We start from the raw sequence: 126,970 nt of genomic DNA on the forward strand, positions 1-126,970 counted from the left end.
AGAAAAGGAAAAAGGAGTGTGTGTAGATGACAGAAGAAAAAAAGAGAAGAGTAGAGAGACGAAAAGAAGCTAGAGATCAATATGAAGCAGCAAAAAAAGAAAAAGAAATGCCAGTCCCGGCATCAGTCCCACGAAACTTTTTGTCTTTTCAGACCCAGAAAGAAACTTTGATATTGCATCAGATTCATCAAAAAATGGAAGTAGAAACTGAGTCCAGAAAATCAAAAAAGCAAACTGGTAACTATATTTAAAACTGAATGAGGATTTGCGAAAATTTAAAACAGTTGAACTTTTGCTTTTCAGAGCATATTTTTTGTATTCTTGGTTTTCATTTTCATTGCTATTTCACATCACTGTTCTTGAAAATTTGAAAAAAAAAACAGTTTTAAGAAAAATATTTTTTCTCGTTTTTGAATGCTTGTTGCTTTTACTTCAAAACTATTCCCTAGTTGTACAGTAATCCCTTCGACCACATTTTCCGTCCGAATCTTTCCACAACCATTGAACCTAAATTGATTAAGGAAGAAGTGAGAGAATATACAAAGTGACAAGTGAAGCAAGTCCATCGTCTTATCCTTCTTTCTATCCTTCTTCGCCGATTCCTCGAAATTCAATTTTAGTGACGGGAGCGCAAGTTTCTTAGTAAGAAGTGAGAGATAGAATTGTGCACAATGCTCTTTTTGGCCCGAAATGCTCTTCGAAGCCTCTTGATGATGATCACTTTCTTGGATTGTGTCGAGAAGAGAGCTCTTTTCACAAATGTATAGTATTTGTCGTGTCTTGTCTGTGTGTAAGAAGAGAAAAAGTGTCCGATTTCCCCCTCGTTCAATTGATATATGATCCGTCTGATGAACGATGACAATGTAATTCAGAATCGAAAGTAGGCGGATGGAATGATTTATCAGAATACACTACACAATTCAGTATTGAAGATAGGAAGTAATTGATAACAAGATTTTGAGATTTTGCAAGAAAGATCTAGCTTCGATTTCAGGAAAACCTGATCTTCTTAAACTCAAATCACCACCGTTTCTGTCCAAATAGTATCAATAGAAACCAAACAAGGAACAGGGTTCTCTTGAGATTTTGCATCAGCTGAGCAACTTCTCCAATTACCACAAAAAGTAGGTCATCACAAGCTCCATTATTAGAATTGTCTTTATTATTATTATTATTACAATTATTAAAATTATTAATGTAACAATCAAGTGTCAGAATAAATATGAAGGGCAGCTGGAGAATCAAACAGTCAAAAAGCAAAAGAAAAAAAAACAAAATACTATTGTTGGAGAAAAAAATGGAATGTATTTGGGAAAGAAACAAGAAAGAATGTACACGCATTTTTGATTGAGAAGTCACAGAGGTCTTATGTTGTTAAATGAGAGAAGGCGATATGGATGTGAATTACTTTCTACCGTAACCCTGATATCCGGCACGATCTCCTCCTCCACGACTTCCACCGTAACCCTCATCGTTGTTGTAGTCATCGGCTCGAATACGTGGCTGTGGTCCTGGGTTGATAAGAAGGATGCTGTCAACATTCTGGCAGACACATACTCCTGGTTCTCCTGTAATTAATTGGCTAATTACAGATTCGGATAAGGAAAAAACATACCTGGTGGTCCTTGTCCTCCCATTGGTCCTTCTGGTCCTGGGTATCCTGGTTCTCCAGATTCTCCCGAGACTCCTGGCCATCCACGTTCTCCTTGTGATCCTGTCAATCCATTTCTTCCTGGCAATCCTGGCATTCCTGGTGCTCCAATTGGTCCTGGTGGTCCCTCATCTCCTGGTGGTCCCTCTTTCAAGTCTCCTTCTGGAGTTGGTCCTTTGTCTCCTGGAGCTCCTGGTCCTCCTCTGTATCCTGGTGGTCCAACTGGTCCAGTCTCTCCTGGTGCACCATCTTCTCCGTCAATTCCTTTGAGTCCTGGTGGTCCTGGTGGTCCAACATCTCCTGGGAATCCTGGCCATCCCTTGATTCCGGGTGGTCCTTTTGGACATGGACGGCATGGTGGTGGTTCACGAACTTGGTTGAGTGGGCATGTCTGGTTTGGAGTGGTTCCTGGCATGCCTGGCTTTCCGGCAAGTCCTGGAAGACCTGGTTTTCCTGGAGTTCCAGATGGTCCACGTGGTCCTGGTGGTCCTGGAATACAACATCCGGGACATTCAGTCTCAAGTGGGGATCCAGTGATTTCATCTCCATAAGCAGTTGGTCTGAATCCATGAGACGCTCCACTTCCGTAAGCACCACGAGCAGTACGATTACCGGATAGTCTCATTTTACCGTATTGAAGTTCAAGAGCTGCTTCATCGTTTGATCTCTGAAATAATGAAAATAGTATATAGCCAAAAAACATTTGAACTCACTTCACAATAGGCCATTTCCCTGTCGACATAAGTAATTGTATTCTGGACATGATTGTACATAATTGGAAGTGCAACACAAATAATAATGAATGAGAACAAACTAAATCCGATTTGAAGACCTGTGACACACCGGTAGATCATCTGACGCGAATAGTTCGTTGTCAGCGAGAACGTTCGACAGCTGAAATTCGATTATTCAGATAATCAAGAAATCAAAAAATATCGAAAACTCACTCTTCTCTGCCGTTGTTTTTCATTTTTGCTGATTGTGTTGCTTTCGAATAAAAATGTGAAAATGCCTGTCTTTTTTCCTTCTGTTTCTTGAATTTCTTTTCTCAAGTCTTCACTTGAAAAAGTATAAGAAGCCTTTCGGCCCTTTCTCAATAAACTTGGACGACCCAAAGGAATACAGAGGAATTTGGGTCGGTTGTCAGGGATGTCGCTGAAATAATTTCAGTTTATTCAATGCATAGAGAAAAGGAAAAACTTACTTTTGGTTTTCGTCCTTCTTGGTCTTGCTCCTCTTCACTTCTTTCACTGATTTCTTCTTTTTCTTTTCTTCTGGAGCTGGTGTAGAGGTAACAGTCTCTTCGACAACCTCAATTACCTGTAAAAAGTTGAGGTATCGAGCAGAAGAAGATAAGAAAAGTATCAAATGAAAAAAGTTGCTTGTATACAACATAACTTCATTTCTGAATTTTCTCTTTCTCTATCCTTATCCAGAGAGAAAACGTAGAAAACGGGGCCGAAAGAGGGGCAAAACAGATCGTGCGGGAATGATTGGATCACATCCTCAACCCTTCTCTTTTCCGATACCGATAAGAAACCAAAGAGACGCAGACTATTTACAGAAATATAGAGAAAAGGTTCGATTTGAGAGAGAGACCGAGAATTACGGTATCTTGTGTGGATCGAAAAGTGAAATTCGCGGGATGAGGTGATGGTGGCGCCCGCCGCGCAACATAATGAGAGAAAGATAAAAAATTGGGTTACGTTATCATTTTATCATGTCTTCCTCCTCCGTCCGTCCTCCTCTCGATGTCTTCTCTATCATCATCGGGGTCATTTATCCGCTAAAGGACTTATCACTGAGGAGACGTAGTGCAAAACGAAAAAGATTTATAGGTCAAAAAACTTTCTTTGTTTTCTCTTTTTTCGTCTTTTTTCGGCTACCTACGTCTCAAAGGATTTGGGTCAACTATACGTTCCAGGAATATTCCACATTTTTCTAGTGATCTTCAAAAGAACAAGATCAACCAAAAGCATTCAACTAGTTATCAAGAAATTGTAGTGAACTTACCGGATTCATCCGGCTGATTAAGTCAATTCGATTGTCTGAAAATCATCAAAATTAGTTTTAAATAAGAAACTCTTAAAAGTTAAGAAAGATTGAAATTAAACAAGGGAGATTGAAAAAGGTAGATTGAATGAGTGCGAATGATATGCAAATGCGGATGCGTGAATGAAACTAAAAGATACATTGCGAGAATGAACGGACATATGACCTTGATAACATCAATCGTCGGGAGTTTCATTATCTCGGAAACCTTCTTTCCAAGTGGTTGTCAATAACAATAACAACTCGGGATTAGAGGGGAAAGGCAACAATTAGTCTCGTACGGGTACTACTGTAATTATCTTGGGTGCGCAATAGGTGCTTTGTGTTTTCGATAGAAGCTATCCTCTGTGAAAAAGACCACAAAGGTTCTTCTGTAAGCTCTGAATCAGTTACAGATAGATAGCTAACAAAATATTACAGCTGCGTTTAAACAATTTTCAGAACACTGAACAGGAATCGAGTGGAACGGTCCAGTGGAACGGTAAACGATACATGAGTTGAGGACTGGTTAGATCCTGAAACATGGACATGTGTACATATTTCTCAACTTTCTTCATCTTTATCTCTTTCAATTCTGTTTCCGATTCCTGGATGTTTGAGATGTTGCAATTTTACTTTCAATCCTATAAAATCCCCCATTTGAAAGTGAAACAAGATCAAAAGCAAAGCGACAATCACTCCACCCATTTTCATTTTCCTTTTTTGGTTCTTCTCCTTGTCTCGCTCGGATTTCCTTTTTTCTCTTTTTTCTCCGGAGTGATAATAGATTGTGAGTGTAATCACTACGTGACCCCATTTCTTCCTTTTCAGGAGAATCTTCTCTTCGTTATCTCCGCCGTCCTGGGCGTCCAAATGTAGTAGTCGTCACATATTTCTTCTGGATCGGATACATCTGACAGAAAGAGAAATTGTCGATTATAGGGAGAGTAGAAGAGAGCGAAAAGAGGTTTGACCCCCTCTCTCTCTTGTCTTTTCTTTCGAAGAACTGATGATGATACTCATCTATCGTTTCCAAAGCAGAGACCTCCTAACATGTTGTTTTCCTTTCTTTTCAAGTTTCACTCCTTTTTTATATCCATTTCTTGTTTCCATTTCTATCATTATCTATCACTGTCCAAACTTGCAGATTTTCAGCGATGAAATCGCAAACGAGTGGGTATGTGGACCCACAAACTGAGGATCTTGATGAGGTAGGTACTCACCTTTCTAACTGAATCTTCCAACTATTCATCCCATTTTTCTTTCAATTCAATCATTTTTTTCCAGAGCCGAGAGAAAAGTTACCAAATTCTGATCGCAGTTTCTGGTGTTCTTTCAATAACTTCTCTCCTTATTCTTGTCCTTTTCGTCCCTTCAATGTACAATTATGTCGATAATATTTCACGATTCTCAAGGCGAGACTTCGAATTCTGTCAGGTAATTTTGAAATTCGAATACTTCTTTTTCCATGTTTCCATAATTTTCAGACATCTGCAGATGATTTGGAGACTGAAATGATGTCAGTAAGAGAAGGTCTTCTGAAAGGAAGAAATGTAACAAGAAGGGCTGCTGGTTACGGTCATTACAATCCTTCTATGTTGGCTGCTGACTCTCCACAATTCCAAGAGTGTCCAGGTAACATTTCAGAGAAGAATGAATCAAAAGCATGCCTTCTTTTCAGCTTGTTGCATTCCTGGAGAACGTGGTCCATCCGGAGATCCAGGACTTCCAGCTCTTCCAGGAGCCCCAGGACCAGATGGAGCACCAGGAAGACCAGGAACAACTCCAAATGCTTCATGTATCCCAGAAAGAGTTTTCGAGCCACCACCATGTCTTCCATGTCCACAAGGACCACGTGGAGTCCCAGGTCATCCCGGATTCCCAGGAGATTCTGGAGAGCCAGGAATCGGAGGACGACCAGGATCCGATGGAATGCCAGGAAAACCTGGAGAGCCAGGACTTGCAGGACCAGTTGGACCACCTGGAGAGTCTGGACCACTTGGAGACAAAGGAAGAACACCAGAAGCTCACGTTATCCCAGGACCTCCAGGAGACTCCGGACCACCAGGACCATGGGGACCACCAGGATCATCTGGAATGCCTGGAGAAGATGGATATGCAGGAACACCTGGAGAAAAAGGATGGCCAGGACCACCGGGAGCACCAGGACCAGGAGGAATGCCAGGACCATTGGGACCAACTGGAGAACAAGGACCATCTGGTACTCCTGGTACTTGTGTTTGTCAAGATACGGAAGTTGTGATGAATGATGAGAAGGGAAGAATCCCAGCACCAAGAGATAATGTAAGTTTTCATTTTGACATTGCTAATTCTATATTTTCCTTTTTACAGGTTGCTCCTGGAGCCACTGGTGGATCATATGAACCACAAGGAGGTCAAGACGCCGCAGCACCATCCGCTATTTCCCAGAGTCAAAACGATGGATACGGGACGGGAAACTCGTTCAGTGAACACAAGAATAACGGAGGATATTATCATTTGCGTAAATTCACACAGTAGTTATTTCACTTTTTGACCGTACCGTACCTCATTATGATCTACCCCGATTTCGGCATTTGCTAAGGGTTTTCCTCTTTTTTTCTCTTCTTCGTTGTTTTTATTTTCAGCCAAAACATTCCAGAATGTCGTATTTTTTGTTGAAATTGACCACCTAATAAGTGTAATTATTAATAAATTGCTTTGCATTCATAGGAAGTGACAAAAGTACAAACAAATTAATTGGGATCATCAATCAATGAATCACGAGAAGACGACGACGGTAACTGTCTCGGAGATATCGGTCATGACCTTCTTATCAGAAAATGAAAACGAAATGAGGATAAAGAAGTTGATGAAAACACAAAAATATGGGAAACATCTAGGGGGATTCAGGATTTTTTCTATTCAACATTGTGTCGGATGGAAAGAAAAAAGAGTGCAGAATTGAGAGTATACGAGGACCAGACTAGGCAAGCACATTTCAAGAATCAATGCTATCCAGTTCGATGATAATTTTTCAAGTCACTATCTCTTCTATTATGGAGCTAGAAATGTTCGTGTTTCTCTTTTAATGTTTCAGACAACTTCTCCGTTCCAGTTCCATTTCTTTTTTGAATGTTTCATAAAAGACATAAATTCTGAACTTCTCCCATTTTTCACTTCTAATTCTCCAACACTTCTTTCCTTTTCGTCAATTTCTAATTCTCTCCCACATCGACCGTCTTTTTCATGTCAAGGCCGCCCGTTCTAAACCGGCGTCTCTCTTCTTTCCCTTATCTCTCACCTCACGCGATCCCATAGTTTCTCTTTTGTATGTTGTCCGAACTTGGATCGAAATCTGAATTCTCACAGAAATTCGTGTTTTCGAAATGGCGTTGCCACGTATCCTGGAACCAGAGGAAGAAGGAATTGTGAGTCCGTTTGAACTCAAAGTCAGACACCTCCTATCACTCACTTTCCGATTCATTTTGGCAGTTTTCATGGCGTCTCATTTATTTGATTTCATGTTTTCAAGGTGAGTTTTTGTTTATTCCTCTTAAAATCATTTAAATTTTAGTATATGGATGCATGGATATGTCTGGACACTCAACCTTCCAATTGATCTGGATATGACTGATAAACCAGCTGGTGCTCTTGTCAGACATCAATTGGATAATATGGGAAATTACGAGAGAACAATTCAAGCTGTTCTCATTGTAATGGCAGTTGTTATGCTTTTACTGTGAGTTAGATTTTCAAAATTATCACTCTCCTTTTTCCATATTTTCAGAGCGCAAGGATTCACGGCAATTCCTGGAAAAACAACGTGGCAATTGTTTCGAACATCAAGCATTGTTGGATTGATTTGTGGATTTGTTAGGCCTGTTCAGGTATGTTTGTATAATAAATGTTTCTATTTCTAAACTTTTCTTTCAGCTGCAACAAAGGTTTTTCTCAAGTCTACACGAAGGATTCTACTGTTACTTTTTATTTTTCATAATTGCTTTCATTCTGACCATCCGATTCGATGAGAAACTACCAAAGGCAACGCCAGAAGTAAAAGATTCTTCGAATGAATCAGAGAAGAAAACTAATTAGAAATATACAGTACAAGTTTGTGATAATAATTTCGGGTATATTGAATGAAGTTTTTTGAAGTTTTGTAGCCAACTTCTGATCAGAACCATCCAAGTATTAATAGAGAAAAAGAGAGAAATATTCATGACTCGAAACAAAAATGATAGAGTTCAAATTCCCTTGACAACCGGCATATGATGGAAACGACTTGGATGAGAATGCATTTTGTGCCAACAGGGTTCACAATAATACTGAAAGCATTCAAGAGATGGACAGAAGAATGGAGCATATTGGCGATTGTAGCGGCTGGAGCACTCTTCACACGATTGGTTATGGAAGAAGTATGGTTTGATTTCAACCTGAGAATAAATAATTTTTAATGATACTAGTGAATGAAATTTCTCACTCTTTTATGAATATCCTCATGATCAAGAACAATGTAACGATCCGTGATAGCTTGAACATAAGCATCGTAATTTGAGAAAGCCACACGTCCAGATCCACGCGGATATTTGAACTTGTTGTCGATATCGATTCCAACACATACAACATTTCCATAGGTTTGCTCAAAGAAATGAGCCAACTCAACAGCTTTCAATGGTCTGGGAACTCCTCCGATGAATGCAACCAACTTTGTGTTGATTGGAACGTTGAAATCCATCAGAAATTCAGCATCAGCAAGCAACCATGGACGAATTTGTACACGAATTGGCTCAATTGAACTCTCCAAAGTAATGAAAAGTCCTTCTTCTTCCTCGAAACAATCAGAAACCAATTCACGAACACTTCTCTCTTTTTCGAAGAGAAGAAACACGTATCCGAGATGATGTTGCTTCTTTTCTTCACTACTTTCACCTCCAACACTTCTGGGTTCTCCACCTCCGAAACCAGCATTTCTTGCAGCATTCATCATTCTCACCATTCCATGAGTGATAACTCCTCCGCCATTTCCATTGCGATTCATACCAAAGTTTTGGGTTTCGGAAGAAGTAGTTGAGTGATCACTCATAAACGGATTGATCTGTCCGAATGGAGGAGAACTCATTGCGAGATGAGATGTCTGTTGGAATGAAGAAGTCGCATCACCACAAACTGATGGATCGGAATCTGATTTACAACCAAAATGTTTCGAAGGCCAATCGACTTGCAGACGACCGTACCGAGAGAAAAAATTGAGGATATCGCCTGAAATGTAGACTTGAAATAGTGATCAAAATCTGGATATAACTCACTTTCTTTCACACAACCGGGAAGTCCTCCAACAAAAACTTTTCTACTGTACACCTCTGGACCCACATTATGATGATAGTAGTACTTGGAATAACGACCAAGACGACGATCAGGCTCACGGAAGTTTGAAACCACGACAGCGTGATTGTTGGGGAGACGGTTATCCGAATTAGCAGTGCTGGTGTTAGAAGAACACTCACAACGAAGTATTTGATTCAATTCAGGATTCGGATACACTTCCAAGCTATAAAAAGAGGGAATGACACAGCACACTGTATCTTAAAATTCCTACCTTTTTCGAGTTTTTTCATACAAATCAATGAATTCTTTGTCATAATTTTCAACCGCATTTTCATCCATACTACGAATCAGAAATATGACTTCCGGTCTTCTTTGAAAATAGTTTCGATAGTTGTTGTAGAATTCTTCATTTGTATCCACAGACGGACTGGTTTCCAAAAGTTGCTCCTCTTCTGAAAAGTTTACTTAATTTTGAGATTTAAGAAGGATTCTCAACAAAATTCTAGTTAATTTGAATGACCTTCATTTCTCAATTTCAAATCAGAGCAGTGATCTGAACTCACCGGAAGCAATTATCGTCTCAGACTCTTCCATCTCCGGAACCGGCTCCTCTTTCTTAATCAAAATGCTCTCTTCCAATGGAACTCTCAAATTCCATTTCTCTTCCTGAGACACCTTATTCTCCTCATTTTCATGACGACTCTCCGATTGCTGACGACCCAATTTGTTCTGTTTAAAATAATATCTGTCCTCCAAATCCTCGTCGTCCATAACTTTGCTCTTTTCTTGTTTAATTGAAGGCAACTTTTTCTCTTCAAGTCGATCGCCATTTCCCCAAAAGTCGTCGTCACCTTGCATGGATAGAAACAATCGTCTCGATTTCGACATCTGAAAATATGAATTGAAATTTATTCTGAAAGTAGTTCTCACCTTCTAAAGTCGCTTCAGCGATTGATACAAAAAGTTATTGAGAAAATAACTAATCTTCTGTTGATTATTCTTATCGAACCATCTTCACGTGGATGACATTCAGTTGAACTCAGATGCCCTCGATTCATTTTTTTCTCACGTTTTGAAAGATTTTTGAGAGGAAAGTAAGGAAATCCTGGAATACAACAATTTTTTATTCAAAAAAGATTCATGAGTTCACCCGAATTGGTATAAAAACTACCGAAGCAGTTTGGATCACTCTAATTAACCTGTATAAAATTGTCCTCCTAAATACTTTTCCACCTGTTTACATTCCTCCCAAAATCAACAAGTTTCTCGAAAACCAATTTGAAGAAAATGTTTGAAATTCCGGTTTGCCGAAAGCAACGTGACTTCCAATCGTTGACCGGAGTGCAGCATCGTGTTGACTGCTCTCCGGCAGTTACTATCAGACCGTTTGGCCATTAAAATATGTTTAATGTCGAGATTTAATTACCTCAATTCGACGTGTTTTACGTATCACTTATCATTTTTTCTTCTGCAGCTTCTTGTCATTTCATTCATTCTCGGTCTAATTAACTTTTTTGTATTTTCCAATACTGAAAAGTCGGACAGAATGCAACTTAATAACCAGGATAAAGTATTTCTAGGAGCCTCTCTTGCAACTGCCGTAAGTTTCGAATAATATTGAGAATACCGTATCATTTGCATGTTGTTTCAGGTAATAGGAATAGCCCTGATCGTAATCGGATTCGTTTTCCGATTTGGAGGAGGATTCGGAACATTTGTCACGTATGCCCAACAAGTACAGTAACCCTGAAAAAGCATGTTTTAATGAGAACTTGATTTCAGGACAATGACTTCCTTGAGTTGAAAAGGTTAGATATGATTTTCGGATTGTTCGTCGCAGCAGCCGGAGTTCTCATTCTTTCCTTCATTGTAGCTGCCATCTCTGTCCTCAAACACAACACATTCCTCTTGAAAGTGGTAAGTTCTTGACTTCTCCAGAGCTTCCCGTGATCAGTGATCTCTTCCAGTATTGCGCCATGATTGCATTGATGATTGTTGTCCAACTTGTCGATGGTCTTCTGGCTTTCACGTATTCTGATCAAATTAATCAATTGGCTTCCGATGATATTATGTATGAATCCTTGAACAAGACTGCCAAAATGTGAGACTAATATCAATAACTTCAAAAACAGAAATCACTTTTTCAGAAGCCGTCCACCAATCGGAACTCTTTCCAATGATGCCGAAACTCAATTCTGGGCTAACACTCAAAATACGGTACATTTTTCGAAAACTTTTAGAGTATCAAATTAAGTTTTTATTTCAGTTCGGTTGCTGTGGAGTCTACAGTTCTGCCGATTGGCCAGCTGCCTGGGGAGTTGCAGGATCGACTGCAGATTTGGAAGCTTTGCATTGTTATCAAAGGCATTATAATGATGTAACTTTTTCGAAATAGAATGTGAGAGACACTTGATTCAATTTCAGGGATGCGAGAAAGTGATCAGAAACCGTATTTCATCAGATGCTCAATATCTCGGAGCTGCTTCGATGGGAGTGCTAGTTGTCGAGGTACAGTAGAGTGAGGTTGAAACAGCGTTATTCTAGTCTAGATCATCAGAATCTTGAAATTTTGTCGATTCAACATACATTTGCAAACATCAGAAACATGATCTTGAGCACCTTTCACTTCGAAGAGCACGAGATCAAAACCACCTTTTTGATAGTTTATGATGTACAATGGACATCTCATAAAATTTCACTTCGTCCGATAAGAAAAAAGAAAAGAATCATAAAATCTCTTTCACAAATATTTGTTATTTTGTTCCAGATCATTGCAAGTTTCTTGGCTGGTTATCGTGCGTACACATTGGCCCATCCGGAATTCGAAGACAAATAATTTATTCATTTTCATTTAGTTTTTTTGTACATTTTCTCATTTTTATCAAATTTTCTTAGATTTTGGCACAAAGAATTTAGTTCTCACAAACCATATTTTTTACACAAAAGTTTCTTGATGATAATTTCGATTATCAGTGAGATAAGGCGATCTTAAAATTAAAGGTTGTAGGGAGTCAGACGATGGTGAAAACGAGAGACAATTAAAATGGTTCCGAAAGTTTCGATTTTTAAAATTACAGAGAAAAGAGTATTGAAGTGACTTATCGAAAGAATGGAAAACAAGATGAAGTTGTTCGATTTACAATAGCTCGACTCAATGTACAAATAAGAAGAAGTTTCAGTGGAAGTGCAATTTCAGAAGAGAACGAGAGACGTCCATCTGGTGTCAGAATAGCCAACTGTCGTTGAGAGTTCTTCTCACAAACAACTCTCCACGTGGATCCTCCAGATGGATCTGGCTCACAGAACGCTTTTGCAATTGGCTCATGACGAGTGTCTTGCACTTCAATTCCATCACTTCCTGAAAAACAAAAATTTGGATAGTTTTGTCGTCATTCTGGAGTACTCACCAAGAGCATAATAACCCAAAACCTCTCCATTCCAGTCAATAATTGAGAATGTTGGGACCGTCCGTCTTGGTCGTAAAAATGGAATAAAAAATGAAAGTAGTGAACGTGGCGCAGTGTCAGTTACAACTGCTACTCGACGACCTGAATATAAACAAAATATATTCTGAATAAATTCAATTTCTTACCGTAAGACTCTATAATCCAGAACGGTGCTTCATCACAAACATTTTCAGACCAAATATCCAAAAGTGGGAAGTCAGATGGATCAGTTACCTAAAATTTCTTGTTATCGCATATACAATTCATTAAATTTCTGTGTTACCTGCAATTCGGATCCCTGATGATTCAAACGTAAATGAGTTGACGTTGACACGTAGAATAAAACCTGTGATTTGGATGGAACGATAACTTGTTTACAAGAATGAGACAGTTCTTCTTCGATATCTGTATCCCCATCATTGATATCCACTGCAGTTTCTAGCCGATCTGGCTGCGAGGATCCAGGCTGTAAGTTTCAAATTAAAATGAGGAAAATGTTGAGAGGGCAATGAAGGTAGCGGTCGGAGACTGATCGCCTCTGGCTTTGGTAGCCAAGTAAGGGGGTACCCAAGGGGGGATCCTTGGCTACAGAAAACATGAGTTTCAATTGTACCTGAGTGACGGTAACATGTCCGTTTGCTTGTGTCATTTCGTATGGATAACGAGAGCAAGATGGAAATCCGTTGGTTGCTCTGAAATAGAAAACATATGAGTACAGTTGCATGATGGACTCAGACTCAAATAGGTTTAGAAGTCTTAGAGAATTACAGAAAACTATTCTCTCCGGCTAATAATAAAAAAACAGGAGATCAGGTTTGAAGTATCATCAGAAACCTTTCAATTGGCGGTCAACAAACGTTGTACAACAAAGTGAAACTTCTTTCAGAGAACGACGACGAAGAAGAAGAAGATCATTGTTGTTGTTTTGGCATCAACGTCTTCTTCTTCTTCTCCATCTTCTTCCTCGTTTTCACCGTGTTTCTCCGGAATCCAATTAAAATGAAAGCGGTTTCTGGACAACGTCTTCTATTTTCAAAAGTCTTCGAAAAATAGTAATTTGCTTCCCTAATGAGGAAAAGAGCAAAAATTGTCTATTTTTCTGTCTGCAGAAGGATCTACAGGGGATCCATTAATTATTGGATGGGATTAGTCATTCGGATAGACAAAAAAGATGATTAGCAAGTCGAGAACCGTCTGGAGCTGGAAGGAGAAGAAGGGATGGATGAGAAGGAATGATCATAAGAATAGAAATAATAATAATAGAAATATCGGGTTACTGTCGTAAAATATTAATGAATCAATGAAAGAACTATGGGAAAACTTCCACATGTTTTCTGCAAAGAGCAAATTGTTTTGATATCCATTGACCTAGAAATAATTCATGATTTCTACCTAAACCACTTGCAAAATCCAGAATTTTCCACTGACACAACTGACTTCTTTCCTATAAGAACTCATAGTTCAAACCACTTCTTGAAAGTTTCAAACCAAAGTTTTGTGAGAGGAAATGTGAAGTGTTCACGTGTCTGTTGCACAAAGTTTTGAAAACTGAAACCAGTAAAAAATGTAGTAAAAATTGAAGAAAACGGGGGAAGAAACGGGAGGAAAGTGTAAAGTGTTTAGTGCTTCTTCTTCCTCTTTCTTCTTTTCTTATTCTAAGGAACCTCTTCATTCGACAAAACGAGAAACAACTTATGAATGCATAGGGAGGTCTCTTCCAAATAACAATATAGGTTTTAGACAAGGGCAATTTATTGGAAATACACTGGAGACATCGTATATTTCAATCTGATTTGCAACAAGAAACCTCTTGAAAAGAATGAAATTCTCAAGTTTTGAGAGTGCCGAAAATGAAATATATGGGTGTGAAATGAGCCCTCTTCCCTCTATGCTCCGCCCTTTCGTTTTCGAGAAGAGCCAAAAAAGAAATAAATTAAAAAATATATTGATAGGACTTTCGGTCTGGTTGTGTGCACCCTACAAATAAGAAGAAGAATGAAGAAAAATGAAAACGAAGCACACCCACAAAAAACGAAAAACGAAGATGGAGAAGAAGAAGCCAACTGGAAATGATTCGATGCTTCCGATGGAATGAAGAAATGGGGCGGAGTTTCGATGGAGAGTATATTGAAAGAAAAATGGAATAAGGAGAAGGATTGGAGAAGTTTTTCCAGTGGAGTCAGCTGTTGGAATGAACATTTTTTGAGTATTTCCGGGAAATTTAAAATTCGAGAAAGATTCTGAAGAGTGTGGAACGGGCGGAATGAAAATCAAAACAACCTCGCATTCAGGGTTGAAGGATGTTAATTTCAAAGGGTTCTTCTTAAAGACAAAAGAGTTTGGAGACTCGGAAAATGATTGCATGTTGTAAGATTCGAAACTGTCATTCACAGAACTGGAATTCGGAAATTTCAAATTTCGAATTTGGATAGTTGGGATAGAAAGTTTAGCGGAAAATACTTCATCAATAGATTAAAGCTATCCCAGCCGTATTTTGAAGGTGAATTCTGGAAAAACTTAAAAATATTTTTTAGATTTCTACACTTGACTGGATGTTGTGTTCATTTTAAACCACCTTATCAGAATCTGAATATTCTACAGAGAAATGTGAAGATATGTACTTATAGTGTCGATGAACTCAATGTTTTTCTCCTCATTTTTAGCATTGAATCATGAAAACTAACTCATTAAATTCAGTTGTCATATGATGATTCCTTCCATTATTTGTCCTTTCTCCAACATCCGACGCTGAACTTGTAGATGCTAAATTCGAATTGTACTCGTCCAAAAGTGCAGTTTCACCATCCATTTTCCTGAAAAATCAAATATTTGAAAATGTGATCAAAACTCGTGATCAAAGATTCTGAAAAAATTTCGCAGCAAAAAACCGAAAACCGGCAGATTTCACAAGTTTCGTGTCGTTAAAAACTCAAAAAATTCATAAATTTTTAATGAGATTTTTCTTCTTGACGAGTGCAAATGAAACGAAAACGAGAGAAAGTGTGGGTAATCTTGAGACGAAATCTCAACAAAACGAGATATCGAATTTCAAGAGCAACCACGTTTTCGTTTCCTCAATGAAATAGTGGAAACATGAGAAAGTTCACGAATTGAGAGAAGACTTCATGAAAATTTGTTTGTTTCAAAAGGAATTAGTTGAGAAATTTGGAGGAAAGACAAAGAAGAGAGAGAGAGGGGAATGAAATTATGGAAAATGGCAAAATGGGGTCACAGTCAACTAAAAATGTTTAATTGTCTCAAATCGAAGTTAACCAAATCAGAACTCGGACAAATCATAATCAACAGCCAAGAGGACGCTTATAAAAGAATGGGATATCATCCTTACTCGTTTCTGAAACTTGCCAGTTCCAAATCTTTTACGACTCTTTAAGAGAGTCATACCTTCGTTACTTACTAAAAAGTTTCGCTCTATTTTCGAAAAATGAAAAAAAAACACTTCCGTTTTCCTTGAAACTCTTAAAAATCGAATAGAAACTCATTGAAGTGCACTAATACTATTTCGTAAACATTCATAATTTTGAAAACTTGACAGAATTCAGAGTGACCAATTGAGAAATCTTCAAATAGATGAGTGTCATGCTCAATTTGTTCCCGTTGTCCTGAATGCGTGACCATTTGAATGAACTCTCTCTCTCTTCGGACCTCCCATTTCAATGAAAGAATCGGAACCTCCCGGGAATCACTAATGAGTTGTGGATGAACATTGCAACAAATGAAAGAAGAAGAAGAAGAAGTTGCAAATAAAAAGGAATAGAAAAATAATTCAATTTCTGGGAATGTTCATGATCTTCGGAGTGTTTCTGATACCACCCAACACTAAAAACTTTTTATCTCACTACTTCATCTGAAGACCTTTTCTCTTTTCTTTATAGAGTACGACTCACTTTTAAGTAAATTGGAAATATATAGGAAGATTGAAAGATTTATAGTGTTAGAGAGCACTAGTAAAGGGGAAAAAATGGGTTGAAATAAAACTAGAGGAAAGAAGAAAAAGAACCTTTTTGGGGTAGCTCCTCACCAGGGGCGAATCAATTATTGGCGCACCGAAACCAAGAAAAATTCCATTGGGAATACCATTGGAACACGAGACAAAAAGACAAGATTTTCGAAACAACACATATTATTTTTTCAAGTGAAATATCTTGTTTTCTTGTGGATTCGAATAGAAATGTTTACTTTTTATATGGGTTGGAGAGGAAAAACGTAAAGTAAACGTAGGCGAAACGTCAAATCTGAGGAAAGAGCCTTTAAGAATTGAGACAAATGGAGCGAGAAAAAGGGCCAAATGTGAGTGGGAGTTGGCTGGTTGGGTGGTGGTGTGCTCATGCTCAATTTGCTCACAAGTGCATAAGACCATTTCTGGATGGAATAATTGGTTAGAGTTCCGACAGATCAAGATTCACTGATTGTTCGGAGGACAAGATAGGCTGTCGGTGGGTACTTGGTTAATCGAAAATGTGTAACTTTTCTGTTACTTCTCTGGTTAAAAATTTTTTATTGGATTACGGTTCCCTGTATAAAACTTTAACCTAGGTTTTTCAATGTTCTTTGGCCTGGTTCCTGGCTCAAAATTAGAAAACTTTCGAATACAGATTCAACTCGGAAGGACAAAATATTGACGGTGATAAAGTTGCTGGTTTGCTAGTTATTAACGAAGTAAATTAACTTTTCAAAATAATGTGTTCATCTCATACTCAACTATGTAAAACAGAAAGTTGTATTCGAAATATTATTTCAGGTATTAGGTCTGAAATTGTATTAAAAACGATTATTAAGTAAATTGTAGTTTCAGAAATCTATGTTTCTATAGAAAAACTGAAAACTTCTTTCGAAATAACTGAAAATTCAAAAGCAAAATCTGAAAACTCTCCGAAATTCTGAACAGCAGCAACCAATTCTCTCAGAAGAAAAATAAGAGAATCGGGGGCGGACCTGGACGAGTTTCCGGCCATTATATTTAGAGTATTCCAGTATATTTTGTGAGGATATGAAAGAAGAATTGGTTTGTGTATGGGAAAAAAGAAGGCTCTATAGTGGTAGAAGATACCCAAAGAAAAGAGAAAATGGCGGTGTTCGTACAAAAAGTGAGTGATTTATGAGACTTTTACTTGAGGGAAAAAAGAGTCCAGAACGGGAAAAAGAGGCGGCTGGAAATAGAAGAAAAAGAAGAGACAAGAAATGGTAAGTGATGGGTGAAATAGAAATTACTGGATACAGGAATCAGGTTGACTGAAATTGTGGAGTAGATTATTATTCAGAAAAATATGATTTTTTGTATTCGTTTGTAACAATCAAAATTCATTTTTTCAAAACGTACAAAAAATAAATGTGAAATTCCCACATACAATCAAAATTTTCGATACTGAGAATCATTTTTTAGAAAAAATATTGAAATTGGAACAACAAAATGAATAATCTCAGAACATTACAGAAATGAAATTGTATACAATCAAAAATCTAAGCCCAAAACCTACAGTATCCACTTCTATAACTAGTTACTCAAAACGAAACGAGTATCAACTGAAACAAGAAAAAAGAAGTGTAAACCACATGTTGTCCGTACACATGTATCTGGATATGAAATAACGAGAAAACAGGGAGTCCCGTCCAACTGATTGACAACTCACCCGTCCCTTCCCCACTGCCAGTTTTTATTCTTTTTACTGGTGGTCCGTTTTGTTTTAAAGCTGTTCGATAGAAAGAGAGTATTAGAGATAACGAGACAATCAGAAATCAAAGAAGAAGATGAATGATGGATACTCATAAATAGACTGGAAAGCGAACGGAGAAACCGCTGGAAACAATATAAACACTTGCATTTTTGATGAAAAGGGAGACATGAACTCGTGTGACTCAAAATATAAGACTTGCAACGTTTTGTGAAGTTCATCAGTTTTTACTGTAAGCATAAATTGAAACTGTCCAAATTGGAGAGTGAGTCCTAGTCAAACTAACTGTCCCATAAAAGAACTATTTATGGGATCGAACAGACCAAGAGTAGAACTCCATTTCTGTAGTTTACAACTTTTTTGTACGGACACTTTCTAGAGAGTTATGGTCATTTTAAGGAGACAGCTCAAAAATCGCACTGTTTTGCTTTGTCTATATGTAACTGGCTAGGAAGTGCCCGTACAAAACAAATTGTAAACTACAAAAATGGAGTTCTACTCTTGGTCTGTTCGATCCTATAAATAGTTACCGGTATTTTGTGGGGCAGTTAGTATGACTAGAACTCACTCTCCAAGTTGGGCATTTTCAACTGAAACAGGCAAAACTTACTAATACACTTTTTCAGAAAATTTCTGTCTACAAAATTATTTTTCGAGTGAGATTTCTATTCTTTGAGGTTTGTATTCCTTCGAGTTACTGTTGTTTTAACTAGATCTGAACGGATATACCTAACTACAAGAATTTCAAGCACAGTGATCTCCAAATCAATGAAATATCAATCAGGTAACTTTTCTAGCTTCTGTTCTCTAGAATCTTGCGACAAATAACTAATTGAAGTTAAAATCAATCCAGGTATTACGAGTTACGAATGTACCGTAATAAGAATTACCTTGAAATTTCCCATTTTTGCCTACATTTCCAGTCGCTCCAATCTCTTTTCCCCAACTTTTTCCCGAAGTTTTTGTTTCTCTCGTAAACCCCCCCCCCCCCCCCCCCCCAAACTTTGTCTAATAGATGTTAAAGTTCACAAAGTTTCTTTTGAATCCCCCACAGCTGGATACTTCTTTTTCTGGTACGTCATCACTCATTTTTGACGAAAATTGTCGACATCTTCACACTTTCTTTCATCAAAAACGGATTTCGAAACGAGAAACACCAACAAGTTTTGGATTCCCACGAGATTTCGAAAAAGAATAGTATCCGGATAATGGAGAATTCTGAGAAAAGAAAAAGAACGATAGGAAGATGAACTTTTTCATGGAAGGCAATGGAAACTGAGAGGAAAAAAAAGAAGAAGACTATAGGAAGCATAGCTGTAAGAATGCATATTTTCTAGATTCAGAGAAGAAAAGAGAAATAAAAAAGTAATTGTCAAATAAAAGATATTTTTGTTTCAAATTTAGATGAATCTTGACTCGAAAGAAATGAGATGACAGGCGCGAAAAGCAAATAGAGATTCGGATATATTTGTTTGTTTTCTCTTTTTTCTAACAAAAAAAATTGAGAAAATAAAGAAGAATTTGGCAGGATTGTCCAGTCTAATTCAAAATAATTGTCACGTTGTAATAAAAAAAGACTCGCCTTGAAATTTTGAAAGAAAAAGGCATCTTTCAGTGGTCACTTTCGTACAATTCCAGACTTAAAAATCTTATTGAAGATAGGGAAAATGTATCATATTTCAAGAGAGAATGTGTCAAAATATAAGTGTTCTTCTTGTTGACTGCAATTTGAGTACTTCTTCAAACGAATTGGAAAGACTTTTCAAGATCAACGCTCATATTCATTTTCTATTCTACATATATCATATTTCATAGCTTTAAATGCAAGAACCAAGTCAAGTTCAGAGAATATTGAATATTGAATTGGCAGAAAAATACTAAAATAAATTGGGAAAACTATGTCGATTGCGATTCGTTTTTCAGATTTAGGGTTAAACTCGTACTAGAACATTTTTAGGATACATTGAAAACAAGTTTCCACTAAAATAAAAAGGAATACCCTAATTAATGAATATGAAGTCCGAAGTTGTACAGTTTTTTTGTATTCTGCAGTCATATTTGTTTTGAAGACTGTTGGAAGATCAAATGCAAAAGGTGGAACGAGATTTTTAGGTTTTGACAGTTTTTGAGCATTATCATGCCTACCGTAACTCACAATCAATTGAAACTTCAGAATCTTGAATCAACTCACCTCAATAAATGGATCTCCCGTTCGAAACTTCTGAGTCGATTATTAGCTGCTTGACGCATCGTGTTGCTCCGTTAGTTGCTCAAAAAGTGAAAAATGACGAGATGGGAGAATAAAAATGTCGGGGCGACGACGTCGACGAAGAAAAAGAAGCACACAGAAAAGAAGAACCCGGAGACCTTGGTGGACCTCCAGAAATCAGAAAGAGAATAGAGAGACGGGTGAGAAATGAAGGAATCGAGGAAGTGTTGAATGGAAGAGAGACGGAGAGAATGGAGCATTGTGGAAGGACGAAAAGGAGAATGGAAGGGTATGAGTAGTAGTAGTTGTTGTAGTAAAAATAAGAGAAAGAGATGGAGAAGAAGGGGAAAGAGAAGTAGGTCTCAATTCCGTGTATTCATTCCAATGAATCAGTTAATCAGTCAGTTGTCACAACTATTTGCACGGATCCTTTTGATGGATGGGCGGGAGAAAGGAGGGGAAAGAGTAAGTAGTCGAAATGGGAAACATCGAAATACGGAATTTGAAATTCAAATGTTTCCTCTAAAATGGATACATCGAGATAAGTTTGACAAGCGTTTGGAGCAAAGAACATTCTGACTGATTGATTCGTTTTCTGTGAAAAAGTTTCAGATTTAAGACACATTCTCTGTGAAACTCGAGCACCGAGCTGTTGCCCACTGTACAGAAAAAAGTCAAACCGGTTTTCATGGGTAGGTATTGTGCATAGTGAGTACCCAGACAACTAATAAGACATTGGTCCATATTTCATTTGGCTCCGCCCCCTACCGTCTAAAATAGCCCATAAGGGAAGTGAAAATTCTAAAAAAAAATCTGAAAGTTTTTTCGATTAAATTTTAACGGGAACAAATAAAAAACGTTATTTTAAGCACTTTTTGTGTTTATACCATATTTTTAGCACCTCATTTTCACCGAGAAAAAATGTCATTTTTGTAAAATTTTCTGGTTTTTTCAAACTTTTGTTTATATCTCAAAAATCTTACGTTACGGGAGATGAGATCTTTTCAGATTCGAAATTTACATAAAATTTGAAGTATTATAAGCAGTGTCCGGTCAAAAATCTCGGGACACCTATTTTTGCTACAGAGCAAAATATGCGATTTTTTGAAGAATTTCAACGTACCCCTACTCATGGAGCAAAAATTCAATGTCGCCAAATCGGCTGAGACTTTGTCAGAATATTACACTATATGTTATCCATTTATTCCCAAAGTTTCAGCTCATCTGGTTAAATCCGCAGCTTTTTTGAAAATCACTATGTCAGTTTTCAGTGTTCCAACCGAAAAAAAATTCCAACAACTTCGAGAGGCGGGGATCAAGCCAAATGAGCTGAAATTTTGGGAATGAATAGATCACGTATGGTGTAATATTCTGACAAAATCTCAAACGATTTGGCGACATTGAATTTTTGCTCCATGAGTAGGGGTACGTTGAAATTCTTCAAAAAATCGCATATTTTGCTCTGTAGCAAAAATAGGTGTCCCGAGATTTTTGACCGGACACTGCTTATAATACTCCAAATTTTATGTAGATTTCGAATCTGAAAAGATCTCATCTCCCGTAACGTAAGATTTTTGAGATATGAACAAAAGTTTGAAAAAAACCAGAAAATTTTACAAAAATGACATTTTTTCTCGGTGAAAATGAGGTGCTAAAAATATGGTATAAACACAAAAAGTGCTTAAAATAACGTTTTTTATTTGTTCCCGTTAAAATTTAATCGAAAAAACTTTCAGATTTTTTTTTAGAATTTTCACTTCCCTTATGGGCTATTTTAGACGGTAGGGGGCGGAGCCAAATGAAATATGGACCAATGTCTTATTAGTTGTCTGGGTACTCACTATGCACAATACCGACCCATGAAAACCGGTTTGACTTTTTTCAGTACACTGCCATGCTCGAGTTTCACAGAGAGTGTGTCTTAAGCTCATATATATTCTTAATACACAAAGGTTCTTTCAGTTTACCAATTGTGTGTAACAAATTTCAGATTCTAATATTATATTCAGTATTCTTCTATCCAAGTCCAGTCCCTGAATTTGAGATCGAACCAATAGAAAAATTCAGCCTCTAAATTGATATTTCAATACTCTCCCATTCTTTACTTCGTATTTCAGATAAAGTTGCAACTGATGACAAAAATGATGGCATGGTTAAAAATCGGAGTTAGAGCCACCTAGTCAGAAAAAGGACAAACGAAACCTGTCGTATTTCGGTTTGTTCCTTATTGCGCAGGAAACTTTGTGGTCAAGGAGAAGGTTGAACACCAGAATTGGGCTACCGTAATCATGTTAACCTGAACGCCTAAGTTTTTTTTAATGAATCTGAATGACTTGAATGAAGTTTGCAATTCGCTTTCCTAACATTTCAGCCAAAAATTATTGAATCGTTCTATAAATTAAATAATTCTCACAAATAATGTTTACAGTACCCGGTTCCCTCAACTTCATTTTCAAGCCATTTCCATCCCCATAAAACGATAAAACAATAAAAATGCCTAATTCAATTTGGACACCTCTTAAAAGGCAGAGGCATTGGAAGAAACCGTATCATTCGTTCATTTTGGTGAACCACTTCTGACGAATTGTGATGTTTTCTGTTATTTTTCTTTTCTTTTGCATCGGAGCTTCGGCTCGAGATCATCTGAAGTTTGACACTACTATCATCTGTAACGTCGAGGAGAACGATACTTATAATCTCACCATTGGATGGTACGAAGTCGATTTCTTGTAAGTGATACGTGTACCTCAGTCGGGAATATAAATTTCCACCTTTTTTTAAGCGGTGCCGATAATATGATTGATCCAGTTCATTATACTCCAAACACCGGAAACTTCAGTTTCACATTGAGTGGAATCCAGCAAGGAGATGAAGCGTTCTCAGAAGGATACAAACCAAGAGCTGTTATTCATCACAATTGTTTTGATAACGAGGAGAAACATAGGTTAACTCTGACGGTGGATAGAATCTGTGAAATGGAACAGTCAGTTCCTACTGATTGTTACCCTAAAGAAAAAAGTTTTTTCAGTGACTGTCACTATCGAATCATCAACAACATAACGAACAAAAAAGGAGATTTCAACATCAAACCAGCCAACTTCACCTACGACGACTATTCTCCATTCCCGGATTTCACTTCAGACATTCACTGATTTCATGGAATTTTCAAGTTGAAATGAATGCTATTCCATTAAAAATAGAATTTATTTTAAAATTAAACAAGCTACACAACAAAATTCACAACGGATATTTTCTAAACCTCCAAAGCTCGTAACTCGGAGTGCAGTTCAACCCGTAGTCAGTTTCCAGATGATGTTTGTGATAATAAACCTGCAAACTACCATCTTGAATTTGTTCTAGTGTATAAAGTTCTCACATTAATCATGCTCGCATAGTAATCTTCTTCCAATGGATGATCTTCTTGACCCAAAAATGTGCGATTATAAATCAACTCGGCAGTGCATTCAACAATAGAGTAGTCAAATAATGGCATCATCTGAAAATCTAGCTGAACCATTTTTCATAAGGAATCAATACCTTATTGAACATGATATTTGGCATCCGAGCGATAACTGGAAGTTCCTCAATTCCCATTATACATACTCCATGTCTCACGTATTTACTTCCACATTTCTCTCCCATCTCATCTGACCACGACCATTTACTCCATCTGAAAAAGAAATCAAATAAGGAAAAAACAGAGAAATTGGAATGTACCTGGTTATAAAATCAGTTTTGTTACCCGTTTCTTTGAGACATTTATCAGTGAAATGGCCAGGCATTTCGAGAAATTCATTAGCTTGAAATGTTGAGATCCATTGCTCATCTACACCGTATTTCTGAAATTATTGGGTATTCAAGTATGACTGTTACACCTTACTCCTTTATTCCATTGATCCAGATAAACTCGCGGATTCACTGTCTTCACCATCCATTCAACCGCTTCTCGTGATAATGATCCTTGTACAGATCCTTTTGATATTCTTAACGAGCTATTCAAGAAACTAGATGTATAAATCGATTCTGAATATCATTCTCGTGACTAATTTCACATAATGAAGCAATACCGTCTCGAAACAACCGTAATGTTTTCAAATCCCATTCGAATCTTTCTTCAATCCTTCCAAATTCCTTATCAATATCAATATCATTGGCTCCATCAAGAATCTCAAAAATCCTTGAAATTTCGTAAACTGTCTTTCCGATAACGTCATGATTCTGGAAACTGAGTCCTTCGTGGTCTCCCACAGCAATAATATGAAATTTACCTGCATCAAAACGAAATATCCCCAGTTCGGAATTTTCACCATCTTCTCCATACATTTATAATGTGCCATATTCATATTGTGACCAGCTGAATCTATTGGAAGTTCTTCTGAAATTTATCTCACTGAAATTCTTCTTCTTCGGTTTTCTAACATACCATCCATCACATGAATGTTCGGAAGACATCTTCCAAGCCTTCTCATCCTCCATTTAAAGTCACTATCACTTTTTGAATCAATAAAGAAACAAAAGATATTTTGTGGATGATATGACATTTGAACTTGTTTTTCCAGAAACTCGTAATCTTTATATACAACTCGTGCGAAAACCACGCCCACTTTCAGAGGTCTCAGATGGAAATTGAATGGAATAATTCTATTTTGAATGGCATCACATGACATATCCAAATATTTCAGATTGGTAACTATAGATATCCGATTATCACCAGTAAAGTTTTCGATATATTTCTGAAATTTCGAAGGATATATTTATATAATCAGTTCTAGAAAACTAACTTTATCATTCCTCAAAACTCTGCCACAATCCAAATGCTCCGTCTCTTTTCTCCTCCATAATATATTATTTTTCGTGGAAGACCAAAAACTCATTGTCATTCGAGGTGCCATTGAGAAGATAACCATTGTACATACAAGCATTGTTAGTAATAGAAAGAAGGTTCTGGAGAATTTGGAGCACATTTTGGAGGAAATGATGGGAAGAAAGGGAGAAGAATGAATGGAAAGAATGGAGAAGAATGAGGAAAAAAGAGAAGATGAAGAACGAGGAGAGAAAAGAATCCAAACATTTCATTCATTTCAAAACATAGACATCCGCTTTCGTTCTGTGGACGGCACTTTTCAATTTTTTGGACTAAAATGAGGTGAAATTGAGTTTGGAGAAGAAGCGTTGGTCTATTTTTAGTTTTTGATAAAGTTACTTCAGACAGAAGAATGACAATTTCCTCATGTTTTGCCTCTTTTTTCTTCCTCCATAACTCTAGTTTATTCGGAAATTTACTTCTTACCAGACCCATTCATAACTTCCTTCTGATTACTTTTGGTGACCTTGAACTTCCCAACAACCGAATGAAAATCACGAATTCCGGGAAAAAGCACGGAAATATGTGACTGATCACATAAGTAACAACATAAATAATTACCTTTTTAGAGTCTTCATTTATATGCTTATTGTCTCTTCAATAAGAAAACAGATGATACAAGCAATATAGATAGAATAGAGTGGAACGAATTGTGATCATACAATCATGTTGGATAGACGACATGCGATTTGTCAAGGCAAAAAGTGAAATTTTGGTTTGTCTCTGCGGAAATTAAGTGAATTCTTCATTCCTTTTTTCACTCCCGCGTTTCTTCTATTATTCAACCTCCAAATTATTTCCCCACAACTCAACTAAATTATACTTTCTGTTCTTAGACTTCTGAGCAGTTTTATCTTTAGTTTTATAGCTATTATCGCTTTCCAGAAACTCCTAGAAATTCCTAAATTTAAATATACTTTCACTACAGAAAGTTTTTTTGAATTCGCGCGCACTTGAGAATGCCCACGGCCTAGTATTACCCAAAGAATAAACTCTTCCATCTCGCCGAAAAAATAAAATAAAACGGTCAATTTGTTCTGCTTATTTTCCAGCGAAAATGCGAACATTCATACTATTATTGTGTTTTCTTAAAGGTGACTAATTATTTCTACATCTAATTTATTTGTCTAACTACGAGCAATGCAGCTTCCTTCACCGGACGTCTACAAATTATTCTGCCAAACAACCTTCCTCCCGATTCAGAAAGTTCTTCACTTGATTCTGTTTCTCTGCTTGAACTCAACAAACATATTCTTGGAGTAGAGAGCAGTGCTCGTGGTAATTTTGAACTTTTAACATGCTTTGCTTATTTTGAATGTTCAGGTAATCGGCCGCTCGCCAACGAGGATTTGTTCGAGAAACCTAAAGCATTGATCATCATTAGTATCACTGGTTTGGATAATTTCAATTATGATGGTCGCGTCTATAATTTCACTGATGAGTTTGATTCCCAACAAATTCATGAGAGTTTAAAACGAAACTTCGGAGAAGAAATGATTCATGCCAATGTCAATTCTTCCGGAATCTTCGGCTCTTCACATTTCAAGCGAAACACAGTGATGGATGAACAAAGTCTAGAAAACCAAGATATCGATAATATGAACAAGCTGGCTGAAGTTATTCGAGGAAAGGATCGGAAAAATGCCAACGTCGTTGACTATTATCGCATTCATCTAGATGCCTCCAATGCCCGTAATGAAAAAGAAAAAGAACGGCTGGAACAAAAAATGAAGTACGGAATTGACTCACTACAAAAAGCCATTGACCAGAGTTACGGCTTAAATGTTATAACTGAAATTTATACACACGACAAAACCACCAAAACAGAGTCGGACAAACTTAAAGAAATTTGGAAAAAATTCCAGATTACTGGTTTCAGAAATACAGAATACCCAGCAATATTCGCCATCTCTGCGCTGGTTTGTTTCTGCATTCTTTTCGTGAGTGCTGTGGCACTTTGAAAAAAGACCTAAATGAAGTGAATTTCAGGGAGTTGTAGCAATGCTCTGGTTCATGTTCGATGAAAGTGATATGGGAAGAAACTCCTTGATGTACCCATCGGCTGCGAGACAGAAGAAAGATTGATATTAAAACCTTACTAGTGATTATGTAATTTATAGCATTTCTTTTGTGATTTATTTTCCTATTTGCGTGTTTGTGTCAAGCTTTCAGAACACTGTTCCGGTATTTTATTTTCGTATCATATAGACCTCATCCTTTTCGTGTGTTTTTTCAACTTTCAGTATGGGTATGCCACCCTGTGAAATATCATTACATGATCTAAAAATTATTATAACTTTTAAACAAAAAACTATTCAGAATGCTGAAATCGGCTTCATCGTTGGCAAAACGCCTTTTGCTAAATTCACAGTCCTTTAGGTTGTGTAGCTCCACTTCGAGCTCCCCAGTCCCAGCTGTAGTCCATTCAGAAGACGAGCCAGTTGTGCTGGAAAGTAATCCATATACAAAAGAGCCTCGAAAATGTCTTCTGTGTTCTACTGGAGTTGAACTCGACTATAAGAATTCAAGATTGCTTCAGGTATATTTAAAAAGATTTTGTCAAAGTTCAATAAAATCATTTCAGCAATTCGTTTCGACTTTCTCCGGCCGCGTGTACGATCGGCATATAACTGGACTCTGCGACGAACAACAAAAAAAGCTCATCGAAGCTATTGCAGTATGTCGTTCTAGAAATTTGACTAAACCTCTTTTCACATTTTTCAGAAATCTAGACGCGCCGGATTTATGCCCATTTTCGTGAAAGATCCGAAATACGCCAGAGATCCAAAGCTGTTTGATCCACTGAAACCAATCCGACCACATTCATTTGCCTAATTTTTTCTTTTAGTTTTCAAGATCTTTGTTATTGTTTTTTTTAATAGAAAATAAATTTGTTTTTAGTCTCCAACTTGTTTAAGTAATTTTCACTAACTGGAACCAATGAGCCCGTCTGATATCGTAAATTGTGAATAGACAACATATCTCGAAGAAGAATAATTTTTTTCAAAGATGTCCGAACCGAAAGGAGAAGAAGAGTTGACTGAATCCCAAATCCGGGCAGACTGGAACCATCGAGCAGAAAATGTCGATGGGGATGAACAAGTTGCGGACTTTTTAGCGTAATAAGCTTTCTTTCATACTGATCTGCTCTCATTATTTAATATTTTCAGTCATATTCGGATTGTTGACCAAAGTACATTCCAAATCGTTCTACCAACTCTCTGCATTGTGGCATCAAAACCAATTACTGAACCGAGGGAAAAAGATTTAGAAGCGATATGTGCTGATGTATTGCTAGGTGCGGAACTGAACGATCAAACGCTATAACTTCAAAATACATCATTTTTAGATGCTGAGTCCACTCGACCTTCACGTAGAGCAGTTCTCGCTTGCCTCAAGGAGTTTCGTTTTGGTTCAGCATGGAGTGACTTTTTCACGTTAATCGAAGCTCTAGAAGAACCGCAGGTTACAAAAGTATGATTATTGGAGACTGAACCCAATTTTCAGTTTCATATAATTCGTCCTGTTCTGCCTCGCTTCGATGCACTTCTCAGTGCAGTTCGTGAAAACAAAATCGAGTTTCTCTGGCTGAAAACTGCCCTATTTCGTGCTATTTCACACACAAACGGGTGGATTCGAGTATGGACAATTGAAAAAAGTGTTGCTATTGACTGTGATATTCTGAAACAGAACCATCAGGTAACTTGAATAATAACTAGGCGAAAACAATTCTTCGTTACTTATAGTTCATAACTGATGTTGTTATCCCGAGCCTGAATAACAATGACGTCTTCTGGAGGCAATTAGAAAAATCAAAAATACAAGAGTTTCTCCTTCAACTTGGTTCAACGGTAGACACCATAAAAAGTACTCCAGGATTCCTGCATAATCTTCTCAAATCCGTCGAGTCACTATCATGTCCAACAGCAATTTTCCTTGTCGTTTCGACGTTCACAAGAATCAAAAGAGAAGAAATTCTGAATGACGATGACGTGGCACTGATGAGAAGAGTTGTGTTGAGAGTGAGATATATTCCTCATAGATCTATCAGAATCACAACAATACGAAATCTTGTTATATTTTATGCAAATGTTGCTCATTTGGTAAGCTACACCATCAGATAAATAATTTCAATTACATACATTTATGTTTCAGACTCCAATTATTCTCGAAGAACTATCCAATCTCATTGGATTCATTTCTCAAGATGCAACAACTTCGATGATCGATTCGATATTCCAACAAATCCACCAAATTATCATATCTACTGGGTATCAGAGTTCCGAAGACCATTGTGTATCACTGTTTGAGAACAAATTTGGTGAAGATGTGAAAAATTTAGAATTACACGCTAAGATGTGGTGGATATCAATGGGAACAGATCAATCTCTTCAGGAAAAACTATTCTCAAAAATACAATTGGAAGTTTCTGAATTGCTAGGAGAGAAAACTTCACGTGATCTTGCCACTCAGTTGTTTTTACTGAAAGAACGACCTAGCAATCTGAAATGCAACAATGGTAATTCCAAAAATAAGTTTGAATATTGTAAATTATTTCACTTCAGATGTATTGGAATGTATGAAGAACGATCTTGGAGAGTATATTTTAAGCAAAGTCGTATCGAACGAAGGATCGAAACGCGAATTCCAATTACTTCAGTCACTCTATATTCCACTATTTCTCAAGTACTGTTGCCATTTGGTCACTCCATTTGCAATCGCAGTTATTAAAGTGCTGACTGAAATCAAAGAATGTGAAACCACTGCTTTTCTTCTGACGTTTTTTGAGGCGATTGTCGAGAATGTTTCAGAAGATCACCTGAAAATATTGGGGGCTAACTTCTTTGAATACTTGGGAGGTAGTGACGTCATTGGAATGAAAAGGCAGAAGAAGTGAGCAGCATGTGGGAATCTTACTGTTTTAAAATAATATTTTCCAGATCTGTTGATGAGTATGATAGCAAAGAATTCAATAGCATTGTTGCTACTTTGCACTCTCTTCGCATCAAGCTTCTGAATAAGTAAGAACTCATTTAAAAGTTGAAACCAAATTCCTTCTTCCTAGATTTATCACGGAAGTCGATGTCAATTCATTCCTTTCTGAATGCATCGAGCAGCTCGACATTGCTTCAGCTTTCCCGGTGAAACAACAAATTTGTCATCTCATTTCAAGATTCATTCGAAAATGCTCTGATCATAAACTGGCAATGCAGTGTATCCGTGCTTGTTCGAATATTGTTAACGAAGAGAAGAAATCATTGAATAGTTTACCAGCACTCGAATGTTTTGTAAATGTAACATTGAGTGGTCCACAAAATAACCCAGAAGTGTGCAGAGAATCGATTGAATACATTGAATCACAATTGTCAATCGCCTGCCAAAGTACGCCAGTTGCACTGATTCTAGTGAACGCCATCACAAAATACCGGACAAATCTTAACATTAGTTGGGCTCCAATTATTGTCAAGTTAGCCCTATTTGGTCCAGTACCAAAAAAGGAATCTCGTGTTCTTTCATATGCTTACTCTAAAATTTTTGATGAAGAAGACACACTTCTTGAGAATGATCAAATTGAAAGACTGGATGAAGTGGTTCAAAAAGCTCGGTTTAAAGCAGTTATTCTGTCGCTCAAACTGTCCTCAGAAGGCTACAAAACCTGGCCAGCAGCTCTCATCGAAGAAATTTTTAATGCATCAGCTATATTGGATCAAAGTTCTAGTAGATCATTCGGACTATCTATGGCTCATAGGCAGAAAACTAGAGGAGTTGAGTTGTTACATTTGCTGGCTGCAAAAATTGAAGATGAGGTATGATTAAAACAAATTTCAGGATCATTTCTTCAGTTTTCAGGCACTTGCGTCAAAGATCTTCGACTTTTGCATCAGTTGCGTTGTGGATCCATGTCAGCAGTTCTCGATAAAATTGATTGTCGAATGGACTCTCGCAAGACTTTGCATAAAGTTTGAGAAACTGTTCGAAAAACTGATTGATAGCGATTTTGAGGTATTTATTCATCTAGCGCCTCATTCAATTGATTCTATTGTAGAAAAATATGGCATCCCAAAGAATCGGTTCAATGTGTTCTTGGTTAAACGTTCTAATGCTAATATCTCGTGCGGCTCCTCGATTGGTCGACTCTTGTCTCGATAAAGTAATCGTTTGGTGTACAGCTCAAAATTTCCCTGTTAGATGTACTGCTCTCGCTGCTGCTCGTCTCATGTTTTCCACTTTCGACAAGGATCATCGTAAAAAGTGGAGACTTGTGAAATCAATTGTTAATTTCGATGGAGAACCGTCCGGAAATTCGAAACGTGTTATTGAGAATCTGTGTACAGATTTTTACTTCGCCAAGCTGCATATCAATGACCATTTCGACTTCCAAACAATTCTATCTATAGTTGCTAGTCGTACTGGAATGCCACCAGAAGAAACAATTTCTGAGAAAATCATCTCACAATTGAATACAGATCCAAATTTTGTCAAATCAACAAATGAAGACGTTGAATTTCTCTCTGCTCCATCAGAAGTCTATTCTGCTCTTTCCAAAAATGCTAGCTGTGCTCCGACTATGGAAAACGATAATGCAGTCGACGACGATGAACTATTTGTTTCATCTGAAGACCCAATCGAAGAAGTCGTTACATCATCATTTCAAAGAAAGATTGTGAAGGACAGTGAAGTGAAAGACGATGGAGTATCATTAATTGTTGTTGCTTCTCTTGTGGATAAACCAAACAATCTCGGTGGAATTTGTAGAACATCGGAAATTTTCGGAGTCGATACTCTAGTCGTCGCTGACGTTCTTGTTGCACAAGATTCGAATTTCAAAGCATTGAGCATGAGCTCTGAGAACTGGCAAAAAATCGAAGGAGTTAAACCTGCGAATTTGCTCGAATACCTCCAAGGTCTTCGATCACAAGGTTACACTGTAATAGCTGCAGAACAGACAACTGACAGTGTGATGATGCACAATTTTGTATTTCCGAAAAAAGTAAGTTTTAACGACCTAAAATTACGTAAAATTATCAACATGTACTCAGGCTGTAATTGTGATGGGTGACGAAAAAGAAGGAGTACCTGTCAACCTTCTGAGAGCTGTTGATCAAACAGTCGAAATCAAGCAAGTTGGACATACGCGAAGCTTGAATGTGCACGTTACAGCTGCATTAATGATTGCTAAATTTGCTGAACAAGTCAGATTTGCAAAAAATTAAGATTATTTTGTGTTTTTCATTGTTGCTTTTACTTGTTTCTTTGCTTACATTGTTTCTTGTTTTTGTTCCCTCTCTTTCTAATAAAATGTATTGTTCTCGTTCAATTTCAGACACATTTTGAAATTAGTTAGTTAAAAAATATATAGTTCGATCTATTCGCACAATATTTTTAAAGTTTTTCAATCTTGGCCGCGAAAAATAATTAAAACTGTGATGTTGAGACCCCACAAATTCCGAGGAAAAAAAACTCCTGGGAAACGAACTCCTGGGAAAAAGGCGGGGCCAAGCGCGCTGATTGGCTGCAAAATGCTAATTAGCAAGATTGCGCAACTGATTAGCCAATCAGCGCTCTTGGCCCCGCCTTTTTCCCAGGAGTTCGTTTCCCAGGAGTTTTTTTTCCTCGGAATTTGCGGGGTCTCGTGATGTTTTAGTCGAATTGCAAACACGCTCTATTGACAACTTCAGTGAAAGGCTTCAAAAACAACTTTTCGGCGCCGACTTTTTTGTCGAAAATGTCATCAGAAGTGCTTCGTGGTATTGATCCTCGTGGATATGTGTCCACATTTATCAGAGAAGGGGTTTATCCGGATGGGCGGGGCCTCCTTGATGAGCAAAAACTCGTTTTCAAGGTTTGTTTCGGCTTTAGAATAGTGTTTTGTCATTGTCGAACTGTATTTGTAAACTCTGTTATTTCAGCAAAGCGAATGCGGAGGTGTTGGCTCATCCGTCGTGAGCACACAAGGAGTAACAGTTTCATGCACAATAGAAGCATCAGTTTCACTCGTTAGTGATGCCCCACTAGTTGATATTCAAATAGAATCTTCACAGCAACTAGCAGAGGTATTTTGCACACGCTCCGAAAAAAGGTTATTCAACACTTTGTTTTCAGAAAGATGCTGAAGATTACAACAACCTGTTGCTATCACTATTCACGAACGAGTATTTTATTCGACGAGAAAATCTGCGTTGTCTTGATACTTCCGGGAAGACGCTGCCTCTGGAATGGCAACTTCATGTCACCCTCAAAGTATTGAGCCTCGAAGGGAGTTTATTGGATGCAGCTGTGGTACGAACTGGATTTTCATGATTCTTGATCATTTTAATCTCGTTTTCAGTGTGCTATCGGCGCGGCGCTTGCTGATACCAAACTCCCTTCAATCGCTTTGGATCATGCAGATACTGATGAGTCCGCTATCGAAAAAACACAGATTCAAGCCGACTATCGGACAGTTCATAAATTGAGTTTGGAGGAACCTCTCATGTGCTGCTCCTTTGGAATATTTGTGGACAGCGGAGCTAAAAAGAACGATGAAATTCTTCTCTTAACTCCAACCCTCGAAGTCATAGCTGTGTGCCGTTCTACTTGTTCTGTTGTTGTCGGCAAGAACGATCTGATGGTGCTGATTCGAGAAAGAGGACGACTCAGTCAATTCTCATTGATCAAGGTTGGTTAGTCTAGAAAATTATAGTATTTTTCTTGTTTCAGAAGATGTGCATGATCACAGCAGAACGACGTCGGAAATTTGTGGAATCTCTGCGCAGCGTTGTTTAATTTATTCAATAATCCCTGTTGTTTGATTTTAAAGTTTTGTTATGAATCGTTGTTTATATTATTAACTATGATTTCTCTCCTCATTTTTTGTTGTTCGCTATCAATTGAACGATATCTTGTGCAACTATGTTGTTTCCAGAATTTCTAACCTTTCATTCAGATCGAAATGCGTTACTTCGGATCATACAACAGAAACAGTAAGTTTCTTTGTTTTTGTGTAAGTATCAAATCTGGTTTTTCAGAAGGCTTGTTCAATGAAGGAAAGGACATTATGATGTATCAGCAAGCGAGAGACGAAGAGATTGAGAGAAGAAAAGCAGCTAAACTCGAAGTGGATTCAGATACACATGTTGGCCTATGGCTACTTTGTCACCCAGACAACTCTGTGGCAGTTGGTAAGTATATGAAATTAATGTTTGCATGTGCTCTTCAGCACAAATTATCAGATAGCTGATGCATGCATAACAAAAACCTAAGGAACTGCAAAAAAGTAGTTTTCTGAAGAAAAAAAAAGTTGGCTCTGGGGTTCCGCGAGAGCTTGATCCATTGAAAAATAATGTACCACTCACTTCAGCCATGTTCAATACGATGCATCGTTTGGCTGAGGATCTCGTACTGGAAGTTACTCATGATGATATCATTTCATGGTTGGGGACGGCTATTCGATGCCATCCTTCCAACCTTGTGCCACGTGGTGAAGCCATGACTATTCGTGAGAAGTGAGATTAAACGTCAGAGTGTTTATGAGACATTGATTTGCATTCAGGCAAACACTATCGGCTGATCCACGTGGAAGTGATTGGAACGTTGGAGTTGGAATCACTCAAACCTGCCTTCTGATGCAATACCTCGCAAGTTGTTCGCTCAACAAGATCAGTGTCGATGAGCGAGCGAATGTGCTTTTCGGTGACATCTCTCAGATCAAACGTTTTCTAATCAATGTTTGCAGCTCTCCTCCGCATCTTCAGTGATTCTAATGAAATCGCAACCTCACCACATACTCGCAAATTTGTACGTTGTATTTATTCGCCGAATGTTCGTGTTGAACTCATTGATGCTTTTGCTTCGATTTTCTTCCAACTCTCGAGTAAGTTACCAGTTCTCAAATGATTTCAAATTCTTCTGATTTTCGCTCCAGCCGACGTTGCTACAATGGCGAATGCTATTCGTACAATGTGGAAAATCACCGAAGACGAACCACTTGTGATGAGATTGACTGTCGAGATCCTCATGTGCCTGTGTCAGAGATCAGAAGTCGTTTCCAACCTCCCAGATTTCAAAGTAAGAATTGCCCCATATTTTCGAAGTTAATCAATTTTGTGCAGCTGGGTGACCAAATGTACTGCAAGCAAGTGAAAATGATCATTCTCGACTTGACATCTGATGCCCACGATCAAGTTCCCGATGTTCACCAGAAGGATGAGCTTAGCAATTTGGTCAACGAAGTGTTCAACTTGAAGAAGTGAATACACGCAAACAATACAACTATGTACTTATTTTTCCCAACCCGGCTTTCTTTCGTTCGTGTGCTATATTTTTTGAACGGTATCTTTCCCATCTTTCCGCCATCATCATCCCATGACTATTTTGCTATTGCTGTTTATCAACATTCGTTTTCTTATTACCAGTTTTAATGAATTCTTGTGAATCGTCTGAGTTCAAACGGAAAACAACAATTGGCAAACTTCAGGAATTTTTTCACAATTCGACACAATTAGAAAAATATTTGTTTTTCGTACTGCTCTCTCGTCAAACTGATGTTTTTCAGACCGACATATCAAAGGAGCCGTATGTTTTTCCCGAAAAGTGAGTAATCCAATTTTTTGTTAACTTATAATTATATCATATTTCTATGCTAATTGGGCTCAAATTGTGTTTATCCCCGTTCCTTTCGAGTTGTTTTCGACAGTTTTCATCGTATAAAGGTACAGTGATCCACTGCAAACCATTCCATTCTCTTCCGGGAAAATGAAATTTCTCGTTCTTTTTCTTCTTGTCACTTTCAATTTCTTCTCTCAATGTTCCAGCTATCCAAACTCATTCAGCGATAAGGTTTGTCCTTCAAAAAGAACTCCAATTCATGATCTTAATTTTCAGAGCTGTGGAAAAACAATAATGGCTCGTTTCTGGTCATTATGCCCATCTGGAACTGCCACAACTGATCCCAGATCTCTTTACTTTGCCACTTTGATGTGTGGAGTTGGATTCAGTGATGAAGAGATTCAAAGTATGCTTTGTCCAGACAATTCAAATAATTGATACTGAATTTGATAATGCTTTTGACAGCGTCTGAAACTCTCGATTCTTGAATATTTGAATAAATACAATTTCAATAACAAAGAAGCACTTTATTGTTTTAACAATTCAAATGGATCCTCTTGAGATTAAATGAATTCGGGAAATTTGATGAAGACAATTAGAGTTCTGAAGTATGAATTATTTTTTGTCATTTCCTAATAAATATACTTACGATAGTCACACCACGAGAACAGTTGCTTATCCGTACATCCATGAGAACAGCAGTCGAGAGCCTTCAAAACTTCTGTTTGGATCTTTCCTCCGTTACACAAAAAGGCAACTCGACGGTTAAGAGATTCACCACATGTCTAAAATTGTTATAATTTCATATTAAAGGTATATTTAAATATGAATGACTTACACGATAGACATGATGTTTGTTGTCATGTGGTTGGAAGAAATTATCAGTGAACGCCGTTGTCGAACTCATAAGAACAATCAGAGAAATGAGTAGAAGGAATCTCATTCTTTCAGAATCAGGAAACCGTTTCTTGAGAAATCCAAAAAAGACTGGTAATATCCCGTTTTCTTTCTTGTTTATATAGCGCCATACTACTTAGAATACTATAATTTTGAGTTAGTCAGTGGGCGGCATTTTGACGGAAAACAATACGAACCGACGAATAACAAGAAATTGAATTAGACGTTCATTCGTAGCTTTGATTACGGAGGAAAAATACAAAAATGTCAGAAAAACGTCAGCAATTTCGAAAAATAACAGAGAGACTGTTTTGAATAACAACCTCTTTTTTGATATTGGAACAGTGATCAATTTTGTGTAGAAACCAAGGAATGGTACTGTAACAAGGTCGACTCTCAAAAATTCATTTCAAAAAAGAATGGTTGGAAAATGAAAAGAAACGGTTGACAAGAACATTCTTTCATTCCGTGTAATTCCCATGACGCTCGAATTTGTGTGGTTTCATTGTGCAGAACATTTTGAGATGAGCTTTCGAACAATGAGCGGAGCAACACTTTGAGAGAAGATGAATCACTTCTAAAAACAATAAATTATCCTTTATCCTTTCTCTTCAAAATGACTCACTCTCTTCCGATATTCCATGTCTGCAGAGTTTTGTTATCTTCGAAATGAATTTCGCTTCACAATTGATGGACTCCGAATCGACAGAATTGATTACAATAAGAAAAGATAGAACCACAAGTTTCAAGTTGAGAAGCATGACTTATGATGAAGAAAACTGAAAAAGGGTTTGTTTGGTTTTTATGCTCGAAAACGCTAATCAGATGAGTTATACGGAAATCGTAGTTTTCTGATTAGAACACACTCCGAAAAATCAGCAGAATTTTCTGAGTTTTCCGTTTGAATAAGCAATAAAGGCGTCACCGGAAACATGTGAAGAGATTATTTCAGCCAAAGAGCTTAGAGATTAATGCACAATTTCAGTTAGTTTCTAATCCTACAAGATGATGAATTCGCTTAGAACATGACTCATTTTGAATTAGTCAGATTGAAACTGCTGAAATTTCAGATTTAGAGTCTCAAAAGATCAATGCTTATGAAGGTTACAGTAGCGCCAGTTTTACTCAGTTCTGAATATTTTCGAAAACAAATCTCTTCGATTTACATTTTGTCTTGTGACTGGCTAATGAGAATAATCAGTGAGAGACTTCAAAATCAAAATGAGAAAAGCGTAAATATCTTTTTGATGGGAGGAAAAGATTTTTTGTAAGAATGTCAGAAGTGTATGAATCAGCTGAATCTGAAAATAAATGAATAAGAATAGTGTTGAACAATGAATGTTTCCAGATAATATATATCAGCTGTTGCGGACACAAATCTTTATTAGTCATCACCCATGTCACTGAAAACTGAAAACCAAGCGGAGTAGAGAATCCGAATTTGATCATTTTCATTGGAACGGTTTTCGAGTAGAACCAAACATTCAGATGGTATTGAAATGTTTAAGAGCTCTTCGTGGAAAATCTAAACGCAGTTCCTAAACCAGAATGTGTCTAGCAATTTATGTCCAAAGTATTCACTAGAAATTGTTTCATTGTAAACCAAACCTTTTTTCCTAATAAAAACATTCACGCACTATCTTTAACTATAAAGTGCCCCTGATTCACGCGTAAGCATTCTAATAAACGATTAAACTCAATATCAAATGATTTTCACTTTTCTCTTTTTTTCACCATCACTTTTATTCATTTCGTTTATTTTTCACCGTTGAGACATGGGAACGGTATGTAAAGGTGAGTCCGATTTTTCATCGAAATCATATGATTCTTTTCTCAGATAATAGTGAGAATCAAGTCACTGAAGCCGTTGAACTGAGAACTGGATACCGCATCCTGGACTATAAAGTTGTCCGATTCATTGCGAGAGGAGCATTCGGAGCAGTTTATCAGGTGATCTTTTCAGAGGAATTCATCTCTTTTTAGAAGAAGTGAGTAATTTCTATTAGTGCAAAAGCACTTTCTTCCATGCTCCATATCTTTTACGCGCGTCACCATGGAGAAAAATGTAGCGTTTGCGTCGACACACTTTGCACACTAGCATAAATATTTCAGTCGAATCCAACAATGTATTCCTGAATCTTCCCTATTTGCTGTCCCTATTTCAATTCTCAAGTTACAGAAGAAATCAGGGAAAATCAACAAAAGTTCATTTTTCCAGATTCTTCTGTGCCTGGAGATATTGAAAACATTTTTTTAAAAACGGATTGAAAATATTTTTGTTCCAAAAAACTCTGAAACTAACTAGAATTCCAGGTCGATCATATAAACACTCTTCCGTTCGCTCTGAAACTAGAGAGTAACAATGCGGAGACAAGAAATCTGAAAATGGAAGCTGTTGTTTTGAGGTTGTTTCCTCTCTCAAAATCACCGATAATCCCATTTCAGAACCCTTTTACCACTTCGTTCTCCCTACTTCTGTCGTCTTTTCTTTTGTGGAAAAACGGAAAAGTTCAACTTTATCATCATGACTCTTGTTGGGAAGAATCTGAATGAATTACGGTCGAATTGTCCGAAGCAGAGATTCTCTCGCTCTTCAGGTCTTCAGATTGGTATTCAGATGGTCGATGTTGTTCAACAACTCCATTCTGTCGGGTATTTTCAAACTATATTCTTCTTTTTGGATTCAGAAATATTCAATTCAGATTCATTCACCGTGACATCAAACCAGCCAACTTCTGTATGAGTCTAGAGAATCCACGTCAACTCGTTATGGTTGATTTCGGAATGTGTCGGAAATACGTGAATGACGGAGGAGAATTGAGACATCCTAGATGGTATGTGACTGGATTGAAAGGAACTGTTCGGTATGCTCCGCTTGCTGCTCACCATGGAAGAGACTCGGCACGGAAGGACGATTTGGAATCTCTCTTTTATGTTTTGGTAATGAAAACAATGAGACGGTGTTGGCGATTCAAATTGTTTCAGGTTGAACTGTTAGTTGGAACTCTTCCTTGGATGACAATGGATGATCCAGTACACGTGGAACATTCAAAACAAGTGGCAAGAACAGTTGGTAAGACAACAGACTGGAAAAAGAATCACTCTCAAAAAGCACTTTTCAGGTCTTCGTGATTTTCTGTCTGGATGCTCCAAACAACTCGTTCATATTCTTTTGTACATTGACAATCTTCGTTTCTACGATGCACCGGATTATGCTATGATTCGAGGACTTCTCCAGTAAATCTCTACAATTTCTCGATTCGTATTCTGATTTTTGATTTCAGTTCTGCACTTGAGAGCTATCCACATGACACAGCTTTCGAATGGGAAGAAGAAATGAGAAGTGAGAGAAGAAAATCAGAGTATTTGAGATCAAAAGAGGAAGTTGAATTGGAAGATGGATGACGATGAACCTATTGAATTTTTAGAATAAAAGAGTTCTTTGAATTCAAAAAATACAGAAATTAAATATTTTTATTGCCACTACTGGTGTTGATCTCTCACAGAAAAAAAGAGAGTCGTACTACGCGATTGTAGAGAATTATTCTTATCCGACAGTGCAATAACCGCATGTTCTTGGGCACTGTTGTCTCATCAAAGTGAGGTAAACTGAGTTATTGCAGAGACCAGCTCTAGCTGGGCAATCACTGGTTCCCGTGCTTGGATTAGTCAAGTCAGCGCATGTGGTCGTGGTACGAGTAGTAGTGACCACAGTTCCAGTACCTGGAATCAGAAAAAGTCAGTGAATGTTTAGTCGCAGAATGGGTTTACAGTATCCACAGGTTCTTGGGCATTGTTGTCTCATCAAAGTGAGGTAGGCGGAGTTGAAACAGTATCCTGACATTCTTGCGCAGTCACTTGTTCCCGTTGAAGGATTCGTCAAATCAACGCAAGTTGTGGATGTAGCAGTGGTTGTGGCAGTTGCGGTACCTGAAAGCATGCGCCAATTTTGAGAAGTTCTCTTTGATTGGCTCCCCCAACTTACAGTATCCACAAGTTCTTGGGCACTGTTGTCTCATCAAAGTGAGGTAGACGGAGTTGAAACAGTATCCTGCCATTCTTGTGCAATCACTTGTTCCAGTAGAAGGATTTGTCAAATCAACACAAGTTGTAGTGGTGACACCAGTTCTAGTTGTGGTGACAGCGGCGGCGGTTGTGGTTGTGGTTGTTGTGATGGCTGAAAATGTATAATGTGAAAAACAAACCAGACAAAAAGAAATTCTCACTGAAAAGGTCTCCATTTGGACAGCATCCCTGTCCTGGAATAATTGTAGTTCCTGGTGGACAACTTCCATTGAGATCTGGAAGTGGAGCTGAATTACAGCCAAGATTTTGTTGAATTGAGACGCCAATAGCAGTGGCAATAACTAAAAGTTGGAACATCATAGTGTTTCTGAAAGAATGAAAAATCAGGAATGATTTGAAATGAAAACGTTGTCAACTATACAGTAATCTGCAGATGTACACAACTGTGAACGAGTGGCCTTTTAAACCAAACTCAAGCAAACATAACACTTTGCTAGTTTTTCATGTTTGAGCAGCGAATGATAGTTTTGAAACGATGAAAAATGAGCATCTGTATCAACACATATTCAGTGGGAGTTTATTCGAAATTCGAGCAAAGTTTGGAGCACAAATTCCTGATGTACTTGTTGGGAAAAAAGGAAACGATTGAAAATAATAAGAATGTTTCTTTGGTTCGCTATGAGGACTACATGTTGAAAAATCACGAGAATCGAATCCAGATTCAGGTGCAATATCCACAAGTCTTTGGACACTGTTGTTTCATCAAAGTCAAATAAGCAGAGTTGGTACAGTAGCCAGTTTATGAATTGACGAGATCGGCACAAGTGGAAGATGACGACGAAGAGGATGAAGAGGAGGAGGATGTGCCTGGAAATAAAGAAATGTCTGCTTTCTGTAATTATCTCTACTTGAGTTGGCCAAGTCAACGCATGTGGTTGTGGAACGAGTAGTTGTGACAACTGTTCCTGTCCTTGGAATCCGCAAGTTCTTGCGCATTGTTTTCTCATCAGATATGTTTGGTTGGTACAGAGACAAGCTCTAGATGGGCAGTCACTTGTTGAAGTATGTTCCAGCTGAAGATCTTATTAATACTTTCTGACACTGATTCTCGGCTGGAAACTCGTTCTCATTAGGTCCTACTCGGAATCTTCTTCATTAGGGAATATCTATTAGCTCTGAAACTAATTGACACAAATTTAATCTGCTGTATTCATTCCCTATTTGCGAGAGTCACCATCTGTCACCCTGGGATCTCTCAAGCTCTCCAGAGTCCGAGCCGTAAAAAATCGAATCGATCTCTCAGTTTTTCGTCAGCATCATGCGCTATCATTTCAAAAATCAATAGAGTTGCCCATAAAACTTTATTAAAAGAAACAACGACTGAAAAAACTGAGCAAAAAATAAATTCATATAAATATTCCAAGTGATAATAAAAAATTATATAAACATTTAATAATGTATCATCAAGATCCACATCTCAATCTGACAAATCCAGTCAAGCAGGCACAACTTTCATAATGAGAAGCCATTTCTTGTGCTCTTGATGTCTTGGATCAGTTTTGTAAAAGATTCTGAGCTTGGAGCCGTTTCCCATTGCGATAGAAGCACTGCTGAAAAAACGTTTCGATTAAACTTTGACAGAAACATGAATCCAAAGCGTACCTCTTTTTTGTTCTTCCATTAAACTTTTCCCTAACTTGATTCAGTAGGTTCTTGATTCGTTCTTCTTGAAAAATTTTGAACGATCGATAGGTGCCAATAGGGAATACTTCTGTGACAATATTTTCAGCAAAAGCTAGAAGCTCCTCATTAGAGAAATCTCGAGACCAACTGTATTTGAAGCACACAGCTGTGTTTTTCAAATTCAATAGATCAGTGATATCATCTGGTAACTCTCCTTCCAGAATAAGCTGTCGGGCACTTGTTAAAGTGGAGTGTGCAAAATGATCGGCTTCGTAACAAGAACCGTGAATGATGAGTGAAGCAAGAGGATAACTTGATTCATCGATCAAATTTTTCAGAGCTTCGAGTCGTTTAATTCGTTTTTCTCCAAGTCTCAGATTTCGTATTCGGATATTCAATCCTTCTGGAATTCGGAGCACGAAGTTTATATTATTGAGGGAAAACTTGTTAACTTGAACTATCGAGTTCCGGCCTCCAAACAATTTCCCACACAATTTTCTCATTGCTTCGTGCAACTTGAATGTGTACGGATACCGCTCGATTCGTTTTTCCTGGCCGTCTTCACTTTGAATTGTGAGCTGAATGAGAGGTATGAAAGGGAGGGCTTTATTGTTTTGTCTGCAGTCGAAAGGTTGAAGACAGTAGCGCAACTTAGTAATGAATGTTTTTAGTGTGCAAGTTGACATTTCCTTGAGATCGGCAAGTTTCAGTTCTAGTGCCTCCGGAGTCAGTTCTTGGATAATTGGACCACGCATTGCTATCAATTCGTCGTCAGTGAACACGATGGTCATCATTGGAAATGGAAATCCTTGCCCTCCTTCCGGACGTCTTGCCAATGCGATTTGATAAATCTCCAAATGCCTCTCATAGAAACGTCTCAATCTCTCATTTCTTTGCTCGGATGCCCAAGGAAACGTAGGAGGAGAAGGCATAAAATGGTTGTTTACATCATTCATGTCATCAAAAACAACTTCTCCTGGGGCTACGTCAGTCCTATTAAATGGAACTCGAAAGCCGTACTGATCGAGATCATCTAACAAGGAACCATCATTGTTCTCTCTTTGGAAGGGATCGAGAATTTTTTCACCTTGATGGAAGTCTCTATAGATGCTCAGAAAATAAGAAGTTTTGTTGACTCTAAATCCGAGATCAGCAAAATCAATATACCTAATTCGGAGAGGTACAGCTTTTTCCGCGAAAAAAATGTCTGGTATGCTTTTGGATAGGCAAAATCTGAAAAAAGCACGTAACACACATTTGTGGAGGAGTGAATTTACCTTTTGTTAGCGTCCATATATTGTAGAACAGTTCTTAGACTATCATACTGCAACCGTGTGAAAGACATAATGCTTGCAGAATAGGGTAGACAAGGAAAACACTGAAGACAATAATCGATATCGCCGGATGAGGGGAAAAAGAGAGAAGAACAGCGTCAAGTGAGCAGAGTCGGTAGGATGTGTGTATATGGTTAGACAAATAGTAATGGAGGTAATCTATTTAATTGGAGAGTACTGGTTGTCACGTTCATTAGGGTGGCAATGCAAATCATATACATATGTAGATTCTTGTTGCAGAGTATTAGCACGTCATTATTCATGATTTGGTTCGAATGACTGTAACTGGCTATAGAATCGCTTTTGAAACATTTTGAAATTCTTTACCGGATTTTCTTCCAGCCGGAAATAAGAGAAAACTATTGAAAATAATAAGAATGTTTATTGGATCACTAGAGGACTACATGTTAAAAAATCTCACGAGAATTGAATCCAGATTCAGGTGCAATATCCACAAGTCTTCGGACATTGTTGTTTCATCAAAGTCAAATAAGCAGAGTTGGTACAGTAGGAAGCCATACTAGCACAGTTGCTTACTCCAGTTGATGAATTGACGAGGTCAGCACAAGTGGAAGACGAAGAAGACGAAGAGGATGAAGAAGAGGAGGATGTACCTGGAAATGTAAAAATGTTTGTTTGCTGTAATTATTTCTTGACCTTTGTAAAAAATATAATTCCTTGTCATTTTAGTATTTGATTTCTTACAGTTAGCTGTTTTCGATGAAAACCATAAATGATTCTCTTGAAATTCTTCTGAATACATTGTAGTCTCTTGTATTTACTTACAGTATCCACAAGTCTTTGGACATTGCTGTTTCATCAAAGTCAAATAAGCAGAATTAGTGCAATACGATGCCATTCCTGGACAATCACTGACTCCAGTTGATGAATTGACGAGGTCGACACAAGTAGAAGATGAAGACGTAGATGTGGTTGTTGCAGATGACGAAGTGCCTGAAATTGAATTCACGAATCTTATTTACACTCAAATCATTGTCAATGCCAATTTGAAGATTCATTTTGATATTCAGATACTTACAGTAACCACAGGTTTTTGGACACTGAGTTTTCATCACAGTCAAGTAAACAGAATTAGTACAGTAAGACACCATTCCTGGACAATCACTGACTCCTGTCGATGGATTCGTGAGGTCCACACAAGTTGAAGAAGACGTTGAAGCAGTTGTTGTGGCAGATGATGATGTACCTGAGAAATAGAGTATTTACTTTTCCAGTTTCAAACTTCAACTCACAATATCCACACGTTTTTGGGCATTGTTGTTTCATCAGAGAAAGGTAGACAGCGTTGGTACAGTAAGACGCCATTCCAGGACAATCGCTAACTCCTGTCGATGGATTTGTTAGGTCTACACAAGTCGAAGCGGTTGTTTCAGATGCTGTAGTTGTTGTTGTGGCAGCGGTTGTAGTAATAGCTGAAATCGAAGAAAAATATTTATGAGTGAAAGCTTTTCAGTCTTACTGTAGGTATCAGCATCTGGGCAGCATCCACTATCCGTAATATAAGTGAAGTCGTCTGGACAAGCACCGTTCAAATCTGGCTGTGGAGTGGAAGTACATCCGTAACTTTGTTGAGAAGAATATACAGTCAGAAATGCCAAATAAATTAGGAAACTGAATGAAAGCATGCTTAGAATACTGTTAATCCAATCTGATCAGCTCCTTTTAAACGTCAACCTGGCAAACATGAAACTTTTTATTTTTCTCATCCGGTGCTTTTTTTATTTGAGCAGAAGTGAAGCAAAGTTCCGCATCATTTCTGAAAAAGGGACACAGATTGACAGTTTTATTAATCATGATCATTGCTCTTTCTCGAGACAATTGAAAACTGTTCAAATCCTGATTTCTGCCAGTGGTTTTCATTACAAAAAATGTAGAATTTCAATGCAAAAAGTGTTTTCATGTGAATTCGAACAAGGGCGCCGAAAGCGCGACACCCCTATTCAGAAACAAATAAAAAATATTTAAAACGTGAAAAACTAATTTCACGTTTCTTTGAAAAAATAAAAGAAGAAAAAAATTGAATTAATGACGTGACCTTCCCGTAATGATGCAACTCACGTGCCTTGTTGGCTTTTTGATTGCCAACTCATCAGAAAAACAAAAAGTTGTTTTTTTTTTAATTCGCCTTCTCCAGGTATCTCCAAATTGGTTCTACTCCAGGTATGGTTCTTTTTCGCTTCTCTTTTTTTCCATCACCTTCCTGGATTTATCCAGAGTTCCGATCTCGCGATTTTATTCCCTTTTCAGTACTCTGGGGTTCCGATCTCGCGATTTTATTCCCTTTTTCAGTACTCTTGGGTTCCGATCTCGCGATTTTATTCCCTTTTTCAGTACTCTGGGGTTCCGATCTCGCGATTTTATTCCCTTTTTCAGTACTCTGGGGTTCCGATCTCGCGATTTTATTCCCTTTTCAGTACTCTGGGGTTCCGATCTCGCGATTTTATTCCTTTCTTCCATTACTTGTTTTTCATTTGTTTGACCTAATGATGGTTCTTTAATATAAACGTCTTTGTGTCCCAGGTTTGGAATAATCACTGTAAGTAATAATAAACTTTTGTAATTTAAATATTTATTTGTTCATATATTTCACTACTTCCGGAGTTAACAATGCATAAATTTTAAATAAATATGAACCCATTAAATAAATTCTTTTTGGTCGATAAATTATCCGGAGGTGCAGAATCCGCAAGTTCTTGGGCACTGAACTCTCATCAATGGAATGTAGATTGTGTTGGTACAGTAAGCGCGAAGTCTGGTACAGTCGCTGGTTCCAGTCGCAGCATTTGTTCTATCAACACATGTGGATGAAACAGTTGTTGTAGTGACAGAAGTGACTGTTGAAGAAGAGGAACCTGAAGTTGAATTTGTTTTTGATGAATGAACTCTTATACGAAATAAAACTTACAGAATCCGCATGTTTTTGGACATTGAGTTCTCATCAAAGGCAAATAGATTGAGTTGTTACAGAGAGAAACTCTTGCTGGGCAGTCACTTGTTCCAGTATTTGGGTTGGTTAAGTCAACGCAAGCCCAGGAAACAGAGCACAAGACAGTCAGAACGACTATGGTAATTGGTTGCATGTTGAAAGTTGACAAAGTGATTCAGTGAAATGGAATGAATTGAAACAATTTAGAATGATAACTTTGCAAATCTCCTTTTATAATGAGTCCTCCAACAGACGCAAATATTTGAACAGAAGGCCCTTTTTGTCTCTTATTGGAGACTATCTTTCAAACTTCCAGCACATTTTGTTCAACTAATTTATTGTTTGAATAAAATTTTAATTATTTGATTAAATGAAACAAAGTGCAAGCGATCGGAGATTACATTCGGAAATCACTGGCAGAAATTGAGATGACTGAACTTTTCTTTTGTAGATTTCTAGAAGCAATGCAAGCAGGTTGGATGTCATTGTTGCATATAAGCATTACTAGTCTGAAAACTAGGAATTTATAGAAACTAGAACCTTCTGAAAAGTTCGAACCCATCGAAAAGTGCGAAAAATGCCATAGACGGAAGAGCAACAATGATATCTCCAAATGATCCAGAATTGAGAGATGAGATGAGAAAAACGTCGATAATGAAGAGGATGGATTGCACCATGCACTTAAAAATTTCCGATAAATCATTTCAGGTTCTAATACTCTCTATGTTTTTGTCTTTGGAAGTTTTATTGTCTTTGGACCTATTTGCGAACACGCCAATATAGTCTCAGCTATCTTGCACTAATCCTGCCTCACGTCATCCAGTTCATTGCCCTTTCATGTAACTCTTTCTCTTTTTTCAAATTGACTCACCTGAATAAACATTCTAGCGTTTCTCTGCTTCCTACGAGATGCATTTCGGCATGAGAAACTCACCGATTTCTGGAAAACAAACGTTTTTTTCGATTTATCGCATTTCATTGTTTCAAATTGTTTGCATAATAAATGGAAGTGCAAACTCACAGCTCCTCCACAACAAATAATAAGGAAACTAATAACATTCAACATATTCGAAATCATCATCAGAACAAAAGCACAATACAATTGAAGTTGGTAATTTGAAACGTGGCAATCATCGGCATATCGGAATGTTAGAGATTCAGATGAGAAGAAACAAGTACATTCTGTATGTTTAATAGACTCGTTGTATGTTTTTTCTGGAATTCACTCTGACCTGGATATCCTAAGAGTGTCCAAATGATGGCTGAGAACCAGGAAGTGAAAACACCGAGGGCAATTAAATCTGAATTTTTCCGTTTGACACTTCCAACAAAACAAATTGTCGCAAATCGGTTCAACGATAAGAAGCATTGAGTTAAGTTTCCTGTGAAATGGTCTTCTTGATTAAGGTAAACTCTTTTTAAAGTTTGATACCTTGAATATAAAGTCCAAAAAGTAAAAACTGGCTTAATATCATATTGAAATAGTCAGAAAGAAGATTCTCTTTTCTGAAATTGAAATATTTTTTCCTGGGAAGAAAACTCTGGAAAACTAACACAAAGACCGCTGGAACAAGCCAAAAGAATACCAAAGAGCAAATCAAAATATTCGAAAACGATTTTGAAATTGAAAAGATAAAAAATCCACCACGAAACCGGATACCAAACATGAATCCAGAAGCAATGTAGGCATTTATAGCGCCTCCCACAAAACTTATCTGAAAGTAATCGGAGAGTTCGGATCGGTCTCTAGAGAATTCAACTGATTACCATAAGAAGTAAAACGGCTGTCCACGTTCTCTCATGTGGTTGAATTTCAGTAGTTGAATTAAATTGGAAATACATTAATTCTCTCTGAAAAATGCTCTCTTAGAAATGTAGTTATATTTGAATAAGAAAAAGTTGTAATTCTTCAACGAAGTGGAAATATAAGCGGAATGATTTTTCAGAAGGCGTGGTTACTGATATCTCTTTATGTGATATTTGTCATATTCAGCTACAAAAAAGTCATTGTTCCGGAAAATTGGATATTGAGCAGCGTAATTGTTTACTAGATCACTGCACAAGTCTTGAGAGATCAGATGTGGGAGGAGATTAAATTTAAATTTCGGTATCAATGACTTTTCTTGTTGAAAAATGAAATTTAAACTGCCGCTAATTAAAAAGAATCGTGGAAACTCGGCCACTAGTCCGTGTAGTCCACGTGGACAATACATTTCCAGCATTTTCTTCAAAGCTGCCAGCATTCTCAAAATTTCAACACGATGGAGCCAGAATCAATTTTGGATTTTCGTACGGAAAATGAAGATATATTAGTAAGTTCATTTCCAAACAGTATGTATGCATTTATTCTACTTCTAGGCTGCCCGTGCCCGCTCAGTAACCCGGGAGAATCAAATCCAACTGGCTATTGTTCTTGTCGGATCAGAGAATCCGAAAGAAGTTGAAGAAGGTGCAGCAATTTTAGAAGGTTTGTGATTTTTGAGAAATAAATTATATTAAATTTAATGTTCTCAGAGATCGTCAAGGACACAATTCACAGTGAAGATTCCAGAGTATGCGTTCACTATCTGGCGCTCGCTCATGCTCGTCTTCAGGTAGTTGGAACTTTTTTAATACTTTTAAAATCTCTAGACATTGCAACACAAACATTTTCCGTACGTTTTGATGGGTTTCTAATCGATCAAACTGAAAATCAATTAGATGCAGCATAATGTGACTCAAAACTTATGAAACCCGCGCCTCATAGCACAAAACCGCATTTTCGTTCGTGCTGAACGACTTTCTGGTCACTCTTCACTAGTTTTGAACTAGAAAGTTCAAAAAGTCGGTTTGTATTCATCTAAAAATACTTAGTTTTCAGAATTATGACAAATCAGTGAGACTTCTTGATGCTTTGCTCCGTACCGAACCATCGAACATGCAAGCAACTGAGCTTCGAAGAGTTGTGGAAAAGAAAATGAAACGAGAAGGACTTCTCGGATTGGGACTACTTGGAGGAGCCGCCGCTTTGATCGGAGGAATCGTCATTGCTAGCTTCGCACTCAAAAAATGAAATACTCAATAACATGTCAAAAGCCTAATTTATTCGTTCTAAGAATTCCGCTTGCTCCAGAATTCTTCAATCAAACATCACTTTTCTTGTCTGTATAAATGGAGACCAATAAATTATGTGTAAATCAGATTTTATAATAATCACCTTGTTTTCGTCTCCACCCGTTCTCTTCCGCGTTGAGTCACAAGTCAGAATTCCAATTGATTAAATTTTCAATTGCGTTCGTGGATTTCATACTGACGCAACCGAAAATGATTCCGAAAAAGAGGGATTTTCGTTTTCTGCAGACTTCAAGACTACATTGTAGCCTGTTTAATAATTCAGAGGATCTTATATTCAACCCCAATAGTTTCATTATCAACCATGCGGAAATGATATCAACACCATCGACATCCACTAATTTCAACAACAGAATAACAGTGGCTCTCCGGCTCAAAATCAACAAATACAGTATTTCTGCGTCTCTTCATCCAACACACTCTTTTATTTGTCTTCAGCTGTCAGCCTGTCATCAACCCGCGCGGCCTTGTTTGGTTCCGTCTTCTCTTTTGACCAGAAGAGAGCATTTCTCAGATAAACTCATTAGACTTCACTTTTCATTTCATTCATATTCAAACGATGGATAGAAGAAGAGATCCTCGATATAAACAGCAAGAACCAGCTCATCATTATGATGATCGATATAATGCAACTTATGATAATTATGATTACGAAGAGGATTACGGTAATCAGTATGCGAACACAGGTTAGTTGTTTTCTGGTCAATTTTAGGTCTAACATGATGGAACCTATAATTTCCTCTTTTTTCCAGTTCCACATCATCACCATCCTCATCCACACGCTCATCCACATCATCCAGAAGATCATGGATATGATGATGAAGACGACCATTGGGGCAATCAAAGAGATCAGCATGACTTTTATGATACCGTACCCGCTACGAATCTTCCACCCGTGAAGCCAATGGGTCCTCCCAAAAATCTTGCTCGTGTTCAAATTTCCACTTCAATGGCACCAATGGAACCAGAAAATGTGGCGATTCCACAGGCTCCGCCCCCACCAAGATTCGGTCCAACTGGTGGGTACAACAATAATAATGGTTCGTTGACTTTCTAATTATCAATTAAAAGCTCAAGAATTTTAGATAGAAAGACTCCAGTCTCAAAATATGGAAATATGGCAACAACTGATTTGAAGAATAGAAGAGAAACTTCTGATGTTCATATTCGATTTGACCCTGCAGCGAAACGAGATTTCCCACCAAAGCAGACAGCATTTATTGATGGATTCAGAAATGGAGACACTTCTGTTCCAGCTGGAAAGAAAAAAGAAACTGGAGGTCAAACTACAAATACAATCCGCTCAATTATCAATAATTTGAAAAGTGGAGGAACGGAGAAACGTTAGTAAACTTCCACAAAAACCACTAATCTTGAAAATTGAATTTTCAGAAGAAGACACGATTCCACGTAGTCGTGTCTCCACAAATCCATTCATGAGAGCCAATCAACAACAGCAGCAACAACAACAACATCTACATTCACAGAATCATAATACATCTCGTTTTGAGGCTAAAAACACTTCCAAAAATGTAGCAGAAGTTGTTGAGAAGATGAATAATGGAGACTGGCCTATTCAAATTGAAGATGAAGAATCTATTACTCCTCCATTGGATCCGAAACGTGGACATCAACAACAATCAGACAAAGCACGTCAATGGGAAACTCTTCATCGAAAGAAAGATGAAAAAAGAAGTATTCTGGAAGACATTCCTCATCTGACAGGAACTCCGCCAGCACCTCCACTTCCAGTTCAACAGCCACCTCCTTCTTCTCAAATACCTCAGAAACAACAACATCCACAGATGCAAAAACAACAAAGTAGAGAAGAAAATGATAAAATGTCAGATAAAAGTCACGAAGAAGAGCATACAAGTGTTTCAACGGACTCTGCTCTCTGCTCTGAAAGTTCGGAAATTCGTGGACCATCTCCATACAAGCTTCCATTTGATTCACAGAAACCTGGAGAATTGGCCGAGGAAGCTGAGAAACTTCTGTTTTATTTCAAAACTCATAAGGAAGTTTTGAATTATTTGGGAATCGGATTGACAGATCGACTGTGGAAACATATTCAAAAACTTCCGAATTTCGAGACATCAATCCGTGTTTTTAAGAAACAAGAAGAGATATCTGCATCCAAACCCCCTCCAGCTCCACCAATCAATCAAATCATTGCTCCCCCCTCTACCGTATCTTCAAATGTTCCTCCTGCTCCAAAAATTACTATAAGTCAATCATTTGCTCCACAAGATCGAAAGGTATGTATCTATTTCTGACCTTTAAATATGAAAGATTTTAATTTCAGAGCCCCATCGGACACTCTCACAATCGCAGTGTTTCCCAGGTTGCTGCTCGTTACTATTCTTAAACTTTTTTAAAAATTATTTTCCACTCTTTTCTTTCTTTTTTTCTTCTTCCTCTATTTCAGATTCGTATTGTAAGTGTGTGTGTGTGTGCTGTGTTGTCTCTCTATCTTTTTTGGGTTATCATAAGTTTCTATGAAGTTGGAATAAAGTTTAAAAATCTAGTAGAGACAGCAGCACACATTGACATACAAACAATCTGAGAAGGGAAGGAGTGTAAATAGAAATGAGAGAAAAGTCTGAAAACTCTAATCAATTTCTAGAGATGCGTAGTTAAAATCCAAACATCTTTCAAAAGTTTATTCACGAGATAGAACACGAAAATTTCAATGTTATATGTTCAGAATGAAGAGCTGTCTCCTCAACCGAATGGTTTCGGGAATGATGAGAGCAGATTCACCAAAAATCTAGAGAGTTCTACTGGAAATAACAGAGGAGACAGATCAAACAATGGTGGAAGATTCGTGAAGAAATCAGCAGCTGCCCTGATTGCAAAGAAACAAGGAATGCAATCGGAGGATCCGGTAAATTTTCTAGACTTCATTCTAGACTTCAACCAATCAATTGTTTCAGAATTCTGCGACTGAAATAATCGATCCTCGAATTGCTGAAGAAATCAAAAATCTACGCGACCGAGAAGAAGAACTAAAAAGAAGTCGTTCTGAGCTGGCACTTGTCACTAGTCCGCCTCCAAGTTCATATCAAATGAGTCCAAAGAAAACAAGTCCAGGAAGCAATATGAGAAGTGCTCAGTCATACGATCATTTGGATAACTCGATTCGTTCACCAATCGAAAGATCTCATTCTTCTCATAATGTATATCATATGAAAAATGCAATGAATGGCGGAGACTCTTCCCCATATCATCTTGGAGGTGCGTATGGAAATGCGAATTATGGATCAATGCCAAGAGCACAGCATAGAAAAGAAGGTGAGTGATAGCTAGAGAAATGAGTAATTTTGAGATTTCAAATGAGTTTCAGGATCGTATCACCCTCAAATGCATGAACATCGAACCCATGACGGTGGATATCGGCAATCTCGAAACGGCGAATTTTTTCGTCAGACACCAGCCGCTTCTGAGACGACGAACGCCGGTTGGCAGAAATCCGCGTAAGCTCCCCAGACAACTGAATAATCTTTCTCCAACTTCTTTTTTTAAGTGCGTCTTTCGAAACGAAGCCTTCCGTCGCAATTCATTCAGGCCTACAGCTTCCAACCGCCAACATTTCAATTTCATCTTATCAGCAAAGATCCAGCGACAAGTATCAGAATCCCAAGTCAATGTACGGTACAAAACAACACGACGCGCATCGTAAAATTGGGCTCTAGACGATGGTTTTTGAAGAAGAGAAGAACGATTTCAAAGAGAGAAGAGTCTTTTAAAAAGAGTCTTAATAAGAGTACTGTCCGGTTTTCTGAAACTGTCACCAGCATTTTCTAGTTTTTTATTTCACTTTCACTGTTTTTTTGTTTCATTTTTGGAAATTTCAATAATTCTGGTTCTCCAGAAACAACAGATATTTCCAATGTCTCTTCTCCCTTATATTTTTCATTTCAGATTTATTTCATCTTATAAAAAATGTATAGTTCTATATAATCAATCAAATATAATATCACCTGTATTTTCACGAGAACAATCTGAACATGAGAATAATAATAATTATGAGTATATGAATAATGAAAGGTGGAAAAATGAGAACGTCTGAAATTCGAATTATCCATGACAGTACTTGGGTGTCTCGACTGATTTCAGAGAATCCACGAGTAGATTGATTTCTTTTTCAAATATTTTCAGATTCTTCACGCACCCAACGAACTTATTCGTGAGATCCAATGATTTCAGAAGTTTGTGTTTCTTTGGATTGGCTCCTCCCAAGTAGACAAGTCCATTTGTGTCTAGAATCGTGTCACCTGGAGATGAAACCACGTGGAGAATCTTCTTCGAGTCAACCCACAATTCACATTTTCTCTCTTTTCTGAAATAAAATATTGCTTTGTAATCCAAATAATTCAAAACGCATGCAATCCCTCTGATCTTCTTTCCCTTTCCTTTGGACATGCTATCCTCAGATTTATTTGTTTTTTGAATGGATGAGCACTTCGTCGGAAATCAGAAAAGGGATCGTTGAGGCGTAAAATGTATTTACCGGAACTCTGATTTGCAGATGATCTTCAGAAGAACATCGACCAGAAAAAAAGGAGAAAAATAGGGAGCAAAGATGAAGATAGTATCTACGTGGGAGACGGAGAGTGACTAATTAAAATTTCAGACTAGACATTTCAGTGATTTCCAGCTGAAATGCTTTTTGGCTTAATGAACAAATGAGTAATTAGGTACTCTTCCGATCAGACGCATTTTCTCACCTTCTGAATGCAACTGAATGCCAATGATTATCTGCGACGGTGACATTAGTGGATATTGGTTTCAGATGAACATCTGCTCCCAGATTCACACCCACATATAATTTCCCTTCATCAATGAAAACCAGTACGAAATCTCCTCCGTCTTCAGCTTGACTCCATGCTCCTTCCAGCCACAGAACGCCTGCAAGACATTGTTTTTTATTTGGTTCTCTTGAGAAGAGAATCACATTCAAGCAGATGATATATTCTGACGTGGGAGTTGGTTTTGATTCAAATGCTCTAAATTTCTAAATTTCTATTTCAAGAAGATGAAGACGTGACAATTGTACTAAACTAGATGATGACATATTGTTGTTGGTTTCTTAATCTTTCCCCAACGAAAAAAGAAGACTTTGAATAGTTTTCGAGACTTACCAAATTGTTTCAAAGTTCGGAATTCGAATGAGAAATTCGAGGATTTCGAGGAAGCAACCCTGCAAAAACAAGTTGAAATCTATTGAAATTCCTTCTGTGTTGTCTGATAAAAAAAACTTACGAGAAGGTGACATTGTTGGGGAAAATGAGAGAATCTTGCTCGTTAATGTGAATTCCACGCACATCATCTGGAAGAAAAAAACAAAACGATTCAATTCTTCCTCATCTTTTTTTTGTTTTTTTTCTAACCTTCTTCCCCATTAATTCTCATTATACTCTTTTCCCACATTTCAATTAAAAGCAAACGAGAAAATATTTATAAAAAATGTTTCAGAAGACGTCATTCTGTCAGAATTCGTTGCAATAATTTGTGTTCTGTACCCTATTTTAGACGTCTTCTTGACAACTAAAACATATACAAAGACGGAGAAAATATTTAAGGAGCTGACTGAAAATTGGCCCAATTGTTTGAGGAAATTATTAATTGGACTAATTTATATTTTTTCGCCCCCTGTCTTATAAGATTGAGAAAGTCAAGATTGAGAAAATGAGAAAGGATACGGTAACTCTCTGTTTGACACTTCAGAAGCATCAAAGCTCCAGTTTTTTTCAGTTGGATTTTGAAAGTGGATTATGTTTTTACTATAGTAAACTATCTGAATGTGAGGTCGTTTATCCTCGAACTTTCTGATGAGATTGAAAATAACTACACTCTTTTCACGTTAGTCATTTCCTGTTTTCTTCGTTTTTTTTTCAATTTTATTTCGACTGCTCTCACGAGAAAACAATAGATAAAAATCTACTGAGCTATTCAATGTTTGACCTTTCCGTCTAACCAATTTCGTGGAAAGTGGGTGTCCCGACACCCACAATAATTCGTCAATTTCCATGCATTCTCAAATACTTTTTCAAAATTTCCCCCCCGTGTTCAAAAAGTGATCACTCACTCTCTCGTTGTCTACAAACAATTGTTCCTTTCCTCTCGAAACATGCTCCATCACATTTCAAACAATCCTTTTCATCGGTTTCTTTCAGATCTATTCTCTCGATTATTTCCTTTGACACTCCCTGAAATTACATTATTTCATGACAATGGAAGATATAAATTCTTGTCTGAAAATCGAATGAACAATGCACAAAAATCTCAATTACACAGAAGAAGATTGCATTTCTTTGTATCTCTTTATTCTTCCTTTTCCAGCAACAAAGATCTTCTTCTGAACGTTTTTCTTATTTTGAATCGTCATAAAAATTCAATCAAATTTTTTCGAAAAACGTACATTTTCGTAAAAAAAGAGAAATGGAAAGGTCCAGAAACTTTTGAACACTGAGAAGAGGGATCTTCTTCGAAATACTAATTGAGTTCTTTTCTGACGTTGCACACAAAACAAATGAAGGAATATGGTTTGATGCTCTTGACTAAAACTCAAAAAACACTTCAAACATTTAGTCATTTGCACCCACAAGGAAAGAGAATCTTGAAGAGTTTGAAATCAATTCGGAAGTGGAAATCAAGTGGGGAGATGCTGACAGAATGTTTGTAAATGAAGAGTTAAAACGATTCTGAGAAGATCTGATTTCCTGATTCGTCTGGTGTACCTTCGACGTTGTTTTTTGGAAAACCCGCCAATTGGTTTGAAGAGAAAATCAAAATAATTTGGGTGAATTACTCGTATTCTAAGAATTTCAGCTGATCTATCTCATACTTATTACTTTTCTGGGTTAGAAAAGCTCAACTTATTAGTGGGAGACTAGACACCGTGTCTAGTCTCATGAGAATTTTCGTCTTTTTTCCAAAACAGAGTTGTTCAAAAAGCGATTTGACAATAATTAGTTTTCGGATTATTCGCATGCTTCTTACCAGAAAATACCCTATTTTTTCTTTGTTTCGCACTTTTTGTTTTGCTTTTTTTAAACAATTAATCCTCCCTCTTTTCTCCTTTTTCCAGCTCCAACCTTAACCCATTTTCTTTCTTTTTCTTGTAAATTACTCATCCACACGTTCCAGTCGAGGAGGTCTTTTCCTTTTCGCTCCGCCCCTTTTCTTCTATTTCCCCGCCACTTCCCCTTCAGCTCCGCCCATCGTCTTGCTCACTCATTCTGTCCGTTTTCAGTTCTCATCCCGATTCCTCACGGCTTCAAAAACCATGCGTTTCTCCGTTCTTGTCGCTTTATTCGCCCTCTTTGCTGTTTCCTACGGATTTTTGTACGGTGAGTCAAAGATTCTCTTAGAACTTCAAACACTTTCCGAAATCTCATGAATTCTCGATTTGAGTTTTGGTCGAAAACGCAGAACTCTGAACTCTCTTTCTTTCTCGAAAACTTGGGTAATCATCGAAGAAAAGAGGAAAAGGAACAAGATAATTTGAGGGGAAAACGGATGACGAGTGCACCAATTCAAAGAAACTTTCCTCTTGTTTTCTCTTCCTTTTCCCCTCCTAATGCATCAGTTATTTGAAGTTGAGTTGAATAAAGAAATACTGAGAAAATGATGATAGAGACTTCTCATGAATACAAGAAAGGACCGCATTTTTTGGAGAAAAAGGAAAGAAGAGAAGATTTGCAGATTTAATTAGAAAGGGATCTATATAGGAATTATAGTCTGGACCAAGGCGACCTTCTCCTTCTTTTTTAACGGGGACCCAAATGTTGTTTCTCCCTTTTTCCTCATTGTAATAAACAAAACAGACAACAACATTTGTGTTTCAGAAATGGAGGATTCGTATCCAGTCGCTGGAGAACTACCAAAGAGAAGTTTGGAGAACTTCTGGAGAAACATTCATCTTCAAATGCCATCCGGCCGTGGTGGACAAAAGAGAACCGAAAGTTTGAGCAGAGCAAGTGCCAATGCTTACTACAGACTTGGCTGAAATACCATCTCATTTCAAACAATCACCATCTTAATTCATCGCTTTTCTCTTTTCTCTTTTCCGTCGTGGACAATAAAACGCTTGTTGGTTATCTTATTGTGGTTGAATTTTCAGAATTCTTTCAGATTTACAGAAAACTGGGGTTCATAATTCGAAAAGGATCTGTTTAGTCAGTAGAGGGGAAGAAACAGAGATCTTCTGTAAGAAAAACTAACAAGATTAAGTAATAATTGAGGAAATTGATCTTTCCGGTGTCGTATTCAATGAAATCATCTTTAGGGGGTTGTAGTGAATCAAGAGGAATTTGGTCTAGCACCACCTCGCTTTGAGAACTTCGTTAGGTTGAGCGAGGAAACATAACACTCCGTAAATGATTTCAAAGGTAGACAGTCTGAATCTGATTCTGTTCAGAGTGAAAAGCTTTTCTCGGAAGTTTGACTATTGATCATCTTTATGAAGTCCAGAAACCAACTTTATGATGCGATATCCTACTTTCTGATGGTTACATCAATCATCTGGAATCTTTAAACTCTTCTAATTCATCAAGAAACTACATCCTCCTTCCTTCCTCTTCTCACCAACTAACATCATCTTGTTTCAATGTGTCTGATCCCAGAATAACCTCAACTCTTTGGTCGATGTCAGGCCATTTAATCTACCTAAAATGGGAACATTTCTATTCCACGTTACCCCCTGTCAGCTGCTTTGCAGACATTTACTTTCTTGCAACGCCTTCTACATTTTCTTTTCTTTTTCTTCTCATCAATTATTAATAAATTTACACTTAAACTAATGAAATCTCATGACTCCATTTCAATTGTAGACTTGTTTTCAGAATTCCTTTTCAATGGATTCCAGAGAAAGTTGGAGTCTGATGCCTGACTTTTCAAAAGAAAAAAGGGACAAGTGAGGGTGGGAAACGTTGGAAGATACTCTTAATTGGAAAGTACTAAAACTTTAATTGCTCGCTTTTTGTTTTTGTTTTGTGTAATTAATAAAACTGAAACTTACAGAGATCAAATTGATTGGCAGCTCATTAATTTTCAACTCTTGCAGCTCTCCTTCGAATGGAACATTCAGTTTTCGAACTTTATGTGAAATCTCTCCATCTGGTACGAATCCAACAAACAGCACATCCTTCTTGACAATGTCCAAATGTGCATTTTTACTTTGTGACGTGTGTTTCTTGACAAGCGTTCCATTTACAAACATTGACACATCTTTCGCAAATCTCTCAATCCGTACAGTATGCCAAGAGTTCAATGGAATCGGCTCACCGCTGAAATATCATGAGATTCTAGATTTTTTCAAAGTGTTTTAAGATACCGAATATAGGATAATCCGGATCCAAGCTCATACACGAAATGCGGCTTTGCGTCGATCATAGCGAAGGCGATGAAGTCGGTGTGGGGATCTGATGGAACAGACCAATAGAATAGAAGACCTGAAAAAAGAGAAATGAGTGATTAAGGAGAAGAGAATAAATATGTACCATTTGTTCGGTAAGGTCTGAATGAGATTTCAACAAAGGTTTTCTCTCGAACATCCATGTTCAAGTTTTCATATTTCAAGTATCCATTCTCTTTAAATCTCACAATCCGAGAGATTTCTGGTGGCATATCTGAAAAATTAGTATTGAAAATCATTAAAAAACATCAAATCCATACAGAACGGTTTCACGTCATCGATTCTAACAGGAGCATCATCAATTTCCAAGAATCCAATTATAGCATTCAGACGATTTTTCGTCCATTTTCCATCGGTCGCAATGAAAATTTTCTTCACGGGAGAGTCAAGAACATCTTCGAAAGTGTTCTTCTGGATTTCACCATTCAACTTGAAATGAACTTCATTCCGTCTCCATTTCAACTGAAAATAAAAAACTTGTTCACAGCTAAAACTTCCTGATATTCTGTCACCTCCAAGCTAACATTATAAGCGATCGTCTGCAAAGATTCGACTCGTGCTTTGCCAACTCTGAAACAATTTTTAATTCCATTTCAACTGATAAGAAGAAATTGTTGCGATGATTCTTTTGTGTTTTCTTATCATTTTCCCGTATTAAAAATGAGTGGAAGACATTCGATTGTTATTGATTTTTCAAGAAAGCCCGGAGCAAGTGTAGAATTCAAGAGAGTTCGACATGATTCTGATGAAAGCGTGGTGAGTTCATTTTATTTCTGTTTTGCAGAAATCTATTTTTGGAAAGGTTAGCTGTTTTTTTGAGAGAACATCGATGTTGAATTCGTTTGGGTTCTCAATTAAAAGTGGACTAGGAGGTATTAAAATGGGTACTAAAATGTTTAAAACGTCAGCAGAAACAGATGAAAAAGTCCTATAAACTATTTTTGGTAAAGTACTAACTGACGTCTCGAGTTCGAATTCTTGCTTAAAAATAGTTACAAAACAAGGACTCGGAGTCATTTAACCATATCCAAAATCTAATATTTTCAGCTCTCGAATCCACCTAAAAAGCTAGAATGCGGTTGGCTACCATGCTGTATGTCCCCAGAAGACGCTGAATCATTTGGTCATCATGTCTCGATATTCATGGTCGCTCTGGTTGCTTTTGCTACTTTCTTCTGTGTTACTTTTATTCTAGTTCTTGTTTTCATTCTTGGTTAGATTCTATTCCCAAAAACTGTACATACTTGATCACGATCCGCCGGTTTTCGTGAACGATTTCCAAATCTTTTTTGTCTTCTGTCATCATTCGAATCAGTGTTCCCTCTCGTTTCTCTTTCAAATGAATCTGAAATTTGTATAATATTTTTGTGTTGAACACAACGAACAAAAGAGCTTACGTGCATGGAAAGTTTGGAGAATCTTCTCACATCCTTTCTCACTACAAACCAATCCGAATCTAGGTCTGTTGTCAACTCAAGTTGGTCGTATTCTAGAAAAGTTAAAATTTTTAAAACTTCTGTCTTTAATTCTCACTCCTTTTCTTTGAAATCTCAACACATAATCCTTGATGACTCTTCCATCCTTCTCCACAATCACAAACTGATTTTCTTCCTGGGCGAGTGATACACTGAGCAGATAGCTGAATATTTTCAATTTGATTTTCGACTTTTCCTTACAAAAAACAACTTTTTCACACTCTTCATGTTGTGTACATGGTGATCCCAGTCGTTTTTCCTCCGAGTTTTGTTCTCTTTGCAGACGATCAAGCACTTCGAAACTTTCTGAAAACTGATTATAAGCCACCACTCAATTCTAGAGACAAACCGTCATCACATATTCCCATTGACACCGGAACAACGTCCATCTGATGTTTACAAGCGAACATTTTCAATTCACAAAGATTCGAATAAGTTGTTCCATCAGATCCACAGACTGTCATATTGGCAACAACTCCAAGATGATCCATATTACATGTCTGTGGGCATACGCAATCTGGGAAACTTGCTGGGGATGGAACACACTTTGCTCCGTGGAAACAACGAAGAGAATGGCAATCTCTGAAAATTCTCAATTAGATTTATTTTAAGATTTATATAAAAACCTCGGTGTTTTGTAGTCAGTAGTCGGTACACATCCTTCTGCAGCCATCATAAATCCATTCGGGCAGAGGTTGCATTTGTCTCCCAACGCTCCATTTTTACACTCACATTTTCCAGTTGTTTGCTCACAATCAGATCTGGCTGATCCGAAAGCACTACATCCACAGGCTGAATTTCTACAGTTCGTCATCTCCTCTCAATTAAAAAGACTCACGTCTACAAGACAATGCTCCTTGAGCAATCAGATGAATTCCCCAGAATGAAGGAAGACAATGATCACATTTCATTCCAGCAACTCCCGGTCGACACTTGCATTGTCCTGATTCATCACAGTTATGACCAAACGAGCCAACTCGATTACATTCACAAGAATCTGAAATTTCATTCTCAACCCTTTTTCCTCTTCCACGAAATCTTCGAACCATCTTTGTTACTGCATTGAGAAATTAGTGGAAGAACGTGGATTTCTCTCTGGTCTCGACAAGAAATGGTGTTCAGTTGACACTGATTCTCATATACTATTCCATCAGATCCACATATTGGATATTTCGAAGAAAGATTGCATGTTGGACATGTACATACTCCATTATGACACGTGGCACCGAAAGAGCACACGCACGGGCGGCGCGGTTCCAAAATTAACTAATAGAGAACTAATCGAAACGAGAAGTTGAAATGAATAGAGCGAATTTGAGAAGTGAGACCAGACACCATGCTAACTCGAGAGAAATAGAGAAATCCACGTTGCAATCGGAACAGAAAGACAGAATTCGGACCAATTTCGGACCATGCTCAAACCTGGGAATGTAGTTTGTGCAGAGTGGCAATGAGCTGGAGGCATTTCAGAAATCGGGGCTCCTTTTTGACAAGATGCCAGTTGAAGATGGCAGAGAGAGGGGTACAGTACTCCATTCTCTCCACAAATTCTCGCAGAAAGAGGCGGATTTGCAGGGCAATTGTAGGAGCAGATACAGACTCCGCCACGACATTCTTCTCCGTAACGGCACTGAACATGAAGGCATTCGTCTGCAATGGATTCGCGTTGACTTGAGCATATTCTCTCTATTTTCTCTGTTGCCCAAACTTACCACATTTCCCTTCGAACGCCATCACAATAAACTTCTTCTGATGACATGCAGATTTTCTCAGATGGCATTCAGATGAATATGTCACTGCATCAGTTCCACATACTTCTTTCCCTTGTCCCATTGAGTACAATGGACAGTCATCGGGACATTTACATTCTGGTTTGTGATTGTCTCCGACTACACAAGTTGAATAGAAATCACATTTCTTGTCTTTGCAACCTTCTGAAAAATCTTTTTTTTCAAAATAGTTTTGTCAAGAATAATTACCGCAAACTGAGTTGTACTTTACAAAGATATCCTTCTGTGTCAGACAAGCAGAATTTCGGAGTTTGCATTCATTCGAATATGTTTTCCCATCACTTCCACACACTTCTTTCAGTTCATCAGTACACGAGGGACAGACACATTTCGGTTTTCCATCTACTGCCACGCATACTTGTGGTTTCTTGCACGAATTGAAAGTTGCGCAGACTCCGATTCCTGAAAAATGAACTGGCTCAGATTCAATTGAAATCTAAAATTTTACCGCAAGTTCCTTGATGTTTCACTTTGATCATCGCTTTTGTCTCACAACTTTTTCTTTTCATTTCACATTCATTATCAAATGTTTCTCCATTCTGGAATTTTCTAAATTTTTAAAGCTCTTTAACTTTCCGAATTGTTTTACCGTTGCACAAACAGGTCTCATCACATCTTCACACTTCGAGGGACATTCACATTCAGCAGTTCTATCCGGTTTCACAACACAACTTCCCCAGAATCCACACTCCATTTTCTCACATGGACTTCCAACTTCATCACAGTTTCCTCTCTTCCAAATTATAATATCTTTTTGTTCTTTGCAAGCAGCCAATTTCAAGAAGCACTCGTTCAAGTATCTGGAATTATTCAATACCCGAACTTTGAGGAAGATTCAACTTACGTTTTTCCGTCTGTTCCACAAACATGTGCACTATTCATAGAGCATTGCTCACTACATCTGCACTCGGGTCTTCTATCAATTCCCAGTTGACATGTCTGACCATTTGGACATTTATGACCGTGGCAAGGGTCTGAAATAAATAATAATGTATCAGAAAGGTGTCAATAACAGGAGTGACTACGCACCGCATCTACCATAAAACTTGACTGTTATATTTGTCTTTGATTCACAAGCGTGATGTCTCAGATGACACGAAGATTGGTAATCAACACCGTGAGATGAGCAGACAGGTGACGATTCAACGGAATCACCGTAATTAGGACATTGAGTTGGGCACACGCATTGAGCCAAAAGGATTCCATTTATTTGATTCACTACACAGTCCTCTCCTGGTCCACATCTCAGATCTTCACATGGATATCGTTTCTCTGGAACATGTTCTTTTCTGGGCTTGTTTTGTTTTGATTGTCACCTTTCGGATACTTGTAACATCCAAAAACTAGAGATATTGTTGCGAATAGATAAAGAAGAGAGAACGGAGGAGTGTACATTGTCACGAGAAATAGTGGAAGAAGTTCGAAAAAGGGAGAAAGTGTGAATACTCTGGGGACAAGAAGAAGAAGGAGAAGGCTTGAATCTAATTTGTCTCCTGACACATCTCTTTCTCTTCTTATCGTCAAAAGAGACGAACCTCTTCAAAACTACTCAACGAGTTTCGATGGGATAACGAGTTGTCCTTCAAAGATGGATGGCACATTTTGAATGAAACGGAAATCGTAGATGTTTGAAACTTTTCTCGTTATCAACCATTCATGTATCATTGAGAATCAGGAAGTGATGATTCGGATGACTCCAACGAAAAACTGGTGGCAGAATTTTTTCTGGGGGATTTGTCTGATGTCAGGTAGTTCTGGGTGTGAGGAAGCCCGTATAAATTGGAAAATTTGAGCTCCATGGTTAACTTTTTTCTAATCTGCCGAAAGCAGATGACTTCAGTTAAAGGTACTATATCCCGAAACACTCGTATCTCCCTGCACATCTGGTTAGATTACTGTATATCACTCAAAACTACTTATCACTTACTCAATTTCTCATAACATCTCAAGAACTATTCGATTCCATAAACACTTGAACATTTCCATTCTCTCACACTTTCAAACCACTTTGTCTATCGTTTGTTCGCATAATATTCTGCTCATTCCTTCAAAGTGTTCTTTGTATATTCTTAGGATTACTGTTTCTACAAAAGGGTTCCTTCCTATCTTGGCAGGTGTGCGTGTGCTGCTCTTCCGGCCCTGTTTGGCCGGGTCGTTTCGGTCAGTGAAGCAGTAGCCAAACCACAAACAATGAATGAGAAGGAAGAGAAGAGAAACGCGCGAAACATGTTGAATAAAAGAACATATTTTCTTCTGTTCTTCTTTCAAATCATACGGACCAATGGATGGAGCAGATGACAAATGAGAGAGTATAATTGGGCGAATACGAAGAATACAATATGATTGCTAGAAGAAGCGTCAGATGGGAAGATGACTAATTGACAACTCACTACATGGGCCTTTAGCAGCAACTCGAAGACGGACTCCTTTCTTTGCCAACACACAACTTCTTACTGATAAATGACAGAATGATGAGTATGATACATGGTCAGATCCGCAGACTACGTCTGTTACAACTCGACATTTTGCTTTGCATTCACAGACTCCTGTTTTCAATCCACATTTTGATCCAAATGGACATAATGACGCTTCACAAACAGCTGTAAAATATAGTATGAATGTTATGAGGTATTTAGGAATCAAGCGTTGAATATCTATTCAGACGGATTGTGGCGTTTTTAGAAACGACACTTACTTGAAAAACGATAAGGACAACAAAAAAATAGAACGGCCATGATAAAAGGAACGGTTCTAATTAAGTTTAAGTTCTCAGATAACACGAAACGAATTTCTGTTTTTATTTTTTGGAACACTATCCACTTACCTTGTTTGGTTCTTCTCCTTTTCCGATGTGCCTGCTTTCTAGATATTGTGTACAAAGTATCAAAAATTGGAAGGCTGACACGTATCATCGGAGCATCTAGAAGAAATGAGCCTTGTTGATTTGTCAGAGCAAATATTCTGACATCAGAAGCGAGAAGACGATGAGCACATGGCTGGAAATGTGAAACCAGTTTAAATTGAGAATAATAAAAATTACTCACTTCTGTTTCGAGAATATTACTGATTACAATATTCTTATTCTCTTCGATGTACTCTCGTCCTTTGTAGATTCTTCCAGGAATTACAGTAATATTCTAAATAGAGTTGAAATTGAAACGTATTAGAACTGAAATTAATACCTCAATATACAAGGAATCAACTCGATATGAAATTCCATTGATAATACCAGCCACAATTACATCAGAATTTTCAAAAAGACTGTGAATATATGAACGAGTGGGACGTGGTTTCAAGCAACTTCCATCCAAACTCCATACAGTAATCGAGAGAAGAAAGAAGAAAAACGAAATAGTTGGTCTCATGTCGACATTTGAAATTGAACAAAATGCTTTTTCGGTTTCTTTGATTTCAATTCAACAATGACAACTTTTATTTGGTAAATTGAACAAATTTGTGTCGGCTCCAAAAGAAATGGGGAAAGGTGCCAAATCGCGTGTTTGTATTGAAAGAAGCTGCCCGTCGGAGCACCTGTTGTGCACTCTCCCGCGACAAGGAAATGGGCGGAGTTGAATGTGATTCTAATTGTTGCATCCTTTTAATCTGACATTTCATAGATTGTATTTTTACAAGAGTTCTCATTAATTATCTTGAAGTGCTCCACTGATAGGGGAAAATTTTCATATGACTTCCTGTTGAAACTTGCAAATATTGTTTTTTTGTTGAATGTTTTATTATAAATCCTATTAAAACTTGGAGATCATCAAAATAAAAAACCCCATGGAAATAATCCAGCTTGACAAGAAAACGTCTGAAAAAAATATTTTTGAACACCCGCCATTTTGAGGACTAGAATTTGATTCAATGGCCTAATAAACCAAAGAACGTGTAGTCCGCTCGGACAACTGTTTCGAATTTATTGGATGTATTTATCGGTATATTTTGTTGTTTTTCCGATGATAATTCTTCTTTTGCAGTGGAAATCCAGCTAAGATATGCATTAAGATTCATATATATCCTTCATATTTCAACCTTTCTGAAATTACCTCGGTTCCACATTTTTCCTTATTCACACCATTTTCTTCAGTGTTCAAAATGGAATATCCATCAAAACTTCGTTTCGCCGTCAGCTGCTCAAGTAATATGAATCGGTCCATGGAGGCACATCTGATTTTGAAGTATGTAATTGTTATCTGTTATCTGTTTAAATTTTTCGAACTTTCAGAAAACGTGGATTCAACATAGAGTCTTATGGCTCAGGAACCCAAGTGAAAATGCCTGGCCCAACAATCGATAAGCCCAATTGTTACGAGTTCGGACCGACCACCTATGATGATATTTTTGCCGATTTAACCAACAAAGATAAGGATTTGTAAGAACAAAAAAGACTACATTAGAATGCTAACTTCTCTTAATTTCAGATACAGACAAAATGGACTTCTGTTCATGGTGGACCGAAATCGTCGAATCAAAACTCGCCCACAACGTTTTCAAGCCGAAACTCGCGAGTTTGACGTTATTTTATGTTTAGAAGAACGTGTATTCGATCAGGTATTCGTTGAATGTTCTGTAAAAGTCAAGAAATTGAATATTTATTTCAGGTTATTGACTTCTTGAACCGTAGAGTTGGAACATCGGGAAATCCAGTACATGTCATCAACATTGACATTGAAGATAATGCTGAAGAAGCAACATTCGGTGCATTCTTCGTTGCCGAGCTGTGCACCAAGTTGGAGAAAAGTCATGATTTCGAAGAAGAAATTGATCAAATCATCACAGACTTAGAAGAGGCGCAACCGAAAAGAAATCTTCTACACACAATTTGTTTTTATTAACCGAAGTTCAAATATTAAAGTAATTTATTTTTTCAGTACTAAAAACTCAAACACATCATATTTTATATCTACTCGAATATGACGATCGCATGCTAAAGAAACACATTCATATTCGATAAGGCTTGCGAAAACTCTTCCTTGTGAATGCATTGTCAAGCGTATTCTCAAAAATTTCTTTATATTCATTCTTTCAAGTTCAGTATTCAGTCAGTTCAAAGTTCTCCAAAGTCCTTGAGGTCTGAGCTCACGCCTGAAATATCAATCTTTCAGAATAAATGTTATCTTTCCTCACTTCCACATGCATCTCTATAATTTTCTTCCCAGTCGTAAGCATCTTTCATTGTTTTGTCACCCATCATTTCCTGAAAATTTTTGTTTTGAAAGTTCTTTCAAAACTCTTTTCCAACCAAAAGAAGAGCCTGTAGAGCAGAATGATCTGGTTCATCACTAGAGCGAAGGCTGAAAACAGCTGCACAAAACAATGTATAGTGAGCGCCGGTGAGTTGGAGGAACGGAGAATTCGGTTGCTGCTGAAAATGTATTCTTAAAGAACTAAAAGGTACAAAAATATATGCATACAAATTCCTCTTTTGCATTTTTGAGATCCTCAATACTCGAGAGTTTCCATGGAAGATTCACAAGAAGCAACTCGACACCAGAGTACGCCATTGAAACGAAATCATCCGCTGGACTTTGATCTTTTCGGTCATGAACACGAACAGAAACATAACGGAGAGTTCCACGGAATCCAGGTTTTAAACGTGGCTTTCTACGTGTTCCATCTGGATTCATATATCTTCTAACAAGTCCATAATCGACTAATTTCAATACGTGGCGAGTCTGGAAGAAGGGTTTTTATATCGGGCGACATGAGAATTCTCTCACGTTTTGTGTTATTCCGAAACACATATTAGCTGGTTTCACATCTCGATGAATATATCCTAACGAGTGAACATCGCGAAGAGCAGCGATTCCCTGAGAAAACCATAGACTATACCTGAATTTTCAATGAATAAGGAGTAGATACCTGAATAATAATTCGAGATACTGTACTTGGACTGAGACGTTTCACCGGACTACGTTTCTTCAAATCTCCAATATTTGGCCCGAGAAGTTGCATAACTGAAAATCAACTTTCAGCACCTGGAACTTCAAAATGAAAGCAAACCAATAAAATTTAGTTGATCTGTATGTCCAGAAGCACACATAATCGGAACATGGGGTCTTCCTTGCAAACGATACAGTATCTTCTGCTCCAGAAGCATTCTTTTACTCGTACTTCCACGTCTAACAACTGGTTCTATTTTGATGACGACATCTTCGGGAAACACTGGATCAGATGCATGATAGATTTGACCGTAACCTCCACGACCGATTAAACCCTGAAGACTATTTTTTCAGCAGTGATTTAAACTAAGAATCAGTGTACTTTAACTGTAAAACGTCCTCGAAATAGTTCATTCATATGAAGATATTCTGATCCATTTCGATCTTTCAGAGGAGGAGTGTACTTTTTCATTGCTGGAACCACGATTCCTCCTTCGAGTACACTGCAAAACACGCGTCATCGTCTTCACTTTTTTTTCGCATTCCAATTTTCTAATCTCTCATTATAAAACTTCCTGTGCTTCTCAAACCAAACATCCGCTCTGTTCTCACCCCCGCCGTTAATCGTCTTTATTTTCTATTAAGAATTTAGATTTTCGACTTTATCCCGTTTTAAAAAACGTACACAACATCATCATGACTCTCTGAAGCTTCCACTTGAATCATTGACTCTTCTTCTTTCTTTCTACTCACGAAATGAAATACAAATGAAACTGAAAATAAATGATTCTAGAATATAAAATACCCGACGACAAGAAAAAATATCTCACGAGGTTCTTTTTAATCCTATTTTCTTTCTTCCAATTCTTCTTCTTCCTTTTGCAAAAATCTTGTTCTCTCGTTTCTCTTTTTCTTGGTTCCGCCTCTGAAGGTTGGTTCCCTTGGTTACTTCCCTTCTTCCGTTTCTCTAACTCCTCTTTTCTATTCTATATCTCCTTCTTTATCTTTTTTATCTCTGCCTTAAGCCGTCATTCATTCGGTTCTCACAGCTCCCATCTGAAAATTCCAGCTTTTCTTTTTTTGGATTTTCATTATTTCTCTTCATGCTTCGAATTCCATCGTTGAATGGATCGGATACGATACTCGATTTGAACTGCACTCTAAATGTCATCCATACTGCCAAGTTTCTCAGAAATCAACTTCATGCTCAAGCTGCTCAGGTAGGTTACGATATTAGTTAGATTATTCTGAAATCCTCACTTTCTTTTAAATCGGCCTACTGAAGCTTCTAACTTTCGTGATGAGTAAGTTCCGGAATACAAAAAAAGAAAGTTGAATGAAGCCGTAGGAAACAAAGAATTAAAACAAACAATGTCTGGTGACGAATTCCAACAAAAATTTAATTTCAGGACAATAAATTCGGTGCTGATATGTACGCTGTGACGATAATCGGAGCATTCGCTTCCGTCATTGTTCTCTTGATGTTCCGATCGATTCGACCACATCAAAGTGTTGATGAACAGGTGGGTTTAGGGGAAAAAATGACAAGGTTGAGATTGAAATTGGAGAGATAATGAATGGGCTGTGAGCAATGTGAGCACATGGTAAAAGTCGACCTTTTGGATTTCAAAAATTAATAATATGTTGAGTTTCAGACTAGAAATTAACTAGAAACCTAGAATCGGAGTGTAATTGGAGAAATTATTCAACATTTTATTCGAAAATGAAAAAAAGGCATAAATGAAAAGACAGACAACAAATCTACCCTTTTCTTTTTGAATTAGATTAAAACATCTGACAACTAACCGCGTTTTTTGACAGTTTGTCTTTTTTCTCTTTTTCCCAACACCTGATTCATACTAGAATTGCTACAGTACCCTGTTCATTCTCATTATTATTTTCTCATGCGAAGTTCTCTGTAACTCGATCGAATTCTCACTTCAAACACTTCTACGAATAGTAGTCGGTCAGAAGAATCTCTTTTCTCTCTTTTTCGTACAAATCCAGAGAATTTGAATAACATTTATTTGTGGTTCGAAGACAATCTTCTCCAAAAATACAAATATTATTTTCAGGTAACTCTGATGATGTCCACAATGAAAATGCGAGTTGAAGTGGACGAATATGAGAGGAGGAAAATAAAAATGAAGTGAATTACTTTTCTTTTTTTCTCAATTTCATTCTTTTTTGTATTTCAGAGAAGCAAAAAAGAAGGCACAAGACTGGATAAACAATCTGAAGAATCGAAGTATGAGAAGTCTATCGAGAAGTTCGAAGAGGAGTAAAAGTTCGATGGCAGAGACACCTCCGACCCATTCAGGTAATACAACTTCAGAATAGCATGACTATACATCAAGTTATTTCTTTCAGATTCAACTAGATCTTATAAGAATGAAAACAGTTTGAATGTTCCTTTCTCAATGAGCCAACAAGCAATTCAGGTGGAAGATGAAACAAGATCCGGTGCAAGTTCTACTCGTCAAAGTGTTTGTAGGTAAGTAATAAACAGATCAGAGTGTTACAAAATGTCTAGATCTAATAGAACAAAACAAAAATTTGAAATGTATCAGGATTTCCAGTGCCCCAACTCCTCATCTTCTTGAAATCAACCTGCCTGTTCGATGCAATTCCCATCTTGGCTTCTTGCCAGAGATAGTTGTAACTGAAGAACGCCCGAAACTCTGTCTCCTTCTTCCCCCTCCAACTCGTCGAAGAAAGTCAGTCGCAGTAACCTCAAACATTCCAATTCACAAGTCTGTATCATGCCAGCAACTAACCATATCAAGGTAATACTTTGATTTCTTCAATCACCTTTTTCAGTTTAATTTTCTCCGAAATTTTTCGTGTAAAGGTGCTTGACCTTGTCAATTCTTATCAGGTTATTTGCGATAATCTGCAAGTTTCATTGTTGATAAGAAATGAGACGCTAATGAGAATAGAATATTCCAGAAAATCATCAATGTCCAGTGCTCACAGCGTTTCTCCGTCGCTCTCCGAAGAAATTGTGTTCAATTTTCCTGACAGCGGGTCCGCCACACCCAATGATTCACCCCCATATGATATCTAGAATGTTTCTTTTCTTGTTTCGCTTTTATTTTCAGAACTTTTCCCAACATTGTCTTCGGGCCATCGTTTTTATACTTCTTTTGTGATGAAAAATGAATGGGTAGCCCAATTCCTTTTTATATAGCATGACTATCAGTTTTATTTGTTTACAGAATAAAATTCTGGAAAAAAATCATAATCGTTGATCGGCAAATACTGTTTTCTCTTTGAATTTGAAGCTTCAAATAGCTGATAAATAACGCTCGTTGTTCACACTCGCTTCTCGAATTTATTTCCGACTACGGTATTTCAGAGCTCTGCAGAAGTACGCAAACACCGAAGCGGAAAAGTTTGGAAATTTAATTAAAATTTATTTCATCAGATCTTAAATTTCACTTTTGCTGAAATCGTTTCTCTTTTTTCTTCCATTTTTACAGTTTATCACATGATCCAATGATTCATTTAAAGGCGGGGCCGTTCCATTGTTGTTTTGTTTGTCAAAATTGTTTCCAGAAACACAAAAAAAGTGTCCGGCTTGTTTCCTTTCTGATTTATCAGTGTTTCCCTTCGCCGTTTTTCCTTTATTTCGGGTGCGAATTTTCTCTCTTTCGTAAAATTTGTTTCTTTAGTATAATTGAGAAACGTGTTAGAGGTCCGACCCGTCTCTCCAAAATTCGTTCTTGTGACATTGAAAAACAACACCCTCGAAGCCATTTTTTGTCATTTCTTTTTGTCTACTCGTGGGATTTCCAGTATATTTCCACCAATTCTCTCTATGAAGCAGGCTCAAAACCTCTTCTTATTTGTGAGTATAATGTTTAGTTTTGCTCTCTTAAATAATCAGGTGCTTGCACAAATTTTAAGTAACACCTGCTTTCTTCTCAAAATTTTTCGTTCATAGAAATCGATTTCTTTATTTTCTTTCGGAACGACCCGGAACAAAATAGAAATAAATCATGGGAAGCTGAGTTCGATCATCACAAAAATTGCGAAATAAATCACGTGTGAGGGGGACCAATCGATGTCGAACTCGTATGAAAAGTGACTGAAAACCGAAAAAAACAGCCTGGTGTCTCCGTCGAAGCCGTTTTCTCTAACCATCTACACGCCCGGCCGCACGTACTTGGCCTCCCATGCTGTTTTCGAAACGCGCTCCATCGTACTCCCTTTTTGCGGAGTAAACAACGACCACCTCACTCCCTCACTCTATCCATTCTATCCTCTTCCACCTCTACAGACCAACAGATAGTCCGATGGACCCACGCGCACTCTCGCTCTAGTTCTCTTTTCCACGCCATATACGCTGACTCGCTTTCTTTCCTGCTTCTTCACTTTTTCTTCCACCGTTTTCTCATTTCATTTCGACCGTCGTCATTTGTTTGAGGTAGTCCCGCCCACTTTTCGTTACTGCTTTATCAAACAAACTGTGCGACAATCGACTCTCTGTTTCCCTTCGTCTGCTCCGTTTTCGCTCACTTTTTGTTAACTATCTTCCCGTTTCTTTTTGCTGCATAGGCTCGTTTCTCATCATTGATATCAATTGTTCAGTTGTTCAGATCTCCTAAAACAAGAAACGAATCGACAATCAGAAGTGCCAAAATGAGGAGTTTTCACACCCTCACGGGTATTATTCTCATCACTTTTGTGACGATGTCGATTGGAGCACAAATTGCCATGGGAGCATCTAAAGGCGGTGAGTATTGTTTACTGAAAGAAGCATCTGGAAGAAGACGAAGAAGAACAGTTTCTTTCGATTTCGCAACATTTCTCTTGATTCGACGAATGAGTCATAACCAGTACAAAAACAAAATGTTGATTTCATTCTAAGAACATTGTTATAATTTTCAGTATGCGATCCGGAACATGCATTCAAATGCCAAGACGGTCGATGCATTCCGATGTCCTGGCGTTGCGATGGAGATATCGACTGTCAGAACGAAGAAGACGAAAAGAATTGTCCAAGTAATACATAATGAAAATTCCTTAAATCATAAAAGAGTTTTCAGAAGTTTGTGGTGAGAAAGAACACAAATGTGGCGATGTGACATCCGTTCGGTCATCTCTTGAGCGATTCAAGTGCATTCCTGAAAATTGGGTTTGCGATGGAGAGTTCGACTGTGAGGATAAATCTGATGAATACCAATGCAAGAGTACGTAGTAAATCTGATTTATTGTTCATACAAATTATTTCCAGATGTTTCTTGCCAAGAAAATCAATTCCAGTGCGAAGAGCTATCTGGAGATTACAGTCTGTGTATCCCACAAACATGGGTGTGTGACGGTCAGAGGGATTGTACCAACGGAAAAGACGAGATGAACTGTACAACGAAGGCGACGAAGTGTCCGGAAAACAACTTCCAGTATGTCTCCTGAATACTTTAATCTTTAGTTTCAATCTCTCCCGCTGACCCAATTATACCACTTTGACATAACCTAGAAAATGACTGTTTGATTTGAAGATGCGCAAACGGACACTGTATCTTCAAGAATTGGGTGTGTGATGGAGAGGAAGACTGCTCCGATGGTTCAGACGAATCACAAAGTGCACCATCAAACTGCAACCAAACTGTGAACCAGTGCCCACCCGGCGAGATGTGGAAGGTAAGGGATCTAAATAATGTTTATCAAATTTGGGAGAATGTTTATGCGCAATGTGGTGGATTGTTTGTTTGTCCCTTGTTGAAATGTTTAGAAGGGTTAGAGTATCGAGTGTTAGGTAGTTTGCAATAGCCAATCCATTGATAAAAAGGGAAGTGGACGAAGTACGAAACGCTCTTTTATTATCAGCTTGTCTCCCCCGCACCGCGTTTGTCTGGATAGTGGTCATTATGCTGATTAAAAATATTTCGTGATAAAATTATTATTTATCATTTCAGTGTGGTTCTGGGGAATGCATCCCATCGAGATGGCGTTGTGATTCCGAGGTCGATTGCAAGGATCATTCCGACGAAAGAAATTGCACCAAAATTCAACATACATGCAAGTTGGCTGAGGTAGGTTAACGGGTAGAACACCTGCATATGCAATATGATCATTATAGGATTAAGTATAGTATGTGTAATTGCTCTGTGACCTATAATCATAGTTAGGAGTGCGAATGTCTACTCAATTAAATAATGTTTTTCTTATTATCTATTTTGCAGGAGTTTGCGTGTAAATCTTCTAACAAATGCATCAACAAGGCGTTCGTTTGTGATGGTGAACTAGACTGCAGTGATGGTTCCGATGAAGACGAATGTGTTGGCGTCAATACTGAGTGCAAAAAGGATGAATACACGTGTCCTGCTACTTACGGAGCCTATGGTGCTGAATCTGGTCATGTCATTTGTCTTCCCCAATCTTCCCGGTGTAACGGAGAAGAAGAATGTCCTGATGGAGGTGACGAGAAGAATTGCAATGCCACCACCCCCGGTAAGTTTTTATTGTATGAAAATATATGCAAACCGTCTTTATTATAGCAACGTGCAAAGAAGGAAGCGAATACACATGTCCGTCCACTCCTCTGCAGTGTCTGGAAATGACCAAGTTGTGCTCGAGCGCTCGTTACGATTGTGGAGATGGAAATATGTCAGTTTGTGGACCAACTGCAACTAGCACAAGTAATTTTAACCCGGACCAATACATTCATTTTGTAAAATTAATTTCAGAAATGTGCAAGACCGGTTCTGAAGGATGCGTATGCCGTCCATCATACATTACAAATTCAACAGTTTGTCATTGCAAAGATGGATACAAACTCGAAAACAAGCAGTGCGTTGGTGAGTAACTGTGAGCAAGATTGATGGTTTAGTGCGAGAACAAACATAACGAAAAAAAAATAGAGAAGGCTTTTCCGAATAGTAATAGCTGCTGCTGGACTTTGATTGTCCAAGAGCACAGCTGAGCAAGCAAACTATAAAGTTTGAGAACGTCGTTTTGATAATTTAAATTTCCAGACATCATCGAATGTGAAACTCCAGGAGTTTGTGACCAGATTTGTTTGAATACTCCCGGATCTTACCGATGTGCTTGTCACGCTGGATATCAATTGAGCTTCGGTGAGACCAAAACCGGATCGAGAGGTGTTGCTAACAGATGTCGAGCCATGGGAGGTGATCCTCTTGTTCTTCTCACCAACCGTCATACCATTAGACAATTTGATCTCGTAAACAAAATGCATTTCCCTGTCTCTAGCAAGCCAGGTTCAGCAGTTGCGATGGATTTCCACATCAAGAACGGAGTGAGTAAATTCAAGTTATTCAAATAGACTCTTTAATTTATTCATTCAGACTCTCATTTGGTCCGATGTCATGTCGAAACAGATCTTACGTTGCTATATTGGAAATGTTTCGGATGCATTCCTCGGAACTGAAATGTGTGACAAGAAGCACGAAGTTATTCTATCCGGTGATAAGATTCATACCCCTGATGGACTTGCTGTCGACTGGGTTCACGATTTGCTCTTCTGGACAGATGGTGGCCTAGATCAGATCAATGTGCTCGATATGAAAACAGGAAAACAGCGTGTTCTATATTCTTCCGACTTGGAAGAGCCGAGAGCTATTGCAGTTGATCCAGAGGTTGGGCTCATCTTCTGGACCGATTGGGGAAAGAAGGCAAGAATCGAACGATCCGGAATGGATGGGCAACATCGTGTAGTTATCGTCGAGGGAGATCGTGTCGTTTGGCCAAATGGATTAGCGTTGGATTACGTTGACAAGCGTGTGTACTGGGCTGATGCCAAGATCAAGTCGATTTTCAGTTGTGATTACTGGGGAAAGAACATCAAGACTGTCTTGCATTCCCATGAATATCTCCGCCATCCATTCTCAATGGCTGTATTTGAAGACCGACTTTTCTACACCGACTGGGAGCACGATGGAGTTATCACTGTTAACAAGGTAACTATCTAATCTGAATTTTTACCTTTTTACAACACTTGAGAATATTTCAGTTCACCGGAGCCGACATTCAAACTGTTATGGAAAAAGTGAAATCTCCAATGACAGTCCGAATCTACCATAAACAAGCTCAACCAAAAATACAAGATAAATGCGAGAACGCCGCTTGCGATCATCTCTGTCTTCCACGTGCCGTCTACAGAGAGTCTGATCGTACTGAAGAGAAGACTTGGCACGATAGACCTTTTTCGTGTGCCTGTGAAGGAAGTACTGTTTCTGCTGCAATGGAATGTCTCGGTAAGTATGAATGAAAAAACATATTAACTAATTTGAACCTATTGCAGCCGACCTTGATACTAAATCTGGATTCTCAATGTTCACAATCTTCCTTTTGCTCTGCGTCGGTGGAATTGCTGCTGGTGGATTTGTGATGGTTCGCCGCCGAATGGGATCTCGTCCTTTCACTTCTCTCAACTTTGACAACCCAATTTATCGTCGTACCACTGAGGAAGGAGACCATCAGATGGAGGATCCATTCCGTGATCCATTCGCTGAGCCTACGAATAGAACCCGCAACGAGGGGCTTCCAACTCTTGCTTCTGCTGACAACGAGGCGCGGGGTGATACGTTGAGCTTTTAAACCTATATTGTAAAGATATTTTTATATTTCTATTCATTGCACCCTTTTTGTACAGTTTGAATAATTCCCTTCTCATTTCATGTCACTTTAATTTCATTTCTTTCTCATTTTTTCTTGTGAAATTTTGATATTTTGTCCCACCCTCCCTGATTTTTCATGTGCAATTGTCTCAATTATGAGAAATCACTGTGATGACGTGTAGATCCCCACTGTGAAAATTTCCATTGTCCTCCAAATTTGCGTGTTTATCTGTCCCTAAAAGGTTGGGTAGTCGTTGTTTTATTCATTCAGTGTAGATTTCATGTACCCTTTATTCTCATCATTATCATTATTTTCTGTGTGCTCCCCAATCACCCGGTTTTGACTTTCTCTTCCAAATGTTTTTATTATGAGAACTTCTCCACTATATATTCATATGTAATCTTCGTGAAACTGGTAAACTTAAATTAAAATATGACTTGATTGTCTGCTCCGTGGAACTGATGCATACTCCCCAATTTTTCATGTCCCTTTCCATCCACCCACATTTTCAATCAATAAACCTTGTGGAAAACTTGTATTGTTTGATATGCAAAATTAAAACATGTTTCAGAATTATCGTTGTTAACAGTATTCAACTTCTAGCGGGACCGATTTTTTTGGAAAAGCTTCGAAAGATTCGCATCTTAATCGCATTCCTCACAACGTCTGTGCAAATTATGAAGAAGTGTTGGTGGTCTGAAATACGATTCGATATTTCGAAGCCGAAGCACATTTGTCTTGATAGCACGAAAGTACACTGCGGAATGTCTGTTTTTCGCCACTCCTTGGTCATCTTTTTGCCGTCAAAATCGACAGCTGTTGAAATGAGTGAGCCAGTTTTCGCTCTGCGGAAATTCAGAAATCTCGGCTCTCAGGCGGAAGAAAGCATAGAATTCCACTCATTTTTGTTTTTTTTGCTTTTCAAGTTTTCAATTTCCAAAATGAAATCCAGGTGATCATTAACAGTGGAGAAGGTTTGAAATTATTCTACATTGCCTTCTGTGTATAGAATTTAGTAGTCTGTGGATTCCGGATCCAGGGCATCTTCCTGGATTTCTAAATTTCCTAAACTAACAGATTCTACCTAGAAATTTATCAAATTATAATTTCATCCTGAAATAATTCTAAATGAAATAATATTAGTCATCCTATTGATTCTGCTCACTTTACACATAATTTTTCTCTCGAATGAATCATAGAAATCAGTTCAAAACAAAAGAAATCCAAAATATTTATACTGTCTTCTGATGGAACTTGTAAGAATAGTCTTGTGTGACAATTGACATAGGACAGACACATCAATTCGTAGATATCATTGTAATAATCTGAATCTCTTCATCTTTCATTCTATTTCTTTTCTGACCAGTAGTATCACATTGTAAACGAAAAGGAGGGAGCATCTTGCTCTCCGAATACTTTCAAAATCATTGTTTTTTGTTGTTCGACCCTTTCCGTTACTTGTATCATAACCAACCTTCTTCTAAATTCCAGACAAAAACTGCCAATGATCTGAAAATAACGAATCGATGGTCTTCCAATCAAATAGATTTTATTGTCTCCTGCTTCTCTCCATTATCTTCTTTATAAATCTCATCTCTGCAGAAGTTTGGAGTGAGATTCCATTGGCTCCGTATAATGTGAAAGTGAGTTGAAAAAGAGAATGTTTCGGATATTCCATATGTTTTCAGTTAATGTGTCGGCAAGGTCGTCGTTTCTCGAAAGCAGCTCAAGCGACGAATCAATGTCCGACGTCTTCAACTTCTTGTGGATACTTTGAATTTTCGAGCGGTGATCAGAAGAATGGAAATCCAACAACAGGAGTTTATGACTGTGTTGATGGAGGAATTCTTTCCGAAGATTCTGGAGAAGTTCAAGATTCCGATGATTACATAGGATTCGTATGTTTTCGATATTTTAACAAAGTTATCGGATCTGTCGAATTGAAAAAAAACTTGGAAACTAGTTTTGAAAAATGGAGCTAAATAAGAAATTGAACGTTTTCAAAGTCCTGTTTATTATAACTTGAAACACAAACCACGCCTCTCCGAATTAGGTTTCACATTTTTAAATTTTCAGCCAGGATTCTCTGAAATGTGTGGAGCCATACCGAAATGCACCACAATTCCAGTAGATAAACTCAACCCATCCTTCATCAAATATGTTGTTCAAGAGGTACACAATCAATCCTTTCCCACCTTTTAACATTTCCTATATTTCAGTATGACATTAAACTAGAACTCCTGGAGAATACTGAAATCCGATTCTGTTGTGCACTTTTCCATTCAACACTCCAGAGATTAGTCACTTCCCCAACGTTTTCTCTTCGTAAGTTATCAGTCAGATTCCTTCCGAACGTTTGAATTTCAGAAGAAAACTCCGCTCCTCCAGTTAGTTGTCAAGGTAAAACTTGTGCTCCTGGAGCTGTTGGATGCCTTTTACACGCTGTTCATGAAGAGGAGTATGATGATTATGAAGGTGAGGTCTAACAGAGAAAATGACTTTAAAAAAAAATTGGATTCAGAAGAAGACTCGAAAAACCGATACAAAAGACTTGCATTAAACGATTATATTGAAGATGAAGACGATTATGTCAACGCTGTCGAGGTAGATCAACATTATGAGAAATCCATAATTTTATTATTCCGTTTCAGCTTAACTTTGAAGATACAGATCTCGAATTGATAACCAGAGAACCACCGGTTGAAACCTCGACCAGTACAACTTCGAAACCAACATTACCTAGTTTGAAATTGCCAATGTCATTGGGTGAGTTAAAATTGATCTCCCCGAATTCAAGTATATCTGAATTTCTCAGAAGATCTCACCACAACAAAACCAATGACAACTACAACAACAACTACTACTCCGAAACCAAAGACTACAACTCCATCTGTTTCATCGAAAAGTAAAACATGGAACACAAAACATACGTATGATGACGGTGAGCTCATAGAAATTTTCGAAAAACAATAATTGATTTCAGACGGCCAAGAAGTATTCGAGTTGGAGCCAAAGCAATCCACGTACTGTGTCTATCGTCACTTGAATAATGAATTCTATCGATACTGCCTCCTCGTTCACCAATCCCGCGACGGCGATCGTTGTTATCATCATCAAGGTCACACAATCTGCTGCTGCTTCGTAGCTCCAGATAAAGAAACTTGTGATCCGACAGAAATGGATTTGATTGTTCCACCACCACCAGCAAATGGAGGAGCCCTCCCTCCACGTGTCATTGTGACAATTCCTCCATTTACCACGACTACAACCACCACCACAACGACGACGACAACAGAATCACCATCCACGACGACGACAACTACAACAACTCCAGAACCAACAACGACGACACCGGAACCATCGAAATATCCATCATTACCTCCTCAAATCTATCGGCCGAGACCAATTGATCAGATGAAAAAGAGGAAACAAACTCCTAAAAAGTGAGTGTTTTTCTTTCTAATTCTAGAATATTTCCACCGTTTCCAGATGTCGCGTGGCGTACGTTCGTACCAAATCTGGTTCACGAACCCGTCCAGTTTTGGTTTGTGAGCCGGCTTCTGCTTCCAACTCATATTTTTACCCAGTTTTTCTTGTTTGCTCAATTGTTTTCTTGTTACAGGTTCCCTTCTTTTGATTAATAAAATAAATAATATATGTCTACCTGGAAACCACGTCACCTCACAGACAAGTGTTCGTTTTCATCTCTTTCATATGGGAGGGATGGTCAGTTGGCATCAAGTTACAAGGAACAGAAATGCAAACATTGTTGAAATTCATTCCCGCATTTCTCATTCAGGTATATACTCACCACATCCGTATAGTCTCATCGAGCAAAGTCTTCTTTCATTTCTTCTGCGATTTCACTTTCTTTCCTTTTTACTTTTCCACAACTTTTTTCCTCAATTCACTCTTTTTCCATAACTTTCTCCAAACTTGCCAAGTATGTTCCTCGTATATTGAAAGTGTACATACTTTCTCTCTCTCGCTCTCCTCATATGCTACTTTTCGTTCCTCTCTCAACCCATCCATCTAGCTAACCGGTTATTACGGTCTTCTCAAATCCACACAAATCCCTGAAGAGTAAAACCGGACCGCGTGCCGTTGTGAAGCAACATCATCGTTTCGCCATTTGGATGCCGTCATTTTCCATTTTCAGCATGTTATGATGATTCTCAAAGATTTGAATATCTACGCTGCTCAACGTCTTCTTCTTCTTATTTTATTACTAGTTCCCGTTTGGATAGATGCTCTCATTTCAAGGGTTCGTTTTTTTTTTAATTAGATTAGGAGAAGATATGAAGACTGTTGAATACTCAGGTTACGAAATGAATTTTTGAAAATAACTTCAGAGTTGAGCGCGTCGATCCTTTGAAATAATTTATAAGCTTACTTGAAAATTTAGTATTAAAAAATTAGAGGAATTTTTGATCCATGGTCGTTGTTTCCTATCACATATTATTTTTCTAGATTTCCACGGATTGCGACATTGAATTTGCTGAATCTGCGACAAAACTTGCTTCCGAACACATAACAGATCCGGCAATTGTTCAATACATTCATGCTGTAATGTCATCATGCAACAAAGCTCCAATCCAAAAAATGGCTGAAACTTCAGTTTTTCTTCTGGAAAAGGGAACAATTACTCCGAGAGTAATGCATCAAATTCGAGAAATTTATGATAAAATTCAGAAGAAAAAAGAAGGAGAATTGAGCAAGAAAATGAGTCAACTACCACCAGAATTGTACAGTGTAAGAATGAAAAATTGACTGATCTATTTAAATGGAAAAAAGGAGTTTTCAGACAGCTCAAAAGATCAAGACGATTTCTACCTCTGGAGGGTTGAGTGGTAACGAAAGAGTTCAACAAATCGAAATGGCTCTGGGAGGTGAGTGAGATCTTTTCTATTGAGAATATTTCATTTCTCATGTTAAGATTACTGTAGATAATCTGAAATTTGAAATCCTTTCATGCAAATCTTTTCTAGGTTTTTATTCAGCTCTTCCTTCTTCATATCAAAGACAGATTCTCGAAATTCTCCAGGAATCACCTCCAAAACTTGATGGAGCAACATTCGAGCAACCTGAAAAACCAGTGAGTTTATCTGAATGTCTACTAGGGGATTTTAATAATTTTAGATTGATGTGACTTCACTTCCTCCTTCATTTGCAATTCCAAAAAACACGGAACTCACGGAAAATAAACCGAGATTCATGATTCCGGAAAGACAAGAAAGTCAAGAAGAAGAGAGACATTTCGAGCAGAAAATCTCTTTTCCAGAAGGTAATTTCGATCGAAACCCGTTATCAAGTTTCCTATTTTCATTCCAGATCCAGTGATGGTTCCACGTGTTAATATGCCATTCCAGCCACAAGAAAAACGGATTCAAATTCATCCCCAGTCGATCAGTGGAAATCAACAAAATATGCTCTTCCCGGATCTTCCGCCAACTAGACCTGTAAGTTCTCATTGCTCCTTCAAATTAAAAAAAAATCCGTTTTTAGATTGAACCCACAATCAGAAACCAAGCAGCTGGTCTCAGAAGTCTTCTAGAGAATCCAAACTTCGATAGTATCATAAGTTCCATTGTTCAGAAAGGAGCAAAGATTGCAGAAGGTCCATTGCCCCGTACAGTTGGAGCAGTGGATCACACGAAAACAGGTCAAAATGAACTTGGAATTCTGAATCCTGCAATGTGGTCAGACGCTGCAAAATTTCTTTCGAGAAGCACTAATTATTTGCCGACTGCTGTGAGTCATATTCTTGCAATATCTTACGAATTACCTATTTTTAGTTATCAAAGTTCATTGAGAACGGATCACAGAATCTTCCACAAGTTCTGATTCCAAGTGGAAATCAGATAAGACAATCTCCTACAATCAAAAACTATCAGAGTAAGATTCTTTAGGAATTCAAAAACTACCGATTTCATTTTCAGACTTCCTTCCATCTCGTCGCCAAAATGATGGAGCTCTTGATAAATATGACACTCATATCGACCGTTTCGCAACCAATGGTCCAACCAATCCAATAAATATTCAAGGAGATTTATCAAGTCTTCGATTGCCTCCAGTTAGTACTACAAATACTGGAAATACTGCTATCCAACCAGCTAAAGTTGACTCTATTGTTGGCGCAATGCCAACAATGCCACCATCTGCTGGTTATGGAACTTATGCTCCAGCTCCATCTGCTATTATTCCGAAAGTTGTCGAACGAATCCTCTCTCCTGAAGAGATAACTGGATCTTATCGGTTCGTTGCAAAAAGAGCAAAAATTGATAAATTCATTGAAAAGTTACAGACAGCAACAAATTCGTCCAATTTACAACGAAAGGCTGTATAATGGACAACTTCGAAACGTGAAAATCGATCTAGTCAATGAACAAAGATTGTGATTTTAGAATAACTTACCAAAATTCAAAATAAATGAAGTAAAAAATGACAAAGTATCTCAAGAAGAAATTACAAATCAAAAAATCATGGATGGGTACCAGTAACAGAAAATACAAGAAGATTGGTCGAAAAAGGGTTTGGAATGGTTAGGGCATTTTCAGAGAACAAGAAAAGGGTAATTATACATGAGAAGGCGAGTAAAACATTCAGCAACAATCGGTGAGATGCTGGTCGACCAGTGGATTTCCAGTGAACAGGAAGTACCCGACGGCTTCTCCGACAACAATTGACAAGATCAAATTCATGTTGTATGTCATGACGATGAGCATGAGAGCGTACGCGAGAAGAGCCTGAAAATATATTCTTTTTTTGTTGTTTAAAATCGAATTTCCTATATCCAACAGTGTTAGTACAATTAGTTTGTGGTAAATAATAAGAATTCGCGTCAGTGCTCTCAGAGAATATCAAGTAGTGAACATAGATATTTTCCCATCAACAAGGTTTCCGCATATTTGTTGAAAAGTTGATCAACGCTCGGTTTCAAAGCATTTTTTCAATGAACATTTATTTATTTTTTAAAGTTAATTACAAACCTGAAGACCGTAGAGAGCTCCTTGAGCGAGGCGGTACGAAGTGAATAATCGTCTAGTGAACCTGAAATTGTTTACATTCTCAAAAGTGAGAGTACTTCTGACTCACCCAGAGAGTTGAACGAGCGGAGCGATGTGAACCGAATCTTCGGAAATCGTGTCACCTCCACTATTCTGTGGATTCGTGATGGATGCTTCGGCATGTCTTTGTTGTCTCTTTTGATTATTCCAGACGGCAAGGAAGTAACGGAATGATTTGATGGCTTCGTAGAGAATGCACAGAAGGAAGCTGATGAGCATGGAAACTGCCATTCCTGTAAATTTATTCATTTTTGCTAGTTTTTTAAAGCTTAAAAATATAATTTCTCACCAGAAAACGATCCAGTTTTCCACCAGCTGAAGAGAATTTTCTCTCTTTCACCGAAATGCAGAGACATATCCATGTCCATCGCCTGTAAATCAATACTGATGTTTCCGGTGAAAGAAAGCGAAAAGAGCACAGAGAGACACAGCTAGACGAGGTTGATGATTAGATAGCAGGATGTTTGTTTGCATTTGTCGAACGTGTCACATGAAGTTCGACATAAGAAAGTCGTTCCAACAAAAAAATCACGAAAAGAGAGTAAAAATCAATGGAAAAGTAGGAAAAGTGAAGGATGAAGGGGTTAGGTTGGTCAGTGTACGAGAGAAATGTTTGAATTCTTTCATCGTGTCGATTTACGAGAGACACACTCCGAGTCATTCGTCGTCTGCGTCTCTCTGCTTCAGCGTGACGAAGCACCTGCTCTAGTCAGGAAAAAGACAGAATGGAATGTGGGAAAAGTTCAATAAAACATGGTGGGAGAATGATTCAATTAAAACAAAGATAGAAAATCAGACTGTCGGAGGATTGACTATCTTTTTTGAGCAATACTCCTGTCGCGAAAACTTTGTTGTTACTCGTGGTCTATATTCAAAGCCTAAAGTTTTACAATTTACTAGGGAAGGATCCCAAGTCAAGATGGAGTTACGGGTCGGGACCTATATTGTTGGAAAGGAAATCGGCTGGGATTTCCAAAACAAGTTTCAAATTTTGCTAAACGCCTATAGGAATCGAGAAAATTGAGCTCAAAGTTCAGCTCTGATCTCGATTCTTAACCATATAAATCGATCGAGTGGGGGCTTAGCGCGAGCTACTTTCTTCTCTCCCCAGATAATCCACGTTTTCCAACGGTTGGATGGTCAGGTGGGTAAGAGGTTGGGTTGGGGAGCAAGTGGTCAGGGTTCGGTTCCTCTACACGCTATTCGTTTTTTTTCTTTTTTCTTTTTTGATTTTCTTCTTTTCTGGAAATACATTTTATATATTTTGTGGTTCTTCAAAAAAAAGTTTGTTCCTCTTTTTTTGATTGAAGTATAGAAAGAGCTTATTTCAGAAATTCGCAAACAATTTTGCGAAAACTACTTCTGTGTATTTGTTAGGCTTTTATTAAAACACATGAAGAACCACAAAATAGATAAAATGTATTTCCAGAAAAGAAGAAAATCAAAAAAGAAAAAAGAAAAAAAAACGAATAGCGTCTAGAGAAACCGAACCCTGACCACTTGCTCCCCAACCCAACCTCTTACCCACCTGACCATCCAACCGTTGGAAAACGTGGATTATCTGGGGAGAGAAGAAAGTAGCTCGCGCTAAGCCCCCACTCGATCGATTTATATGGTTAAGAATCGAGATCAGAGCTGAACTTTGAGCTCAATTTTCTCGATTCCTATAGGCGTTTAGCAAAATTTGAAACTTGTTTTGGAAATCCCAGCCGATTTCCTTTCCAACAATATAGGTCTCGACCCGTAACTCCATCTTGACTCGGGATCCTTCCCTAGTTAGAAGTCTGAAAAGGATCAATTGCTTTTGGAAGAAAAAACATTGATGAGTTTGGTTTTCTGATTCTAAAGTCGATGAACGGTCTAGCATATTTCATTGCCTGCTCACATTACTGTAATTAAATGAGGTACTGTAACTGTCACCCCCAATCATTATAATTCACAACTTCTTCCCCTATTCTCAACAAGTTTCCTCATTGACCGAGTGGTCTAATCCAATTAAACAAAAGATAATCCAAAGTATACCGTCTGTTGCTCCAAGAGACTACGAATACAATTGTTTTTGTAGGTGTCTGTGAAGGCGGCACATGTTTTATTCTTACCATTAGTGCAATGTTTGCTCAATTCATTAGTTTTATTGCTACGCATCCCAATCAGAAAAGAAGAAATGTCTGTCAAAAGATTACGAAAGGAAACGACGAATGTTCACCAGACGCACTTACTCTATCCACTAATCCCCTGCATACAGTTTTTGAAAATACGTTTATCGGTTCGCCGCTCTTTCTCTCTCCACACCTGCATACATGAGTTCAAGTGGGAACCAATGGATTTAATGCTAAAAGAAGATGATGATCGAGATGAAAAGAGGGTCAACAAGGGGCTCCCGCATTTCGGCCTTTTAATTAACCGATTTTATGATAATTCGAAAAATGGGAACACCTGAATAACGATTTAGATGAGGTATTTTTTCATTTCTAAACTGTCCTGAATAAAAGCGATGTGAAACAGTTTCTAGTTGTTATCTATTCTTTTTTTAAACTTTCAGCGGTTTTTTTTAGAATACAACCGTCAGCCACCAAGAGCCATCAAGAAGTATTACCATATATCTATAAAAAACAACGAATGTCATCTGGAAATTCTGGAAATTCATCATTCAAACGACGCATCATGTCGCAACTTAAGCAGAAGAACCAATCTACCACAGGTCTTGAAAATTTCGGGTACATCGAATGAAGAAAACTGTACATTTACTCAAGCTTGAAAATGGACTCCGAGACTTAAAGATTTCAGCAAGTTGAATACATTTTTAGAGGAATTTGGCAAGAAACTAAATGGAATGATTGAGTGATTAAGTGATTCTTGGATGAGAACTGTTTGTTCAAAAAACTCTATAGTGCTTTCAGATATATCAAGCCCTCACAACCCGGCCCAATCCACTGGCATTTCTCCATTCTTTCGATATCTCATTTCTTCTATTTCCACACCAATTTATCTTCAAAACATCTTCTCATTAAATCTTGTTTTCAAACTATATAGCATTTCATACGAATAATTAACTATCGATGAGCCGTCAAAACATCCTCCAGATTGTAGACAATCAGAGCTTCAATACGACTACTAAAGCTGCTTCCACGGTAGGGAAATCCGTCAACTAATTGGGAATAATTGCTCTCTATATTTTTGTTATGTATTGTGAGGGTGGGTGTTTTGACACAAGACACGATGAAGTAATAATTCTGAAGATGATGATGATGATGTTATTGCTCACCGCTGGATACTTTCTTGCGGTGAGTAAGAAGACAATGGATAAGTCAGAAGGTGTCAAATGTTCAAAGTGCCCAGAAGGAAAGCGTTAATTAAGTGTGAATCCATAAACGGAAGCTACTTTTTTCATTGTGTTCTTTGTTTTACTTTTGATGACGTGGCAACTTGTTCATTTTGCACAGTAGGGTCTCTCAACTCCATTAGTAATAAGTTAGGGGAAGCTGTATGTCTACTCAACATAATAAGTTAAAAGCCTTCTAGCGCTTCGGCCGTCTATAATGCAATAATAGTCGTCTTCTTCGTCTTCGTCTTCTGCTCAATTTCTTCGTTTAGTTCATTTTCCTTTTTGAAGATATACAGTGATAGTGTGGGAGGGAAACAAGTTGTTAGAAGTGGTGAACATCTGTGGAAAGGTTCAAATTGCTCATTGCACAATGACCATTACCCTCCGAGTGTATTCTCAACATGTTCACACTTATTATGAGCGTCTCAATCGTATTGTATTGTAACAAAAACACGTAATTAGGGAATGATGAGATGGGGGGAAAGGTCGGCTGAGGTGACAAGAATATATACCCGGATACAAGTGAAAACAACTGGATTATTCATTTGGATTGCAATTTAGATCACACTTTCAGAAAAGTGGTGAAGCTCTGTTGCTACCGTAAGACTTAAAACAAAGAGGTTACATAAAAAAGAAAGAATCCAGCGAGAACAACTTGAAAATGTATCTCTGTGTCACAATGCCCCGTCTCAAGGATGTTATTAATTATCGAATTTAACAAAAAAGTTGTTCGAAGAAGAACATTTTCGTGGATCTGAAAAATAGTAAAACAAAACCCAAAATTACTCACTACTGTTCTTTTCAGGATACCAACAAGGGAAATTTTTAGTTATAGAACTGGAATCTCAATTTTCTTTTTCAGAATTCCAATTTATTTCTGTAGCTTTCTCACAAGAAACTGAAACTTTAAACTTTTCAATCTACTACAATTGTAGCAGAGGACTCGATATCCAGCATCCTCAGCCTTTCTTTACCAAATGTTTCCTTGAATTTGAGTAAATATTCTGTGACATTTCACTTAGTTTCTCGCAATTCTAATCCCATTTTTTCGTAACATCGTGCTCTCTGTGAAACCTGACGTAATCGTGGAGATGACTAAAAATGTATGTGCCTTCTGATTTTGACTTAAATCCCTTTTGATTTCCCATTTTTCACCATTAAAACATTACTATGCGTCCTTCGTTTTCTGACGAATTCGATATGTTTTGTAGTACCGGATTACAGATGAGGAAATTCAGAAAGACACCTTCTTTTTTTGACGTCTCCACTCTCATCAAGTAGTTGTTTACCCTATTCCGCCTACTACAACTTTGCCCAAGGCTATACTGTCATTCATAATCATTATCTCTCTCATCAACTCTTTTTTATTCTTCCTCTTATTCACCACTTTCCTCTTCTACTATAGAGCCCTTCCCCTCTTCTATTCGCCGACTCCGCCCACTCTGACGACGTCGGATGCTCCGCCCACTCTTAAGTCTCCTACAGAACAATATTACCGAGTTACCCCATTTTCACACTCTGCTCAATACGAAAAGTTCCCAAAAAGGCTTCATGAAAATGATAAATACAACTTCAAGTTTCTCAATTGATGATCTACTTCGCGGACATTCAAATGAGATTCAACGTATTCTGAAGCTAGATGAATCGTCAACTAATTCTCAATCCAGTTCAGATGAAGTGAGTTTGATTCCGAAAATTTAAGTGAATAACATTTTTTTTCGTTGGAATTCTGAATTCCCAGTTCAATTTGCTTTTCTCTCTATCATATGTTATTGAGATAATTGTTCAGATTAAATAATCAACTAATCATTGTTTTTGGTGCTTTCGTCCTGAGATATTTTCTTGTTTTGTTTGAATTTAAAGAAAGGATACGGTAGTTACAAATGTTGTAATCATACCTTTCGAAAGCGGTGCTCCGTGAGCAATCCACTTGTCACCTTCATACTTGAATTTGCATCTTGTTTCTACCCGCAAATTTAGTACCTGTGAACTTACTTAAATTTCAGGAACTTATAGCTTCTCATGCATAAAACTGTCTTATCTAGATCCCCTATTCTCTTCCAAGTTCTCGGAATGAAGTGGTTCTGAGGTTGTCGAAGACACTTTTTCTGTGTTTCTCAATTCAATCAGTAAGACAAAAACTAATTCATAAATCTATATCTCTCCACTCATCATTATCTCATCCAACTTGTTTTCCAGAACTCTGAGAAACCATCAATGTCCATGATTTCTCTTCCGATATCGAGTGATATTGCTCCAAATATAGCCCCTGCTCTCTCTGAACAACTATGGCTTGCTGCAGCTGCATTCCCAATCGAACACAGTCTTTTGTTGGCTCAACGCAATGGAGTTTTCCCCGGTTTTTGGTCAACTGCCGATCAGATTCGATTGTCAAATGCATCAAAAGCGTACAGAAGATTAAGGTTGGAATGGTAATTGTGTCAGATCTGAAAAATCCATAAATTCTGTATTTCAGTTCCCGAAGGAAGGCTCGAACAGTGTTCAGTGATCAACAACTTCAAGGGTTGGAGAGAAGATTTGAGTCCCAGAGGTTTGTTAATGAATTTTTTGCAGGTTCAAATATAGTTTAATTTCAATTTCAGATACCTGAGTACTCCTGAAAGAATCGAGTTGGCAAATGCATTGAATCTGAGTGAGACTCAAGTCAAAACATGGTTTCAAAATAGACGAATGAAGCATAAGAAAGTGGTGAGAAAGGATGACAACAGTGTGGACGATGGGCATGATAACGAAAGCGAATGAATGAAATTAAATACATTTCCACCGGTAACTTATATCTTTCATGATAACTTCCTCATTCTATTGATCTTTTTGACTTTTTTCTCAAATAAAGAACACTCGACTCTCAATGTTCTCATCATATCAAAACGATATTTTAGAAGTCACTTGTCAGATTAGTTTTTCAGGTTCTAGATAATAGTTGTTTTTCAATGAAAAAGATGTTGAAAACAAACATAGTAAATCGGAAGAAAGTGTCTTGATTTACGAAAGGGTTTCAGGGAATATAAGAGACCAGAATCTGATCATCAGATATTGGATCAAAAACATTTGGAATGTCATTTCGACACTTCAAGACAACCGAGGCCCTCTTTTCGGATAAATTATTGTCTGGTACATTTATTTCTTCATTAAAAAGTTATCCGATTCATAGGAATGAAGCAGATAAAACTATTCAAAATGAGTGAACTGGCAAGTTCCGAAGTTCCACATGTTGATACTTCTACTCGTCGAATGATCGGTCCACAAGAGTGGACGCTGAAAAAATGAAAATAGAAAATAGAAAAACAAGACACATTTGAGATATACCGAATCCATAGAAATTTCGCATCCAGGAGCCTTAATAACGTGAAGTCTGAAAAAGTTTTTTTGAATATCCTTGATGTTGAACTGGTCATGGTAAATCGGACTTCCTTGTGTTTCTCCGTACAGCATATCGACCTGAAAATGGATTCTTTATATAGGATAAATTCACAAAATTACCAATGTGCTCTCTTTTCCAGCAACTCTAAAAGTGAACTTTGTTAGTTCATTGACTCCTGGAAGAGGATGAGCTTCATCTAAAAATTGGAGGGTTTAAGTGAAAGAGATTGTAATATTCTACCAGATTCCGGGCTGATATAAAATCCTTCGTTTAGAAAGAAGTCAACCATTTCCGAGAGAGGCGCACTCTTATAATCTTCCATTCTTTTATCTGAGAACCACAAACGGAACCAATGACATTTTTCAACATTCAGAGTGAACCTTTTGAACGCTTTTCCAGACCATTGAGTATTCTGAAGATGACTGAGACGATAAATTGTCGAAATAAACGAAATTTTACCGGAAAATTGACAGTATATGATCCAACAGAAACCTTCTGAAACATTGCATTCGTTGGTTTCCGTCTCCCACCGGCTCTCCATCCGACAACTGGTTCACAAGACTTCACAAGATTTCCAATTTTTTTGTCAGTCCATGTTTTGTCTTTTAAGTACTGAAAAAGAACTTTAGGAGAATCAATCTCCGTGTTAATAAAATTTTGAAAATATTTCAGCAGTATATCGCAGAGTCCAAGTGTACCAGTTAGCAAGAAAATATTTTGCATAGATTGGAAAAGTAAGAAACGCATTTAGAATGCTCGTTTTCGAGGAAAGATTTTCCTACTCAATCGAACTCACAGCAAGCAAATCAATCGACTTCGGAGTTTTTCGAGATTTAACAGGAGGAAGATAATCAGTTGGACTGAGCGATGAATTCCACGCAGAGCCGTCATCGAACCATTTAGGATAATTATCTGGAGTCTTTTTGACTCCTTCTCGGAAAATTGGATAGAATTCTCCTCCGATTTTGTTGATTTGACACATACGACTGAAAAAAAGTATAGGAGATAAAAAATCAATTAGTTGTAAAGTGAAACCTGTTTGTCAAAATGAGTAACTCCTTGCCCGTCAAATCAAAACCAAAAGTGATTCCTTTCTTGCTCTCTTCCATGAATTCAGAATGAGATTCTGGTTCAGAATTCAACACCTAAACCTCTAATTTGGCTGAAAATATAAGAGTTTCTGAATAACTTACACGCAGTTTCGATTGACGATTGTTATCTATTTCAAACTCCAAACGGTTTTTCATCCAGAACTTTGACTCTTCTGCACCGCCCTCTTTCTTCAAAATAATCTTCTTGGCGTGTGGATAGAATTTGGCATATTCTTTCTCGCACATATCCTCTTCGGAAGTTTTGAAATTCAACGCTTGGTTGTATGATTGTTCCGTAATTGGACAGACGTAGATTCTGAAACAGTAATTTAGAGCTGAGAAAAGGAGAAATAATTGAAACTTACGCATGACAGTATTTCGGTGGCCATGTTGAAACATAAAAGATCCCATTTTCGAGATCGTGCTGATTGATTTTCCAAACTGACGCCCATGTTGGACGGTAGTTTTCTCTAAAAACAACAGGTTGAAAGTCGCTTTTCAACATTCAACTGCTTACAAATTGCTCGTTTGAACTTGATATTCTCCGTGAAGGATTGAAACTGGTTCATCAGTTGGAATTTCAATATCACCACCATTAGGGATAATGGCCGGGGCTCCGGCAACTGCGAGAAACAGTCCCTGAAAAGAAATCAGTTTGATTGGAACATTAACAATTGGCAAACTTACACAAGCTTTGAAAATCAAACTCGTTTTCATCATAATTGTGGAATAACTCGACTCGCGGTGGAATCTGATTTGAAGCATCGACCACGTGGCATGATCTGAGAAACTCACGCTGGAACTTTTTTTTGTTCAGAGACTGTTCACGTGAATATTGACAATTAAATCTTATTTTTACGATGTCCTGAACTATGTAGTTCTTATTAGAGAAGGCCTTCGAGCGGTGGAGTTATGTATAGGACGTAGCCTACATATGTATATCATTGGAAAACTGAAAAACCGCTGCTTTCAAATATATATTCAGTTTTTGCCCTCGAGACCTAGTATTCGAGAAAAACAAGGTCAAGGTTTTCTGACAAGTCATTACATTACCGACGTGTTAAAAATATCTGCAGCGTTAGTTTTCAGCTCCGTTGTGCGAATTGATACTGTAATTAGGAGTATTTCAGTAACCTCTGAACTGGTCCTCCACTCCTTGTCCATTATGTTCTCCTGAACCGAAGAACATTTTCTCTGGAAGTTGAACTTTGCAAAATCCAATCAACACCACTAGACACTGCTCAAACAATCAAATTTCCTGTTCATTGTGACGTCTCTTGATTTGTTTTGTCAGCTGCAAGTATCTCTCAATGTCAAAGTTTTCCTCCACTTTAATCCAAAAAAACTTTTCAATTAAACTTCAGAAGCAGTTCTTTGTGTACTGAAATCAGATTGGAATGGAAAATTTAGAGTAAATTATTCTCCACTGTCAATGATTTTTTGTATTCAGTGGAAAAAATCTTGTATTAGAGAAAAAAACTAGTTGCGGTTTCAGATGACAAACCATGTGCTCATATAAATTTTGGTTGAAGTCAACTAATAGTATTACTTTTCGAAAAACCTAGATTTCTCATAAATCAAAACAACCGCGTACACATGTCAGAACTTTTGTTCAGATTATCCTCTCAGCCGATTTGTTCGTTCTTTTTTTGTTTTTGGTTCTCCGTTTAATTTGATCTTTTCACTTTACTTTTTTCACTAAAAGTTGGTCAATTCTGATTTTTTTCCTAAAGCTGCGATTAGTTTAAAAAATGAAATGAGCAGATCACCGACGAGTACTAAATTCAAAAATCCTAATCAATTTGTGAATCTTTTCTAGTGTAAGTCTTGTCAGATTGCACCGTTGATCGTCTCAATTTAGTATATACAATACCAGATCAGTATTCTTGAAAATAATCGAAAAAAGAGGAAGTGAAACCTTTTGAAATTCAAAATCGAAATCTTATTCTCATCTCGATGAACTAGTATTTCACTTCCTTTTCGTCGTAGTTTCTCCTCCCTTTTTCTTCGAATACTATGCATTTATCGCATCACGTCAGTGAGTCAGTGAGTCGCTAATCGCGGCAGGCGGCCCCGTTAAATCGTCTTCTCGTTTTTGCTCCATTCCTTCAGAAGACGTGCCTTCTCTTCTTTTTTCGTATCGATCCCTCAATATGGAAGGCACCGCGTCCTCGTTTCAACTACCCCCGACATCGGGCACAACCCCTCCTTCCCACTCGTTTTCGTCGTCGTCGTCCGTCTTCTTCTTCTTATTCTGCTTCGTCTTCTTTTTCTTCTTTTCTTTCCTTTTTCTGCTGGTTTTTGCGAGAAAGAGTGTATGCGAGAAAAGCCAGTTGAAGAAAGAAAAAGAAGAAGAAGCGGTGGGCTCGGCGGCGGAGCACACTCACTTCTTCTCTCTTTCTCTCCCCACGACGACGCCAACCAGCCTCCAGCTTCTCACTAAAACGTTTTCTTTTTCTGCTTCGTCGTGCTCTCGACCAAACTGCTAAGGACTATAAAATATTGAATAGGTGGTAGTGCAGGCACTTTTTTTTTGTTTTTGGTTCCGAAAGCTCTCCAATATTCTAGGAATTCTCCTCTCAGCCCGATTTTCTGATTTTCGATTTATACCGAAATGATGAAATGAGAAAAATATCAGGTACCTGGGATATTAAATAATCAACTTTATTAATCAAAACTACCTATTCTGTACCTCATCTTGCTACACCTTCTTAGATTCTCTATCCCATTTTATCCAGTTAAATATCCCCCACCCTTCCTAATATCATTCTACTTTGGTCTCGTTTCCACCCATTTCCAGTGGTCAATTATGCCTAAAACGAGAACGAATTGAAATTTAACTAATGGCTCGAAGATGGGACCTCTTCTTCGAAACCGAGAGAATTGACCTTTCACCCAAATTAAAATTACATGAGCTCTCGGGAAGAAAGATGTCAGAAAAAGTGCGTGGGAAGATAGAGAGAGTGAGGGTAATTTCAAATTTCGAAGGAAAAGAAGAGCCTTTTTTTGATTACTGGAATGAAGAAGGCGTTGAGAGATATAGAGATTTGGGATGTTGGGAAAATAGTCTGATTTCATTTTTGATTTTTTAATCTGAAGAGAATTAAAGCTTTTTGACTCCAAATTGATACGATACTAGCGAATAACTGTTCTGAATTAGAACCGCATTTTCTTTTTTCTACTCTAGAAAAGATAATATTGGTTCTATTTCATGCATGTTCCGTTTCTGATTCAGGCCAGAAATCTCCTTTTTCGTAGCCAAAATTTTATATCTAAGAAGTTATTACTTTCATTAGTAATAGTTATATAATGATGTCGGGTATACCTCCGATAATTTTTTGTATCCAAAATAGACTTCAATAATTCATTTCTAGTAAATTATCGAAAACTCAGCATTTCTCACCAATTTCGTCTCTGTTCACCAATTGAGAAACTAATCAGAACTCTCACCTCTGACACGCAAAACCTCGATAATCCACTTTCCCAGCATCCTTTTCAAATTAAAAATAAATTATATTCCCATGCTTCCATGAAATCAAATTCTGCAATATTCTCTCTATCCCGAATCGGAATCATTATTCAAAGCCATGGGAATTGAGAATGTAACCACTGGCAGCCTTCGGAGCAAAGCATTTGCATGTTTGCATTCAGCACTTCTTCTTTTTTTCACCTGCCCTTCATTCCCCTCTTTTTTCTCTCTTCTTCTGACGACGTCGGAACAAAAATCAATCAGCTTTTACTTCAAGCGGTCCTCGTTTCTCTTTTCGTGTGCCCATTCGTATTATCATTCAACGCTTCTCTCCTTTTTTTCGTCGCTTTTGAATTGGCTAGCTGTTTTTTTGCCATCTCTGAATTTGAACGAATAAAAAAAGCGAAAACAGAAAACTAAAACTAAAAAAAAAGAAGAAAAAAGAAGCCAATGAAGCCAAGAAGATGTTCAATTTAAATTCAAATTCTCTATTTCTTCTTCCAAAAAAAATTTATTTCTCATAATTATGAATTCAACTCCCATATCCTACGGGATGAGTCAAAAATAGAAGAGGAAAAATGAAGAAAAAGATGTACATTGTGCTCCAAAAGCTAGCTCCGAGATGACCCATGGGATATCAACTTTTTGGATTTTTAAAAAGAAATCTCCTTTTTTCTTCTTGCTCTCTCGGTGACGTTTCCCTTCTTCTTCCCCTTCTTCTGATGATCAAGAGCCGTCCATAGATAATGGGATTATGAAAAAAAATGGGGGAGAAAACTAATCCCGATGTCATAATTTAAGCATGTCATACATAATAATCTTTCTTTTTTCACATCATCATCTATCCCATTTCTCCCTTTCTCATCTCAGTTTTCCCATCAGTCTCTGCCTCGTTTCAGAATATTTTTCTTCTGGAAAAGTAAACAAACCCCGCATCCCTTTTTCTCTGTTTTCTTCTCTGAAAATTCTAATTATTTCGCTTCTGTAAACACATTCCCATTCATTTTTTCCCATTTTCTCTGACTCCGCCTTTTTTGGTCGACCCTCTTCGTAAAACCTTCGAACCTATTCGTTCCCGTTTCACTTCTTCTTTTCTTTCATTAACTTCTTGATCCAATTTCAGTCACCATGGTGAAATTAGACTTCTCGTCGGGAGGCGATGAAGAAAAAGACGAGGATTTGACGAAGGAATTCGTGATGGATGAAGCACCAATGGAAGAGACGGCAACGCAAGTAGTGAAGCAAGTGTAAGTAGAAAAAAGAAAAAAGAAGAAGGAGAAGAGGTTCTTAATCTCACAAGAAATATGGTATCTTTCGAAAATGTAAGAAAAAGAAAAATTTTCGAGACGAAAAACAAAAAGATTATATGAATAGGAAACAAAGATTTGGGTTGATTGACTCATTTAGATTTAGAATAGTCTTATAGAGGATTCGAATTATTATGACTGACATAGGTTCGGAAGAACGTTCGATTTTTCCCATTCATTCTGATTACTGTAGATTCGGAATTTCGGAATATTGAAAAGAAAATATGGGAATAGTATGTAGTCTAACACTTCGATACAGCTATCAATTAGAAAACTCTCAAATTACAAAATGATTCTTAAAAATGATTCTAATAAATGACTGCTTTAGAAGTACACATTATTTTCTGCGAATGCCCTTTTCCATCAGTATTTTTCTCTCTTGAAATTCAATTGCGCCCAAAAAATAATACGACAACATCCATAAAAGTGTATTTTTTTCGTTTAATAGCGATATGTGCTTTCCATTGAAAATTGGCTTCCATAGCCATAATCCCAGTCATTTCTGAGTCAAAAAATTTTTAACTCGAATGGTTTCGAAATCATGAAGAAGAGAAAAGAAGAAACAAAATCCATAAAAAGAGAAAATTCATAAAAATATAAAAAAATCTGTGGGCGATCATAAACATGTTATGTGATGTCAAAGTAAAAAGAACAAAACTGAAATGTTCTTTTTCTTTTTCCGATTGATATATGTGAATGTTTCTGTCACCAATTCCCTCCTTTTTCCAGAGCAACAACGACAAAAGAGACTCTGAAGGATGTGGTTGTGAATAAAGTTATAGATGTCAAGGACGTTGTGAAAGAAAAAGTAATGCAGCAAACTGGGAGTAAGTATTTTTCAATCGATGTTTTATCCGATTTATTTAATTCAAGAAAGTAAAAAAATCAATCCAATCCTATCTCTCCTTGTTCGTCGCTTTTCATTGAATTTGTTTGATTTTCCTCGAACATTTCTTGAAAAATCTTGAAAAAAAGTCTTGTGAGACTGTAAGATGAAAGAAAAAACTCATATAGCTGCCTTTGATGAAGCTCTAAAATTCTTTTCAAAACTTCCTAATGCGAAATCTCGGAAGTTCATCTTGAACTCGCTGACAGAAACCTTTTAAGTCTCGTTGTATTAGCATGTATCTTTTTAACTTCAGCTCTAACGTCATTTATGAGAAGACCACTCGTTGATCAGTATTCTCACAGAAACTCAATTTCGACCATATTGACTGTTTCGTCATCCACTAACTCTTATTTTTCGTAGATTTTGTTTCAAACTTCTGAGCTCCCATCCATATCGTTCATTTGACAAAGTCTGAGAACCAAGAAGTGAACTACCAGACCTCCAAAAACTCCAACTTCCGTGTTCAAATTCCCATACACAACTCAAGTTCATACCAACTTTTAATATCTTTTCCCTCCTTTTCTATGCTTTTTGATCTTCAATCCCTTACTGCCCATCATTTTGAACTCTTTCAAATAATGCCTTCTTTTTCTTCTGAATCCTCGTTTCACAGCTTCTAGGCTGTCGATTGTAATTTGATATTTTGGTGGCAACACACTGAAAACCACAGCCCCAGCCTTTCTCTTTTCGTTTCTATTCCTCCCAAATGCTGTGAATATTTTAGATTTTTTACTTTCGAGTACAGAGAGAAAAGAGAGAAGAGAAAGTAGTATTCAAAGCATTGACGTGTGGAAAGAAGGGACCAAAAGAGAAAAGAATGTGCCAAAAAAGTGGGTGAATGTCCCTGGGGATAGACGAAAAAATTAGTAGGAAGAAAAGAAGCAAGAACAATAACACATTTATCACCGGACACACTACGAAGAGTTAGTTCGTTTATGAGTTGACTCGAATGGACAACAAACAGTGGTAGTGGTGACGAAAATAATTAAAAGAGAAAAGAGAATTCTAGCAGTGAAGGGATGAAAACAGTGGATAAACGAATAAGATTCATTTATCTTCTCTCTTCTTTTTCTCTCTATTAGTACTTCATCAATGTCCAGAATTGTACGAAAAAAAGAGAAATGACCAGTGACGAATAGTTTGGAGAAGAAGATTGGAAAATAAAAGATAAATGAGCAATATCCATCTCTTTTTTTCTTTCGTTTTATTTTTCGTAAATTTGAAAATTGCAGTGCCTGAATGGGCATTCGTCTTCCTCGGATTCGTATTTATCTTGCTCGTCCTCGCGTGTGCCTTCTTCATCATCCGCAAGTTATTCGGAAAGAAACGACATGGAGAGAAAAACAAAAAAGGGGGATTGAAAGGATTCTTTGGTAAAGGACAAGATGTTGTCGATGGAAAAAATATTCAAGGGGTATGTTTCTTCGATAATAAGGAGGGGATAAATGTTATAATGTCCTTGTGATAGAAGGGAGGATAATTGGTTCTTGAGCATTCCAGCAGTTCTCTGAAAGAGCGACAATCGGCTTGGTAAATAGCTGATTCGAAACATAACCAATCTGTAAAATATGGTATTAAAACTATCATGAAAACCTGTGCAGTCATCGCCCTGATAGATCGCCCTGATAGAACTAGATTTTGTTTGTGAACCATCCTTATCAAAATCGATAAGAATGTTATTTGATGTGAATTGCAACTTTTCCCCCTAGAATAACTGGAATAGATCACAGATCGAGTTTGGAGAACTCTCATTCGAACTAGTTCAGGTTTACAATATCATTCTTCTCAACGAACTTCAAAAATCATGACAAAGATGTTAGAATTGTTAATAGAATACAGAATTTTCTAGAATTGAATATTCTATTAGTAAGAACATTCGATTCAAATGTTTTTTAAAACTGAAGTAAACTTGACAAAACCAGTTTCAATACGCCATAAATCATTTTTGACGTTTTAAGATGGCTCAAGACTTGGAAGAGCTAGGAGACGCAATGGAACAAAACGAAAAAGCTCAAGCAGAAGAGAAAGAAGAAGTGAAGTTGGGAAGGATACAATACAAGCTTGATTATGATTTCCAACAAGGACAACTGACTGTAACTGTGATTCAAGCGGAAGATCTGCCTGGAATGGATATGTCTGGAACATCTGATCCATATGTTAAACTGTATTTATTGCCGGAAAAGAAGAAGAAAGTTGAGACGAAAGTTCATCGGAAAACACTCAATCCAGTATTCAATGAGACTTTCATTTTTAAAGTGAGCAATGAGATTTCAGAATATGTAAAAAGGAACACATTTTAGGTAGCATTCAATGAGATCACTGCAAAAACACTTGTGTTTGCTATCTACGATTTCGACAGATTCAGTAAGCACGACCAGATTGGACAAGTTTTAATTCCACTTGGAAAGATTGATTTGGGACAAGTAATCGAAGAATGGAAGGATATTGCACCACCTCCAGATGACAAAGAAGCCGTGAGAGAATGGTTTTGGAGACTGAAAAATGCGGAATTTTGATTTCAGGAAAAGAGTCTCGGAGATATTTGTTTCTCACTTCGATACGTCCCAACTGCTGGAAAATTGACAGTTGTTGTGCTTGAAGCAAAGAATCTCAAGAAAATGGACGTCGGTGGTCTATCAGGTACTTTTCATCATTTTAAGACTAACAGTAAACTCTAACTAATCTCGAAATTCACTGAAAACTGAAAGAATCTATTCTGAAATTTCGAAGATCCGTATGTGAAGCTGGAAATGTTTGGAGAAGACAAGGGAAAGCGGTTGAAAAAGAAGAAAACGAGTATCAAAAGAAAAACGTTGAATCCGTATTACAATGAAAGTTTTGTATTTGACAAGTTGCCATTGCATAAAATGAAGGTGATCTCGAATGAAATGGCTTGTTTTCTAATCTATAAGAAGTCTCTCTCCTCTTTTTCCCCTGGCTTTTCATCCATTTCTAATCGAATCTAACTTTTTACCTAACATTTTCTCGGGTTTCTTTCAGATCCATATGTCAAGATAGTGTTGATGCAAGGAGGAAAACGGCTGAAAAAGAAGAAAACGTCAATTAAGAAGTGTACTCTTAACCCATATTATAATGAATCATTCAGCTTCGAAGTGCCTTTCGAACAAATTCAGGTGGATGCTTTTTCTAACATGTCTCAACGTTTTCTCTAACTTTTTGTCTGTTCCGACTATTTGGAAATGTTTTTTTTTGCAGAAAGTGTCCCTTATGATCACTGTGATGGATTACGATAAACTCGGATCAAACGACGCCATTGGACGGTGTCTTCTTGGATGTAATGGAACTGGTGCAGAGCTTAGGTTTGTTCATTTTCAGATTTTGAATCTTACAGGTGTTAGAAGTGAAATACTTTGATTTTTTCGATGTAGTAACAATATTCGATGATTTTGTACAAAAAACAGCGAAATGTAAAGAAAATGGTCTCACTTCTTCTTGTTATTACTAGACCAGCCTGTCTCCCCCGCCTTCGGCGGTTGAGCCGGCTGTTTCTCTTCTCTTTCCAAAACGGCTGCGGACAGTGCCTCAGACAAACAGACAAACACCACTTGTCTTTTATATATAAGAATGATGATATCAAATTTCGGTGATTTCCCCATAGATAAATTTATATCACACATCTCATGGTACTGTACTCTAGATACCTCTCGAATTAGCTGGATTAAGAACATTCTAAGAGCAATAATTGAGTAAAATTGCTATGAAATTAAGAACAAATTGATTCTGAAATGCTGTCTGGTCACCGTCTTTACCTTTGTAATATTTCAGGCACTGGATGGACATGTTGGCATCTCCACGTCGCCCAATTGCTCAATGGCATACACTTGGACCAGTTGAGGAAGAAGGAGACAAAAAAGACGACAAGAAATAATTATTTATTTTGTTTCCTCTCCTCACTTCCACTCCCCTGCCTTATCTTTTTCTAAATTTTCACTTTTTTTCTTCATAAATCTTTACCGCTTGTTGGTAACCAAGCCATTTATTCTTCCCGATGTACATAGGATCTAGTTGCTGTCAGTATCCATGCATCAAACTTCTTTTTTGCAATCTAATTCTTCAGAATTCTATTTTTCTTTGGTATAATGTGTAGAAATGAGTAGTAATTTTCAGTGCCAAAGCGGTGAACTGAATATATTTTAATTTGTCTCCCAACATGTTTCTAACTAAATTTATTCTTTTTCTTCCCAGAATTTTCTAATTTATTTGACATTTTCATTTATTTATTCACTAGATGTCTATTTAATGTTTTTCTTCTGTCGGATGTGCTGACATAACTAAATTGCATCGTTTTCACATTCTTATATTTCCTCGTGAATAATAACTAAACTTTGAAAATTAAACACATTTTGAAAGCAAGAATGAAGTATGACATTACCAATTGGTACAGGCAGAAGTATCTACAGTACAGAATGAGGAGAACATTCCCGATGTAAAAACGGTAGGATACTGGGCAAATTGGACGAAACATAGTTGATTTGTGCAACACAGTCAAATTTCATGTAGATTTGCCTAAACTATGCATTTATCTTCTCAAAACATTTCAAGTCAATCGAACAACTTCGATTCATACAGCGTTTGCAGACATCTTTTGGTTAGACCTGAAGTTAGCACGCTTGAAATGTGGACATACGATTACAGTTGCATGTAAAAACGTCAACGTAAATTTCCATGGTTATTATTTCAACAAATCGAGGTGTGCTCCTCCGCAAGAAGAACAAGACTCCTAATTAAAAAAGTTTCGAGTGAGTTGTCCCACCTCTAAAACGATTGACGAAATGAACAGTTAGTTGACATGGCATGTATTGGTTCCCAATATATTCGATTCAAAAGATTAAAATCATTACGGGATGACCGATGTAATCGAAGAAGTTGTCAAAATACCACTCGACGCCATGGATCAAGGAAAAAAGGAGATAGCACTCAAGCAATAAATCAAAAAAAAACAGTTAGATTAAAAGGATCAGAAGAGTGCAACTCTGCAGCAAAAGTGAGCAGACTTGAAATAAATTGGAGGAATTTCAAAAAAAAATTACAGATTCCGAAGAGCTCTAGGTGCCGAGGCCGGAACGCCTCATGGTCGACTCCTGAAGTAAACGCCATATCAACAAGCCTATTTCCTGGTTTAACCCATGTAAAGGGCAATGATTTTTCGGAAGCGTAAGAAAGAACACTCGTTTTCCAACTTTCGACATTATCTTCTTTCAGTATACGAGGCTACGTTTCGATTATCAATGGATTTATTGAAGAGTTGAAGTTTCCGTCGACACCCCGAAAAACTGCCGACTAAAACAAGCATTACTCATTATTCTTCACCGTTTTAGTTCTGTTGTCCAGAGTCTTGTTCCACAACTGGAGAGACAACCTTTTGGAATAATTTTTCTCAGTTTTTGAGCAATTTTACACAAAGATAGCTATTTTGGGAGGAATCTAGAGTACAGTACCATGAGATGTGCGATGTAACTTTTTTTAAGGGGGGAAATCACCTAACTTTGATAACTGGTAATAACAAGAAGAGACGAAACCATTCTCTCCACATTTCCCTACTTTTTTTTGCAAAATCTTCGAAGATTGTTGAAGAACATTTCATCAAAGTATACTGCACACATTACCTGGTTGCACATTTGTTTTAATTTATGCGAGAGAACATTCGTGAGAAACATTACTTCCAAAAGTGTCGGTCATCTGCGAAAGTTGTGTTGAGTTGTTGTCATTTTTGAGGGCGATCTGAGAGCATATAATAACCCCTAACTATTTCTGGTTTTCAGATTTACTGTGTTTTTTTCTCATTTACTCCGACGTCTATGTAGACAACTTCCGGTCACTGATTTTTATATTCAATCGGTAACATGTTTATGTTTTAACATTGAACATTAATGTCCAAGTATGCCGCATTTGCGAATTAGTAAAGTTCTGTCACCGAATGTTTCTGCACAATTATATTCTTAAATGATAGGATAGGTATTTCCACCTGTCATCAGACAAAATCAAAAAAACTATGCAGAAAATCTACAGAGGACCCGGGGCGGGAAAAGTGTCCGGGCCGACAGCAGTTTTAGCCGGCCCGTGGTGGATTTTCTGTATAGTTTTTTTTTATTTTGTCTGATGACAGGTACAAATACCTATCCTTTCATTTGAGCAAGTAACCAAGCCGATACGATTTTTTTTGAACAAAGTTGTTTGATAAAAATCGTCGACCCGGATCGGCCCAGATTGCAAATATAATTATTTTCCCTCTTTTCACATTGAAATTGCGGTAAAATATCAATCAAACTTTGCTGTCCAAATTAAAAACACTTTTGATCGTTTAGATGAAGATCGGGGAGGCTGTAACTATGAACTAGTTTTAATATTAGCTGAATTTGTTTTTTTTTGAAAACTGGCACACATGTGGAAATCTCCCGTATTGCGGATTCTACAGTAAGTTTCATATTTTCAGACTCAACTTTATCAAAACTTTTCTTTATCACATTTAATGGTGCACTTGATACAACAAACATCGAAGAAATATTCTTATCCAAAATCAGATTTCTAAGCATGTAAGTGACGATTGAAAGTCCAACTTTTGGATATCTCTTCTGTAGTTTCCAAATTGAGTTCAATTTACGTGTCTCTTCTCGTAGTCCCAGCACTTTCAGAGTAAATTATTTCAAAGCTGAACTTTCAGTCTGAAATCTCGATGATGAGATGTGAAGTTTTTAGTTCTAATCCAAATCCCCTGACTTGAGTAATCTGTTTTATCATCAACATATTGAAACTTAAGAATAACTTCTTTTTTTGCTGGTCGACTACATAAAACATCTCATCTTTACTAATAATATTCAGCAGATCCGTTTGTCTGTCCGTCTGTCGCCGACTCTAGCGCCCTCTGTACTGAACCGTTTTTAATGAAACTTACACAGATCGCTTGGAAATTTTCCCCGGATGATGCCCGTCATTTTTTTTTAGTTAGAATAGTTCGAAACCAGGTCACTACGTGAAAAAATGTGGTTTTCAAGCCTTTCATTGCCTTTAATTTTCGAAATAGGTAAATAGGAGTTCACGGGAAAAATAGTTATGGAAACATTTCATTCTTCGAATAAATTCATTTCTTTAAATTGTCAGGAAAAATGCGTGGGTTTAAAACAATTTTTTTGGCTCTATTCAAGGTTAGATATCCTTTAAAAACTCGAACGTTCCATGAAACACTAAGACGTCCCTTAAAACACTTAAACGCCCTGTCATGCCCTAAATTTTTTCCAAAAGTTAAGACGTCCTTTCAAGTGTTCAAACGTCCCAAAAAACATTTAGACGTCCCAAAAACGTTCAAAAGTTCCATGAAATGTTTAGACGTGGTTTCCTTAAAACATAGACACACTGATGCTTGCTTGCACTTTTTTCCATAACTTTAAGCTAGATGGTTGATGTCTCTGTGTTAAGGAATCCACTACTTCCCGGGTGCTGAGCCATTATCATGTCAAGATTCAAGGACGTTTTTGTTTTTAGGCAATCACTACTTCCAGGTGCCACAGCAAGCTCTTGGTTTTGGAAGTTTAAGCGACGTCCAAATATTTTTTGAACGACTAATTGGTTAAATACAATTTTGGGATTTTAAGGGACATCTAAACGGTTTTGGGACGTCTAAACATCTCTGAGCATTTTTGGGACCCCAAAGAACGTTTAAGTGTTTTAAAGGACGTTTAAGTGTTTTAAGGGACGTTCGAGTTTTCAAAAGACATCTAAACTGGAATAGAGTCTCTTTTCTTGACACCCTTTCAAAGTTGGACATTTTTAACTGAGAAACGGTCAAAGTTGTTCGATTTATGGCCATGACTGTACTCAATTTTTACCGGCTGTCTAACTTTCACACTTAGAAATATGTAGAATAGCTTTGAAGTCTTTCAGAGAAAAAAAATATCAGAAAGCAGAACAGTTCAGATCAAACCAGACTGAAGAGAAGATTTCCGTGTATATGAGAAACAATCTTGAAAAATTTTGGGGAGGGAGGCGGCATCGCTGCCGATCAGTCAAAAACTTAAAAGTAGTACTTTAGGTTAATTTTTTAAAGATGTGAATAGGACAATTTCCAAATTTCTAAGCTTCAGTAAAAGAGTTGGTAAGGCTTTCTCAGTCTGAAGCCAAAAAAGTCATTTGCTGTGTTTAGTACCATTCATTCTGAGACTTCGGACGTCTCCATCATTGAAGAAGTTGCAACAGTCAGAAGTTTAATAGAAATAAATTGAATGAAAAAACACTACTCAAAGAGTGGTGGTGATTTGTGAATAAGTAACTTTGTCGTTGATCAGTTACCTTCAAAAGGTAATAATTTCTAGGATGAGGATTTGTTAAAACATGGTCTCAGGCTGCCATATTCAGAGAAGGGAGACAGCATTGTCGCCGAAGTTTGACATTAATATTTGAAAGATGACTCGCCTCTTGAGGAGGGAGAAAGGAGAGTTAAAAGTTCCTGTTCTTTTGAAATAGTGTTAGATAAAGCAGAAAAAATGAATACAGTTTCGATTAGTGAATTGAAAACTGCTCATATTGAAATCCATTTTTCCTCAGGATAGAAAAGTCACCGAGTAAATTTGTCGAAATCGTATCAGAAAAGCAGAGATGTTTTAATTGCTCTCTACCGGAACGGGCTGTTTAGCTAACAAAAACTACCGACAAGTGAAAAAAATTAATACGATCCAGGAGAAGGAGAAAATTCTGAGACCTCGATAGTTTGAACCATTTAAGAAGCGCCGCAGGCGCTGTAACACCCAGAAGGGTGGTGTAGAGAAGGAGGTTGAGCAGCCGTTAGGCTGCGTTAACCGACTGGTTTCATATATCCTCAAAGTGTTCTTCTCCATCTTTTTCTCAGTTTTCTTTTTTCTTTTCTCCGCTTAGCCGACGGGAAACGAGGCGATGCGCCTCGCCTGCCCATCAAATAAATGCAATTTGTGGGCGGAGAGTTCGAAAGAAAAAAGAAGGAGGGAAAAAGAGACAAGGAAAACATGGAAAGTTAGTACATATCCACGTCACATTGTTAATCATTAGGGAGGAGGGAATAAATAGAAAAGTAACTGAAAAGAAGAATGAGTTTAGAAGAATAAGAAGAATTGAATTGGAAGTGCAAGTTACAAAAGAGAACGTGCTGTTTCTTGATCAACTGAGAAGGGAAATGAGTTGTATCCTCCAGACGAACTATAAAATGTTTTTTTTGTGATTTCAGTAAGCAGCAGATGAGGTCACATTAATATTTCAGAACATTTCAAAGATCTGAGAGACTGAAAAACAAACTTGAAGAAGATGGAAAGAAAGAGAAAGTTGAGAAATACATATTCTGAATAACATATATGAATTGAAGAAAACATTAGTTTCTAGAACACTTTGAAAGTTTGAAAATGACTTAGCAGTTCTAGAAATCTGGTATTTTACAAGTTCTGCTATCTCGTTTCTTCATTCACTGTCAAAAGTCTGAAAAATTATTCTGACTTTTCAGAAACTTTTAATTTCCGTGTCTTCTCATTCCTGACGTGATTCTCGATTTTTTTCAGAATCTCTTAACCCTGATCCCCTGGAACCTGGACACCCTGAAACCCTTGCTCTCAAAAATCACCAACTTTAAATTTTCAACATGTGGCTATTGTAGTTGCCCTCTTCATTTTTCAAAAAAAAAAACCGCTCCCTCATTCTTATACTTTCTTCGTGCCCCGGGTGTTGTCTCCGTCCATCCGCTGCTTGGCGCGGATGGGGAGGCGGTCTTTTGCTTCGATTTATGAGTCGCCCCCTGTCTCCTATCTTCTTCTTCTTCTTCTTCGTTTTTCTTTCTTTGGTCGCGCACGAAACGATTACGACAATGATGATGACGATGATGATGTGAAACTTTTGAAACCTGGGGGTACTGTAGTTTCAGAAGGTTTTTGGAATCCGGCAGCGATGGGGCTGACTGAACAGAATTCAAAACTGACACAAAATATTAGATGGGCAAAAAAGATAGAGAGAAAAGGATAGAATTTCAAAGTTTATGCCTCAAGAGAATTATGATACTGACATGTTTCAAAATGATTTATGTTTGCTCACTGAGGTCTTCTTGATAAGTTTTTTCATCATGAGCTACATTCGAATTCCTAATCTGATCTAATCTCTTTTCCAATCCCTTCTCCTACTTTTTCTCATGTTCATTTCTTCTTTTGAGTCAAGAACTGAAAAAAGAGTAAAAAAGTAAAAAGACAAGAAAAGAAACGCAACAACAAGAAATTAACAGAACGAAAAAACAACAACAACTCGAATTGTGAAAGAATGTCATGAAAAGTTTTGATGGTTTCTTCCAGACTTTTTCCTCTTTTTTGCAGTAGATCCCTCGTCATCCGGAAGAATGTCCGCCAGCTGATACGCTTCAAGAAGTGGGAGAAAAGAGAAAAAAGACAAGCGTTTTTATGTCTCATCGTCTCGTTTTCCTTTCAATTTTGCCGCCTTCACCGCCATCGAATGAACCGAATTGACGACTATTTGAATGATCTGTTCGGAAGTTAAAACACTAATTGGGTTAATGCCAATGCCACTGAACTCTTTTTTCTTTCTCTCTTTTCTTCTTCTGATTGTTCTCCAGACAAATACGTATCAGAATCTTCTCTTTTGAATTCCGTTCCGAACCACATCGTCAGCTGTTCTTCCCCTCAATGTGTCTAGAGTTACAAGGTGTTGATTTATGACCTTGATGATACTTGAATGACGCAGTCGGGGGTAGTAGTATTACCCTCTTGTAGTGCCAAGTTATACGGTAGATAGATTAGGAAGGAAGGGAAAAGGAAGGGGGAATGAAAGTGACATGAATGATATATTGTCTTTATGCATCGAAGTTTCGAATTCTGTGAGAGATTTAGAAACCAGGAATTCCGAAACTGAAACCATTCGATTTCAAACGTGACAAGCGTAGAAAAATCTAATTAATTACCTGGTTTCAAATACACCATGTACTAGAAAACCCCCCTTTCCCGAAACCAAAATATCAAAAATTGAGTTTTTCCCCTGAAGTGATAAAGCGAATTGATAAGTGGTAATTGATAAGATTATATGACTAGAGGCGGCAAATAAATGAACTGAAATAGAATTTAGTTATTGCAAAGACATAAAATTAATTGGATTCTGGGTTTTATATAGATCTCGTTAAAGGTTGAACAAGACTGAGACCGACTTGTTTTTTGTTTTATTTCATGTGAGAATGTACTTGTCTTCTTCTGACCGAAAATTTGATGAAATCGAATGATTTTTTCTTGCTAATTAGTTTTAGTTTTTCAATCGTCAGAGCGTGAGAATTCGGAATCAGGGGAGTCTTTTTTCTTTGAAAGAGTCAACCTATTTTCGAGAGATATCCTGTTCATTGAGATGCAAATCAGACGAATGACCCACGATGCAACATTTCTTTTTGCAGCTTTTTCTTCTTCTGGATGCATCTTTGAATGTCTCATTTTCTTTCTCTCCTGTGTCCAATTCAATTCATTTCATCAAGCGTTTCTTCCTCTATGTCACTTTCTCTATGTCTCCCATGCCACACTTCCTTCTATCCCAATTCAACAATAATACGGGGCGCCTATCTGATAGATGACTGGTGATAACAATGTGACGTGAAACTGCAGCGGCGGTGGCGATTGAATGAAGAAAAAAGAAGAAAAAGGGCGGAGGAAAATGAGACAAAAAGTAGACGGACATGAACTAGACAAGAAGAAGAAGAAACCAGAAGCAGATCAGAAATCGCAGAATTTTGCAAAGGTGTTCACGAGAACAATTTGTAGTCGGCTCGTAGTTGAGCTCAGAAAAACCACCTGTCACTCTGAAACAACTGGAATAATTAGTTGGGAATTTGGAGTGAAAAAGAATTCGGGAATTCTACGAAACACATGATTATACTTAATCTTTTGAAAGTATTTTTTCTGCTTTCTTCGAGCAAAAGAATTTCAGACATCTCCATTTAGTTCCTCTTCTTTTTCCGCTTCTCCAAGCGATTCCCATGATCTTTTTTCACAGAACAAACACACTGAAAACCATCATGACATGTCAGAAGATCTACGTGGAATCCATTCATTCAGTCGATTATTTTTATCCTGTGATGTTCTTCATTCACTACTCTTCGTCTATCTGTAAATCCCCATCGGACCAATAACCCATCTGTTTTGACACATCAAACAGCCCCCAGCAAATGACTCTCTCCGTGTCTCTGGCGATCGGCCAAGAAGCCGCCAGATGCCAATCGTCATTTGTCAAGTGTCAACCCTAACCGACACTTTGTCTACCACTTACTCGTTTTCTTGCTAATATACATGTTTTTTGGGGGCTGCCACGTGGCAACATTTTGGAACATTTATGTTTCTGGAAACGAGTACAAACAGCTTTTTGATTCTTCCCACATCTTTTTTTTTCGCTTTTTCTTCTCAAATCGCCCCCCTTCTTCTTGCCTTCTTCTCCATTTTCTCTCGGTTTTCCTCTTTGGTTATCTAATGCGCTCATCCGTTTTCTACCCTTCTCGTGTGTCCTTCTTCCGTTCTCTTCGTTCATCCAACAAACTATTTATAATATTTATGGGTCATTCGGTGTGAGAAAAAGTGGAAACCGAAAGTGGGTGGAGGTGGAGCAAATTGGTGTTTCAGCAGGCAAGAGACGGCGTTTTGAGAAATTGCCAAAGAGCACCTACCGTATACCTTCCGGTTCCCCTGTTCACTGAGAGTTCCAAGGTCTCTTGTCAGGTCAGTCAACTGGTACCTAGTCATCTTCTTCTTCCTCTCTTCCCCCCGCTTTTTCCTCCATTGACACATTCTGTGACTGCTAAGATGAAGAGGCAAACGAGGGGAGGGTTCATGAATAATTAATATCAGCCGGTCCTTCTCCTCATTTTCTCTCAAATCTCTTATTGCCCCCCTTCAGTTTTGAAATGTTCTTTTTGAACAAATATTCGGGTAATTGTTCCCTTTCTCTTTCTCTTTCTTTTCCCGATAATTCATGGGTGTTGAACACATTATACACGCAAACATCAAAACTGCCAATTGGAATAATAAAACCACTGATAATGATATATCGATGAAGAGAATGTGTGTGTTATCATCAATGTTTCAAGTACATCACAACACGACGACCGAGTCATCTGTTGTCAAGATTACACTGACGGAGAAAAACGGATAGCTAAATACATGGATTAGGAGTCGATTTTTGAAATCTGTTTGGAGAAAAATGAGTGATCTGGTTGGGAGAAAAAACGAGAGAGCAGATGGAAATCATAACTACACTCTTATTATTTCTTTCATATTTTTTGATTTTCGGGTGTTCAGCACCGCCTTTGATCCTTTCCCGGCTGCGGCTTTGATCCTTTCCCGGACATCCGGACAATTTCAGACAATGCTGCAGAAGTCAAGAAAGTTCAGCAAAAGTGCATTTTCATCTAGTTTAAAAAAAATCTAAACACAAAAAACCCCTAAATTTCACGTAATTTCCACCCAATTTCACCGTTTGAATTCGCCTTCAAACATCTAATTAGAGGCGAAAGATTTGGACTCCTCGATAAGATTCGTATCTCCCGGTAGAGTTATTCCTGTCAAATAGCTATCTTTAGTCTCTTTCTTCTTCTTGGATTCCCTTTCTTTTCGACTTCTTCTCCTCGTTTTCCTTCAACCGCTTCATTTCTTGAATATAACTTGTTAGGTGTTTACAGGTTTCCACGAAGAACACTCTCTCTATGTCTCTCTCCAACTATTCCCAATTGTTTTCTCTCCTTTTCCACTTCTTCTGTTCTTTTTTCTTGCTGGTGGTTCTCCTCCTCCTCCCCCTTCTTTTCCTTCTTGTTGCCCGTTCACTCTCATTATTTATATCTTTATGAGTTTTGAACGCAAGGGGGTTGTTCTTGGCCTGCGGTCCGATACCGGAGAGAAAAGAAACGCGAACGCTTTATTACACAAACACGTGGAGAGATGGAGAGAGAATAACCTTTTCATCCCCATTTATTGTCTTTTATGTATGTTGCAATACATTTGAGTAATCTAGATTCTAGTGGTTAGCTGCCGGAAAAGAAGGAAGTTGAATGAGAAGATGTAGATGGATAGATAGATCAGGATATGAGGTTATGAACTTTTAGGGCACTCGTATTCTGAAAATTTGTCTGAAAAAAGAAGGCAATGGGAACAGAAAAACAACATGATGGCATGAAGGAGCAGAAGAGGAAGCATCCAAAGATCAGATTCAATTCGATAAATGGAATTTTAGATTGAGAACTCAAGATTCCAAAACCCAGATTCCCCCGAGCTCCAAAAAGATCTGCAAGCGATTAAAACAGATTGAAAACACATTAAAGTGCAGGTGAGAATGTCTCTCCGGAAGTCAATCACATAACAAGATTTATTAGCACGTCAGTATGTGGTCTTTCGGGTGGATGCTGCCTCCTTCTACTTGTCCGTTGACCACCCTCTTCTCTCTTTAATCCGCCTGATAGCGCAACGAACACCCTCCTATTCTTTCTTCTTTTTTTGAGTGACCCGTCATCTCGTTCATCATCTTCTTCTCCTCCCCTTTTTTCGTTCTCATCTACTTCAGAAATAGGTGTCAGAAATAAAGAAGTGGCAGGTGTGCACGTGTAGCTTTTCGAGAGAGAAAGTTTGCTCCTCTTCTTCTTTTTTCAAATATCCTTTACTCCTTCCAAAGGCATCTCAATTATTCAGTGAGGTGGTCGTCTCTCTCTTCACTCATCTAAAAACTGAAAACTAAAAACCCCCAATGATTCTTCTTTTTCTAGATCATCATCTTCCAGTTTCATTTTTTAAAGAGGAAAAAAAACAAGAGAGAGAAAAAGAAAGTTCACACTTGAATCCAGTTCAAAAATGAACTCTTGCCCCTCTAAAAGACTCTGGTCCATACTTCAGATTGACTCCCTCCCTAACCCCAAAAATTTCTTGTTACACCATGGTTTGCCTTCATCTTCTTCTCCTTCTTTTCTTCCGAGAGGTCATATGTTTGCCCAACTTTCTCTCGCCCATCTCCTTTCCTCCCTTCTGCTTCTCGCCTATCAAATTGCAACAATTTCATTTTCATCTTGGTTCTTCTCCTCCTTCCTATATCTCTCATGTTCTTCTTTAGACAAAAGTTCATAATTCATTCGCATGTCTCTCTCGTTCTCTCTATCTCTCTTTCTCGTCATTTCCTATCAGTTCCGAAACAAGCGCCGTCATGTCTGTTCTTTCAACGTGAAATTGTTTTTTAAATTTTGGTCTCTTCAAAATCTGAAAATGTATTTAGTCCAATAGATGTTTTTGAGCTCTTTCCAGTTCTGACAACTACTGTAGACCTATATGTTCACTCCAATTCTCTCATTATTATCATTGAAACTGAGACCGAAATCTCATTCTCATTTTCGGCATTTTTTGGTCAGGAAACAAGAAAAAGAGGTCTGCGCATTTTGCCTCTCCTTCTTCTCTCTTTTCAATGTCTGTTATAGAAAGAGAAGAAGAAAAAACGTATTTGCGAATTGACACAAACCGCCGAGAGCTTTCTTTTCTCCTTCAGCAAAAAGAACGAGAAAAAACAAGCAACTAGTACCTAAATACACAATTAATTATGACGTGGCACGGTCAAATACACATAACGAACACATACAACACAAATCATCTGGCGTGTGAATGACAGAGATTATCTCTTCTCGGTGGTCGACCTCAATTAGCGACAGCCGACTGCCTCCTCCTCTTCTTCTTCTTCTTCTTCTCTCTCGCTCTCAGCTGTTCACACTTCAATTCCTGCGTCTCTTCTGAAGTCAGAACTGAATGCAAAAAAGTTGGGAAGATGAGTGGAAATAGAAAAAAAGGGGGAGGAGTGTATCAGAAGTGCAGAAAAAATAGAGACAGGAAATCACTTTTGTTTTTTGCACTTCGTAAAGGAGCCAGCTGAAAACGAAAGTTGGTTTTTGAGAAGGGGGAAGAGTGAATAAGAAGAAGAGAAATAGACATTCTGAAAAGATGAAAAGAAAACGAATGTTGCTTTTTGTGTTCTTTGAAAGATGACGAAGACTGCAAAGGAAGCATAAAAAAGAAGGAGAAGAAAAAGAAGTATTGGCACGCAATGGGTCATTTAGAGAGGCATTAAATGACCAAGAAGTTTATTTTTCTTCTCTAGGTATTCTGGAGATCTTCTCAACTTAATCACACTTTTGGACAAGTACTTCAATTTCACACAAAGCCATCCATCCCTATCCTCATCATTGGCTCTTTTCCCGAAATGTTTGCTCTTTCGATAAGCCGTTCATATGTCTCAATGTCTCGTTATTCAACATACTCTCCATTTTTTTCCTCCCACTGCGCGACCCTATTCAATTCCCATTCCCTGCCAGGGACGTCCTCGTTTTTTCTTCTTCTCGTTATGTATCTTTTTGCGTGTTTTTGGAGTAAAGGGGACCCTCATTGCCCGCCTCTTTTTTTTGTTACTTCTTCGGTTTCTTTTCTACGCCACGGCGTCATTGAAGGCATCTCCCACCACGCTCCAAATCTTGTTACATTGGCGGAAAGAGTCCCTTCCCGCCCCCTATGCCCCATCTCCTTCTAGCCGTGTCACACCAATTAGACACTCTCCTATGCCAGCCGGCAAACTGCGATGGTTCGGGTGGAGAAGAAAGAAGAAAGAAGGGACCACTTGCGTTGTCCATATATGAGCACATACACACATTGTCACTCCTGTCACTCGACACGTACACGAAACGAGGCACAACATTCGTTCGATTGCTTCTTTGCGCTCTCTGTTTCCTTTTTGCTTCAAAAAACTACCCGTTTCCACACTTTTTCGTGTGCTCCGAAACTCCAGCGCCCGGGCGACTCCGCCCATTCGATGATTTGTTTCCGCCGGCGTGTGCCACCGGAAGTCACCATTTCCCTCATCGGGTGGTGAGAGCTCCTACGACTCTTCTTGAGCCTTGTTAACAAAAAAAAACGAATGAACAATTGTTGAGCTTTCCAGACTGGAACAAAGAGAGAGAATCTGAAATCAGAAACAGAAGAATCTTGAAGAATGAAGAGAAGACAATCCTATTTTTCCAGATATAGTACACTAGCACGGCTCAATATGGAAACTACAAATTCATCTCGTTCTCCATCTTTTATTAGTATTTATACTTCAACATGATTCATAATTCACAATGTGTCGGTCACCGCTCTCTTTGCTATGACCAGTGGAGAGTAAAAAAAGAAGAGAAGAAGGGCGTCCCACTTCCTGCCACTTTGAAGTTCCCGCACACATTTTGTGCAGCTCCTCTGGCTCCCAACACGTCAACGATTAGCCTGTGACCTGGTACCTCTTCAGGAATCATCAGTTCGTGTTCACACGCTTCTTCTACTTCTTCTAAGGCTGTCACTAACTAAATCTTGCAAACCATTGTCGCCGTCCGTCCATCCGTCTGTCATCACCCGCCTTCTCTCTCCTATTTTCTCCCGACCTTCACTCGCTCTATGTCTCTTCTTTGGAATCACTGACACTATAGACAGTCAGCGCGTTTCGTCAGCGCGTTGCCTGTGCTTATCTACCGTATTTTCACTTGTCAAACTTCTATAGTAGAGATATGTGTGCGTGCGAGTGAATGTGTCTGTGTACATTTGTTATGCCTTGTTCTTTTTGGACCGCCCCGCTAGCCACCATGTGTTTTGTTTTGACTCCTGCATTTCAGTTTGGCGTGTGTCAGGCGCCCTCTTTTTTCAGTTTTTCATTTTCGGTGTTCATAACAGACATACAAGTTTAGCTAACAAACGTGTACTTCCAAGTCTCAAAAAGTACAGTAACCCTTCACCGCCACGTTACCAATGTCTCATTAGCTCGTTAAGTGACGCTATATGAAGCAGTTAACCAGGTATCTCCCTCCTATCTCATAAATCTTGTCCTAATGACCTTCCCGTGTGAAAGATCCACGAAAAGAACACATCAACGCAACTGAATCCCTTTTCCTCCTTTCCTTTTTTCTTTTCTACCCCAATTGAATATATTTATACAAGTAATCGTGTTTGCCGACTCTGCACCCGCACGCACTGTCTTTTTGGTATAGTGGCTTTGGCGCTTGCGCTACGCGGTCCTCCGCAGCGTCGCCGCTTCCATTTTGTGTCTAGCGCCCTCCAAAATCTTCTCATTCATTTTCACCGACGTCTTCTACTCCATCGTCATCATCATCACCATAATCGTGCGACCTACAAGCAATCTCTCTGTTCAATCGTCACCTTTTTTTCTCACTCTTGTTTTTTTTCAAGGGGTCCTCAAGTACCCAGCAGTTCTCCTACTCTCTCCCATGTGATCACCCATCCTCCTCCCGGCGACTACGCTTATCAATGATGCCTCAAATTCGTTATCAGCAACACTCGATGTATGTGTTTGTTCTACACGCATTCTAACCCCGACTTCTTCATCGTTTTTCTTCTTATTCTCCATCTCCTTTTCCATCTTCTTCGCCACTTCTTCTAATTCCTTGTCACGCGTATTCTGGGAGTCCTTCGTCACATCAGAAGGAATGGAAGGCAGTAGTAGAAAGGGAAGAACTAGGAGTATTTGTGGGAGGAGACCTTCTCGAGATTTATGACTTGACAAGTAGTATTGGCGGACTAGCGGATCGATCCCCCGATTCCAAAATCATTTGACGGGACAAGAGTTCTTTTCGGTTTATTGTCTCATTATGACTTTCTCAGAAACACCTGTCACCTATGTTTTTGGGTCAAGATCTCTTCTAGATAAGATTGTTTTTCTTCTGTCTCAATCTGATCTCTAGATCTCTTTAAATGATCTTTCAATTCCGTTCAGTTTCAGATTTTTTTCAAAAACAGTATCAGCACCATCATAAAACCTTGTTGACAGTTCAGATGAGTTGGAGGGAAAATTTCTGCAATTTCACAACCTTTTTCCTTCTACATTTAACAGTATACTTATGATTCTTCCTGCTCTCTACGACAATTTTCCGAGTGATAACATTTTCTAGACGCCAACTTCCAAAGAATACAGATAAGACTCTGCTAATTGACACTTATGTTATTTATTTCACACCTATGTGCGCTTTGACCTTCTAAATCACTAATACTACTAACTACCGTACCCCAACTGAGCAGAACTTGGAAACTGGAGCCACTGGTTCCAGTGGTTTCTGAACTATCCGTTTAGGACAAGTAGTTCTAAGTATCAAAACCACAATCCATCTTCAATTGTTTGCTAATTTCCAATTTCCTCCTACTCTCTTTTTCGTCCGTCATCGTTCGTCCACTACGATTTCCCGTTCCTTTTGCTTGCTTTCTCTTCTCATTTTTCCTTCCCTTTTCATGCCGTCGGGGGGTTCTCCCAGTTGTGTCAGTCATCATCGCTTGTACTTACTATAATACGCACCATCTGCTATGATGTTTTGTGATGGTAGCCGTTGCCCCCCACACCAGATCTCTTCCACATCTCGTCTAACCTCTCCTCCTTCTTCTTCTTTCACCTAATGATACCCACCCTTCTCTTCTTTTCCGTCCTCCGCTAGTCATCTCAAGCATTGCTTTGTTAGCACACAGGTGAGCGAACTGAGAAAACGCTTAGAGACCGTGTCTATCGGGAGCGGAAAGGTGATGATGCTTAACTTGAGATTTTAGGTGTCATAACACGAAAAGGTCATCATACATGTATACAGTAATTGGGTGGTCTTCTGAACAAGTAGGGTTCTTTCCTCTCAAGGAGTGCCGGATTGTTGGAAATTGGTCTTGTAGACCATAGGCATACCAAAGTGTTGTATGAGTCTGCGCGTCTGCGCGTCATCACCGCCCGGCCGACAAAGTCTTCATTTCTTTTCACTTGAAACTTTTCTTCATCATCATCATCAACGCATTTTCATCTCATCATCTTCTCTCCCTCTTCTTCCGTTTTTGCACTTGACACCATGTTCCTTATGTTCATATCTTCTATATACTTTTTGTGCTAGTAAGCTATTCCGCAATCGTATCAAATTTCACCTTCTTCTTCTTTCTTTCTTCATCTCCCAGTCCCACATGTGTCCGTCCACTTCTTTGACACCTTACCTCATTCTCATTATTGTCTTCAGTTAGTACCTATTACCTTTGAATGACCCTTTGCACAACAGGATGTTGTCGGAGTTAATCGTTGTTAATGAGGTGTGACGTGGCAATGCCAACATCTCTTTTTATTCACACCCGCCTGGTTTCACATCTCTTGACCTTTTCCCTAAGAAACATCTGCTCCTCACTTCTAAAAGATTATTCGGTGTCAATTTTTGAAGTCGTTTTGATATGATCTTCCTCTTCCTGCCGTCTTAATCTTCTCCTCCTTACGCTTGCGCTCCTCACTTATTCATTCAACCATCCAACGACCCATTCACTCATTCATTCAGTCAGTTCTCGGTGGGAGGCCTTTCCCTCTGAACACAGACAGAGACACAGAGAGAGCGCTCGCGTTGGTTTTCGGAAAGGAAGATGATTGTTTGTGTGTCAGATAGATATGTGTGTGCGTATGGCTGTTGACTCTTTCTCCTCCCAATACCTTCCTGTAGTGGTATTCCAGGAGTTCACTGTCCCCCAAATGCTTATCCCTAAATGTATCCCATTTCCATTCACCCATTTATTTTCATAATCATCCAATTTGTCATATGTATACGCGACAATTAAGTGGTTTTGTCGGATTTGGCACTCGAGAGACTCCCTTCCCCCTACCCCAGATGTCTTCTCCCTGAAGAGAGCAGACGTTCCGAAGATTCTATAAGTTATTTGCTTGCACTTGGGTCTCTTCTTTCCGTTTTGCTCATCTCTTTTTCTTTTTTTTCAACGTCTTCTGCTACTTCTACTTCTGGAATTCACTTACTGAATCATTCACCACTCTCTCCCTCTCTCCTCCTTCTTTTTTTCACTTGCCAGCGTAATGTAGTGGCTCCTGATTGACTTCCTCTTCTTCTTTTTTTGCTCAAAAACCTCGAAACCATTTCCGTTGCATCTGGAACACTCGTCTTTATTCAAAATCCAATGGTCTTCTGAATCCCCAAGAGACACTTGTCGTCCATATATCTTTTCTCCTCTTTTCACTTTTCAACCTTCTCCTATCTCAATCTTTTCTCACTTTCCTGAGACATTCATCACCAAGTCCTCGCTTAATCATCAGAAGAGAAATGAGAAGAGACCAAGTAGCAATCAACAAAAAAAAAACACAGAAAACGAATCAACGTTCATTGAACTGAGGAAGAGAAAAAGTGGGAGGAGTGTGTAAAAGACATGACAATTAATCGTGGCGAGACCTTCTTCTTTTACCGCTCCCGAGGTCTCATCCCATCCGCTCCTCGAGAGGAAGACGTCGACACAATCGGTGTTTATTTTTGAGACGTAGGGCAATTTTACTCGCAAACATATGAGCGGAGAGGCGCCGACGACACCCGGGCGGGCGGGCTGACGAGAGGTTCTGATAGTCGGGAGAAATAGAGAAGTTGAAAAGAAGAAGAAGAAGAAGCGGCTGCTACTTCTGCCACCGCACGGAAAGAGGATGCGGACACTATTCAAACCGATCCCATAGATATTTTTTGAACTTTTTTGCAAGAAGATATCAAAGAACGCAGATCAAAAAGAAACATCACGTTTGTTCTCTCATCTTGACTGATTGAACATCTGATGTTATCATCAGTAATCAATCTGCATTCTCTTCTCAAACCACACATTTTCCTTTTTCTACTTTTTTTTCAACATAAAAACATGGAGACACCGGAAGGAAAATTAGATACAAAACGGATTAACGTTCAGATTTGTAGATCAAAAAATATGTACCTCATCTCTCTTTCCGAGACAGCTGCAAATAATCCGTTTTGATTCATTGTCTTTTTTCTGTTCAAAGTGTAGTTTCAGTTTGTGTTATCACGTCAGTTATATGTGTTCCACTTGAACTATCTGGTTGTCTTTTTCGTTTTCTTCTTCTTTTTTTCACCTTGTGTTCATGACTCTTTCAATTTGATTTGTTTGCCTAGCACACCCCGTGTCTGACAATTGACCTGACCATCCATCAACCAATTCATCCTAAAATTTCCATCTGTTTTTATTATGCTCGTTTCGAACTGTTCCGAGATGGATTTTAATGTTGCCATGTTCAAATGATATTTCTAAGAGTCTCATCTTGTTTGTCATATTGTCATTAGCGGGTCATCCTCCTCCCTCCTCCCCTCCCATCCAATTCTTCTTAATCCTTCTCCGTCCCCTTTTCTCTTTCTTCTTATGGTACTGGTTGTTGAGCATTTGATGAGAAGAAGAAGCACATCTGTAATGACTTGTTTCAACTCTCCTTTTTTTTTTGAAAGTTTTGCCACGTCATAGGAAGCCAAGACACAGTGGCGGTCTGCTTTGAGGTCGTCACTGTCACCGTCGAACTGTTTTTGATCGCAAACATACATCGGGTTGTCTCTGTCTCTCCCACTAGTCTCAGCCCTCTTCTTTTCCCGATGACTACCTTCTCCTCCCTTCTCCCGCCACACCGTCCTACCTCCACTTTCCACCGACTATTCCACCTTTTTGTGGTATGTACTAGCACTTGCCTCTGCGTCTCCCCTTCTCTTTCTCATTTACAGGTCTCTTTTCCTTTTCTCTCTCACTCACACTTATTCATCTTCCTACCAATACTCTCATTTGGACCAAATACAGTACCTGATGACTTTGGATCCGGAGAGTTCACCCGGGGTCACGTGTGAAAACTGAGCTCCAACTCTACACCTTGCCCCTTCTTGACAATTGTCGTTTCCTCCTCCTTCTTATCATCACTTGACTTTTTTTGAGCGACACGCTGGACAAGACCAGAGAGTCATTTAGACGGATGATGTTGCCATTTTGTATTGGGGGAATGCGCGAAAGCCAGGTGTGAAAACACTCCTAGGTTACCATACATCTAATCCGAGTTTTTGAAATTGACACCTCGACGATCCAACTGGAACCAATAATTGTCCAACTGATCCTAATCTTTTGACCTTTCGACGTGCCAACCATACCATTCTCTGAACAACTCCGAACCCTCCATAACTCATAGTTGTCTGTTCGTTTTCGCTCTTTTTCGAAGGCGCCTGGGAACTTCTGGCTCCTTGGAGTCAATCTGATTCCTAGACACTCGGTGGTCCTGCTCCTGCTGCTAAATACACCAAAATATTTGATGAATGCGGTGCGACGGCGATGCCGCCAATGTCTCTTTTCCTAGCGGACCAGTCGTGTATGTGCTCTGTTGTATGTGCCCCACTAACCGACGACGACCCTCGCCCGCCCCACGCCACTCCCACACCCCACCCCGTCTTCATCCCTTTCCTCTCTCCCGTCTTCCTTCCTTCTATCCCTCGGTGCTGTTCTAGTTTGTGTTTTTACTAGGCTCTAGAGGGTTCCGGGAGAGGAAAAAGAACTTCTGTGCTCTCCGTCATCATCTTCATCCTCATCCTTCTTCTCATCTTTTTTTGATCGTTCCGAAGTCTCATATGTTTCTGAAATGATCTATATGACAACCTACCTTTTGCAGAATAGTTCATCACTATTTGGGGGTGAGCAAACTGGAAAAACTAAGAAGGCACGAAGAAAGAAGATGAGCCGCTTCGACAGCCAGTGCAGTAGTGAAGACGTCAACAAAGAGGACGAATGTATGCCTTCGTCATCTGAAGATAGCCAAGGTAATGAAATTGTAACTGAACCGTTCCATGTCATGTATGTCCTCCTGTCAACCTAGATACGGTCATACGGGGGTAATACAGCGGCCGTTCTTTTTGGGGCCCTTCTCCTCCCACCCAGTCCAGCGTGAAATGTTATGATTCTCGCGGCGGATTAGCGCTTAGCGGATTAGTCGAGCAAATGTACGAACACACAAGAAGACACCTGCGGCAGTGTTTTTTATTATTATGATGATTTTGGAACTCGAGATACCTCATTATGTTTTCTTGAAACGTTTCGTTATCAGTTCAAAACGTCCGCAACGAAAATGATAGTGTGATATTAAAACTGTTGCAAAGTATACAGTATCACAAGTCTCCCCATCTCCTTTTTCACAATCAATATGTTATTTTCAGACGGCGTATCATCACCCATGGAGAACGATGATGAACCAGAATTCTCACAAAAACATTATGACATTGAACCATGTTATTATAGTTTAACCGGCAAATCAGATAGGAATTGTCGAGGAATTGTAAGTGTTTTCTTGTTTTCTGCTATGTTTCCAAGAAAAATCAAATCTGAAAAAGCTGAGAAGTTGTTCTCTCCACTTCCAAAAATTGCACTCTGTCATAGTTATAATCTGAATAGACATCTTTTTGCATGCGTCTCTTCCTCTTCTTAAGTCTCTCAACACTCGAAAAACCAATTAATTGTCGTTCCGCCAGGAGACACAGACATGAAAACAGTTTAGTGTAAGGGAGGTCATAAGAGAAGAAGAAAGGGAATGTCCTGGTCATAATTCAAATTTCTCTCGGATAGTCGAACATGGATACAAATAGACACGAAAAAACCTGGATACGCATCTTTTTTTTCTCTCTGCGAAACGTTTTGATGGCTAAACCTCAAACACTGCGCATACAACAGTCACTGCAGACACACACACATTGTGAGCTTCAATCGAGAAGAACCAGATCGTCAAATACTGAGAATATATCGCCGAGCGAGCCGAAAAGCAAAATGACCTCTCTCTTGTCAAAAAAAGAAAGAGAAATAGGAAAAAGAATGAACTTTTTGGATAGATTAGTTGTGAGTCGACTGGCATACTTCCTCGAATTTCTTGCGCATGCTTTCCCAAAACAGAGACCAAAGCAAAAACAGCTGCCTCCCTCCCAATTTTTGATCTGAAATTCGAGACAATTGCTTTTTTTCTCTCTGGCTGTCAAGGAAAGCAAAGTCAACAGAAGTTTTCGGGAGGCCCCAGAGAAATGCTTCTTCTTTTTTTCCTCAAGAGAGTACAAACAATAGAGACGAATGAGAGTGAAAAAGATAGATACTATGCGACAATAGACACACACAAAACATTTTTTGCCGCATTATATGATTTGTTTGTTTGTTTTGAAACGAATCATCACATTTTCTACTTCTCACACAGTTTAGTACGCGGGTGGCAATTGACAGTGACCCTTTACTAGAGAGTGTTTTATGTGAATCTGGAGAATAAGCTTGGAGAGACGCAGACACACACAATCCAATGGAACACTTGTCGCTTAGTACATTCTGAGGGGAACGGGACAAGATTGATGTTCTGAAAAGTTGAGATTTCGAAAAAATACTTAAATTGAGACGAGCTACAGTAATCCAATTTGCAGGTATACCGGTATCGAAAAGACAGTGATCTAAAAGGGTTTCAATCACACGATGGCACATTGTACAGGTTACGGGATTCAGTTTTCGTTGAAGTGTCACAAAATGAGCCGTATGTGATAGCGGCAGTATGCGGATTTAAATATGTGAGTTATTGGATTCAGGGGGGACTCTCGAATGTCAACAGATGGCATGATTTATACATATTTCCTTTCGAAATGTAATGTGTTTTATGAAGATGAGTTTTAGGCGATGTAGTCAAATCCATATTTTCGAATTCTGAAAAAAGCCAGTTGATTCCTCATATAAAAAGTGTTCGAATTGAAGAAATTATATTAGTGGGGGAGAAATATTTATATAGTGAATGAACAAGAGAAATCAGTGAATGATTGAATTGATAAGATAACGAATAGAATGTCGGTAATCAAAAGTGAATGTTGCGAAAACCAAATGATGTTTGTTTGAGGGAAATGGTTTTGGAAATTAGTGACGGATGTTTGGGATTCTGAATTTGAACTGAGAGTAGAAAAAGGCATGAGAACCTAAAGTAGAAACGCAGTAGGTAGAAGCCAAGTGTTACCTCAGGGAACAGCTGAAAATTCTATTTTTGGAACATTTTCAAACGATTTCAAAATTGATATTCATTCCACTAGACAACCAACGTCATTCACACATCTAGTTTTAATTTGATAATCCAAACATCATGAAACAATTCAATATAATTCTCTGATACATCTGCTGACCTCTTCTCGAATTTCCTCTTTTGTTCTCTTTTTTCTCTAGTTTTGTTCTCAACAACTGGTTGCTACTTGTTTTATGAGGGAGGTCTCTCTTGTCGACCTTTTCCAAATATTTACAAAGTGTTTAGTGGAAAAAGAGTGGGGGTTCATGTAGTTCCGATTCGAATGTTTTTATTTCGACTGATTACATCAAAAACCGAAAATAAAAGAAGAGTCGAGTTGTATATAATTAAATAAAGAAGGTGTCATTTTGCCATTCATTTCGTTTGTCCTTCACAACCACCCTCGCAGAAAGAACCGTGTCATAATCGGATTGCGCGCGGCGGAGAATCGGAAAAAGGAAATGGAAAGTGAAAAGAACTTTTAGTTTTATGTTCCCCTATTGAGTTAGTTTCGGAAGATTATGTAAAAACAGGAATGTTATTTTTTATGAATTCAAATGATTTACACTCTGCCCATTCGACAGTATGTGAACTATGAGCAAACCGTAACGCTCTCTTATTTGTTTACACAGCACGCGACCAGCTGAGCGAGAGTCTTGGGGCATTATGTCATGATACGTTCAATATGAAATTTGAGAGAAAAAGATCAGAATACAGGGTAGATACAAATTTATAAGAGTTGAAAAAGAAGTTGAAATGAATCAAATTATTTTTCAAATTTTCAGACAAAACGAGATCACGTGGTAGTGAAACTAACGAGGTACTTTCGAGCAGATGATATACCAGAACTATCACTAAATTTAATGAAACAAGAACGAGCAGAACTTGAGATCAATCCACATTTATGTCCTGTAAGTTATTCGGAATTAGACGGGCGCTTACTAACTTTTCTTCGTTTTTGCAGCAATCTTTAAATCGAGAATTATTCAACTCAGAATTGCAAATTACTCAACCTGTTTCATGTTTAAGGTCAGTTTTTCTTTCTAGAGTTTTATTATCCCTTGTGTGTCAAAAAAAGATAGAAGCCTTTCATTTAAAAGAATTGTTTGTTTTGAAATTGGAGCTGCGATTGGTTGAGAAGAGTGATGATGAGCGCACGGCGGTTGGCGGCGGTCTGTAATTAGAATACCTTCTTCTTCTATTAACTCTATAAACATCCGGAAGTTGTTCTGAAGTACCCTTTACAACACGTCAAAGTTCATCTTCTCTCTTTCTTTTTTGTGTTTCCGTTCGTGAAACCTATCAGCCATGGGCTACTCAATCATCTTTTGCCCCCTCTCTCTCTTCGGATTTTCTTTTGTTCTATGTGCAGCACATTTCCCCTGGGACCGAATTAATTGATGTGACGAGGGGAGGGAGGAGCGGACGGGATGGATGGTTGTGTTGTACGTGTCAGAAAATGGTGGAAATAGCGACCGGAGACATCAATTATTCCACTTGTTTACCGCCCTCGTTTTCCTCATACTTTTACCTCTCAATTTCATGTGCCCTTTTGATTTAAATATTCTTGAAAACCTGTTTATTATGAGCATTCAATTTTCTCATTTCAATCAACATTTGAGTTTATTTTCGAAATATGAAACTTACCTTAGATTACTGTAGGTCAAAGATCTTCTGAATTTAAAAAAGATGAAATCACTTCCCTGAATTATCAGCTCTTCTTTCTCTTCTTCTTCTTTCTGACACATATCGAACTAACACGATTTATTACCTCAGTTCTATGCACTCTCTTCCTTTCTACTGTTGCAAGCACAATTTAATAAAAGGCACCCCCCGCTTGCTGCTCGGCCACCCGAAAAGAAAGAAGAAGAAAGACGTCGGAAGCGAGAAACGACCACAACACAACAAATCACATTTTTATTGCAAACTTTGTATTCTCCCCCTCGTTTTCTCTTTTTTCTGATCCCCTATCCGTTACACACACACGCAACAATCCGTTTTGAGTAGCCAGTGACTCTCGTCGTCTGGAATAAGCGCCGTTTTTTGATCTTCCATAATCTGCATGCTAATCCAGATAATCCTTTGATACGTTCTGAATTACCTTCTGATTTCCTATTCTTTTCAAGTTGTTTCCCTACTCGTGTTTCCACAACAAAGTGTCTCAAATTTCAAATGTTCCAAGTGCCACGCGCACTTCTGCCATCTGTGTCCGGTGTCGCCCTCCCTTCACTGACTTCTATTTTTCTTGGCCTCCCGTCATATGACGCGGCGAACCCCGGAGAGAGTATGAATTTCGTCTCATCCCTCTTCTTTATTTCCCTCATCATTTTCTAAGGTTTTTTTGCATCGGTTTCCGCCATGTCTACGTCTATTTTTTGATGCACGAATTTTTTGGCAGGTTGCCACACGGCCTCCCACAGAGGCCCTCTCAAAGTACTGTGCGCAGTGCATTGAGAGGGCCTCCGCTGGAGGCCGTGTTGCCAGCTAACTCTTTTTCTCTTCCGTCTATTTCGGGTCACTCTTTTGAATTCTGGTGGGAACTTTGTGTTTTTGAAATTTTCTTTACTGCATTCCACTAGTCTTTTTGTTATCTGTTTAAGCAATTCTTGCAAAAATCCCAACCAGAGAATTTTGAGATTACGGTAGTCCATTAGAGCATGCTTGCTACACTCACATTTTTATGAAAAAAAAAACAGAAAATTATCAATTTCTTTTGTTTTTTCCAGTTTTAAAAACCTCATATTCAATTTTGAAAAGTTTAAAATAGACTCTCTCAAACTAGAAAAAGAAAGAGTCGATTTTCGAGCAGCTCAGTCTTTTCTTTTTTCTTTTTACGCACTCCAGCAGAGCCCATCTTGTTACTCTTCATGTTGCATGCACACGCCACCGCTTCTTTCTTTTAATTTTTTCCTTATTATTCCTTCTTTCTTCCTTTTGCTTCCGCACAATTTTAAAGAACGTTTATTCAAAACACTCACCTGTTCACAACTATAATGTCACAGTTTCTCGAATTCCACAAATTTGCATTCGTTTTTCCTCATTCATGTTCATTGGTTCCTAGTTTTCTTCTCCTTTATAAAAATATGACCACTCGAAAAATCATATGATGATACTAATTAAAATACTAGGTCTTCTTCCAGTTATTGCTGTTTTAGACTGAATAAAAATAGAGCATTTTCAGAGGAAAGTGCATAGTCGAATACGTGAAAGACGTCCGGCAGGCGCGAACCGTTGCCGACTTCTCGCTCGACAACGACACCTTCTTCTTCTGTCTCCATTACAATCAAGATTCAACGAAACTGGCGTCAACTCACTACGCCATCCGAGTCGGAACATCATTCCAGGTCAGTGTATACATCTTAAAACATAGACATTGTCTGCTCATGCATCTCATTAATTTTTAACGAGTATCCTTAATATTGAATGTGTTTCAGGCTACATTGCCGCCGATGGCAAAATGCTCCGTTGGTGACGACAAGGATCGTGACGAATTGTTATACCGGCCGAATAGTATCGAACCTCGAGAAGAAGAAGATTACATCAAACTAGCTCGATGTTACCGAACCTTCACTCTGAGTGGGAATCATATGCTTGATTCTCAGAAAAATGCAAGGGTAATCGAACTGTGAAC

At 38.1% G+C, this 126,970-nt stretch overlaps 35 protein-coding genes across 35 annotated transcripts; 20 read left to right on the top strand and 15 right to left on the bottom strand.

Annotated features, from left to right (window-relative positions):
• Positions 1 to 1,368: 1,368 nt before the first annotated feature.
• Positions 1,369 to 2,202, top strand: GCK72_006321 (uncharacterized protein; the record flags this gene model as incomplete). The annotated part of the gene is made up of 2 exons (XM_053725576.1): positions 1,369 to 1,570; positions 1,673 to 2,202. 2 exons carry the CDS (start codon positions 1,369 to 1,371, stop codon positions 2,200 to 2,202), a joined length of 732 nt encoding a protein of 243 aa, XP_053589770.1.
• A 4,848-nt stretch (positions 2,203 to 7,050) lies between these two features.
• Positions 7,051 to 7,759, top strand: GCK72_006322 (uncharacterized protein; the record flags this gene model as incomplete). Its single annotated transcript, XM_003113485.2, has 4 exons — positions 7,051 to 7,196; positions 7,239 to 7,403; positions 7,452 to 7,551; positions 7,598 to 7,759. 4 exons carry the CDS (start codon positions 7,051 to 7,053, stop codon positions 7,757 to 7,759), a joined length of 573 nt encoding a protein of 190 aa, XP_003113533.1.
• A 149-nt stretch (positions 7,760 to 7,908) lies between these two features.
• On the bottom strand, positions 7,909 to 11,678 carry GCK72_006323 (uncharacterized protein; the record flags this gene model as incomplete). Its single annotated transcript, XM_003113585.2, has 7 exons — positions 7,909 to 8,097; positions 8,145 to 8,923; positions 8,971 to 9,212; positions 9,261 to 9,441; positions 9,553 to 9,877; positions 10,617 to 10,735; positions 11,576 to 11,678. 7 exons carry the CDS (start codon positions 11,676 to 11,678, stop codon positions 7,909 to 7,911), a joined length of 1,938 nt encoding a protein of 645 aa, XP_003113633.2.
• On the top strand, positions 10,536 to 11,825 carry GCK72_006324 (uncharacterized protein; the record flags this gene model as incomplete). The annotated part of the gene is made up of 8 exons (XM_003113455.2): positions 10,536 to 10,589; positions 10,641 to 10,724; positions 10,772 to 10,906; positions 10,957 to 11,090; positions 11,137 to 11,206; positions 11,256 to 11,366; positions 11,414 to 11,497; positions 11,757 to 11,825. 8 exons carry the CDS (start codon positions 10,536 to 10,538, stop codon positions 11,823 to 11,825), a joined length of 741 nt encoding a protein of 246 aa, XP_003113503.2.
• Positions 11,826 to 12,087: 262 nt separating this feature from the next.
• GCK72_006325 (uncharacterized protein) lies at positions 12,088 to 15,244 on the bottom strand (the record flags this gene model as incomplete). The annotated part of the gene is made up of 6 exons (XM_003113550.2): positions 12,088 to 12,347; positions 12,397 to 12,537; positions 12,582 to 12,669; positions 12,719 to 12,901; positions 13,049 to 13,127; positions 15,120 to 15,244. The coding sequence occupies 6 exons, from the start codon at positions 15,242 to 15,244 to the stop codon at positions 12,088 to 12,090; spliced, it is 876 nt and encodes a 291-aa protein (XP_003113598.2).
• Positions 15,245 to 22,923: 7,679 nt separating this feature from the next.
• Positions 22,924 to 23,486, top strand: GCK72_006326 (uncharacterized protein; the record flags this gene model as incomplete). The annotated part of the gene is made up of 3 exons (XM_053725577.1): positions 22,924 to 23,063; positions 23,117 to 23,317; positions 23,363 to 23,486. 3 exons carry the CDS (start codon positions 22,924 to 22,926, stop codon positions 23,484 to 23,486), a joined length of 465 nt encoding a protein of 154 aa, XP_053589771.1.
• An 85-nt stretch (positions 23,487 to 23,571) lies between these two features.
• GCK72_006327 (uncharacterized protein) lies at positions 23,572 to 23,827 on the bottom strand (the record flags this gene model as incomplete). The annotated part of the gene is made up of 2 exons (XM_053725578.1): positions 23,572 to 23,664; positions 23,711 to 23,827. 2 exons carry the CDS (start codon positions 23,825 to 23,827, stop codon positions 23,572 to 23,574), a joined length of 210 nt encoding a protein of 69 aa, XP_053589772.1.
• An 11-nt stretch (positions 23,828 to 23,838) lies between these two features.
• GCK72_006328 (uncharacterized protein) lies at positions 23,839 to 25,256 on the bottom strand (the record flags this gene model as incomplete). Its single annotated transcript, XM_053725579.1, has 7 exons — positions 23,839 to 24,004; positions 24,052 to 24,173; positions 24,242 to 24,357; positions 24,402 to 24,552; positions 24,603 to 24,709; positions 24,758 to 25,067; positions 25,116 to 25,256. The coding sequence occupies 7 exons, from the start codon at positions 25,254 to 25,256 to the stop codon at positions 23,839 to 23,841; spliced, it is 1,113 nt and encodes a 370-aa protein (XP_053589773.1).
• Positions 25,257 to 26,255: 999 nt separating this feature from the next.
• GCK72_006329 (uncharacterized protein) lies at positions 26,256 to 27,283 on the top strand (the record flags this gene model as incomplete). The annotated part of the gene is made up of 4 exons (XM_053725580.1): positions 26,256 to 26,292; positions 26,345 to 26,476; positions 26,522 to 27,138; positions 27,188 to 27,283. The coding sequence occupies 4 exons, from the start codon at positions 26,256 to 26,258 to the stop codon at positions 27,281 to 27,283; spliced, it is 882 nt and encodes a 293-aa protein (XP_053589774.1).
• Positions 27,284 to 27,518: 235 nt separating this feature from the next.
• Positions 27,519 to 28,033, top strand: GCK72_006330 (uncharacterized protein; the record flags this gene model as incomplete). The annotated part of the gene is made up of 3 exons (XM_053725581.1): positions 27,519 to 27,737; positions 27,783 to 27,875; positions 27,923 to 28,033. 3 exons carry the CDS (start codon positions 27,519 to 27,521, stop codon positions 28,031 to 28,033), a joined length of 423 nt encoding a protein of 140 aa, XP_053589775.1.
• Positions 28,034 to 28,207: 174 nt separating this feature from the next.
• On the top strand, positions 28,208 to 32,412 carry GCK72_006331 (uncharacterized protein; the record flags this gene model as incomplete). The annotated part of the gene is made up of 12 exons (XM_003113435.2): positions 28,208 to 28,317; positions 28,369 to 28,496; positions 28,548 to 28,663; positions 28,706 to 28,897; positions 28,945 to 29,301; positions 29,354 to 29,717; positions 29,764 to 30,091; positions 30,139 to 30,219; positions 30,264 to 31,005; positions 31,049 to 31,201; positions 31,245 to 32,189; positions 32,239 to 32,412. 12 exons carry the CDS (start codon positions 28,208 to 28,210, stop codon positions 32,410 to 32,412), a joined length of 3,690 nt encoding a protein of 1,229 aa, XP_003113483.2.
• A 512-nt stretch (positions 32,413 to 32,924) lies between these two features.
• GCK72_006332 (uncharacterized protein) lies at positions 32,925 to 35,430 on the top strand (the record flags this gene model as incomplete). Its single annotated transcript, XM_003113834.2, has 11 exons — positions 32,925 to 33,041; positions 33,109 to 33,252; positions 33,302 to 33,478; positions 33,528 to 33,857; positions 34,125 to 34,161; positions 34,207 to 34,359; positions 34,539 to 34,683; positions 34,731 to 34,870; positions 34,914 to 35,051; positions 35,103 to 35,245; positions 35,290 to 35,430. The coding sequence occupies 11 exons, from the start codon at positions 32,925 to 32,927 to the stop codon at positions 35,428 to 35,430; spliced, it is 1,665 nt and encodes a 554-aa protein (XP_003113882.2).
• A 502-nt stretch (positions 35,431 to 35,932) lies between these two features.
• GCK72_006333 (uncharacterized protein) lies at positions 35,933 to 36,223 on the top strand (the record flags this gene model as incomplete). Its single annotated transcript, XM_053725582.1, has 2 exons — positions 35,933 to 36,016; positions 36,062 to 36,223. The coding sequence occupies 2 exons, from the start codon at positions 35,933 to 35,935 to the stop codon at positions 36,221 to 36,223; spliced, it is 246 nt and encodes an 81-aa protein (XP_053589776.1).
• Positions 36,224 to 36,417: 194 nt separating this feature from the next.
• GCK72_006334 (uncharacterized protein) lies at positions 36,418 to 36,728 on the bottom strand (the record flags this gene model as incomplete). The annotated part of the gene is made up of 2 exons (XM_003113388.2): positions 36,418 to 36,570; positions 36,624 to 36,728. 2 exons carry the CDS (start codon positions 36,726 to 36,728, stop codon positions 36,418 to 36,420), a joined length of 258 nt encoding a protein of 85 aa, XP_003113436.2.
• A 415-nt stretch (positions 36,729 to 37,143) lies between these two features.
• Positions 37,144 to 37,443, bottom strand: GCK72_006335 (uncharacterized protein; the record flags this gene model as incomplete). The annotated part of the gene is made up of 2 exons (XM_003113775.2): positions 37,144 to 37,259; positions 37,308 to 37,443. 2 exons carry the CDS (start codon positions 37,441 to 37,443, stop codon positions 37,144 to 37,146), a joined length of 252 nt encoding a protein of 83 aa, XP_003113823.2.
• A 1,014-nt stretch (positions 37,444 to 38,457) lies between these two features.
• Positions 38,458 to 40,087, top strand: GCK72_006336 (uncharacterized protein; the record flags this gene model as incomplete). The annotated part of the gene is made up of 7 exons (XM_053725583.1): positions 38,458 to 38,476; positions 38,520 to 38,632; positions 38,996 to 39,087; positions 39,385 to 39,622; positions 39,668 to 39,755; positions 39,805 to 39,919; positions 39,967 to 40,087. 7 exons carry the CDS (start codon positions 38,458 to 38,460, stop codon positions 40,085 to 40,087), a joined length of 786 nt encoding a protein of 261 aa, XP_053589777.1.
• A 142-nt stretch (positions 40,088 to 40,229) lies between these two features.
• On the bottom strand, positions 40,230 to 41,068 carry GCK72_006337 (uncharacterized protein; the record flags this gene model as incomplete). Its single annotated transcript, XM_003113546.2, has 4 exons — positions 40,230 to 40,405; positions 40,454 to 40,612; positions 40,668 to 40,859; positions 40,909 to 41,068. The coding sequence occupies 4 exons, from the start codon at positions 41,066 to 41,068 to the stop codon at positions 40,230 to 40,232; spliced, it is 687 nt and encodes a 228-aa protein (XP_003113594.1).
• A 1,135-nt stretch (positions 41,069 to 42,203) lies between these two features.
• Positions 42,204 to 43,323, bottom strand: GCK72_006338 (uncharacterized protein; the record flags this gene model as incomplete). The annotated part of the gene is made up of 2 exons (XM_003113670.2): positions 42,204 to 42,318; positions 42,371 to 43,323. The coding sequence occupies 2 exons, from the start codon at positions 43,321 to 43,323 to the stop codon at positions 42,204 to 42,206; spliced, it is 1,068 nt and encodes a 355-aa protein (XP_003113718.2).
• An 840-nt stretch (positions 43,324 to 44,163) lies between these two features.
• Positions 44,164 to 45,371, bottom strand: GCK72_006339 (uncharacterized protein; the record flags this gene model as incomplete). The annotated part of the gene is made up of 5 exons (XM_053725584.1): positions 44,164 to 44,339; positions 44,512 to 44,679; positions 44,765 to 44,932; positions 44,979 to 45,158; positions 45,206 to 45,371. 5 exons carry the CDS (start codon positions 45,369 to 45,371, stop codon positions 44,164 to 44,166), a joined length of 858 nt encoding a protein of 285 aa, XP_053589778.1.
• A 1,039-nt stretch (positions 45,372 to 46,410) lies between these two features.
• Positions 46,411 to 46,826, bottom strand: GCK72_006340 (uncharacterized protein; the record flags this gene model as incomplete). Its single annotated transcript, XM_053725585.1, has 2 exons — positions 46,411 to 46,598; positions 46,652 to 46,826. The coding sequence occupies 2 exons, from the start codon at positions 46,824 to 46,826 to the stop codon at positions 46,411 to 46,413; spliced, it is 363 nt and encodes a 120-aa protein (XP_053589779.1).
• Positions 46,827 to 48,933: 2,107 nt separating this feature from the next.
• Positions 48,934 to 49,724, top strand: GCK72_006341 (uncharacterized protein; the record flags this gene model as incomplete). Its single annotated transcript, XM_003113422.2, has 4 exons — positions 48,934 to 48,984; positions 49,031 to 49,139; positions 49,187 to 49,266; positions 49,533 to 49,724. The coding sequence occupies 4 exons, from the start codon at positions 48,934 to 48,936 to the stop codon at positions 49,722 to 49,724; spliced, it is 432 nt and encodes a 143-aa protein (XP_003113470.1).
• A 618-nt stretch (positions 49,725 to 50,342) lies between these two features.
• On the top strand, positions 50,343 to 53,478 carry GCK72_006342 (uncharacterized protein; the record flags this gene model as incomplete). Its single annotated transcript, XM_053725586.1, has 9 exons — positions 50,343 to 50,469; positions 50,536 to 50,823; positions 50,869 to 51,126; positions 51,176 to 52,041; positions 52,089 to 52,127; positions 52,491 to 52,670; positions 52,720 to 53,077; positions 53,130 to 53,259; positions 53,310 to 53,478. 9 exons carry the CDS (start codon positions 50,343 to 50,345, stop codon positions 53,476 to 53,478), a joined length of 2,415 nt encoding a protein of 804 aa, XP_053589780.1.
• Positions 53,479 to 53,863: 385 nt separating this feature from the next.
• GCK72_006343 (uncharacterized protein) lies at positions 53,864 to 55,216 on the bottom strand (the record flags this gene model as incomplete). Its single annotated transcript, XM_053725587.1, has 5 exons — positions 53,864 to 54,125; positions 54,514 to 54,694; positions 54,928 to 54,986; positions 55,049 to 55,115; positions 55,177 to 55,216. 5 exons carry the CDS (start codon positions 55,214 to 55,216, stop codon positions 53,864 to 53,866), a joined length of 609 nt encoding a protein of 202 aa, XP_053589781.1.
• A 1,858-nt stretch (positions 55,217 to 57,074) lies between these two features.
• Positions 57,075 to 57,797, top strand: GCK72_006344 (uncharacterized protein; the record flags this gene model as incomplete). The annotated part of the gene is made up of 2 exons (XM_003113658.2): positions 57,075 to 57,138; positions 57,637 to 57,797. 2 exons carry the CDS (start codon positions 57,075 to 57,077, stop codon positions 57,795 to 57,797), a joined length of 225 nt encoding a protein of 74 aa, XP_003113706.1.
• A 574-nt stretch (positions 57,798 to 58,371) lies between these two features.
• Positions 58,372 to 65,834, bottom strand: GCK72_006345 (uncharacterized protein; the record flags this gene model as incomplete). Its single annotated transcript, XM_053725588.1, has 24 exons — positions 58,372 to 58,452; positions 58,809 to 59,076; positions 59,124 to 59,241; positions 59,290 to 59,418; positions 59,465 to 59,666; positions 59,717 to 59,774; positions 60,449 to 60,549; positions 60,602 to 60,693; positions 60,738 to 60,843; positions 60,891 to 60,985; positions 61,029 to 61,261; positions 61,306 to 61,471; positions 61,518 to 61,736; positions 62,102 to 62,329; positions 62,392 to 62,613; positions 62,659 to 62,871; positions 62,918 to 63,008; positions 63,059 to 63,269; positions 63,314 to 63,443; positions 63,499 to 63,741; positions 64,860 to 65,069; positions 65,294 to 65,465; positions 65,514 to 65,606; positions 65,652 to 65,834. 24 exons carry the CDS (start codon positions 65,832 to 65,834, stop codon positions 58,372 to 58,374), a joined length of 3,864 nt encoding a protein of 1,287 aa, XP_053589782.1.
• On the top strand, positions 59,865 to 61,265 carry GCK72_006346 (uncharacterized protein; the record flags this gene model as incomplete). Its single annotated transcript, XM_053725589.1, has 3 exons — positions 59,865 to 59,960; positions 60,252 to 60,417; positions 61,021 to 61,265. The coding sequence occupies 3 exons, from the start codon at positions 59,865 to 59,867 to the stop codon at positions 61,263 to 61,265; spliced, it is 507 nt and encodes a 168-aa protein (XP_053589783.1).
• A 730-nt stretch (positions 65,835 to 66,564) lies between the features above and the next one.
• On the top strand, positions 66,565 to 67,304 carry GCK72_006347 (uncharacterized protein; the record flags this gene model as incomplete). The annotated part of the gene is made up of 4 exons (XM_003113730.2): positions 66,565 to 66,647; positions 66,695 to 66,841; positions 66,891 to 67,020; positions 67,071 to 67,304. 4 exons carry the CDS (start codon positions 66,565 to 66,567, stop codon positions 67,302 to 67,304), a joined length of 594 nt encoding a protein of 197 aa, XP_003113778.2.
• Positions 67,305 to 67,516: 212 nt separating this feature from the next.
• Positions 67,517 to 68,823, bottom strand: GCK72_006348 (uncharacterized protein; the record flags this gene model as incomplete). Its single annotated transcript, XM_003113871.2, has 8 exons — positions 67,517 to 67,554; positions 67,597 to 67,666; positions 67,712 to 67,834; positions 67,884 to 68,144; positions 68,190 to 68,279; positions 68,332 to 68,426; positions 68,473 to 68,686; positions 68,734 to 68,823. The coding sequence occupies 8 exons, from the start codon at positions 68,821 to 68,823 to the stop codon at positions 67,517 to 67,519; spliced, it is 981 nt and encodes a 326-aa protein (XP_003113919.2).
• Positions 68,824 to 69,454: 631 nt separating this feature from the next.
• Positions 69,455 to 71,418, top strand: GCK72_006349 (uncharacterized protein; the record flags this gene model as incomplete). Its single annotated transcript, XM_003113808.2, has 7 exons — positions 69,455 to 69,571; positions 69,761 to 69,874; positions 70,427 to 70,500; positions 70,550 to 70,671; positions 70,722 to 70,845; positions 70,931 to 71,137; positions 71,301 to 71,418. The coding sequence occupies 7 exons, from the start codon at positions 69,455 to 69,457 to the stop codon at positions 71,416 to 71,418; spliced, it is 876 nt and encodes a 291-aa protein (XP_003113856.2).
• A 1,577-nt stretch (positions 71,419 to 72,995) lies between these two features.
• Positions 72,996 to 76,916, top strand: GCK72_006350 (uncharacterized protein; the record flags this gene model as incomplete). The annotated part of the gene is made up of 13 exons (XM_053725590.1): positions 72,996 to 73,089; positions 73,245 to 73,358; positions 73,403 to 73,546; positions 73,591 to 73,756; positions 73,856 to 73,997; positions 74,273 to 74,389; positions 74,540 to 74,807; positions 74,855 to 74,995; positions 75,044 to 75,154; positions 75,332 to 75,615; positions 75,665 to 76,276; positions 76,330 to 76,573; positions 76,621 to 76,916. 13 exons carry the CDS (start codon positions 72,996 to 72,998, stop codon positions 76,914 to 76,916), a joined length of 2,733 nt encoding a protein of 910 aa, XP_053589784.1.
• A 1,547-nt stretch (positions 76,917 to 78,463) lies between these two features.
• Positions 78,464 to 83,335, top strand: GCK72_006351 (uncharacterized protein; the record flags this gene model as incomplete). Its single annotated transcript, XM_053725591.1, has 20 exons — positions 78,464 to 78,580; positions 78,626 to 78,835; positions 79,014 to 79,109; positions 79,157 to 79,262; positions 79,305 to 79,412; positions 79,459 to 79,541; positions 79,589 to 79,703; positions 79,753 to 79,878; positions 79,921 to 80,380; positions 80,427 to 80,481; positions 81,097 to 81,201; positions 81,408 to 81,689; positions 81,742 to 81,826; positions 81,938 to 82,032; positions 82,077 to 82,221; positions 82,269 to 82,396; positions 82,443 to 82,688; positions 82,733 to 82,832; positions 82,877 to 83,192; positions 83,242 to 83,335. The coding sequence occupies 20 exons, from the start codon at positions 78,464 to 78,466 to the stop codon at positions 83,333 to 83,335; spliced, it is 3,072 nt and encodes a 1,023-aa protein (XP_053589785.1).
• A 204-nt stretch (positions 83,336 to 83,539) lies between these two features.
• GCK72_006352 (uncharacterized protein) lies at positions 83,540 to 84,372 on the bottom strand (the record flags this gene model as incomplete). The annotated part of the gene is made up of 4 exons (XM_003113854.2): positions 83,540 to 83,683; positions 83,927 to 83,987; positions 84,033 to 84,237; positions 84,294 to 84,372. 4 exons carry the CDS (start codon positions 84,370 to 84,372, stop codon positions 83,540 to 83,542), a joined length of 489 nt encoding a protein of 162 aa, XP_003113902.1.
• Positions 84,373 to 88,886: 4,514 nt separating this feature from the next.
• Positions 88,887 to 90,092, top strand: GCK72_006353 (uncharacterized protein; the record flags this gene model as incomplete). The annotated part of the gene is made up of 4 exons (XM_053725592.1): positions 88,887 to 89,006; positions 89,529 to 89,752; positions 89,806 to 89,880; positions 89,933 to 90,092. The coding sequence occupies 4 exons, from the start codon at positions 88,887 to 88,889 to the stop codon at positions 90,090 to 90,092; spliced, it is 579 nt and encodes a 192-aa protein (XP_053589786.1).
• Positions 90,093 to 90,518: 426 nt separating this feature from the next.
• Positions 90,519 to 92,991, bottom strand: GCK72_006354 (uncharacterized protein; the record flags this gene model as incomplete). Its single annotated transcript, XM_003113350.2, has 12 exons — positions 90,519 to 90,605; positions 90,657 to 90,788; positions 90,831 to 90,907; positions 90,952 to 91,123; positions 91,171 to 91,323; positions 91,508 to 91,697; positions 91,747 to 91,856; positions 91,905 to 92,118; positions 92,168 to 92,272; positions 92,320 to 92,441; positions 92,490 to 92,584; positions 92,937 to 92,991. The coding sequence occupies 12 exons, from the start codon at positions 92,989 to 92,991 to the stop codon at positions 90,519 to 90,521; spliced, it is 1,512 nt and encodes a 503-aa protein (XP_003113398.2).
• Positions 92,992 to 96,399: 3,408 nt separating this feature from the next.
• Positions 96,400 to 101,356, top strand: GCK72_006355 (uncharacterized protein; the record flags this gene model as incomplete). Its single annotated transcript, XM_003113567.2, has 9 exons — positions 96,400 to 96,518; positions 97,308 to 97,405; positions 98,700 to 98,881; positions 99,426 to 99,722; positions 99,768 to 99,941; positions 99,990 to 100,107; positions 100,468 to 100,601; positions 100,684 to 100,787; positions 101,254 to 101,356. 9 exons carry the CDS (start codon positions 96,400 to 96,402, stop codon positions 101,354 to 101,356), a joined length of 1,329 nt encoding a protein of 442 aa, XP_003113615.2.
• Positions 101,357 to 126,970: the final 25,614 nt, after the last annotated feature.

This window comes from Caenorhabditis remanei, chromosome II (assembly GCF_010183535.1).
Source record: "Caenorhabditis remanei strain PX506 chromosome II, whole genome shotgun sequence".
Lineage (NCBI taxonomy): Eukaryota > Metazoa > Nematoda > Chromadorea > Rhabditida > Rhabditidae > Caenorhabditis > Caenorhabditis remanei.